The following is a 127,662-nucleotide window of genomic DNA, read 5'->3' as shown; positions in this document are numbered from 1 at the left end:
TACATAGTAAAGAAGCTAAATTGGAGTGCTGAAAATAGACCAACTACTGATAAGTAGAATGAGTTAAACTCCATTGCAGGTGGCACTCAGTGTGAAGTTGCCTTTTGTCAGTAGGGAATTTGCACTGCTCTACTTCCCATGACCTCAACTCTTACTCGAAGCCCAGATAACCAAACTGAAACTACCCTATTTAGGACATAATCTTAGAAGAACCAATTCATTGGAAAAGACCATTATGCCTTGAAATGTTGAAGGTAAAAAAGAAAATGTACGACCAACAACAAGATGAATGGACACAATCAGAGGAATCATGAACCAGCCATTCTGAGCATGGAGACCCAAACAGATGACAGGATATTCTGGAGAAACACTTTCCACATTGTTGCCAGGAGCTGGAAACAAATTGACAGCACTTAATAATTATTAATTATAACCTTCCCTGAATTGTGAACACCTGTTCCTCATTAACGCTTGTTACCTGGACTGTATTTACATACACACATCTACTGTCAGGCTTATGTGATGTCCCCATGATGATTAAAAATAGTTTTAAAAAGTTATAGAGCAAAAATACAATCCTTCTGTGGGGGGGCGGTCCCATGTTGGCTGCTCACACAGCATAGCACTGCTGATGTTAGCTTCAATTCACTCTTTCTGCCAATCTCTTGGGAAAATTGCAAGTTTTCAGATTTACAAATATGTTATGGCATGTGGCTCGCTGATTGTGGGAGAAGCAGGTAAACAATGACAGCATAGCATCACAATAAGTTTATTTTTAGGGACCCCCAAGGACCCCCCTGTATTTCACACCTGGCCTATAGGGTAATTTGCGTGTATTTTTGTTGGTATTTTGGTCAATTACAGTTACACTTGCAATGTATTTACATATGATAGGTACACATGCCACGTGTTATTTTAATGAGACTACTCAGATATGCAAGCATTTGACATTTAAATGCTAACAGAATTTTGATATCTTTATGAATTTTGCCCTTTTTTGATCAAAAAATCATTTTGCGCCCCCTAAATATTTTGAATGTTTGCATGCAAAGATGATGAAAGATGTTGTCAGTTCAGATCTTTTCAGAAATTGTTACACTAGAGTGCCTGTGACTTGAAAATGCAAAACGTGTGATGGTGGCTCATTACAGAGCTGATTGCTATGAAGAAAGAAAAGATTAGAATAATATTTTCTATTGATTTTATCTCCTCCTGGATCCATACTAAGTGGTGAAACTCTGAAAGCCTGGAAGGCAGGCCAAGTGGTTGGAATGAGAGTCCCTTTGGCAGAGGTCAGGGGAAAGGATTTCAACTGACATTGTGTACTGTAAATTCACTCTGTCTATGAACCAATTGATCTCCCTTTCAGTCTATCTGGGCAACCTAATAAGGCAGAACAGCATCAAGAAAACCTTCATTCACTGGGTTCAAGAACTTTTCCTGACAACTATAAACATTAGGTGACACTGCATGGTCAAAAATGCCTGACACTATTCCAATCCTTTGTCACCAAGTCCACTGGGGCATAGACTTAGCATAAAGCACATCAGTGAAATCTTTAACTACTCATTGAGCCTAGAGGAGTACATTGGTACTGCATAGGTCATAATAACTATGTAACAGACTGGAAAACAGTTTGCTGACATTACAAAGAGCCGAGTTTACAAGCACTTTGTTTCCTTTTTGGATGATGTCCTAAGTCTTGAGGGGATGTGGATGGAGGACCGTGTGGTCCAGGTGTTGCTAGACCAACTATTCCTCAAGACTGTCAAGGAGCTGCTGTGCTTCCTGGAGTTTGCCAGCTTCTACTGGAGACACATGATAAACTGGTTACTGGACCCCTTCCTGGGTGCATTAAAAGCTTTCCTGGTTAACTGCTGATCCATTTCTTCTCTCATGCCAGATCAATTCTTTAATTTCATCTTCAATCACAAAAGTCTACAAAAATCACGAGTTTAAAGAGAAGGGTTGTATCTGCTTGTAGTCGTTTATATTTCTAGCTAAATGACTGTGTTTCCTTAACCTTAAGTACACTACATCAGAGGTATTCAATTCCAGACCTTGAACCCAATTTCCAGTCCTTTTTTGTAATTACTGGAAGTTTATTTGGAATTTATGTCATAGAGAGGGGTTTCTCAACTCCAGGCCTGGGGATCCACTACTCTGTTCAGTTTCAAGTTTCCCCTACCCCAACACACCTGATCAGAGCCTCGTCCTCCCTAACTAGCTTTTTCATACCTGCAGTTCTTGCCGCTGCTGCCCATCTTCACATAATTTGTGTATGAAAATTGTGAAAACGGTAATAAACTCACGGAGCTCTGTCTGTTGTGTAAGCCAGCAACACACTGTCGCACTTAATTTGATAATCCCTCAAGGCCGACATTAGCTTCCTATTGAAATTTCCGTTCCAACTTAAATAGTGCAGCAATTACATGCCAGCGCCCAAACAGGCATCTGAATATAACAGCGACATCATTTAAGGCGGAACAGGAAATAAGATGCTAACTTTAGCTTCATCTGATCTCTGTCCACTGTATGAGTTACAACCAGCAAACCTAAGCTGTACCATTTGAGGTAGGGGCTACTGGTTTAACCCTTAAATTACTACATATACAATTGAATTAATCATTTACAGTTTGTCTGAGTGTTCTTGTGCTCTTATGTGTGAGTTTATTTAGCTCACAGCAACGAGCTCAAAACTCTACCAGACCATTAGGAATTCTCCCCACTCTCCCATTGACCCATTCTACCACTGTAGGTCAGTATGGGGTATAAAACTATGAATCAGTTACATTAATAGTTCAATTAAGTACCAGTAATTTCAAAATCCAGGACTGCACTGCATTGAAGCTCCAGACTTGGCTAGTTCTTCACTACAGGATTTGTAACCTGATTTTACCCTCCAATTTGCCTCTTCCAACAAATCTTTTACAATTGGAAGCAATTTCTAGGTTAGCAGCATGGGTGATCTGGTGGTGTGTGTAGCCTTGTGATCAAACCCTGAATTCCCCTGATATTTTCAAGCATTTGATTTCTACAACTAGAAATATTCATAAGTAGTCCCGTAGTGTGAGACGGTCAGAGATGAGTGATACAGATAACAGCCAATGGGGGAGTAAAAGGTGAAGAGACATTCTACATGTACAGTGAAGTGCTAATTTGGAGGTGCAGCCTAGTGTTGGTACATGTGTGAGTGCCTTCATAATATATTATCTACAACTTCTATTACCTACACTTCAAGTGTAGATAACGGACGTTGACAGCTGCCTATTCAATAATATACAAGTTACTCAACCACATATACTTTCACTTCTAGTTTGTTTTGTTATGCGTCTTGCTTCCTGTCCAGTTCCAGCTTTGTTTATGTCACATGATAGCAGTGAGATATGGAGTATTGAGTGCTTTCTCATAGCCAAAACTCATTAAATGTGATAATGTCTCTGCCCAATTGTCTACTATGCCTGCCCTTGAGACAAAAAGAAGAAAAATTATGTAAAAGACTGACATCAAGTGTGAGACGCTCCTTGTTTTCGAAATCTGTTATGAGACACACAATGTATGCCTGGGCTTTAGTAATTTACAGACTTAGTTGATTATTTTGTTGTTTTACTGTATCTCCTCTGGAGCAGTAACGATTCTCCAAATGCATTCTGTAAAGTTACTCACTTCATGCCCTTTGCATGTTAGGCTGCATTTAAGATTTGTCATTCAAACGTCATTTGTTTACTTTTTCTTGTTTGGAGGTGGAGAGGAAAGGGACATGGTCATTTTGGAAGGGAATGGGCCTCAGGAAGACATTATCAGCCACTCCTCCTCATAGAGAATACTTTTCTGACACACATCTAGATCTCAGGGCTTCGCTGGAATGCACATGTGAAGGCGTAGTGGTCAAAAAGAGAAAGTAGCCCATAAAGTTGCATCTGGAAAAATGAGGCAGCATTTCTCTACTCTGATTCAGTTTGCTTTTCTAAAGATAGAGCACACAGTCAAAGTTCTGATCTTTTTTCATGGGAAGAAGTTCTGCCTAATTCAATCCTTGAGATGTAAACAAAGTCATTCAGAGTGGTTTAATGGGAGACGGTGCACTCTAGAGAAATGTACTGGTTCAGATTTCAGTGGTGGTGACGGGAACCAGGGCGTCAAAATTTCTATGCAAATATAGCCATTTTGTTTAAAACTAAAACAGCCAGTGAAGCCAAATGTGTTTGGAGTTTTTACAATGTGAAATACATTCTACAGTAGTTTAAATGTCGATGGCAAAACAGTGCTAAATCTGAAAGAAAAAAATTTTCTTTTGAGGACTATTTCTGTATATCTCTCCACCATAAACAGCTTTTAAAAATACATTTTAAGCCAAAATGCTTCTCTCAAAACTTTTATAAAGCAATGTTTCAGGCATCAGGCAGCATATTCATAACCATTTTCAGAACCATGCAATAGTTTTCTGTGAGGTAGCTTTGAGAGACAGACTCTTTAGACATCTGGTACTCATCACCACCCACTGTAAAAAATTCTGACTCTTTCTCTAGAATAACTTCAAGTTTCATTAGAAATCCACATTAAATCAGTCATTGTTTATACCATAACAATTTATTAATACTGAAATTTTCAAAATAACTGGTGGAATTCCCCTGTAAAGTGTATTCTTTTTGTAGTTGAGGCTGTTTTTATTTACTTTTTGAAGTATGACTCACAAAGATTGTGTTTTTCCAGTCATTCTCAGTTTCCATGGATATTTATATCTCACTGTCACTCAACAGTAATCTGTCTTTTATGAGTCATTGAATTCAATTGCTTGTTCTCACTTAACTGTTATTCCCCCTTATGGTTTTACTGTGTAAAGCACTGAAATATACGTCACATTATAGTTCAAGTCCAGTGTAGTTTAATACAGTTAGTTCAGCATAATGTCTTGAGTGTAAATGCAAAGGCGAGACTCTAATCAGCTCTAGAAGATTGCCTTCCATCCAACTGACACTGATTTTTCCGACCTGAAGAAGGTGTTTATTCACGCTTGAAAGAGAATGCTGTCCACCACTGCTATCAAAATGCAAATCTGCTCATCTGCTTCAAGTGCTGCCGAAGACAGTCACCCACTCTGTCTGTGAAAATAAAGCTGAGGAATGTGCTTCAGAGATCCTCTCATCCGCAGGGGGAGGACAGGTGAGCTCCAGCCCCCCTCCGAAAAGCAATGTGTCATTATCTAACAATAGAGCGGAAGATACAAATAAGGCCCAGGCAGCCAGGCTTGTTTCTGATGTGTTTGGCTTACTAGACATTTTGACCTCACAAATATTTGAAGACAGGAAAGGAACTGAAATAGCCTCTGATTGTTATGGAAGAGGCTCCACCTCTGGATGACTTTTTCACATCTCATTAAAGAAGAAGAGTGATCTCACTGTATTCATATGAACATTCAATCATGACTGTGATTTTGATATTTTTTCCCCAATATTTTTGCCTCTTTTTAAAAGTTCAGACAGTTATTGCATCCAGAAACTCTCAAGATTACAGCACACAGCAGATATTTGCTTGTGGTCAATTATCTGATGCTCTTTTGGCATTTGGCTATTTCTACAGCCAATACTTCATGTTCATTTTTAACTCAAAGTCAGTAGGTTTACTGTACATTGTAAGATTTTTCACTCTTTGCTTTTAAACTTGTGTGGCCTTCTGCATTGCTGGAACTTCAGCATTATTAAAGAGCTGTGATTGAAAGAAAATCTCATTTTCCAGCTTATTCAGTCTAGTAATGACCATTATAGGTTGAATAATAACTAAACATTGTAGTATCTAATTGTTTATTTTCATCCTTTCGTTTTCTTGTGCTTCAGTGACTTTTATATGCCGACAAAGAAAAAAGATTCCCTGTAAAACCACAGTGTCTTTAGAAGAAAAAATGTTGTTTTTCTCGTGTCTAAACATCAAAGTGAGCTATTTCCTAAGCATCTCATGGGAGACACCAGCCAGACTAAACATTTTTACATTTCAGTGTCAGAAAAAGGGAACTGCACTACAGCAGTGGTAATCCATGTGGACATGGTGACAGCAACAGACATTTAGCTGTTTATTCAGTATTATTTAAAAGAGATATGGTTTCTTCTGTTTAGCAGTTCAGACCATCCTGAAATGCTTGAGATTCCTGCAAAGATATTTGGCTGGAGTTCCAACTGTTTAGTAAGTATCCAGAACATAGCAAGAATGTTCACTTAAGTGAACACAAGCTTTATAAATGTATCCTGAAAGTTGCATATATGAAATAGTTATTGTTATTTCACTGGTTATAATTGACCCTGAATGTAACCAATGTACAAGGAATTTTCCTTGGTGTCATGAAACATGAAATCCTTTCACTATGATATATATATACACCACACACACACGATATGGACCAAAGTATTGGGACACGCCTCTTAATCACTGAATTCAGGTGTTTCATTCTGTCCCATGGCTGTCACTGTAATAGGATGCCACTGTTGCAACAAGTCCGTTTGTAAAGTTTCTTCCCTCCTAGATATTTCACGATCAACTGTGAGTGGTATTATTGAAAAATGGAAGTGTTTAGGAACCACAGCAATTCAGCCACAAAGTGACAGACCATGTACAGTTACAATGTGGGGTCGCTGAGTGCTGAGGAGCATAGTGCATAAAAGTCTTCAACGCTCTGCTGATCAATAACTGCAGAGTTCCAAACCTAGACCCCTTAGTTCCAGTGAAGGGAAATCTTAATGCTTCAGCAGATCAAGACATTGATTCCAACTTTGTGGCAACGGTTTGAGGAAGACCCTTTTCTGTTCCAGCATGACTGAGCCCCAGCGCACAAAGCAAGGTCCATAAAGTCATGGCTGGGTGAGTTTGGCGTGGAAGAACTTGACTGGTCCGCACAGAACCCTGACCTCAACCCCATCGAACACCTTTGGGATGAACTAGAACGGAAATTGCGAGCCAGCACACAATTTGCACAGTTTTTGGGGGATGTACATTGTAAAACGCAAAATGCCCTTCTGCTCCTTATGCCTATGCATGTGAGGAGGGGCCACGCATAATGTGTGAGGATCACACAAAAATAGGTGGAGATGTTACACATGTGGCAGATTACATTTTCCACTTAATTTACTAAAAATTGAGCAACTTGCAGTGGCTGGTTATGCAACGATTTTCAACCATCTATTAAAAGCAAAACGTAAGTCTCTAACAGGCAGATTTACTAAGACAGGTGCTAATTACTAATAGTATATCGATACTTTGCATCTGTGGAGGCGGCCAATTTAGTAGCTTATCTACTACGAAGTTCCATGCAAATGAACACAGACATAACAAAAATTAGCGCATATGAGCAGTGCAGTACAACTAGGGCTGTGTTCAGCCCAGACAAAACATAGCTGTGTTTATTTAAATGGGAACAGTGTTACTACTATGGCAGCTGAGAAGGCCATTCTTGGTGTTCTTTTCAAAGAATTTTCAGAGTCTGATTTAATTACATGTTAATTACTTCAAAATATATCTTCTAATTTCTATAACTGTTGCGTACACCATGCTGCATCAGCTGCATTTGTGGAGCACTTTTTTTAGAATCCATTTTATTCCTTTTTAATACACCAGGGTTTATATACACAATGCTGCTGACTGACTCACACTGACACACCCATCAAATAAGAGAAAACAGACCTTGAAGCCCGTTGCGCATCATTTTACAATGTTTTGACGAAACATGTCATTCAACCTGGAAACTGTAGCAAAACGGTGCGCAATGTTTTGAGATTTATTGTTTGGCTCACATGCTTTTTGCTTGAAAGCCTGTTTCTGGAAAAAGACTTCATCCTGTTTCAGGTTCAAATTGTGACTCATCAAGTGAAAATAATGATATGCTTTCTCATGAATTTGACTTAAGTCAAAAAATGTTCTGCTTGTTGAAAAGGTATGTGAATATCTCAATATAATAAATCATTATTTCAACACAAATTTGACATAAATGAATATTTTGACTTTCAGTTTTAAAACGTTCATTTTTGGCAAAACAAGCTTGCAGTCCATGTTATAATTTCACAAGCTCTTTTCTTAGCCGGAGGAGAATAACAGCCCAGAATGTTTTAGTAGGAAATACCTTCATCTATCAACGCCGCTCTCTCTTCATAACTTTTCTGTTTTATTTTTTTCATGTTTGTTGGAGGCACCATTACATCGCTGCCTCTTTTAAACCTTACGCCTCACAAGTAAGCGGTTTTTATTTCGGGTGCATTGTGGGTATATTGTGTGGTCATATCGAGGCATGTTCTGCACTGCATCTCTCTTCATACGCACATCTGGCACTCAGTGTTTTCTGAGCTCAGTCCAATCCCACCTCTAACCAGAAAGCAATGCTCGGCTCTCTGTGAGTGAATATGCAAATGTGAGCCCATGAACAGCTTCAATGAATCCACATTTTGCACATTGGCATGGCAACAGATGTGAACTGACAATCAGATTTTCACAGTGGTACACACTGTCTCGGCTCTACTCGGCGCATGTGATCCGACATGTTTCACCTTTCGTCATGTCTTCTAAAGTTATGTGTGTGTGTGTGTGTGTGGGGGGGGGGTGTTTCTGTGAGTGCCACATACATTATAAATAGGTATCAAGAAGGGATCTTTGAAGTGACGCCATACAAGAACCATTTTAGAAGCTTTCAATGAATGATCCTTTAAAAAAACCTCAATGGAAACGTTCTTTCCTTTTGATGGCGTCGCTCCAGAGAACCCTTTATCTTTAAGAGTTTACTGGCTAAGTGATGTGATGTGATGTGAAAAATCACTTGACTGCTTCAAATAAATCTATCAGAGATGTGACAAATGTTGTTGGACAGGAGCATGGAGAATTCCCATCTTGGCCGGATTGCCAAAACCTACTGTGGTCTGATTGCAGCCACTGTGTAAACAGTAGGTAGAACATGGTTTATATAAAGCATCGCACAATCGTTTTGTTTACCCAACACAAGGCCAGGTCTGTCTCCAGTCACAGACTTTCTGTCAGCAATGCAATTCATAGCCTATGAAAGAAAAACGAGACCTAAACAGTTGTTCAAGGGAACTGCAGCGGTGCGTAGAACTAATGCAGTATTTGGTGAGATTTTAATCTAGCTAAGATTCATGTGGTCAGGAGCAGCCTTTGGATATGCTGAGGTATACAGAGCTGCTTTTTTTGATTGAGATCAGCTTGCAACAAGTGTAAAGTAGAAGCTCATACAGTTCCTTCGACATAAAAAAAAACAATTTTGCACTTGAACCTATTAATTTTCTCAGCCAACCATATAATACTGTCAACAAGTAGAAGTATCTGTTTCAAACTTTCCTCTACAAAATCTAATTTAGTGTAATGTATTATAGGAATGCCTTGCCTCTGTAAACCATTTCACTGCAACCAGTTTCGGTTTGGATCTTTCAGAAATTGCGAAGGCTGCTGGCCAGTGTTAACTAACTAACCGGCTTCCTGGCATTGCTGTTGTCTAGACTTTAATCTGATCTCCCTTGCTAATGGCCTTCAGTAGTTTTAAACCCAGCATGGTGTAAAATGTGATATAATCTTACACAACATGGCTTTAAAACTAAGGCCTATTTTACTGGAAAACAAGACAGTAATCAGCTCACTGCTGGGAAGAAGAGTTGTGATGTCTGTATATGCCATCATCTGCTCTGTTTATTGTTATATTGTAGGCTCTGAAAACTGCAAAACTGCTGGGGAATGGTGGCCTATAACTAGATCTATTGGTCAGGTTATTTTCAACACACTGGACAAAAGGGTCCTTTAAAACAACAACAATAACAATTCAGGCTATTTATAAAGCATAACTCAATCTATTCCATGTTACACTGCATTGGGCAGTGAGGAAAACAAGCAGGCATGTAACTTTGTTTTCCACAATGGGATCAAAGCATGCAAATCGAAGGCAGAGAGATTATACGGTATAAAGTAAAACTCAACCTCTCCTCTCCTACCTGTTCATACACTCTAAGAAAAAAAGGTACTAAACTGTCACTGGGGCAGTTCCCCTCTTGTCACTAGGGTGGTGCCCTCAAGGGTACATATCAGTACCTTTAGACAGGGAACATAACTGTACCATAATCCACTGAAATGATATTTTCTAAGTTGTACTGACTCCACACACCCCGTCTCATCTCCAGGCTTTTTATTGTATTGTTCTGTTTTAAAACATTATCGAAAATGAAATGAAACATTATGAAAATGTATAAATATGTACTTTTCACTTGGGAAAAACTTATTTTACATTTACATTGTTTGTACCTTGCTGTACAATAATTGCACCTACACAGCACCTTTATTTCTAACAGTGTAAATGATATATAATACTGTGCAAAAGATGCCACTCTACCTTTATTTTATTTCCTGCCAAAACAACTATTAAGTACAAGCTATTCATTTTTTCATTTTTTCTATTTCTACAAAATCTAATGAGTAGATTAGATATATGATAATGCACTTGTATAAAGAAGGGGACATTCAAAGGGAAAAAAAAAACACAGTTTCCAAAACAAGCTACAGAGAAAATGGGACTCTGTACAATCCTGCAAGAGCTGGTAGACCACCAAAACTGTCACCATCAAAACAGCACTTAAAGCTTTCATCTTTAAAGAAGAGGAGAAAATCAAGCTCCGCTCTTGATTCAGATCTGAAAAAATCCACAGGTGTTTCTGTCCATCCTTCCACTGTGAGAAGACAACTCAGCACTATGGGTCTGAAAGGATTGGTGGCTTTCAAGAAGCCCTCACTGAAAAAAAGGAAATAGATAAAGAAGAAGATTGATTTAAGAAGCTGCCAGTGTTCTTAGAATAATGGACTGACCACCCCAGAGTCCAGACCTCAACATCACTGAAAGTGTTTGAGATTACTTGGAGTAGGAGAAAATGCAAGAAACTTCTAAGACTAAACTTTGGAGGTGTGGAAAAATGTTCCTGCAGATTTCTTTGAAAAACTGAAAGTGAGTTTCCTGAACAGAATGGAAGCTGAAATAAAGGCAAAAAGTGGACACACTAAATTCTGAAAAAGCAAAACTATATTTAGTTTATATTTAGTTGAGGCTTCTTGTAATTTTCCATTAAATATAAGTTTTTTCCTTTTTTCTGATGCTGAAAAATGAATAACTTTAATGACCATTTTGACTGGCAGTGAAATAAATGAAGCGTTGTCTCTGATTTTTGGACAGTACTGCACATATTCTCAGTTTATCATTAAAATAAGCCCATGATTCTCCACATCCCATGATGAGAAATTCACCTGGTCTGCTCTTCAATGTAGAAGGGGAAAATATTTTTGAAGAGTATATAATCTAATTGGTCGGTGATAACATGTGTCATCTCTTACACTATGGTGACATAACTCTCCAGTGAAAAAGCTTCAGGTAATGAGACAAGATGACATCACTGTGTAATTCCCTTTGCACAATGATGGATAATAATGTGGCTCTGCGATATGAGAATCAATCTATTATTCCTCCAGCAAATGCATTGCATATACTTGCATAATGCACAAAGGCTAAAATTACACATGCACACATATATCTAAAAAACACAGCTGTGTCATCTGCAAGGAGAAAAGGCTCAGGTACAATAATCACTCATTATATACATATTGTGTAATCTCACCATCATGGGATATTTTTATATCATAATTTCACTGGAAACACCACTTTGGGCTAATTAGCCCAAAACATTCAATATTAAAAAAACCATAACAGCTGCAGCCATAAAAGGAACAGTCAGTGTTCAAGTATATTAAAGTGTCCATACATTTTTCTTGTATTTTATTTTTTTTCTCTGAGGTCAATGATTACATTTGTGTGGTTCCATGTACCAAAGACAGCTGTAGTTCATTTTTACATTGCCAATTTCCTACCTTGACCTTATTTAAACAGGCAATTTTCATTGCTGTGCCTTTAAGATCGACATATGTAATGAGCTCTGTTCTGATTGGCTGCATTCAAAAAGTAGTCTGGGAAGAAACACTCCATATAACTTCAGTAAGAATGGGTGGAGCTAACTGCTGTTTTTAAGTATACGTGAATACACTAGTTTTTGTGCAATCACAAAAATAATGAATTCAAAACCAGGTTGTTTTTGCAGCTTAGACTCTCTATATGGACCATATAAACAGGGAAGGAAACAATATGTTTTGAAAATTTAACCGTTTTATTTAACCCCTTGAATGACCAGCGGGGAATTCACCCAGAAATGCTTAAGGCTGTGGATGTTGTGGGGCTGTCATGGCTGACACGCCTCAGCAATGTTGCATGGCTCTCCGGAACCATGCCCTTGGACTGGCAGACCGGGGCGGTGGTCCCTATTTTTATGAAAGGGGATCGGAGAGTGTGTCAACTACTGGGGTATCACACTACTCAGCCCCCCTGAGAAAGTTTAGGCCAAGGTGCTGGAAAGGAGACTCTGATCAATAGTCAAACCTTGGACTGAGCAGGTACAATGTGAATTCTGATCCGGCCATGGAAAAGTGGACCAGCTTTTCACACTCGCGCAGATTGTTGAGGGAGTATGCGAGTTTGCCAACCCAGTGTACATGTGTTTTGTGGACTTGCTTATGAGAAGGCTTACAATCGTGTTCCCTGAGATGTTCTGTGGGAGGTCTTCCGAGAGTATGGGGTACAGGGGTCCACTACTCTGGGCCATTCGGTCTCGGTTTGCCTGGAGTGAGAGCTGTGTCCATATACTTGGCATTACATCAAGATGGTTCAATGTGGGTGTGACGATATTCATGGACAGGGTATCAAGGCCAGGTTAGGTGGTCAGGAGGGCATTATGTGTGGAGGCCAGAAGGTGGCATCTCTGCTTTTTGCAGGTGATGTTCTTATGGCTCCATCGCATGGATGCCTCCAATACGCACTGGAGCAGTTTGTAGCTGGGTGTGAAACGGTTGTTATGCGGATCAACACCTCTAAGTCTGAGTCCATGGTCCTCACCCGGAAAAGGATGGCTTGCCCACTCCAGGTAAAGGGAGAGGACGTGCCCCAGGTTGAGGAGTTTAACTATCTTGGGGTCTTGTTCACAAGTGATGGGATGAGGGATCGTGAGATCAGCCACAGGACAGGCAGCAGCTGTAATGCGGTCACTGTACCGGACTGTAGTGGTGAAGAGGGACCTGTGCCATAAGGCAAAGCTCTCTGTTTACCAGTCAGTCTACATCCCAGCCCTCACCTATGGTCATGAGATTGTGGATACAAGCAGCAGAAATGAGCTTTCTTTGGAGGGTGGCGGGCTACACTTTACTTGATAGGGATGCTCCCTGGCTGCCTCCTGTTTACCAGGCATGGCCTACTAGGACAAGATCCCAAGGTCGTCCTAGGACCTGCTGGAGCAAGTATATCACCAAGTTGGCCTGGGAGCGGCTTGGGATATCCCAGAATGAGCTGAAGGAATTTGCAAGGGAAAGGGCCATCTGGGATTCTCTGCTTTCCCTATTGCTAGATGATAAATTAATAACAATAAAAAATAACAATAATAATAATAGTAATAATAATAATAATAATATCACTGTTGTTTCCTCTTCTCCACAAACATTTTTTACTTTATCCTGAAGCGATAAAGTAAAAAATGAGGGTCTAAAATCTCCATGGTTGGTAAGAGGATGACAGCAGAGATTTTCTCACAAATGTTCAAATATTACTAAAATGTATAACCTCAGGTAAAAAGTAGCATGAATAATAATGTTCAATAATGTAATATTCACACTCATGTTCCCTTTGCCACTTCAAAGAGGTTTTTTTGGGAAATACATGCAAAGGCAATGAACTAATGGGGATGAAACATCACAGCATCATTCAACTAGTCAAAAACATTTACATACATTTGACTGGCCACGGTCAGTTCACTCAGAGACCTACGAGATCTGATCAATAACACTCCACTGGACCTGAAAGACCGTGTTCTATCTTGGACAAGCACAAAGGAGGGAGAAATAAAACAGAACATATGCTCTGTGCTATCTTCTGTGGGCAGTTTAATAGGCACAGAACAGGTCTTCTTAAAGAGGTTTATCACAGAGTGATGTTCAAAGACTGCAGTGTTGCCAGCTGGATTTAGTCCTCTAGAACATCCTCCATTTGCAGGGGCCTCAGTTTGTCATATGTTCACACCTGACTCTAAAGCCAGTCATTGATCTTGTGCTGCAAGAGAAAAGAAGAGGTCTCTTACTGTTCTGTAAGTTCTTCCATTATACTGCACAATAAAATGAAGTAGCACAACCATATAAACATGAAATTCATCTACACTAAAGTTGCCAAAAAGGGCTGTATGGAAAGATGCCTTAGATAAACCTCTTGATTCACCAAACAACCTTTCAATTAACCATCTATTGAAAGGTTCTCTAAGAAACTAAAAGTGGTTCTTCCATGGCATCGCTCTAAAGAAGACCTTGTGACACGTTTATTTTTAAGAGTTTAGTGGAATTTCACAGAATGCTACCTCTTCCATTGGTTATGCCTTGAGGAGCTGGACGGAAGGTCAGTTACATCAAACTAACCACCAACATACAAACCCAATTCCATAAACGTTGGGCCACTCTGTGAAATACAAATGAAAACAGAAAGCAATGATTTGTAAATCCACTTTGACCCGTATTTAAACAAAAACAGTAAAAAGACAAGATATTTAATGTTTTACCTTATAAACTTTGTTGCTATTTTTGTAAATATATAAGCACATCCTAAAATTAACACCTGCAAAAAGGGACAGGGCCAATTTTAGACTAGAAACACTGTTAAATGTTCAGGTAACATTTTAAAAGAGGTGAAGCAATCATGCCTGGATATAAAAGGAGCATACAGGAAAGACCTAGACCTTTATAAGCAAGGATGGGTCAAGGCTTGACACATCAGCAAATAGTCCAGCTGTTTAAGAACAACATTCCCCAAGGAGTGTTTATGAGGATTTTAGATATTTCACCCAAGGAATTCAAAGAATACAGAAAAAACAGTGAAATGCCTGAGATCTTTGACCCCTCAGATGACACTACATTAAAAACCTGCATGCTTCTGTGATGGATATCACCACATTGGCTCAGGAATATGTTGACAAACCATTGTCAATAAACACCGTCTGTCGCTGCATCCACAAATGCAAGTTAAGACTGTACTAAGCACAGTGGAAGTCAACATGTCAACAACGTCCAGAAACACTGTCAACTTCTCTGGCCTTGAGCTCATCTGAAATGGACTGTGAGTGGAAAAGTACTGTGGTCTGATGAGTCCACCATTTAGATTTTTTATGGAAATGATGGACGTCATATTCTCCACGCCAAAGAAGCAAAGGACCATCCAGATTGTTACCAGTGTAAAGTTCAAAAGCCAGAGTCTGTCATGGTATTGGAGGGTATTAGTGGGTAACTTGCACATCTGTGAAGGCACCATTAATACTGAAAATACTGTTGCATTTTAGACACCGTCTTTTTCAGGGATGTCAATGCTTATTTCAACATGACAACAAGAAACTTTCTGCATGTGTTAGAACAGCATGGCTGTGTAATCAGAGCATGTGGGTGCTAAACTGGTCTGCCTGTCTCCTATTGAAAACTTGTGGTGCATTATGAAGCGCAAAATATGACAACAAAAGGTCCCGTATGGTTGCAAAGGTAAACACTTGCATAATTTAAGAATTTTTGCATTCAAAAGCTGATCAATTGGTGTCTTCAGTCACCAAATGATTATTAAGTGTTGTTAAAAGAAAAGGTGATGTACCACAGTGGTAAACATGCTCCTGTCTCTGTGTTGCAGACATCAAATTTGTATTAAGTATATATTTACAAAAAAACAAAACATTTAATAAAGACATCAAATATTGTACTTTTGTGTTATTAGTTTAATACAGGTCAAACAGAAGTTAGTATTCAGTGCTTTCTGTTTTAATGGAATTTCAGATACTGTCCCAATACTGTAAAAATACAACACACAAGGCAAAATATGTGTTAACGTCTATTATAAACATATGGAATGTGTTTTACAGTCTTCAAATGTCATTCAAAGTCTCGCTTTAGAATGGCTAAAATGTTAATACTTGTCACAATAAGCTTACACACAACTAGAAATCCACTAAGGGCACTAAATTAGCATTACTATATAGGTGTATTTTGCTTTGTTCTGAGTTTTTGTGTCTTTACAACTGTGATAGTCATAGTTTGCCACAAAACTCCACTAAATTCATTTTTTAACATTAAATTATTAGACAGTAAGCTTCTGGTAAGCAGTGTTATGTCGTCGGCTGAAGTGTGTAGTGGACACATGCTGGCTTACAGTTCAAACTGTTTTTCACTTAGAGTGTGGAGATGGGGACATGAACACACTGCGTAAACTGAGACAGACTTCACTAGCTGTTCTGCAAGTGACATTTATGCCTGTTGTTTTCCAGACAGGGCCTGCGCACGACACTGGAATCAGCTCTCAACAGAAGCCAGTGATGGCTTCCATAATCCACAAATGAACATCACAGAGTTAAAGCCCTGTTCTTCAGAAGTGTACAGAAGTGCAAGTCAGTGCACAATAAATGAAACTGAGTTTCTGTTTATGTCTACTGAGCTGACACTTCAATAATACTACTGGGTTTAGGATTTGTTTCTCAAAAACAACATCAAAGAAGTGAATTATGTTCAAAGCCATACAGACTCAGAGTACAAAAAGCTATCAACTGTACTTTCTGCACTGATAAAAAGATTCTCAATAAAAAAAAACATGATTATGCAAAAATGCATCATTAAATATTTCTCAACTGCTCTTAGAACCCAGCGTTAATGGTTTCCTTTCATGTTTTATCAGAAAGAGAGATGAAGAAAGTGTTGCTAGTGACTAATTTCACCACCCAAGTCTCCACCACCAGCTGTCATCTTCTCTGGATACCCTCCCACCTGTCTGATTATAGACATATTGTTCATTCCACCAAAACGAGTGCTGGTGCATTTCTCACTGGAATAGTAGTCTAGGCAACAGAAGGTATTCAAAGCAGTTTCCCACTTGAGCATCTTCTAATTCATTCAGCATTTTCTATGCAAATGGCCACTTGTCTAAGGTGGCTGCACATCACCCCCTGTGTTGGTCTTATAGCTCAGATGAAGTGATTCGAGTCAATATTAACACTTAAAATTGCAAGAGTATCATTCAGTAATTAATCCTACAACTTGTTATTCAGTAAATAATTCTATTACTTCATGTTATAATTAAAATGAGGTGTGGGCTCACACACAGGATTTATACAGTTAAAGAGGCAGAAATAGATTTGCATGTTCAAGAAGCAATAAAAGGTTAAACAAATCACATGGAATCACTCCACGACTCATTTACTGCTATTTGCCACCATTTACAGAACTGTGCAAAAGACCCTTTAGATATAGAAGATGATCCACTTGTATAATGAATGGGAAAAACAAGTGAAAAAACAGGATTTTCCAAAACTGGAGTTGGAAAAAATATTAACCCGCTAGACCACCACAACTGTCCCCATCAGATAAACAGCACTTAAAGCTTTCATCTTTGAGAGAGAGGAGAAAATTAAGCTCCACTCTTGAATCAGATCTGAAAAAAATCCACAGGTGTTTCTGTCCATCCTTCCACTGTGAGAAGACAACTCAGCACTATGGGTCTGAAAGGATTGGTGGCTTTCAAGAAGCCCTCACTGAGTAAAGTAGACAGACAAATCAAACAAAGAAGCTGCTGGTGTTCTCAGAACATTGGACTGACCACCCCAGAGTCCAGACCTCAACATCACTGAAAGTGTTTGGGATTACTTGGATTGTGAGAAGCAGAAAATACAAACAACTTCTAAGACTGAACTTAAAACTGAAAAATATCCCTTCAGATTTCTTGGGGGAAAACTGAAAACAAGTCTCCTGAAAAGAATGGAAACTGTAATAAAGGCAAGGGGTGAGCTGTTGAGGCTTCTGTGTGATTTTGTGTTAAATATATCTTCGCTCTCCAGTGAAAAACAAGTATCTCCAAAATAGTAACTTTACAGGAGAGGGAAAAACACTTCTGTACTTTCAACATAAGTTAATAGAAAAAGTTTTCATTCTAAGCAATTTTGGAGCATTTCTATTGGTCCAATCATCATGAAATTTTCACACAATGTAAAGGACAGCTGCTGAGCTCAAATGATGCAGAAAAGTAAAAATCGCAAAAAATGCAGATACGTGTTTTTCATTGGACAGCAACGATATGTTTTCTGCTTTTTTGGAAAAATGTATAAGTCGTACTTTTGACTGGAAATTAAATAAAAGACAGGTGGTCTCTAAAGCTGCAAATGCCTATATGCCTAATTTCATACTAATTACATTCTTATTATACTTTCTTAAAGTTTTATTTATGAAGTATAGTAACAACAAACAGTGCAATGTTCTAAAATACATTTTTAAAAATAAACTTTACTGTATATTTTGTCTTTTTAGCCCCTAGTTCACCAAAAACATTATGCTTTGGTGCAAAAAATGTTTGGGCACACAGAGTCTTTTACATCAAGACCCATTGATTTCTAATGCCATGGTATCTACATACATATCGACAACAGAACGACAACAGAACAAAACCTTGTAAAAGTAACTTTACAGAACATTCTTACACTTCAATGTATGTTCACTTACATTGTTTGTACTCTGAGTCATTTAGGACCATTTTATTGCTCCATCCATCATGACATTTTGACACAGTGTTGAAGGCAACTAGTACTTTCAAAATGTGTAAAAAAAAAATAAAAAATGAAAAAAATTGTATTGTGTGTTGATTTTTGTTCAGCTTCAAATAGACAAAAATGTGCTGCTTGCTGATAGAATCCTCCTATCAGCAACAACATAATCAACAGCCATGACAACAACAACAACAACAACAACATAATCAACAGCCATGATGACACCAACAACAACAACAACGATATAATCAACAGCCATGGCAACAACAACACAATCAACAGCCATGACACCAACAACAACATAATCAACAATCATGACAACAACAACAATATAATCAACAGCCATGACAACAACAATATAATCAACAGCCATGACAACAACAATATAATCAACAGCCATGACATCATCAACATAATCAACAGCCATGACAACAACAACAACAATAAAATCAACAGCCATGACAACAACAATAAAATCAACAGCCATGACAACAACGAAAACAACAATATGAAAACTTGTGGTGCAACCCTGCATGGAAAAACGCCTTTAGAATCCATTGGGGTTATAACCTCCTGCTTTTGCTTTCTAAGAGGGATTGGCTTAATGGTTTCCAACAGAAACGACTAATTTCCTGTAGAAGAACTTTATATCCTATTAGAAAAACATCAAGTGCATTTAGAATCAGCCACTGGCGACCTGGTAAACCATTAGGATCCTTTACATTGTGAAATCAACCCAGCAAAATAGCCAAAACACATTACAAAACCAACAGCAACACTTCATTGCTTATCTGTTTTTTTTCAGCAGGGAATCTGTTCTACAAGTCTCACTGACCGCCGTTCAGACGGCAGGGATTTCTCAGTAACTATTACAGCGGCACAGCTCCTTCCAGCTGTAAGGGTGGGTGATACACAACAGACTCTACTATTAAACCGAGCTGACTTCAGGCACAGTTAGGATACAGTTTATTTCTCTCCTTTCTGGATTCTTACTTTACCCCTTCTGGTTAGCAGAAGGCTGAAGTGTCTTTGCTCTGGCTCGGTGGCTGATTTACATCATCAGAGAGCAGCAGAGTGAGGAGCTGTGTGATCTGCAGGAATAATGCTCGACGCTGGGGAGCTCTCAGAAAACGCAGCGGGAGACAAAACGCCTTTCCAGAACAATTATGGCGCAGCTACGGAGTTCAGCGGCGTGAGTGACGGAAGATAAACTCAGCGGTTCAAATTCAGGTAAGTTAGGCGGCATTTAGGGTCGCTTATTGCGCGCGGAACATTTCAAACGAGCTTTACAGCAGCACTGATTCGAGATACTAGACTCGCGCGCCCTGAACTTCATCTGCTGTGTGTTTGAGGCGATGGTGCATCTTAGATTAAATTACCTGGAAAAGCGAGGCTGGGGTCGTTTCACCCGTTTCCCTTGAGCTTTTGTTTTCACGGCGATCTTTATCCGTGCGTAAAGCCGTGCGTAATGTTGGCAGTCTCCTCGTGTGCGCGTCCAGATGCTGGCGGTGACTCTCCCGGCGAGGCGTTAGTGACTTAAATGCCTTAAATACATATGGATGTGTTTTATTTTAATATTCTGGCTGAAAGCAGCGCTTCTGCTGTGACTGTTCCAGGCCAGAGTTACGCAACGTTTAAGTTTTCAGCAGCTGATCAAATGGGTTCAACTTTGTGGCCGGAACTAAAATGGCAATAAATGATTTGCATTGGCCTCGACCACTGATTCATCATAACCTGCTGAAAACTTTTGTTTAAAGGGCTCAATTCATGGAAAACTGAATTTCCCTTACTTTTCTGAGTTTGGAGTAGCCTGTAAAGTTCTAAAACATCTCACTCACTGCTCTAATCTGTACGCTCTATGAAGAGGAACTAATCTGCGTCAGCAGTCTTGAATTAACCGCTTTTGTGTTTGTGATGTCACAAAAAATTCAAAGCAGTTTAGCCCCGCCCACTCACGCTGAAGTTATAAGGAGTGTTTCAGCCTGGACTGTTTTCTGAATGAGCCACAATGCAGGATTCAGTCAGAACAGAGCTCATTTACATATAGCAGTCTAATTTTTTAAAATCAGTTTAAATCTAAAGGATAAAAAGAGAAGCTGGAAAAGTATTTTAAATCAAATCAAATCACGTTTATTGTCACATCACATTTACAGGTATTATTATCATTATTATAATTATTAGTTTTAAGAAGGTAATGTATATGAATGTAGGTAATAGTGTTATCTTCTATGCAGAGTATGTTTCCTTGACAACTGTGACATATTAGTCACATAACTGACCTGTACTTAATCAGAGACGCACAAATGTTCATCAAATGTTATATATGCATATATTGTATTGTATGTGTATATATATATATATATACACACACACACACACACACACTAGATGATATGTACAGTTGTACACTTTTCCATATATGCAATATGTGAGTCTGAGGTAGATACATGAGCTGCAGGGTTAGAATGTATCACTGTTTTTAGTACATAAATGTAATAAGTGGACCCCAAGTGCAAAAAAAGTAAGATATGGGCCCTTTAATGGCGCACTGACAAAGGAATGACCACAGGTCCAAGCCGCAACTGCTAGATAAGTACAGATAATGTGGGCACCGCCGCTCTAATTGCATTACAGAGTCATCAGAATGGGTGGATGTCGCCCCCCACCCCTCGCTGTCTCGCGCGCTGTCTCTGTTTGTCATGTTGCGAGCCGCAGTGGCCGCGCTGTTTATCCTCGCTCCACTCCTCCTCTCCTCTTCACTTCCACAGCTGTCCGGCCATCATGTCTCAGCTCTACTACCGCCGGAAGGACCCTTCGTGTTACCGGGACCGCATCCCTTTGCGCGTGGTGCGCGCCGAGGCCGAGCTGTCCGTGCAGGAGAAGTTGTACCTGAACGCCGTGGAGCGAGGGGACTACGGCAGCGTGAAGCGCGCGCTGGAGGAGGCCGAGATCTACTTCAAGATCAACATCAACTGCGTGGACCCGCTGGGGCGCACGGCGCTGCTCATCGCCATCGAGAACGAGAACCTGGAGCTGATCGAGCTGCTGCTCAGCTACAACGTGCACGTGGGCGACGCGCTGCTGCACGCCATCCGCAAGGAGGTGGTGGGGGCCGTGGAACTGCTGCTCAACCACAAGAAGCCCAGCGGGGAGAAGCAGGTCAGAGTTTGCAAACTCCTTTGAAAACAACAGAATTTGGGCAGGAATAGCTCCCAAAACGGGACCTGATCTTTAGATGTGTCAGTGGTTCCCAGTCCAGGTCCTTGAAGAACTTGAAGAACCTTGTCCAGCATGTTCTGCTCTAATAAACCTGATCCAGATATTCAGATAAGTCCTTCCAGAGTTGAACAGCATGTGTTAGGGCCAGTACAGTCTTAATAATAACAATAATAATAAAAGCTTCCTAAATAGTTATAGGAAAAATTTTAAACATGACCTGATCTATAGACGTGTCAGTGGTTCTCTGCCCTGGTCCTTGAAGAACTTGAAGAACCTTGTCCAGCATGTTCTAATGTTTTCCCTGTCCTAATAAACCTGATCCAGCCAGGTACAGTCTTGATAAAAAAAGGTTCCTAAATAGTTATAGGAAAAACCTTTAAACGTTACCTGATCTTAAGGTGTGTCAGTGGCTCTCAGTTCTGGTTCTTGAAGAACTTGAAGAACCTTATCCTGCATGTTCTGGTCTAATAACCCTGATCCAGCTGTTCGTGTCATTAAGCCCTTCCAGAGTTGAACAGCATGTGTTAGGACCAGCACAGTCTTAATAATGAAAAAAACAGGTTCCTAAATAGTTATAGGAAAAACTTTAAACATGACCTGATCTTTAGACGTGTCAGTGGTTCCCAGTCCTGGTTCTTGAAGAACTTGAAGAATCTTGTCCTGCATGTTGTGATGCTTTCCCTGCTCTAGTACACAGATCCAGCCAGGTAGTCTTGATGAAAAAAGGCTCCTAAATAAGTATAGGAAAAAACTTTAAAGGGCTCATATCATCAAAAAAAACTAATTTTCCTTTTTATTATTATAATTATAATTTTTTTGCTAATAAAAGACTGATGTTTGTTAACATCCCTGAAGTCAATACAGTCCATATTGAAAACTAGCCAGAAAAAACAGGCTTTTTGTTTTTGTGATGTCACAAAAACCAACACATTTTCCCTATATTCACTTATCCACTTATTCAGCCTACAGCAGTTTAGCTCCACTCATTCACACTGAAGTTATAAGGAGTGTTTCAGCCAAACTGCTTATTTAATGAGGCACTATATGAAGCAGCCAATCGGAACAGAGATCATTCACAGATGTGGGCCATTCTATCGAAATGGTCACGTTAAAAAGAATTATGAGTGTTTTTCAGACATAAAACAACACAGATGCCATAAGGGAAAATATAAAATAGAAGAAAAGGTAGGATGTAGGTTCTTTAATTGGTACAGAAACTTTATGTGGAGGAGAAAGTTCCTCACTTATCTTAACTTTTTTTAAACAATGACAATTTGTAGTACTAAAAAGGGTTCTCTGCCTTTTCAAAATATTTTATTCAATTTTTCTTCTTTTTCATTTTTAAATTTGGCAGATACTCTTATCCAGAGTGACTTTGAGTCTAACCATGCACTCTCAGAAAAAAAAGGTAGTAAACTGTCACTGGGGCAGTACCCCTCTGGTCACTGGGGTGGTACCCTCAAAGGTACATATCAGTACCTTTAGTTCCTTCAGGGAACATAACTGAACCATAATCCACTGAAGTTATATTTTCTAAGTTGTACTGACTCCACACACCCTGTCTCGTCTCCAGGCTTTTTATTTTACTGTTCTGTTTTAAAACATTAGATTATGAAAAGGTACAAATACGAACTTTTCACCTGGAAAAACTTATTTAAGGTTCACAATTGGAACTTAAAACCACTGTTGTACCTTTGAAGGAACATTTACATTGTTTGTACCTTGACGAGCAAAAAATGTACCTGCCCAGAACCTTTATTTCTAACAGTGTGTTACAGAAGTAAGCTAATGGTGCATTAGGAGTCTAGCCCAAGAATGCTTATTGGTACAGTGTGATGTGCTTTCCTTCGTGAAGAATCAAAGCCCAGTGTGTTGCTCACATACTTAAACATACCTTTTACAAAAATCATTGATGGTGGAGAGGTACATGTCCAGCAAATAGTCCACAAAGAACGTGTTTTTTCATATTTAACAATATTTTATCATTATCAACATTACATATAAAATGTCAGTAGACACATGAAGCTTCCCTGGTGCTTTTGGATAGTAAATAAAGTGGCTATATTTGTGTTGCAACCCCTGGTTCCTATCACCACCAATGTGTAGGAGTTAGTATGTTTCTCTACAATGAACCACTCTGCATGAGTTTGTTTACATCTCAGTGATTGAATTATGCAGAAATTTGTAAAAAATCGGTGGCATTCCCCTTCCATGTTGTCTTGATATTTTGATTTCTCTCAACAGTTTCATGAAATTTGGCCTAAGTTATCTGATAAATTGAGAAACTCTGCTTTGTGAAATATACACCTGATCTTCATCTAAGTCGTCATGACGCAAACAGTCTTACTTAACAAAAACACACACAACACTTTGTAAACAAGCAGGTTGGAGCTTTCTGAGGACACTAGTGAGAGAAAAGATCCTCCAGGATTTCTCAGTAAGCTGGAAAACTGAAACCAAAAGTGAGGACTGTCCAACAGGGACGCCCTTTCTTTAAGCCAGAGTCAACATTTTACCAGATCTTTACTGAACCAACCATCAGGTTAGAGCTTTGTAAACACACTTAAGGAGAAAATTTGTGAAATATTTTGGAAGCTGGGTGTCTGTGTATCTCCTAAAACATGACCGGAGGTAACCTGGATAATTTAAGCCCAACTTGAAGATTGTCCAGTAGTAAGTCCATTAACTCTCGCATTGAACAGGCTTGACTTTAAATTCAATTATCTAGTTAACTGGAAAATCCTGCTCTGTGAAATTCTCCTCTGATCTAAGCCTAATTCATATTTAACAAGCATCACATGCAGTACATAACAGAACCATATCTTTACTGAAAGAATGGCTTAAACAGTCAAGCTCACTTGTTTATTTCAGGTTTAAATCCATTAGACATTGCTTCTCATGAGTGCTAAACTATTTTAAGCCCTGTAATAAACTGTACAAACAAGCCAGGCTTATTCGGTTATGCACATTATAATTATTGTTAATAACCTTTGTGATATCATAATATTCTTTCTGCTAAGTAACAAAAGCTCATTAGTATGCAGATGCAGGAACCTTATTCATTTTTAATAGCACTCTGTTTTCTGATCTTTTTTCACACATAATCACAGCTCCTGTCTCATTGAGAGTCTTCCCTGCTGTGATCATATTCGAGAAAGTGCTCTGAGATTTGATTCAGCTATTACAAGTCCCACTGGACCTTGACTTCCCCTCCTCCAACCACCTCTTATCAGCTACATATCTGAAATACCAAATGTGTCCATTTCCTCACTGAATCACTGTCGGCTTCATGGCCTTGGATTACATGACGAGACTCAGGAAAAATGACAAAGTTCTCTCAAATTCAGCTTCTAATCCTCTAAAATTGAGAGTTTCTTTCATTTTGTTATTTAAAAATTGATTCTCCAAGGGTTCCTTAGCAAAAGCAGTGGTTCTATATAGAACCACAAACCAAAACATGGTGGTTCTATATAGAACCACAAATGCTCAAAGAACCATTTGAGCACATAAATGGTTCTCTGCATGATCAATGATGGAAAACCAGTTCTATATAGAACCACACACACACTCAAAGAACCATTTGAGCACATAAATGGTTCTCTGTGTGATCAATGATGGAAAACCAGTTCTATATAGAACCACACACCCTCAAAGAATCATTTGAGCACATAAATGGTTCTTTGTGTGATCAATGATGGAAAACCAGTTCTATATAGAACCACACACACTCAAAGAACCATTTGAGCACATAATGGTTCACTGCGTGATCAATGATGGAAAACCAGTTGTACATAGAACCACAAACACTCAAAGAACCATCTGAGCACATAAATGGTTCATTGTGTGGACAATGATGTAAAACCAGTTGTGCGTGGTTCTTTAAAAACTATTTTAAAAATGGTTCTATAGTGCACCAAAAATGGCTCCACTATTGATACGAGTGAAAGAATCTTTTTGCTAAGCATATATAAAGTTTAAAAAGATTTTCAGGTTCTTTAGTAAAAGCAATGGTTCTATTCATAACCTTGAATTCTATATGGAACCATTTTATGATTAAATGGTTCTTTGCATGGTGAAATAGTTCTCCACTGAAGTAAATATCTTGTAGATGTTCTGTTGATACATTACTTACATTAAGTAGATCTATTGTTAATATATTACTTCCATTATGCAAAACTTAACTTTACCCAAATCCTAACCCTAACCATGGCCCTAATCCTAACCTTAACCTTAATCTCAACCCAAGTCCTAATCCTTACCCTCATATGTTTTTGACATGTTACTGAGAGTCCGTTGAGTGTTTGTTTCATCTAAACACGACCACTCAAAATAAAGTGTCACCCCTTTTTAATATTTATTTCTATATAGCACCAAAAAGGGTTCTCCTATTGTTACAATGTCAAGCTTGTAACAACAGAAGATTCTATAAAGAACCATCTACAGCACATTCTCCATCAATCTGAAGAACGCTTTAATCATGCGGAGGGTTCTTTGAGTGTCCATGGTTCTATATAGAAAGATTTTCTTTACTAAAAACCCATAAAGAACCATCTTTTTAAAGAGTGTACAGAAATAAATGTTATATTTCTCCATAATGCTAATCGCCAATTTCTACACTTCATAAACATGTATCAGTATCAGCAGATACATACATGAGAAATATCAGATATCGGCATCGGCCCTCAGTTCCCATATAGCTGCATCCCTATTTAACCATCTTCATCTGGATTAATTCATGCTCCCCTCATTGCCTTTCACAGTTACTCAGCTGCATTCATTTGGCTTTCACTGGAATGGCTATGAGCAGAGCAGATCTGATCATCCACCACAGCAGTGCGCAGCATGGTGAACCCCAGTTTTCTCTCTCTTTCTCTCCCCAACCCTTATTCATGCTGCCTGTTTGATATGCAAATCACCAAATTAACATGTCTATAGATCACAAGCGGACCAAGCAGAACATGGGAGCAGGTTACAGGCTTTGATTTCTCTGCAGTGGGGTAGATACTGATGAGCATACGGATTCTTCCTGGGCCATCAATCACAGGCCTGATGGGATTTCTCACTTTGTGGTGGTGGTGTGGCTTGGTGGTCTTGAAATAAAGTGTCATATCTCAACAACCAAAGGGAGGTAACAAGCTGTCTCTAATAACGTTTGGAGCCCTCAGTGACCTCAGAGATAGTGGCGTATAATCCCTAAGATCCACTTATGACATTTGTGCAGGTTTATGTACCCAAAACAGTCATTAATTGATTTTACATGACCATTTTTCAACCCTGCTTTATCCCTTAGAATTAAACAGGCTGTTTTTTGTTACTGTGCTTTTAAAACTGATATATGTAAATCAACTCTGTTCTGATTGGCTGTATTGTGCCTCATTCAAAAAGCTGGCTAAAACACTGCTTATAACTTCACAGTGAATAGGCAGATAGATGTAAATGTGTTGGCTTTTGTGACATCACAAAAACAACAAATTCAAAACAGGCCACAGCTTAATTTCCATATCGCTGTTGTCGGAAGAAAACCTTGTATCTCCATTTTTTTTCCTTTTTTCAGTTTTTGACATAATGAAAACACCTGTTTTCCTTTACATTGTGTGTAAATTTCATGAAGAATGGACCAAAAGAAATGACCCAAAATGACTTGGAAAAAATTCTGGTTCCATTGACTTGCATTAACAGTAAAGTAGGGTTTTTTCCTTTTCCTGTAAAGTTACCATTTTGGAAGTTTTTCTACCGGTAACAACGATATATGGACTCACTGGACTGAAAAATCCAGTCATCCATGATACCCTTGTAAACATTAACATATGACTTTATTTTTGAGCATCTAAAACTGGCACTGACATTCACAGCTAAGACTCACCCATAACAGTGCAGTTTTTCTGGCTCCCTTCATTGTTTTCAGTGGGCTATTGTGTCATATTGACCTGCTAGTTCGGGTCTGCCATTCTAACTAGACTCATCATTATCTCGTGCTCACGCCTGCTGGCTCACGCAGCTCTGTCTGCACGTTCCACCAATTCAGCCCAAAAGAATGGACAGTGCAAGAGATGTGCTAATCACCCCGTCGTCTAATCACCACCGCACACTCTCTCACTCACACTGCGGCTCTCAGAGGGGCTCTGCATTACACACACTCTGCACATCTCTCTCTATATTTCTCTCCTCTCTCTCTCTCTCTTCATTGTCTCTTATTCTCTTAATCTGTTCTTTCTCTTTCTCTGTTTTTCTGTTTCTCTCTCTGTATGTATATATTCCTTTTTCTATCTTTCTGTCTCTATTTCTCAATGTCTCTTTCCATCAGTCTTGTTTTCCTTTCTTTTCCTGTCATTCTCTCTCAATTTCTCTCTCTTCCTCCTCTCAGTCCTTTCCTTTTCTCACTCTCCCTCTGTCTTGGTCCCTTCCTTTTCTCTCCCTCTCTTTCTTTCTCATCTCTCTCTCGCTCTCTTTTTGTTGTCTCTCATTCTCTTAACCTCTTCCATTTTTTCACTCAATTTCTCTCCCTCTGTTCCTTTCTCTCTCTTGATCTCAGTCCCTTCCTCTTCTCTCTCCCTCTCTCCATCTGTCCCTTCCTTTTCTCTCTCTCTCCCTCTCTTCCCTTTCTCTCTCTCTCTCTCACTGTTAGTTGTTTCTCTTTCTCTTTCACTCAATTTCTCTCTCTTCCCTCTCTCTCTCTCTCTCCCTTCCTTTTCTCTATTTCTCTCTCTTGGTCCTTTCCCTTTCTCCCTCCCTCTCTCCATCTGTCCCTTTACTCTCTTTCTCTTCTTTCTCATCTCTCTCTCGCTCTCTGTTCATTGTCTCTGATCCTCTTAATTTCTCTCTCTCTCTCTCTCTCTCTCTCTCTCTTTTCTCTCTTTTTTGGTCCCTTCCTTTTCTCCCTCCCTCTCTCCATCTGTCCCTTCCTTTTCTCTCTCTTTTCATCTCATCTCTCTTCTCCTCTCTGTATGTATATTTCTCAACATCCCTTTCTTTCCATCAGTCTTGTTTTCCTTTCTTTTTCTGTCTTTCTCACTCAATTACCCTCTTTCTCCCTCTGTCTCTTCCTTTTCTTTCTCCCTCTGTCCCCTCCTTTTCTCTCTCTTTCGCTCTTTGTCCCTTCCTTCCTTCTCTCTCTCTCTTTGTCCCTTCCTTTCTCTCCTCTCTCTCTCTCTCTCTGAGGTTCTATTTATAGAACTCTCTGTTGCTCGTACCTTCAAACACAGAGATATGTTTTCACTTTTCCAGCAACTTTGAAGAAAGCAGTCAAGAAAGAGGGTCTTATCATCTCCTTATAATTTTCAGAATAATCTGTTTGCCGACACTTTTCTGTGAAGCACAGCTGCAGTGTGAATATGCTAATGTTCTGGGCTTACAGTATATGAAACACATAAATCCTTGTCCAATTGTTGACGCTAAATTTGTTACAGTGGTTGCGTATCTGCCGCAGTTTGAGCTTGGTTGAAGTCTGCCATTGCATTTGATCTCTTCTAGTACAATTTCATATAAAAATGCCATCAATGCGTCCAATGAACCAACACTGGGTGTTTAACCCTTAGATAGCTATTATGTCTCATAGCTTATTAAAACAAGCAAAAAAAGTGATCGTCAATCAATAGTGTCAATCCCACTTCACTGAAAGGCTGAGTCATGGATGTTTCAATCACATTTCACATGAAAATGAAAACGCAGCAGCATCTCGATCAGCTCCCGCTGTCTACTTTGTAACACCTGAAGTTGTTCACGTTGTTTTTAAGGTGGTGGACATAAAGGATTAGCTTTAGCCTAACAAGGAGCGAGTGCTGTGCTTCTGTTTCTTACATAGCCCTGCTGGTGATATCCCATATAAATAAAAATAATGCGTGGCCACGCCGTATTAACACGTGGGAACAAGATCCTAAGGCATGGCCACGACTTAGTAAGGTGTGGGAATGAGATAATTAAGTCATGGCCACAGCTTAGTAAGGCGTGGGATCTTGTTCCCATGCCTTAATAAGTCATGGCCATGACATAATTATCGTGTTCCCTCGCCTTACTAAGTCATGGCCACGCATTTTTTTTTATTTATACAGGATGTCACTAGTGGGGCTCTGTAGTTTCCTCTTGTGCTGCCTGAGGAGCAGCCTGACTCGGTCAGCTGCATGCGACTCCACCTCAGCCGAGGCTTTGTAGTCAATACAAAACCAAGACACCTGAAAGACTGTAATATTTTCCATATTTTGCTCGGAAGTACAAGTATATGAGAAGCACATATGGGATAAATGACTCAAGAAATTTGACAAAGCTAAAGTTATCTTCTTGTAAAAATGTCCTGTTCTACCTTAAATAGCACAGCAGTTAGAATCAGGCACTTGTACAGGTCCCAGAATGTAACTGCTGCTCCATTTAAGGTGGAACGGAAAATTAGAGCAAAACAGCTGGTGAATAAGGTGCCAATTTGACCCTTTTAGAAATTCAGATGTGAAAAGTCTAGCACTGTTTTAGAGTATTAGAAAGCAATGCTGATTTATCTATATATTGTTCAGTTCTGTACTTTACTGCAGAATAAAAAGCCACTGTAAAACCTAGAACAATAGGTTAAGCATCTAAAATAGTTTTATTATTTCTTTGTGTTGTTTTTTTTTTATGACATATATTACACCAGGCAAACAAATAAGATATAAAGCCGGACAAGCCAGACAAAAATCATGACAACAGACAGACAGTACAAAATACAAACAAATAAAAAGAAAAGCAGACAAGCCAAACATAAAAAGATAATGACAAACAGACAGTAAGCCAAACAAATAAAGTGAAAAAAATGTATTATGTTTAAACATATATGATACAAACACATACACACTCAGCATATTTGTACCAATAATACAATAGACTACTGTAGTATTCTGTACAGAGCCCCACTAGTGACATCCTGTATAAATAAAAATAATGTCTGTCCATGACTTAGTAAGGCATGGGAACAAGATAATTAAGTTATGGCCATGACTTAGTAAGGCATGGGAACAAGATAATTAAGTCATGGCCACGACTTAGTAAGGCATGGGAACGAGATCCTAATGCATGGCCACGACTAAGCAGGGTGTGGAAACAAGATCCTCATTTGTGGCCATGACTTAGTAAGGCATGATCTTGTTCTCACACCTTACTAAGTCATGGCCACAACTTAATTCTCATTCCCACACCTTACTAAGTCATGGCCACGCATTAGGATCTTGTTTCCATGCCTTAGTAAGGCGTAGCCATGCATTATTTTTATTTATATAGGATGTCACCAGCAGGGCTCTTTAAATCTGTGTCAATAAAAACTAGGTAATATTGCTTTGCTGTACAGAAGAAAAGTGGGGAGCCAGTGCACTCAAAGGCCCCCCCACCAACCACACCCCTTCCCCCCGCTCCCTTCATCCCCCCTCCCCCCTCAGCCTGCTTCCCAGCACGGTAAAGCTAAACGTCACACCAGAGCCACTTTTCATAGCAGTGACCGTCAGATCTTATTGAAGAGGCCACTATGCATTAGTGGATTGAGGCTTTAACTAGTTTTATTTAAAAGTATTTGTATACCCTGATACCAAAACCATCAGAAGGGTTCATTTTACCATATACATTTTTTGGCCATACTGAAACACTACTACTTAGCTGAGTACGGTAGTAGCAGCAGAATCATTTCATACTTGTATCAGCAACAAAATTGGTTTTATATTACTGAAAACAGTGATTCCAAACTTGTGAACAGTCAGATATAGTTACACAATTACATTTGACTTTGACAGCAAAATAAAAGTAATAACTCTCAGCTTAACTCTCAGAGCATTTATGCTGATCTGAAACCAGTTTCTGCAGGTTTAGAGTGTGATTTATGGAGTGAGCGCTGGTCCTGTTTCTTTTTAACTGGTAAACTTGCTGTACCTCTCTTGGCTGTGTACATGACCTCGTAAAATAGTGAAGCATTGCGTTACTTGTTCATGTGTACAAAATCCTTAAAATTCTTGCCCTCGCCAAAACACAGCTAAGTGGGAATACCTCAGCACTGTCTCGGGCTTCTTCTGCTGAAAACTCAACCTTCAAATGTTTCCCTCCTCTGAGAGACTTTGAGAACGGAGCAGGAGTGGCCAAAGATTTTAAAGATGTTATATGATGCACGTACAGATGATGCAATCTTTCAGAACAGAGTTGAGGAATAGCTGAATCTGGAGGATCCAAATGCAGATACATCTCACTCTAAATAACTCACCCTGATAACATCCTTCAGCTCTGCCTCTGCTTTAGAAGAGTGTATATATAAGGCCCACCTGTGTCTCTCTGACAGCACTAGAGTCCACCACTGTTTCATCCGCTTTGCTTGGCTGCTTTAAATCTTTCTGCTTAAAGTGTTTGGATAAATGAGAAAATATTTACCGTACACTAAAATCCTTGGGCTCTTAATAAGTATGGCATTCTAGGCTTCACACAGCATGCGTTACTATAACTGACCTTGTTGTGTTTGACGTATGTGCACCCTGTAGAACAGTGATGAAGCCAGGTCAGTGGGCTATTTTTGTGAGGACTTCAGATTCTGGGCATCAGTTTCTGGGAAGTGCTGGCAGAAGGCTGGAAATTAATATTTAAACCTTAGAATACTAAAAGTTATAGTTCTTTTATTATACATCTGATTCATGTTAAATACTGGCTTATATGTAATCTTTAATCTTTTTGTTCACCATGCACAAAACTACAAGTACAAGTGTGCAGTTGTCCAATGTGAATGTAGATAAAAATATGTAAAATGTAAAATACACAAAATAATCTAACACAAGATTAACAGAAGATGTTCAGTGGCTGTTATGTACTGTTAAGGTATTGAAGTAGAGTATGTAGTTATATAATGCATACATATATATTCAACTCACATTCCTCATAGACTTTTCAGCCCCTCCCATAATGCTTTTCATAACCAGTTGTTTTGGTCAAAAGGCAGGTTCTTCTAAAGCTACAGAAACTGATTATTCATAATCATGTTAGTTGTTATTAGCTGCCAAACTTTTTTTTCTTGTTTTTCTTGCCTTTATTATTACGTTATTAAATCTATAAGCTGTCATCTGTCATCATGAGGCATGAAAGGAAACAAACAAACATTAAAACTTTGTCTTTCTTTTGGCCAGTGACAGAAACTATGAAGTTAAACATAACATTAGAGTCACCATCCACTAAGTGCTTGCTGCACACTCTCGAGTACCTTGTGGGTTGACCAATAAGTCTAATTCCCTCAGCCCTGATGTCTGACATTAGGCTGGTGCTGTAAAAAAATTGCTGTAAATTTACAGTATTTATTTTTGTTTAGACACAACACAACTTACAGTAATTTACAGGTAGCAAAGTTGCCAGTAAGGTACTGCAAATGTACAGTAAATAATATTTACTGTGAATATGCTGGCAACTCTGCTACCAGTAAATTACTTTACATTTTATTTACAGATTGATTCAAAGAACTTGCCATCATTCATAATTGGACATCAAACGTTACCTTTTTTCATTCCAAAAAATGTCTCAACAGCAACTTGGCACCAACCAAAATTTTCACCACTTTCTAACTCTTTTAATGTATTTTTGGAGAATCATTTAGTAAACTCAGAACAGCTAGCTTTGCCAAACCAGGGCAGTTTCTGTGTCTGTATCTGTATAGTTGAATAAAACTTCCCTTCCTATCTGTAGCCAATGATGACTTTAGGGAATATACTGACCGGCACTACAAGGAAACCAAGGAAGCATTACAATCAACTATTAAGTATTAAGCAACTATTACACAGACCAAATGTAAAGGAATGTGTGCTGCAAAACAGCACAACCACTGCTGAAAAAACAACTGGTGAAAAAACTTACTAATTTGTATATTTGTATAAACTGGAAAATTAACATTTTATTTATGGGTAGTTACAATATATCACCATTATATTTTTTATTCTTACCAGTACAATTACTAACTTTGTTAGCACTTTATGTTATCATTATTACCAACTAGGTACCACAACAATTACTAAATTATTACTAATTACTAATTATTTATTAACAACGAGAAAACTAGCATCTCATTTTTAGGTTAGTAAACCTTTTTTACCATTATACTACCATGTTGTTACCCTTTTAATACCAATCACTGATCCGTAAAGTGGTACTGTTTTTTCTTTCTGCAAAACAAGACTGTACACATAACTTTTCATCAAATTCAAATCATAAAATATCTCTTCTGATTATAAACATAAACATAGTGTGTATTGATATTTAATTGAATGTTATTCATTTAAAATATGAGTTATGAGTGTGAAGTAACTAAACAAAATGTAAGAAGAGGGATTCTTGTGTATATGCCATGGGAGATCTTTGCATAAATATAACTTGTTGTAATTTGATAGTGAATTTTATATCTTGTTGAGGAAATGTGGACATTTTAGGGGCAATGCATTGAATGTGGCATTCTGTCCTTAAACTAGATTTCAGTGTTTTTGTTGTGTTCCAGTATTCTAAGGTGCAACATTATATTCCCCAGCCTCATCGGTCTGACAGAATTCATGATTCTGCAGTGTTTTCATGTGTTCATTCATACCCAGCATGCATTATGGGAATACATCATACAACCATTGGGATTTTGCATAATGCATGCTGGGTATTGTAGTGAGAGTACAGTGATGAATGGACACATGAAAACACTGCAAAATCATAAATTCTGTCAAACCAGTGAGGCTGAGGTGTCAACTAATCCTGTTGACTGTCTAGCCACTGATCTATAAGCTAATAAATACAAATGCTGCAGCACCACTGTTGGCATGTTTACAACAGATGTAGCGATGGTTAAATTCTTCATCTTAGCCAGAGTGTCTCTTCTAGCCTTCTACTATTTTTCAGATGTTTGTCCTTTTCATTTGTATCCAGGTGCCACCTATACTGCTGGACAAACAGTTCTCAGACTTCACCCCTGACATCACCCCAATCATCCTCGCTGCCCACACCAACAACTATGAGATCATTAAGATGCTTGTGCAGAAAGGTGTGTCAGTCCCTCAGCCCCATGAGGTGCGCTGTAACTGCATGGAGTGTGTGTCCAGCTCAGATGTGGACAGTTTGCGCCACTCTCGCTCCCGCCTCAACATCTACAAGGCTCTGGCCAGCCCATCGCTCATCGCACTGTCCAGTGAGGATCCCTTCCTGACTGCCTTCCAGCTGAGCTGGGAGCTGCAGGAGCTCAGTAAGGTGGAGAATGAGTTTAAGACAGAGTATGAGGAGCTGTCCTGCCAATGCAAGTGTTTTGCCAAAGACCTTCTGGACCAAACACGTTCTTCCAGAGAACTGGAACTCATCCTCAACTTCCGTGATGACCTCAGCCTCCTACAGGATGAGTCCAATAATGAGCTGGCCCGCCTCAAACTGGCCATAAAGTATCGCCAGAAGGAGGTAAGACTGATATTAAATTTTATTAATGATACCGTTTTTATGGACCATAACTTCTGGTAAAAGTTAATACAGCTAAAAGTTTATGTGGTCAAAATTAGACTGCAGTAGTTAGTTAAACAGTGCTTTACTGACTGATACGATTACCAGTTATTGACTTGAATTGTCAAATAAAATGATCGCTTTTCAATTATTACATAAACCTAAGCTCAAATAAACAGCAGAAACCCATAACATCTTTAAAAATTATAAATATAGCTCAAGGGGCAGGTTCTGGCATGAAACCATTAAAATCCAAAAGAGAGAGTGATTCTTCTCACATCACAGTCTATTCATTATAATTGTAAACAAACTATATAAATATGTGTGCTTTATCAGGATTTTGCCACTACTAACAAATCAGTGAAATATCTGTATTGGCTGTTATTATTGCTCAAACAATAGGTAAGTTATGTTCTAGTTACAAGCCCAGTTCCAAAAAAGTTGGGACAGTATGTGAAAGGCTAAAAAAGACAGAAAGTAGTGATCAGTAAATTCTATTTAACCCTTATGAAATTGAAAATCGCACTAAAAACAGTATTTTATGTTTGACTTTATGAACTTTATTGACTTATGTAAGTTTATGCTCATTCTAATTTTGATGCCAGCAACACGTTCCAAAAAAGTTACATGTGTGAATTTTTTGCCATTCCTCTATTATACAACTCTCTGTGCAACTGTACAGGGCCTTCTTGTCATATTTTAAGCTTAATACTGCAACATACATTTTCAATAAAAGACAGGTTTGGACTGCAGGCTGAAGTGTTAGAATGTGGCCTGGCACTGTCATGTTGAAATAAGCATGGGCGTCCCTGAAAAAGACGTTGTCTAGAAGGCAGCATATGTTGCTCTAAAATATGTATTTGTCTTCCAGCATTAATGGTGCCTTCACCAATGTGCAGCTTAGCCACTAATCTCACCCCCGCACCATGACAGATCCTGCAAATGCTTGTTGAGGAATGTTAAAAATTTTTTTTCTTTATGCACTTTTTGGCAAAGTGGCAGCCTTGACCCATCCTCATTACCTGTTTAAGATGTTTTTCTTAGTCTTTAAACTGCTCCCCTCCCAACTTTTTGGAACATGTTGCAGGCATCAGTTTTAGAATGAGCATATGTTCACAAAAAACAATTAAGTTGAGGGGCTTAGAGGGTGTGGCCATGCAAAGTGGCTCTCAGGAAGCGCCACACTCCTGGCATAAAAAGAGACATTGGTTGATGGTGTGTTGTTATTAGGGTAGTTAGCTTATTTGTAGTAACTGTGACCAAGGAGGGTGGGTTACAGTGTGTTAGAAGTGTCTACCCTCTTCGGATATCGTATCCTCCCATGTTACCCCCTCCCTGTGTTTTGTGTTGGGGTAAAAACTTCTGTCTAAGTGTCTAAGAAAATTGGTATTTCTCAATTTCTGACACCACTCAAATGTAGCATTATAGAGAAAACATCAAATTGTGCAAAGCGAGGTAGTCCACAACAAAGAACACAAAAACTGGTTGAAGCACTATGAATGTACTGTATGTTTTCCTAATCAATGGCAATCCAAAAAGCCTAAGTGCAAAGCAGGACAATTCAACCCACAGAACTTTATAATGGTAATATTTCATGGCCATTTTGACTTGAAATTAAATAAGTGAAAGGAGCGTCTATGACATTTGCACAGTACTGTACCATAAGTGGTTCCCTTTCGATTCATAATAGAACCTCATACAGTCATGAGTATGAGAGTGTATATGCAGTATTTGTCTCTAATCTAAAGAGAGGCAGTCGGTCCAGTATGTGTCTAATTACACATGGTTTGTTCTAGAGTGCTCCTCCAGAGGCAGAATCTCTAGCTGCTTGAAACAGCTATAACGCATTCATTTGTGCACTGCAGAGCAAATACAGGTCATTTTTTACTTCACCAATAAGGTCCTCAGTAGATTGCAGAGCTCATAATGAATGCATGATAAACAGTTACTTCAGCCACTCCCTCTGACTTATTCCTGTGTTGGTGGAAGTTGCCAGTTTCATGCAGGTTGGTGTGAAAACTTTTCAGGACTATTTGTTCTTTCTTTGCATTTCAGATTTGGAGGCATTCTCTCTTTTTTCAAGTTTTGCTTGCTGATTCAAATGTGTACAGCATTTGCACTTGAAAACAACTACATTACATCAACATAATTAGTGTCATAAATAACTGAAAGACAAATCTGTGTTTATGTAATATAAATAAATATAATAAAAACATTCTATTCTAGTGGAAATTAATTTGAATCAAGTAAATGAAATGCATCACTTGTATCAGTGTGCAATAAATACAGAGACTACAGTGAAGTGATGAAGAATGAAGTCTTCCCTATCAGTCCTCTGTAATGTAGGCAGAAGCTAATGTGCTAATTGAGGCTATATTAAGCACTAAACGTATTAGATCTGTGATGTGCCAGTATCTGCTGTGCGCTATGAAAGATGTTTAGTGGAATTTTTCTTAGGAAAGTGTGAATGTAAATAAACCAGAGAGATCCTTTTAAGTGGGCTTGTTTGTGTGAAACATGTTGTACACTTATTATTTGTCTAACAACTAGTGAGTGTATCTTCAGAAGAGTGTAGCAGCATAAACAAATATAAAGTATAATATGAAGGGATGGCCTACACTCTTAAAAGGAGCCAAAAAGGCTTCTTTGCACAATGCCATAAAAGAACCACTTTAAATGGATGGTTCCTTGGAGACTGACTTTTGTATGAGATACATGAGTATAAATAATGTTTTTCAAGTTTTAGGTTCTCTACACCCTTAAAAAAGATGGTTCATTGATTCTTCAGTAAAGACAATGGTTCTATATAGAACTATGAACACTCAAAGAACCATTTGCATGCTTAAACTGTTCTTTGCATGGTAAAGTAGTTCTTGAGATTGATGGAGAATGTGTTTTGTATGATTCTATATAGAACCTTTTTGAAAAGGCTTCTCTATCGCACCAAAAAGGGTTCTTCTGTTGTTACAAGCTTCATACTGTAACGATAGAAGAACCCTGTTTGGTTGTTTCACAATGCAGAGAACCCTTTAAGCATGCATATGGTTTTTGGAGTGTTCATGGGTCTGAATAGAATCACTGTCTTTACTAGAGAAACCTTGAAGAATCATCTTTTTTAAGAGTGTACTTAATGTAAAGGTTCTATGAAGAACCATTAAAAGGTTCTTTACTCAGTCAGTCGTTTACAGAAACAGTTCTTTAGGGAACCAAAACAGGTTCTTTATGTTATTGCTTAAAGAACCTTTTTTAGTGTAAGCCTACAGCCAAATGCTGGTTGCCACCCAGAAGCTTTAGATGCCCCCTTTAGAGTATAGATTGCTATTGAACTTCAATTAAAAACTGACTGAATGTGGCTACAAGTTTGAAACACAACAAAATATCAGCGAATTCGTTTAAAAGAGAGAGAAAGAAAAGTCTTGCCACCTGGAACATAACAACTCTGACTCAGCTGGTTCTGTCTGAAGTGGACATGGCCATTCATTTTGTTATACAATGTACAATTGTGACGTCAAAGCCGATATTTCACTGCTTAGATGCTTTCATACTAGCACAGCTCTTGGTACTGTAATTGTGATCAGCATGATGTCTACACCCAGAATGTTCTTGCAAACGATAAAATCCCCAGTATCACTTTCATTGACTTGTAACTGTGTTGCATGGCGCTTGTTATAACACTTCTCTGCTCCTACGTGATAATTAGATTCTGAGATTAGATGCTCTAATGACATTTGCTTCCAGTGAAAGAGATTGTGTGACAGAGACGATTAGTCACATAACCCTAGTGATTTAGCTGACTTTTTTCTCAATAGGGGCTGCTATTAGATTATGAAGAGTTAAATTTTTTAGATTTAATCAGTACCAAGGCACTCGTGACTCATGTATATGCATTCATTCCATCTGCTGTATTTTGTCCTTTTCAACTTCGCTCTGCACTGCTGGATCCAGAAGTCCTCTAGTCACTCCTCAAGCATGCACATGATGTTCCAGAGAGGATTTAGAAGTTATATTTAAAAAGCAATTTTGGTCAATGTCTACTTATCCATTCATTACGGAATGTAAAGGGCGGCTGTTGCTTCCCAATGGTGTAAAAGGGCAAATAAAAAAATTCAAATGATGAAAACTGAAATAAAAGTAGTTAACAAAGAGTTTGACAAGACAGCAACCAGTGACGAACCGTAATTATTAGAGCCAGGCCTTCAGTTCAGCCCATTTATATAAAAACACATCTTTGATAATGCTTTGAAATTTCTGCTAGCACCTAGTCTAATAGTATGTTAGCTCTAAACTAACACTGAACATGGATATTTTTGGCAATTCTAGATTAACCAAGAACATTTGAAGCTCATGAAAGACACGGTATACACTTAATCTGAATATTGCCACAGGCAGAAACATATTTTACCTCATATATAGAAGTTGTACAGTGATTCTTCCAGTAAAGAACCCTAGAGCTGCAACTGCTGTTTTCCATTCCTAACAACTAACTGAAACCTGGTTAGACTACCACATGTTTTGCTGTAAATGACATATCTAGGACTTCCAGAAAGCTTAAAATGACATTTTATGTCATAAATTTAGTCGCATTGTAAATCACAACATGATTGGTTAATCCTGCAGCCAGTTTTTAATTATGTTGGTAGTTAATCTCACATGTAAGGCCTTCAGTTCAGCTTCTGAATTCTTAGTGAATGGGAGAGGTAGCTTGGTTGTATCAACCTAAATATCATGGGGAAAATTCCTGACTGGACAATTTTTCGGTTGGGCTGGTGTTTCAAGATTTAAGCCCTTTGTGTCCAACCAAACCTTTACAATGAAATGAAGAGTATTACTACAATACTTGAAGCATTTAAATACAACAAGCATGATGATTATATTAAATGAAAGTTTACTAACCATAACAGACATGTAATAGTCAGTTCCCAGAAATCATTAGCCCTTCTCTGAAAGCCCTGAGGTTCCCCACCCACAACAATATATTACATAGCCTGCTCCAGGCTCGGCAGCAAGATAAAGCAATTAAGCAAGAGGGCAAAAGAAATGCCTGAGGAGGCACAGCTCCCTTTACCCAACGAATGATAGGCAACAGGCTTCTCTGTTTTTAATAACTTTCAACACACAACTGTTGATTTTCTTTAGCATAACCAACACAACACAGTAGAATTAGAAACCAGCATAGATAAATAAATATTAAAATAAAAATATTAACTTTAATAAACAACAGTGTACCAACACCAGCCACACTTAAACCAAATCAAACTGCAAACTGCATTTTAACCTGCTTACCCAACACACAGCACAACTAACTCACAAACAAAAACAAGGGAATCGCCACTCTTACCCTGCATTCATACCGGCAGTGACTTTTCACCTCTTGTCACCCAAATGTCTGATTGCTCATCACCTCTGGGTGTTTCTGAACTTCAGCTGACCTTTGGTTGCCATGGTTTCACTGATGCTAAGTTAATGCCATGGCAGTATGCCGTACTTTACTGGCTAGTATCTACAGCGCATATAGGAAAAACAATTTGACCACAAATCAGATACATTCCCACCCAGTTCTTACCACAAATCAGATGTGTTCCCACTAAAAACAAAAATCCTGGAGGGAAATTGATTGTCTATAAATTTCATCCCTGCATAATACATTAATAGCCATGTTTACATGCAGCCTAATAACCCGTTAATAATCCAACTATGTATACAGCTCAATTGGAATAGACTAGTCCGATTGAGGCCATTCATAATACAATTTCTATCCAATTGAACGAGTTGGGTAATCCTGTAATTAATCTGTTAAATAGAAGAATAATAACCATGTAAACGCTTGTATCCGATTACATTCCCAGTTGGAAAGTTTAAGCAGAAACTGGTCTGCACAGGAAACGATAAGTTCTGAACTTTAAAAGAAGGGCGTCCAGCTTATGTGTCTCAGAACATGACGTCTTCCTCTTGCTGCTTTCTTAATACATGTGAAGTAGATTTTTCTGCCATAATTTTGAAGCAATTAAAAACACAAGCGCCAGCTGTAAACTCGCCTCACCCTGACTGGACCTCACGTAATGTTCGCTGTCATGGTAACATTTACACTAAGTGGTAATCTATGCATGTGGGTCATTTTGGATCTGATTACATGTAGTGTGCATGTAAACAGAGATTTTCTATCAGATTGTTGATTAGAGTGAGCATATAAACGCCAGAGTCTTAATATAATCGGAATGTGTTCAATCGGATTGGCAAAACTCTTTGCATGTAAACACAGCCACTGTCTGTGCAGTCACTATGACAAGAAAACTGCATCTGTTCTTTACGATCGCTGCCGTCTATTTGTAGTGGAAGCACTGCCGCCGTCCTATCTGGGTGAATAAAACCATTCAAGCCCATGCCAAGTACGGTACGTGTATCACCGGCTGGTGCAGGAACTGCGGCTTGATGAGGCCAGATTCCAGCAGTATTTCAGGCTGGACAGAGCACAGTTTGACATGCTGCTGCTGAAGGTGGAATCCCCAATAGCAAAGCTTGATACCAATTACCAACGAGCCATTTTTCCAACTGAATGGCTTGCAATCTGTTTACGTGTATACGTCCATACTGACACACTCGCTACAGCTTTTGTAGTTTTTACCCCATCACAAGAGGTAAAATCAGTGTTAGATTTAAGACAAAATGTAAACAATCAGATGATCCCGATGCCTGCCCTTAGCGATGGCATCACCCCCATAATGCCCCCTCGTAGGGCCAGGCCTGACCTACTCTTTCAGATGCAATACATTGGCAGATATATGATAAACAGAAGTGGGTGGTGATCTTCATTTAGGCTGTCAACCTTCATTTAGTCAATACACCCAATAAAGAAAGATTCAACAGTCCTGTTAATCACAAAATGTCATCCTTCACTTCATACTTTGTCCAGTGCTTAGAATGTGTCACGCAGATCCTTGACCTTTTGTTCAGACAAGTAGTGACTATTGTTGTAGATGTTAATTAGTGTTCTTTCAGTAAGGGTTTCAAGGGTTACTGTGAGATTGCATTACTGTGAGATTGCATTCTGGGTATTTTTAAAGTCTGGTGAGGGCACACGATCTCTCTGGGATGAAACAAAAACTCACGTCTCTTAGAATGAACTTTAATTATCTGTTCAGTATGGCTCACTTTTGTGTTGGCAGCTGTCTTCATTTGCATGATCACCATTACAGTTTTTTAAAAGTTACTTTTAATCGCTCTATAGACCGTGCCTGAAGAGCTAGCGATTATTATTCCTGTCCAGATGAGAGCCATGCCCTTCTTTTGCTCCATTTTACTCTGCAAACCCGTGAGCTTAAAAGCAAACTTTGAAATTAGCATTATGCTCTTAACAGTCGTGCTTTTATTGTAGCACAGAACTGTGACTGAGAATGGCAACTTGAAATGTAATTATCTGGAAACAGATGCAGCAGCCAAGTTTAAAAATGGCTGTGCATCATTTAACATCATTAGTCACAGTTATCACCAGTGATGACAAAAGCTTGGTGTAATTCATTAATTATTTCTCATTTGTAGCTCGTTGAAATGAGCAGAGATTTTTCGCCATGTTTATCATTGTCAAAAGAAACAAATGGAAAAGGCCAAAGTACAGAATTGTACCTGACATTACAGAGGGTAAATCAAACGTAAAAGGTAATTCACTGCATAACTATGTAATTATAATGTAATTACATGACAATAGCAAAACAAAAGTAATAACTCTCGCTTGCTACATGCATTAGCATACCCAGTGAGAGAAGAGGATGCGAGTGAGCATTTATATTTCTGAATCAGAATCATACAGTACTAATTAGGCCTGATGGAGAACACTTAAAACCATGTTCGTTTTGACCCCATCACCCAGAGAACAACTGGCTCAAGTCTAATGAGGATTCATTTGGGTATAATTCATTTAGGCTCCCTTTCACTTCCGTCAGGCAGCGCAGACGCCCGGATAATGACCACAGATAAATCTCAGGGAGAAGAAAGTGAAAAAAAACAACACACATGGAACAAATTGAGGATCATTTTCAATTTCCTCTCCAAAATATCAAGCACTGTGGAACATTAAAAAAACACATTTTATTTCCTGTTTTTCTAGTGCATGTTTAGTGCCTACTCCTTCAAATTGCCATTTGATGGTGGAATTGAGTGGGGGAGCAGGCTTCAGCAGAATGTCAGCAGTAATCTCAGCGGCTCAGCGGGGTTGGAGGGCGAAATGAATCAGAGGAGAATTGGAGTAGACAGACAGACCTCCTGCCTCCAGACCATTACCACTTCAACCCTAGCTTTATAAACCACTATTATACCGCCCTACCACATGCACTGCTTTCAAACACTATGGCTGACCTACAGCAATAACTGATTTTATTCACAGTTTGGTCAAATCAGAGTTTGATACCTGGCTCATCTCGCCGTTTAGCAACAGTACAGTGTCCTATAAATTTCAGCTTACAGGCATGCTGTATCATCAGTGGCCTAATGTTGCCAGTAATACCAACTTGGGTTCATTTTAGATGGACAAGAAGCAAAATGCATCCACTTACAGGTCTTTTATTCCAGCTAGCTCAAAGCATAACAGGTGGTATCATAGACGCCTGATCAGTAGTGAAAGTGGAGGGGTGAGGGGTGTTTAATTATATAGGGATGAACTAATATAACCAGTACAGTGCTACATTTAGTCTTTATGTTATTGTAGTGTCCTGCTGCAGAAAGCATAGATTGAGATAATGTTAACAAGCTAAATGTTTATTTACATGTCTATAAGCTACATGAACAAAATGTTAATAGCCACTTTTTCCTTATAATCAGTTACTAACTGGAGAGACATACTAACCAAAATGAAATATGTTTGTAATCACTGCTGCTGAATCACAAATCAGTAGAAGCTTATTTTTAGCAGGAGGAGGAAAACATCACAATCTTTTCTTTCTTTCTCTTTCTCTGTTTACGACAACAGTCAGTGTTGTCATATGTATCTTTGATTTATAATCTCAAAATAAACACTTATTATCCCAAAATAATCACTGACACTCTAAATGTATTAACTTATTAATACATCATAGGATGGTGGAATTTAAACACAGTCAAAACTTACATATTAGATGGAATCAGTCAAAATCTTCAGAAAATAAGCCATTATTTCAAAATATTCAGTCAACATTTTGAGAAAATAAGTAATTATTTCTACATACTCATTCAAAATCTTCAGAAAATAAACCATTATTTCAACGTAATCAGTCAATATCTTGAGTAAGTAAGTTAGTAATTCTATATAATCAGTCAAAATCATGAGAAAATAAGCCATTATTTCAACATAATCAGTCAAAATCTTGAGAAAGAATACATACTACATAGGTTACAGGTACTACTCCTCAAAGGCTTCGGGAAGCTTTTCAGAGTGATTTTATTTAGCAAACTTTAAGGGCCTCTATATGGGCCTACAACCATAGGTTCTCAAACTTTTATCTCATGGCTCACCAGGGTGGTGGGGGGCTGAAGGGTTGGGGGTAAGGGTTTGCATAAAAAAAGATCTTTTATTTCTCAGATGCTGACACAGAAAACCTGAGAATTATGACCTGAACAACAGTTTAAAGATCAGATTGTCCGTTTGAGTTCACAGAAACCAGCATTTCATCTTAAAAACTGAAAATTATGGTGTAAAATAGTATTGTGTATATAGCTTTATAGTTCTAGCTCTCACTATGTGTTGCCCATTGTTGAGGATATAATAATGATAGTCCAAGGATAATAAAACAAATTAATTAATGCATTTAAAAAAACAATACGAAGACTATATATACATATACTACATGTATATATAGTCTTATATATACATATAGTATATACTACAATTAAGTCTTTTTTTAAGATTAAAGTCAAACTTTTGACAATGTTGACAGTAAGAGAGGGCTGTTTTTTCTCTCCTCTCTGGTGGGAACAGACTTCTGAATCAGTCTGCTCTTCTACATTGCAGCGTGCCTTAAATGTCACAGCAAACAGTGAGGCATTTTCACTGACCTCCTTGTGTGGAAAAAGTGAAGTCTGAGAGAATTACACAAAAATAGTTATTACATAGTTATTTACAATGGAATGAGCAAAAGCACATACTCCATTTGCATACTGATTTAATCCTTAGAAACTGACAGTTATTACTTCCATTTAGTTATAGTGTTTATAGTGTTTATGTAAATACATATGTATTTACATAGTGAGTTGCATAAACAATTACATTTGCAAGCTAAATGTTATACAAAAGAATGATGGTTTTCTTTTCACCAAAAAGGCGGTTCACACAACAATGTCTTAATAAAATAATAATAATAGTGATAAAATGTCTCCTCCTCTACTTACAAACATACAGTGTTAATTAAAAGTTTACTTTTAACAGAATCTGTTTGGCTGTTTCAGTGAATTACAAACAAAATAATGTGTTTGTTGTCGCTGGTTTTAAATGTGACTGCTAAGGGTTAATGTAGTTTTAGTAGAAGTGGGGCACGACTACATCTACACATCTTATTTATTTATTTATAAATCACACCCAGAAACAATGATGAGTAATGATGCTCAAAGAACTGGAATCTAGATAATCCTGCAGCTTGTATTTCAGGCACCTGTTTGTCCACCTGCTGTGTTCATTACTCATCGCCCTCCTCTCCTTCTGTCTTGGTCAGTTTGTTGCCCAGCCAAACTGTCAGCAGCTGCTGGCCTCACGCTGGTATGACGAGTTCCCGGGCTGGCGGAGGCGTCACTGGGCTGGAAAGTTCATCACCTGCGTCTTCATCGGCCTCCTCTTCCCCGTGCTCTCCCTCTGCTACCTGGTGGCTCCCAAGAGCCGCTACGGCCTCTTCATCCGCAAGCCCTTCATCAAGTTCATCTGCCACACAGCCTCCTACCTGACCTTCCTCTTCCTCCTGCTGCTGGCATCCCAGCACATCGTCTCCACCGACCCCAACCGGCAGGGCCCAATGCCCACCACTGTGGAGTGGATGATCCTGCCCTGGGTCTTAGGTATGGCCTTTTCTCAGTCTGCGGATTTGAGGTTCAAATCAAGGGTGGCGAAAGTAAAGAAAAATGAGATTACATACTACATAGGTTACAGGTACTACTCCTCAAAGGCTTCGGGAAGCTTTTCAGAGTGATTTTATTTAGCAAACTTTAAGGGCCTCTATATGGGCCTACAACCATAGGTTCTCAAACTTTTACCTCATGGCTCACCAGGGTGGTGGGGGGCTGAAGCGTTGGGGGTAAGGGTTTGCATAAAAAAAGATCTTTTATTTCTCAGATGCTGACACAGAAAACCTGAGAATTATGACCTGAACAACAGTTTAAAGATCAGATTGTCCGTTTGAGTTCATAGAAACCAGCATTTCATCTTATAAACTGAAAATTATGGTGTAAAATAGTATTGTGTATATAGCTTTATAGTTCTAGCTCTCACTATGTGTTGCCCATTGTTGAGGATATAATAATGATAGTCCAAGGATAATAAAACAAATTAATTAATGCATTTAAAAAAACAATAAGAAGACTATATATACATATACTACATGTATATATAGTCTTATATATACATATAGTATATACTACAATTAAAATTAAATCATAATTATTATTAAAAACAGTGCTGACCCAGCAACTTTGCATTCTACCTTTTGAAAGCAAATGAAAGTAAGGTAAAGATGTTTCTCTGTCTCAACTTGATCAGAACATTATGCTCTAAAACACATGTTCATTAACTGGTTACTAAATGAGGAGAGCAAAGCAGTCACCTGTTTTTTCCACGCTGTCTAACCTTAATTCAAACTAAAACAAGCATTTCCTTACTGTCAAGACTACTAGTGGTGTAACAAAACACAAATTCATAATTCAATTCAAAACGACACAGTGGGCTTGATTTAATACATCTTTTATACTGCAAATTATGGAGTGCCTGAAAATGCACCTGTGAACTTGTGTAAACCTAACAAGTGGTAAAGTAAGTTAACATTAGCCTAGCTAGCTACCAATAGCATGCTAGCTTACCTAGCACAACATAAACCAACATAAGATAAAGCAGGAGATATTCACGTTACTTCATGGATTTTTTGCCATACATGTCATTATATAGCAGTTTATCCTTTTTCTATGTAAGTATCTGCTGCTACGATAATGCAAATTTCAGCTTGCTGTGGGAGTTTTTATGGGTTTGCAGTGTCATTTTAGCACCAAGCTAACAGTGATGCACATTCACTTTCCCACATTGAGTTTAAACACTTTTCTGAGCTTGCATGATGTGCAACACATTTACTTTTTATTGCAGTTTTTCAGTGAATCCTTTAGTAAATACTTCAAATTTAAAACCTAACTATGAGTAATAGTATTATATGGTTATATTATATAGTATTATAGTAGCCTGTTAGCCCCTTAACCTAGCTTTTTGAAGCTGTTTGTATTTTTGAAAACTGATTTTATTTTTTTTGTAGTACATTTTATTTAACATGCCATTGAACTGTAACATTAAAACACATATCTATATAGAAAGCAATTATTATTAGGTAAAATTTACTTTCTATACCAAGGCAACATGGACAGCGTATAAACTGACAGCAAACCCAGCTTTAGCCTTTAACTGTTCTACAGAAGTCTGGTGTAGGATTTAAAGAGAGAACTGTGGGGCTCATGGTAACGTATGAACCCTCCTCAGGCTTTCATTTGTTATTCTGGAGCTGCATAAAGCAAAACATCTTCCTATGGGGCTCACTTATTTATGGAAACCATGTGTTCAGGTACATGTGAGCGATATGCCTATTAGAGTCTGACTTGATTCACGTTTGATCACCGCCCCAGTAACACATATCTTTCGCATGCATCGTCTGGCTACTTCAATAGGTTTCATCTGGACGGAGATCAAACAGATGTGGGATGGAGGCTTTCAGGACTATATCCATGACTGGTGGAACCTTATGGACTTTGTTATGAACTCACTTTACTTGGCAACCATTTCACTCAAGATAGTTGCGTATGTGAAGGTACGTTACAGCAGTCACTTAGTGGTGGAGAGTGTACTCAAAACCTGTACTATGGTGGAAGTACAATGAGCCGCACTTGCAAATGCTTCTATTTTTGCATTCCTGCGCAGTAGATTACGAGTAGATTACCAGCATGTCGGAACACAAGCTTCAGTGGACGGGATAAGGCTCAAAAAATGTCTGAGCGTTTTGTACAAAGGCCTTAAAAGATAATTCCAGTGATTTTATTGCATAGTTCTGTAATTGGGATTAGTAAAGTCACTCAGTGTGGTCTGATGAGAAATGGTGCATTGTTGATAAACTCACCGACTCAGATTTCTTTACAGTGGTGGTGATAGGAACCAGGGGTCATGATGTCGACAACCATTTTATTTACTATCCAAAATGACTAGTGAACCCATGCAGGTCTTCTGAGTTTTATGTGTAAAGTTAATAACAGTAAAACAGTGAAAAGTCTGAAAATATAAGTTTTGTTTGGGGACTATTTTTCCCTAAAAATGTCTCAGACATCGAGCAGCATATTTGATACCATTTCATGTAATAACTTTGTGCTAGGTTGCTTTACGAGATATTAAATGATTCAGACGTCTGGTTCCTATCACCACCACTGCGGACAATTCTGACTTGGTAAGTTTCTCTAGAACAGCAATTTACATCAAAGCACTCTGAATGACACTGTTTACATATTAAGCATTTAATTATGCAGAAACAGGGAAAATCAATGGACTTCCCCTTTATCATGTTTCAGTCTGAATATTTCTTTTTCATTTTATTTGTTGCAAATTTTCAAATTAGATTTTCAAAATTCTAAAACTTTCTGTTTCTGTGATACACTTTTCCAAGTATATATTGGGTATTGTCAGTATGTCTGGAACAATGAAAACGGCTTGTATCATAAAAATGATAGTAAAGTCTGCAAACAATGTTATACAGTGTATAGCAACTGTATAAACTGAATAGTAACAAGTAGCTGAATGGATGTCAGCCCATTATTTCATTGTCTCATTTTAATCATTGATTTTTTCCAATTGTTTGATGTTTATCCTTCTGTTCCTTCTTAGTTTGTTTTTGCAAACTTAATTAAAAGAAAAGTTGTACTCATAGTTTTTCATAGGCCTTTTTTAAATGTAGCCCTGTTGTTTTACTGGTGCACTGTGTCTGTTCTGCCCACACCAGTACAGCGGATGTAAACCCAGGGAGAGCTGGGAGATGTGGCACCCCACGCTGGTGGCCGAGGCTGTGTTTGCCATCGCTAACATCTTCAGCTCCTTGCGCCTCATCTCCCTCTTCACGGCCAATTCTCACCTGGGCCCTCTGCAGATCTCTCTGGGCCGAATGCTGCTGGACATCCTCAAGTTCCTCTTCATCTACTGCCTAGTGCTGCTAGCCTTCGCCAACGGCCTCAACCAGCTCTACTTCTACTACGAGACCAAAGAGGACCGGAATTGCAAGGGCATCCGCTGCGAACGACAGAATAACGCTTTTTCAACGTTAGTATAAGTAGCTGTCTGCTAAAGCTCTTCGACATTGCTGTTACTGCTACTGAAAACAAAAGCATGTTACCATTTTATTTGGGATGACAAGGATATTGTGTTTATAAGTTATTAACACACACACACACACACATTTTCTAAGCTGCTAATCCTTCTGGGTCGGTGCTGGAGCCTATCCCAGCGGTCAATGGGCAGAAGACAGGAAACACCCTGGACAGATCGCCAGTCCATTGCAGAAGTTATTAACAGCACAACTTTTTTTTTTTTTCATCTTGCTAGTTTAACCTTTTGAACTACCCATGTTACCCAGCTGCAGCACAATGTATGTTGCCTTGATAGAGTCAGATTTTGATTGTAGCCCTCTTGTTCAAAAACAGCTTTTAAATGGCTTTTGAAGCGATAACTTCAACACCTTTAGCAGACTGTGTAAGACAGTGCTGGCAGGAGACCTATGGATAAATTAATAAGCAGCAAACTAACAAAAGCAATAGCTCCAGTTCCCCTGAAGCAAGAGCAAGAGCCTATATGTATAAATGAAAATTTGAAAATGTGAGAATGGTGATTTTCAGGTTCAGGTTTATGTGAACTCTGCATTCACAAGATTAAAATAATATTACTTAATTACAGAAAGTAATAAATACTTTTTGATGAAGATAATTATGGTTTATTTTGTCCTCTAAAATAAACGGCTTTTAAATGAAGAAAAGATTTTTAGGGCCAAATTTAAGCAAATAATACAAACGTGATTAATCACAATTAACTACACAAACTAATGGGATTAATTGAGATTAATTATTTTAACAGTTTGACAGCACTAAAATGTATATCATTTATTTCTCAGCCATAGCTCATTAAAGGCTGAAGAAAGTCTGTTGAAAGAAACATTTGTTTTTTTGTAATTAGAGAAAGACAAGAGGAAAAAAAAGATATGAACCAAAGCCATCTTTTACATTTTTGCTATGTTTGTTATTGATATAGAAAAATAGAAAAATGTTGCTATAGACTTTAAAACAAATGTAAATGTAATTCATTAGGTTACAAACTATGTAATTAATTATGTAAAAATCTAACTCCATATGCAGTTGGATGGTCACCTCTGGTCAAATGACATGTTTTGTTGATTTTGTGAAGTGAAAATAAGTGAACACATCCTCTACAGAGAACACACTTACACATGACATTTTTCTGCTAATTCTAGTGCACAGCTTCTATGTATTTGCTGAGTTTAACATATTGTAAAAAGTAAATATTAAATGTGCCATAACTTTTGCACAGGCCACATTTTGTTTTACTTTGCCCCATTATGTTAAATTCAGCAAATGGACAGTAATTGTTTGCACATTAAAGTGTGCAGATGGTGCTTTGTGCATTAAAGTCTGCAGAATTTTGTGTGTTGTGCATTACGGTGCATTAAATGTGATAAAATTGTATCTGTAGAGGACGTGTTAACTTATTTTCACTTCAACAAAACATGTCATTTGACCAGCGGTGCCCAAACTTTGGATTTCAACTGTGAATGTTACAGCAAAACAACAGTAATAACTCTAGATTTGTAGGGGTTAAAGAGCCACTGCATAACTGATGATTTACTTAGACTGTGCTTATTTCCTAACTGTTTCTCTCTTTGTACTCGTAGCTTGTTTGAGACTTTGCAGTCTTTGTTCTGGTCCATATTCGGGCTGATCAGTCTGTATGTCACCAACGTTCAAGCGGACCATAAGTTCACAGAGTTTGTGGGAGCCACCATGTTTGGCACCTATAACGTCATCTCTCTAGTGGTTCTCCTCAACATGCTCATCGCCATGATGAACAACTCCTATCAGCACATCGCTGTAAGTGCTGTCTGAGACAGCCAAGCACAGACAAAGCACTCATAATTTATCATTACATTTATGTTATTACTTTATGCCTGTGAATTACGTGAGTTTATATTGATTGAGCATTGTGATTTATCACTCTTGCGCACCTGCATTGTTTAGGATCACGCTGACATAGAGTGGAAGTTTGCCAGGACTAAACTGTGGATGAGTTATTTTGAAGAAGGAGGAACACTGCCAGCACCTTTCAACATTATCCCCAGCCCCAAGTCCATATGGTACTTCATTACCTGGATTAAGATACACATTTTCAAACTAAAGTCAAAGAGGACAGAGACGTTTGGAGCGTTAGGGGTGAGTTTTCTTCAAACGTGTTTGCTATCTTCCATGTTTGCTGTCTTTTTTTTAACCGAATAACTCCATAATGCTCATTAAACAATAGCTGCTGAAAGTCAAATAGACTGTAAGTGATTACTTGCTTTTATTCACCAGAATAACCTTAATTTAATTCCCAGTGCCCTTCTGCGCAATTTGTATCATATGATGTGCGTCATGAGAGGCCGTCAGAAACCTGCTGCTGTAATTTGATGTAGGTCATTGTAGGTAAGAGTTGTTCTTTGTTAACCTTAAAGAAATTAGTTTATTTTTTAGATCAACCCTTAAATATCCATAAAAAGTTCACTTATGGCATTGTGTGGTCTCATGTTCCAAAAACAGTCATAGTTTATTTGTACATGACAATTTTCTCTCTATATCCTAAGAATTAAACAGGCTGGTGTTGTTACTGCAGATTTAAGATTGATGTACATTACATGGCCAAAAGTATGTGGACACCTATATATCGCACGCATATGAGCTTGTTGGACATCCCATTCCAAAACCATGCGCACTAATGTGGAGTTGGAAGGCCTGGCTCGCACATTGCCATCCCAAAGGTGTTCAGTGGAGTTGAGGTCAGGGCTCTGCAGGTACATGGGATTGAGTTGGTGGTGCTGAAATGTTGTGCAGCACATATTGCTGTTGTCGGAAAAAACCTTGTAACTTTACAGTAAAAGAAAAAAAAACCTACTTTACTTTTATTGTAGGTCAGTGGAACCAGATGTTTTTCCAAGTCATTTTGGGTCTTTTCTTTTGGTCCATTCTTAATAAAATTTACACACAATGTAAAAGGAAACAGGCAGTGTCAAACTATGCCAAAAACTGAAAAACAACAAACATAGAGATACAAGGTTTTCTTCAGACAGCAGCGATATATAACATGCCTGATGTTACGCAAAATGATTTGCCTTTTTTGCCTTCCTAATTTTTACATCAATGGAATGTGTCATACAGTGCTATAATGAGGCGAGAGATGACAATATATATATATATATATCTATGTGACACAGCAAACCACTGCTCTCTCATTCTGGACAAACTTTACACAACTGAGCTGAGCAGAGACCAATCAGATTGTTGATTTGTGGTGTGGTAACCAACTGTGTCACACCCACAGTCACACATTGAGCGGGAGACACAGCTGTCATTATTGTCATTGACATTATTATTATGTTAGATATTTTTTTAAGGTAAAATCAATTTTAGGCTGCTTTGGTGCTCACAACTGACCTATAACTCTACATAAAGTTTTCCTATGTGGATGTCAACCAGCACATGTTTAGGAATGCATCTTCAAAGCAGCCAGCTGTTTTCAGCTTAATGTAATGAGAATATGGCGTTCACCTAAACAAAGCAGGGCTATTGCAGATTTTGAAAATATAAAAATACAAACTCATTATTATTTTTATCTATATTATTTTTAACCGTTACAATCCAGAAATCAGGGGGTGCTGCAGCCTCCTCAGCACCCTCACTTCCCGCTGGAACTAAGAGGCTCAATAATTCATGCATTCATATAACTCAATAATTAGGAGGGTATTCACATAATTTTGGCCATATAGTGTACGTAAATGAGATCTGTTCTGACTGGCTGCCCTGTAATGTGCCTCGTTCAAAAAGCGGTCTGTCTGAAATTCACCCTATAACTTCAGCCTGGAATAGGCGGGCTGCTATAGGCTGAATAGGCAGACATGACATCACATAAACAATGAATTTGAAATATATGGACTGTATGGATTGGAGAGTAAATTATGTATTTTGGAACTTTAGCAGTGTTTATATACTACATCGTTATTATTATAACAGTGCGGAAAATTTAGTTTTTTCTTTGGCTTTTTCTCAATCGACACACCTAAAATAATGGCGCCAATAAAGGGGGTTAGTTTTTTAAAGACCCACTGAATTGAAAAGTTTTTTAGAGAACCAGAAGTGTTTTTCTATCACATTACCGCCTTTATTTTTAAGAGCAGGAAATCAATGTGCAGACTTGGTTTGAACATCATACTCTTTTATAAAAAGGAAAAAAGATTGCGATGCAATAGAAGAACCACTTTCGGTTCTCTAAAGAACACTTTTCTCTCTATTAAAAAATTTAAAAAGCACTCAAAGCTGAAACAGTCCTTATAACTTCAGTGTGAAGGGGCGGGGCTAAACTGCAGTAGGTGGAATAGGTAGATATATGTAAATTGTAAGTTAGTTCTTGTGACATCACAGAAGCAATTAACTGAAAATTCAATGTAAAAGGTCCTCCACCAATTTAAGGGTTCTCCCTAGAACCTTTGCATTAGGTGGAGGGTCTTAAAACTTAAAAACAATTGTCAAACTCAAACATCTCATTTACAGAAATTATTCTCTAAAGAACCCCTCACTGAAAGGTTCTTCTGGGAACCAAAAGTGGCTCTTCTGTGGAACTGCGGAAAGAACTCTTTAGCATCTTTATGTTTTAGTGGAGCAAAGCTAAAAAATTTTAAGATTTTTATTTTACTTATGTTACAAACAGCTTTTAAAGGGAGAAATTGCATCAATAGGAATATAAATCATACTTCATTCACATTTTATTGTTACTCAAAGCAAAAATAAGTGCTTACGGATCTGAAATGTGCTCTGAATGAGCTTATTGCTTACGCGGAATAAATCACAGTGCATCTAACAGTAAACAAGGCCTTGTGCATCTTTTCCACATAGAAAGCTCCAATACCACATGCTGATGTTACTGTGATCAATGCAAATACACGCTGTAACTCAACTGGTGGCTGATTTATACAAGTTAAATCACCAAAGTTTTTGAACATATGGCCAGCAAGATGTTCGGTTTAATCGGGCTGTCATCACCAAAAGCTGGAGGCTCTAAAGGCTTTACAAATGTTTAGGCCTTACAAACACAAAAGGCTGGATTTGCTCATTGGACAATTCCCCAAAAAAAGATAAAAGCAAGACAAACAAGTCACTAAGCAGATGATTCAAGTGCAAAAATGCACTTGATGCACTGCTCACAGCTGGAGTCTGACAGCTCTACATAATGAAGATGACTGTGCAGGCTGATGGGAAATGATCAGTTATCAGCTTCTCTCAGGGGTGAAATCCCTTCTGCTAAAAGCTACTACATCCACATTTACTCCATAAGAGACCTGTATGGGAATCATTGGTGTTATATACTGTTTCAATGCCCTAATTATTTTTTCTAATGTTTTTCTCTTAGAGAAGAGCTGCTGAGAAAGTGAGACTCAGCCACCAGTATCAGGTTTGTTGAAATCCACACTTCAACTGAAAGAACAAGCTGAAATATTTCACAGTTAATCCTGAATGACTGTGAATCACCTGCAGCTAAAGCATATGTGAATTCCTTGTTGTTGCACCTCTGTAAGTGTCTGCTATCGACACCTGTGTCTGTGTGCAGGAGGTGTTGAGAAACCTGGTGAAAAGATACGTAGCAGCCATGATCCGAGACGCCAAGACCAAAGAGGGGCTCACAGAAGAAAACTTCAAGGTAATGAAAGTGTTTTCAGTTTTGTCTCTGTCAGTTATAAAGATATGAACTGAACTGAAATTCCAATTAAAAAGTGAAAATGGAAACTGACATGCTATCCTGAAACTGTCTTATATTTATTTATTTTTCACATAATTTCTGAATATGATCCCACACCAACCAGACTGTAACTGTGAGTGACAGAACAGTGTTAATATTGCAGCAGGAGAGCATTAGGATGGGATGATGCATGATAGACTTTTAATTACTCTTTATTATATTAAGAAATGCTGTTAACTTGTGTTCAAGGCAACACAGATGGGTTTATTAACAGCATGCAGAAACGAAACCATTACATGGTCTCTTTTTTGTTTGTTTTCTAAGGAAAAATAAGTGATCACGTCCTCTACACGTTTGCAAAATTATAGCACATTTTATATTTTATGCTCGCCCTCCAATACAACCATTAACCTTTTCAACTCCTTGGGACCACCGGTGGTTCCAAAATGCACTTTGTCATATTCTTCATAACTTTCACATTTCATAAGCTACATTCAAAAGGTGGGTGTCATATGAGAGCTGTAACTGTCTTCTTTCCAGCCAAATAGACAGGTAATGTAATTTTAAACCCTTATGATAAAAGAAATTTTTTTTGCTTACTAAAAGTTGACCCATTTTTCCACAAATCTGGACTATAAACTGTACTCTTCAGTGATCTGCTCTATAAAAATTATTTTTATAAAAATACAAAGAGTGTCTAAGATTTTTGGCTTTCAGCAGTAAATTGTAAGCATATAGCAGTATGTGTATGATCATAAAACATGTTCTGTTAATTTGAGGGGAGCATTTACAAAAAATAAATAAATAAATAAAATAAAAAATGACATTTATTTCATGCAGTTACTGAATAATTTGCCTTACAATTTGGGCACATCAATTCAGATGGAAAAACCAAAATATACCCTGGAGAATAAGAGGTTAAAATGTTAAAGTTAGCAAATAAATAAAAATTGTGCACTAAAGTATGCAGAAAATTGGATATTTAAGAGTTCCCTGTAGGGGATGTGTTACCCTATTTTCACTTAGAAAATCAACAAAGCATGTAATTTGATAAGGGGTGTTTAAACTTGCACAACTATATCTATTTGGAGATCTATATGGAAGCTCATTCCATAGGTGGAAGAGAAAGAAATCATGGTAGTATGTGAAAATATTGCTTTAGTATCTCTAAATACTGACTTAGCATCTCATAATATTGACTAATATCCTAAAATAATTACTAAAACTCATTTTTGACGTGGTATCTCAAACTCTGGGGAAAATTTGTCATTATTTCAAGATACTAGTTAAATATTTCAAAAAAAAAAAAAGTGACTGTTTTGAGATATTAATGTTTTCTCTCCATGGAGTCTCCCTATGTCTTCTTTCTATCAATAAGTAAAACTCAGAGTTCAATTTCATCTTGACCAAACTGTTATTTTTCAAATACGAGTTTGCCTGCCACTGACCAATCAAAAGTGACCACATGTTAGAAGCATATTCCAACCTGTACAGTAGTGTCAGCAGGTATCTCATGGTCTCTGCAATGCTGATGCTGAAAACAGCTGTCCATTTGAGGTGGAATATAGAGCTACTTCCCTTCTCCAATAAATTTACTGTTTTGGAGTTGCAAAATTTTCTTATATAACAGTTTATTAACTTTATTCATTAAATTGGTGTAAATTTCAACACCTGACATATTAGGTATGTGGATTCATGATGATGTAAGCACTCCAGCCAGACACGAGTTTGTACAGACATGCCTAAGCTATAAAGAAATAGCTGAATAATGAAAGTTCTCGTGACGTTCACACATACTCCGATTTTGTCCCACAAACTGGTCATGGCTCTGTTTCTTAACCCTCTCCAGGAGCTGAAGCAGGACATCTCCAGCTTCCGCTATGAGGTTCTAGGGATGCTGAAGGCAAAGCAAACATGTGTGCCTGGTCCTAAGATGGTGACATCGACATCAAACACTTCATACCCAGACCATTTGCTCCAGTGCTCCACAGCCCTGCTTCAGAAGAACAAGCCAAGCCTGCTGGAGGTCAGCACTGAACTGCTGGGGCCTCCAAGCAGCCTTCTCAACGGTTCTGTGATGACCGCCAAAGATCTGGCCAGAAAGGACTACCCCCAGGATTTATCTGACTTCGGCCTCTTCCAAAAGCCTCAACAGGGAACGAACAGTCATTCCAGCACAAACATCATCTACTCAGTCTTAGAAGAGGCTGGAGATTTGGATATTGACCAATCTGATTGCAGCACAGAGGAGAAGCACAAACAACCATTGACTGAGAAGCACATAGAGGAGGAGGAGTCAACGTGCCTGTCTGAGGAAGAAGAAGAGGAGGAAGAGGTGGAGGACCCAGAGCGAGAGCCAATTGCATCTCCAAATGCAGTCCAGCTCTGCTCTCTTTCACCCACTGACACATAACTTGAAGTTACTTGATGAACAAGTTCACCTTTTAAGGTCAAAAATAGACCAATCTTCACTTTCGTACACTGAGGTGAGGAATGGCTGAGCTGTGTCTTTGAACCGGCATCTGAGGATAGATGTCCTTCTAAAGTCTCAGGGAAAGACTGTGTGGAATTAATCAGCTGTACTTAATGGACAAAGAATGAATAACATTCACCTTCTGGACCAGCAGCGATACTTTATGCATGTATCTCTGCAGAGAAAAAAAAAGAACAGTATAAGCAGCCCGATTGGTGCAGTAAACTTGTTTTTGTAATATTATTACTTTTTACTAGGCTTCACTGTGTAATCATACACTCATAGTCGCTCCTCAATGGCTTTTCATCTTTCTGGGTAACTGAATAGTTACAGTCAGGCAAAAAGAATTCCAGGTTCAGGCAATAATCTCTCTTCCATCAACCATTACATGATAACATTTAGGGCTGTCAGTTGTTTACATAATGAAGTAATTGGAGTTTTTTTTTTTAAAGGCCAAACAATACAAATTGACCAAAATAATGAATAACAAAGAGTTAAAATATTTTGCTGTAAAATGATAAAAAAGGAAGACTTCATTAACCACTTGAAATTCCAGGCTTATGACGACTTGATTTTTGAGGTGAATCTAGCCAACTATGAAGGAAATAACATTCTGCAGATGTTGATATACAGTTACTTTATATTCAATGAACTTAAGGGGGGTTGAATACCTTATGGGCTTTACGGAAGCATATGCTAATGGAATATGCTTATGGAGGCATATTAGTATCAAAATTTAAATGCAATCAAAATTTTAAATGTATCAAAATTTAAAATGCAATATGTAAAATGGCAACGTATTGGTATGTGTGCATTTAAATGTTGAGCTCAAAGTGAAAATTCCCATTCAATACTGCAAATTTGCCATTTGGTGTATTAGTATTGACATTTTAGTTACACAAAGATTTTCATGCTTTATGAGTAGCTTTATTTAAATTAAAATTTATTTCCAGAACTGCATATTTATGCTTAATATGATTATGCAATAATTGTGTCATATATGAGTGACACACAATTGAAATTTTAAATAATAATTAAAATGTAATTCATTTTAGATGCATTTTCACTCTCTAATAATGCACTTAACTTGCATTTTCAAAGAGAACACCAAGCCAGAAAGTGGTCAAAATTCAAATGTAAATGAGAAACAGCACTTCTCCTCTTGGCAATTACACATTCTCACCTACACTGCTTATTGCTGTGGGCTTTTGACCAGATTTCATTTTCATGGTCTTCCCAACCTGTCAGTCATTCTATCAGGACGGGGCCAACAATACGCTTAGCAGAAAAGGCATTATCTTAAAAAATGGCAGCCCATCTGTCTTTAGAAGATGGAGCAAAACAGTAAAATATAATTTTGTTTGATGGCGATTACTTTGTCTTTATACACGACCCACAAAGAATCTTTAATTGAAAATGTGGCAGATTTTTCTGTTTTAATCAGTTGGTCAAAATTATTGTCCATGTGAGCAGTCCGTGGGCTACAGATGACAGAGATTCATCCAGCATCAAGCAACTTTAACTTACACAGTGAGCTTAAGATGTGGGTGTACTGCTGTGTTACACTTCATGTATTACCTAGAATGTACTCATAAAATGATCTAGCTGTAATTGTACTGGAACACACAGACATGTATAAATCACACAACCACCTTGTCATAGTGGCTGAGTTGGCAACAGCCGCTGTATCGTGTCAGTATCGTGTCAAATTTCAACCGCAATTGGCTAGGGGGTCTCTAATGCTCTGCTTTCCTATTTAAACATTAATATTAGAAAAACCACTGGTATATACACATGTGACACAGCGAGCTGGATCATGTTAGCCAGCTGGCTTTGTTTGGGAATGTGGCGTTAGCTAGCATTAAGAATGGCTTTTAGCTAGCTTAATTCTGAAGCCCTCCACAATGCACGTACCATAATAGCAGGTGAGCTGATGGCAGAGCAATACATCCACCTCTGACGCTCATTTTGTAGAAGGTATATCTGTATGTCATGCCTCTTTTTCAGCCACTGTTCTCAGTTTATGAAACAAAACTCAAGTTAGCTCTGTTTCCAGTTTTCCATTCCAACTTAAACAGTGCTGCTGTAACACTGGGGTGAAGTGAGGCACCAGAATGTAACTGCTGCACTGTTTAAGGTGCGCTGTAAAATTTGAAAAAGAAGCTGGCAAGTAGGAAGCCAAGTGCAGCCTCAATGTTATCTGATTTTCCAGATTGATAAAGCAGAAAACTTGGCAACAAGTTCGATTAAGCACTTTCTCATGGGTCGTGTATAAAGACATTAAGCATCACATGTGGCTATATATCTCTTTTTCCCCTCATCTGCTAACGTAAGAGTAGCTATAAACTCTTCAGCTGCCATGTTTTCAGATAAAGCCTTTTCCACTGCAGGTGCTGTTGGCCTTGCCCTGACAGGTTGGGAAGACCATGGAAATGAAAATGCAATCTGGTCAAATGCTTTTAGCAGTATGTGAGAATACGTAAATACAAAGAAGAGAGGTGCTGTTTCCCATTTACATTTGAATTTTGCCCTCTTTCTAGCTTGGGGTTCTCTTTGATAAGGCAGTTTAAATGCATTATTAGAGAGTGAAAATGCATATAAGATAATTAAAATGTAATTCATCATTTTGACAAAATGATTGCATTATCACATTGAGCATAAATATGCAGTGCTGGAAATACATATTAATTCAATAAAGCTACTCATAAAGCATCTAATCTTTGTGTAAATTAAATGTCAATATTAGAACACCAAATGGCAAATTAAAATTGCATATTGAATTTGAATTTTCATTTTGCACTCAACATTGCATATATGAGTGGGAAATGTGAATGCAAACATACAAATACATTGCCATTTTACATATCACATTTTCATTTTAGTTTTGATACTGATATGCTTCCATAAGGGTTTTACAGCATTTATCTGAGAGTTTTCTTCACCTTCCAGATCTTCCCTTGTCATCCACTGGTTCCCCCTTATACTTCTAATAGCCATAATCAACAATGGAAATTGCAAGCTGGTCTGATATATTTTTATAGGCCTCTCCTGCTTTGTAGGCACCAATTTGCTTCGTTTTCAGATCCTCAGGCCATGGTTGCTGAGTGGTAGCACAAGTCTTGAAATTTCACTCTGGAAATGTCATCAGCTGACAGTTCCTAATGATAATTCTTGACTTGCCTGACCAGTCCTAATAAGTTGGTTAAGGCCTAACGAGTTACTTTCTTAAGTTCTGAGACTTTACAACTGGAAGGATGTTCAAACTTTTGCACATGCCACAATTACTATTTTAATTTTTTAGTTAATCAAATATATTTGCAGACAAATGTTTTTTTTTAAGGTAGCTTGCTGCAAAGGCTGTATTTAGAACTTTTCACTTCAAAAATCAACACAATTAGGGGTTGCACAGACTAGTCAACTATACTGCTCTGCATTGACGCTTTAAGCTTGATGGCGACTAGTTGGTGATCCTGTTTTTATGATCCTAACAACAAGGAAGCTTCACAAGAGACAACAGGTGAGGAGCCTGGTGATTTTGGGGTCCGTATCTGTGGTTCCCTGAAGGGTAATAATGCGATCCAGGGCTCATTGGAAGGGGCACATCATGCTCTACTGACCTAAGGAGTTTGGCCTCGTTCTAACATTTCTCCACCGATCCCCATGCTTCAAAGATCAGATATTGAATGTCATTATCTCCAGCTTCCCAAAGACTACAATAAAAGCCATGTGTCGCTGGAGAAAGGGAATATTATGGGCAGTTATGGCACTTTAAATTTCTCTTTTTGAAAGTTTTTGCATGTAAAAACACCATATATCATTAAGATAAATACAAATAAACAAATACAGTGAAAACGTAACAAGAATTGTTTTTTTCAAAAAAGTAGTTGACATTCTGAGATTTGATGATTTTTAATTCTATCACGACTGACCTAATGACATTATTCTGAAGTATAATGAAGATTCAGTGCGGCCATGTTAGATTATGCAGTTCACTGTCGTATAGCTCACTTTCTAAGCAATAGCTGAACTCAAAGAAAATTATTTTCACTGCTGCCTGTCCTTCAACGTCTGGCTTTTTTGCACCTTATTCTATATTACTTTATTATTGATCATTAACCAAGCACTGTGCACAAGTCAGAGACCCCTTTTATTTCTTTAATTTCCAGTCTAAATGGCCATTAACTATAGGTTTAAAAAAAAAAAAAAACAGAAAAGATGCATTTAATAGACAATTACATAGAAGGCTTAACCACTCGAATGATTAAATCAACCACAAATATTTACTTTAGTTTATGTAGTTAATTGTGAATAATCACATTTGTCTAATTTGCACTAACATCATACTAATGAAAAAAAAAAAGTTTTGTTTTAGCTGTCTCAGTGGACAAAGTAACCTTTATCAAGATGTATTTACTGTCTCTATTTATTGTGAATGCAAGGTGCCCCTGAAAATTATATGAACATTTCCAGTTTTCATCACTGACCTCCAGTGAGATCAACAGTGGCTGCATGTTCCATACTGAAGATTCAGATCAAAGCCTCTCACTCTCACATTGCTACATTACGCCTTGTTTCGAGGGGAACTTTACACTTTGCTGTTTTGTTAGTTTGCTGATTGATCCCTAATTCTCTCGTGAGCAAATTAATGGCATGGTAGTAGCTGTACATAACCTGCATCAAGAGAGCCATCAATGGAAGCTGCCATTTGAAAGCTGTATAGAAACGAGAGGGATACAGTTGCAGAGTCAGCACACATGCAGCTGGGTTTCAGGCTGGAACTACAGATGGTTCGAAGGGTCAAAATAGGAAAATGCATTAACAGCATTAAAACAATTCGTATTGTTAATAATGTTTTATGTTCACTTTGACAGCCCAATATAATATCACATTATTCAGCTTCCACACTTTTTTGGAGACTTGCTTTCACCTTTTCAAAAAAATCTTGAAGAATATTGTTCCACACCTCAGTCTTAGAAGTTGGTTTAGCTTTCTTTGCATCTCACCATCCAAGTAATCCCAAACACATTCAGTGATGTTGAGGTCTGGACTCTCCATCATCAGCAGCTTCTTAGTTTTATTTGCAAATTTTCTTCTTTTCTCAGAGTTTGTCAGCCACACGTTCTCTCAGACTCAGTGTTCAGTTGTCTTCTCACAGTGGAAGAGCGGACAAACACACCTGTGGATTTTTTTTAGATCTGAATCAAAAGCGGAGCTTGATTTTCTCCTCTTTCTCAAAGATAAAGCGTTCCCCTTCCTTAGGCTGGTGGATGATCTTATATCTAATTTCTTCATAAACATCTTTTGAAAGATCAATAACTTGTAGTTAACAGGCATTTTGACTGGAACTGAAATAAATGAAGAGTCGTCTCTGACTTGAGCCCAGTATTGTATATAATGACAGAACAAACTTGATGCATATTTAGTTTGTTAAACTATGCAGTTTATCTACATTGAGTTTATCAGCCTTAATTACTGCAGTGACTTTAAGCCCCTATGACAGCAAAAGTGTCACGTTACTCTGCAGTAATCATGCAATCCATTTGCACTCATTTCAAAATTGTAACTATGGAAACATATGTACTTAACCAGCTGTGCATTATCAGTTACCATTACCAATTATACCTGCCTTTAGTATGCTGTGCATTACATAATATGGTCAATGAAAAAATAAAGACTTTATAATGGTAACATGAACCATGTAAGCTTTGCATATATTTTCATACCTACGCTTGCTAAATGTACAATGAATTTTTCATTGCCACAAAGCCTTTCTGACCATTTCTACAGAACCAAACGTGGTTCTTTTAAAGCACTGTTTCTGGCACCTTTACATTTAAGAGTTTAATTATACTAGAATATCATACTGTTGTGTGAATTCTCTTATTTCTCAGGAACACATCTGGCCATCAGCACCTTTCTTCAACAACCTTACAACAAGCCTTCTACTCCATCTGCTAGTTCATACAGTTAGAAATGCAGGAGTACTGCAGCTCAGTCTTATCTTATGGACTTACTACCACCTTGTGGAAGCTGTGAAAATGGACAGCGAATTCCAAGCTTTCCTCTTTTGCCACGAATGTGTATTACTGTTCCTTAATCAATGTTCTCTTGAGTTGTCAGCCAAATATACCTTAAACAGTGGACATACAATTCACATTAACATGCAAAAACAATGAAGGAGAGACCTATTCAAGTCTAGTGTTGTTGAGGAGTGCTGCTAAAAGCCATGCAAACTGACCAGAACATAGGCAGTGAGAGAACTCTCAAAAGAGCTATTTTAGAGAAATGTAAACGCTTCTTGCAGTTCCAAATACCTAAAAGATGAGAATCACTGTGTTTAGAATGGTCCCACTTGTTAACTCATTTGCTGTTCAGTATCTAGCATTGCCATTTGGGGGAAATGACTGGGTTATGGCCCTGAATTGACCAAAAGGTTTATTGCTGAGAGTTCAACCAACATTACAAATGCGTGACAAATAGCACATAGGGAGTGTATCCCAACTGAGCCCTTATTAACCTTGATCAAGTCAGTAGCTGCTAATTACTATTATTATTATTATAGTACTTTTAATACTAAAAGTACTAATACTTTTAATAATAATTACTATTATTATTATTAAGCACTTTTACTGTATGTATATGATACATCAATCTTTTGCAAAACACTATAGATGTCCATTATTACACTTTTATTAAGCCTCACAAAGCCAATAGCTGCTAATTAACTGATTGCATTACGCTTTATTGAGCAACAACTAGAGATTATTATTATTATTATTATTATTAAGCTTCATTCAAGCCAATAGCTGGAAGCTATCTTATATAGCCAATAACTTAAGTGACTGCCAATTATTGTGTTAATAGCTTTATTCATTTTTGTCATAAGACAATCTGTCATCGGTCAGTTTGTCTTTATTTAGCACTAATTAATGATTAATTATTAAGGTATTGATAGATTAATCAAAAGAAAATGATCACAGTACAGACCCAATGGTTAGGTAAGGGTTGTGTAAGAAAAAGTGCTCAGGAAAATGCTTTATTCACTCTAGTGACTCAATCGCTTAATAGTAGTAACAAGCAGCCAGTTAATTAATAATTATCAGCTTAATAATGGCTTTACAAGGGCAGTGTAACGTCATACTGAAGGTAACGTGTCATGTTAACAAAAATCTTGTATTAACAACAGGCTCCCGTCAAAGCTCGAGTATATACAGTCTTAAAAATAAAGGTGCCAAAACAAGTCCTTTGGAGTGATACCTGAGAAGAATCACTTTTGGTTCCCTAAAGAACGTTTCTAGTTGGTTTACTTAAAATGCCATTTTTGTGAAGAACATTTAAAGAACCTCCATGTAATGTAAAGTTTCTTTAGCAATCAAAGGTTTTTCTAGATATGCATGTCCACGCCAAGAATCACACAGGAACCTTTATTTATACAAGTGTAGGTTGATTTAGTGCAAATATTTACTACCAGAGTCTCTACTCTCTGTCTGCCTAACATGGCTGTAACTGCAGCCTAGCCTGTACATTCCTGCCCAAAGGCAATAACATCAGAGAGAGAGGGAGAGAGAGAGAAAGAGGGAGGGAGGGAGAGAGAGAGAAAGAGTGAGGGAGGGAGGGAGAGAGGGAGAGAGAGGAGAGAGAGAGAGAGAGAGAGAATGAATTCCAGAATTGCACATTTCAGGTACGTTTTCATATAAAGAAGCATCTATGAATGTTTTAAGATTAGGTTGTTAGTGGTTATTAATTAGATCATATTAACACCTTGCAAAATATTTAGTAAGCAGTTATAACACAAATAAGAAGGGCAGCAGTGTCGCTTGCCAAATAGTTCACCAACATTCATCTCTGTTTAACCTCTGCTCTTGCAGGTTACTTGTATTACTTTGTCCTCTTGATTCATCTGTTCACAGTGGTGTTGATAGGAACCAGCCGTCTGAAGACGCCTCTAAAAGCTCCCTCACAGAAATATAAATGTTAATTAAAATGTTTAATGTTTATTAAAATGCTGCCTGGTGCCCAAGACACTGTTTTACAAGAGTTTTAATATGAGGTTTTGACCTAAAACACATTTTTTAAAATATATTAAATGGCGTTGAGATACATTCAGTACATTGTAAGGTAACACAGTCCTCCAAGAAAGCATATTTTTCTTTTTTTTAAACCATCATTAACATAAATCATCATCATCAAGATGTGTAATTCACAGGTGGTTTTATATAATAAATAAAATGGTTGTATTTGTGTTGCAGCCATTGTGACCAGAGTCGATTGCAGTTTCTCTACAATTAACCATTTCATATCAAATCACTCTGAATGATTGTGTAAATATGATTTTCACGTATATTCTGATAAATTTGGTGGAATTGCCCTTTAAAGACTACATAGCTGCATGATGCTGGCAAAAAGGACTGAAACTATTAAATAGAGGTCAATGTAGGTAAAAATCATAAACAATAGCTTGGACCGTTGTATACATAAAGAGGAAGGGGGAGGTTAGAGCTGGCCTCTTTGGGTTGCGTTTTTTATTTGGCCATTTATCTTTCTTTTATCTTCTTCTGTCTTCAATCTTTTAAGGGACTAGCCTAGTCTAGTATTACTGACTCTGAAGACTGTCTGACATGTTTAAATATGCTGAAGACATCCACTCTGGGGTTTTCTCATTCTTTCCAGCCTTGCACAGAGTGGGCTTCCCGAGCCACATTTGTCATACGTGTTTCAGTGAAAAATGTGCCTGTGGCTGGAAATCAGCCAACTGCTTTGCCACAAGAGGGAGCCACAGAATCCAGCTCCTCTCATCTCACGCACACCACTGTCGTGATATACTCCAGGAGAGTTTGCTTGAGGGATCCAACGTACGAGCCGATCTGGAGCTCCGTCGCATTGATTTGTGTCTGCGATTTGGGGCTGACATCTGGAGAGCAGCTCTTATCTTACGTAAAGCTGATTTATCCTTAGCGTGCTGCAGCCTCGCACTTGTAGGGGCAATGTTTGCTCCCCTTTCACCTCTAAAATGCATTCCTTATATTTAAACTGGTTGCCAGTAAGTGCAGATTTTCTTAGGGAAAGAAAAATGTTGTCTTTTTTCCTGGCAACAACGGGTGACACTGAATGATAAATGATCAAGGAAAGCTGCTGGACCAGCAGAGACACTTCTGACACAACCACAAAAGACGAATGGTCTGCAACATGTTATAAACATCCATTTGCATTTCTCTGACCGAATGTGGCTTAATGCCCCTAATCACAGCAGTGTTTATCTCCTATAGTTTCAAGCTTTCCATCAACAGAGTTTAGAAGAAAACTACTTAATCATGTTTAAAAAAAATAAAAGGCATGAGTTGCTTATTTTGAACTCGCACTCTTCAAATAAAGGTTCTTTAGGGTTCTTTGGCACCACAGAGGCCATCCACTGTCAGAAATAAAGGTTCTATGCAGGTACATTTATCAAGGTACAAACAATGTAAATGTATCTTCAAAAGGTACAACAGTGGTACTTTTCCAGGTGAAAAGTATAGATTTTTATCTTTTCAGAACCAAATGTTTTAAAACAGAACAATAAAATAAAAAAGCCTGGAGACGAGACGGGGTGTGTGGAGTCAGTACAACAAAAATATCATTTCAATGGATTATGGTACAATTATGTTCCCTGACTAAAGGTACTGAGATGTACCCTTGAGGAAACCACCCCACAATATTTGTACCTTTATTTCTGAGAGAGTACAGCCTTTTTATTTTAGCTTCCAGCCTTTTTGGGAGACTTCAAAATTTTTTTTCTACATCTCCAAAGTTCGGTCCCAGAATTTGGTTGCATTCTTTGCTTCTCACCATCCCAAGTAATCCCAAACACATTCAGTGATGAGATCTGGGCTCTCAATCCATTTTTCTGAAAACACCAGCTGTGTCTTTGCTTGATTTGCAAATTTTCTTCTTTTTTTCTGTTTCCTTTTCTCAGTTAAGGCCTTCTTGACAGCTACACATCCTTTCAGACTTATAATGATGAAAAATGGACTGAAACATTAAACCATGGACTGAAACATTAAACCAAAAATGGAACATGATTTTCTCCTCTCTTTTAAAGATGAATGGTAATAGATGGTTCTTCCTTGAAGCATTTTTGTAAAGGAGATGTATGAGTGTAAAGGACTTATGTAAAGTTTAAAGCCCCAGGGAATCTCTGCATTTTCCTTCTAAGCGGGTTAATCTTGCTCTTGTGGGCTCACAATATACACACAAAGGATGTCCTTTGAATCACTTTCCAATGCCCAACAAAAGACTGATGTATTCTGGCCACATTCTACTCTCTCCATGTAAAGTGGGCAGTCCTAATCTTGGGTAATAGTCCATTTATAAGCAGTGTTGTTACCAATCACAAAGCTGATGTAGGTTAACTAAACCGTTCCTAATAGTCTTCTCTTCTCAGCTAAAGTCAACCCTCCTGAATGAACAGAAAGTAAAGTGAATAAGGACCTTACCTTTTTTGAGATATCACCAAATAACAATAAATATAATGAATAATGTTTTTAGTGAGCTGCAGTCCTAGCGAGGCCTACAATACCTCCTGCATTCTGTCAATATTAAAAAGAAATTCCCTATATCTCCAATTTAATTTTTCTACATAATTTGAACAGCTGTTGTCCTTTATAGTGTGTGAAACTTTTATGATGAATGAGCCAATAGAGATGCTTTAAAAACAACAGGAAGAAAACCTCTTTACATTTACTTACATTAAAAGTTAAAAACATTTTTGCCCTCCTGTAAAGTTTTTAGAAATTTGTACAGCCTGTTTCTCTCATTTCTCACACTGTTATGTTTAGTTCTACTTTAGTGATGTAACACGCTGCGAGTGTTGACTGAGGGCTGTCAATCACACGCTCATCAGAATATTAGTGCCACGCCCAGAAAAGCCATGTTTTATTTCTATCTTGCTTTATACATTTAAACATTGCTGGATCTTTAACAAAACACTCAATTTTAATATCATACAAACCTATTTTACACTGCATTCCTTTGAACTTTAAATGACCTCCACATACCCACATAAGTGTGTTCATTAACTACTGTTATATACAGTACTGCGCAGAAGTTTTAGGCACCTAAGTAAATTGTTTGAAATCAGACCATTTGTCTGGACAGTTACTGTGTTTTTGCGTGAAACAACACAATATAGCACTGGAATAAATACAAATAAACATGAATGCAGTTTAAAAAAGTAACAAGAACTTTCGTTTTTAAAACAATAGTTGATATCTTGTGAGCTGGTTAGAAGAACAATGTTTGGTTTTTCCTTCCATATTTGTTAAATTCCATCACCAGAACATCTGATGCAGCATAATGACTGCAAATAATACTGGGATTCTATGAGGAGAGCTTTGGAAATGGTTAAGCAGCATTACTGCTCATTGTATTAATTAGTGTTTTATGTCTTTTTTTTTCCATCCTATCTATGATGAAATATTCCTACTGCCCCTATAAACATTATAGTTTTGTAAATGTGCTTTTTTTCAGATGTCTAACACTTTTGCACAGTACTTTGTGTAAAGATGCAGCAACTGACTCTTATTAGGTGCTTTTTTTTTTAAACAGAAAAAGAAACTGGTTCTTCTAAAAAGTTGCTGAATTACATCAGAACTGTGACAGCCCCCAAGCCTGATCTCACTCTTCACAAGCCCACTCCCTTAAAGCATGACGATTATTTGGTGAAAAGGTGAGTGTGAGCTCCAGAAGGCTTGCTGGAGAACAGGAGAGCCTGGTGGAGTTGCTGAGTGTGTGCCTAGAGCTGGTCTATAAAAGCTGTCTCTCCCCCTGCCCAAGCCCATTTCTCCCTCTCAGCTCCCACTGAAGCAGAGGTGAGCATGAAGCTCCTTTTTGCAGCTGCCTTTGCACTCTTTGTGCTTTCTGCCTTTGACCAGGCGGACTCTTCCGCTTATGACAAAATAGTGGCCCACAGCCGCATACGGGCAAAGAAAGAAGGGTAAGTGTGAGATTTTTTTATTTATTTTTTATTATTACTTTTTAATGTATTCAATCCAAAAGTGCACACAAAGTTGATTAACTGAAAGCAGAATGCAGTAGATTAACAGTCTTATTTGTGCATTTTTTATTTTTTGCATGCTAATTTCTCTAATATTTAATAAATATATTTTAAAAAAGCAGTTAAACATGGAGAATGTACGTTGTTAAAATTTGATTTTTCCAAAAACATAGTTTTGTAGTGTGATAATTCACTTTTTTTGTTTTATTATTATTATTTTACATTGTGTTGCATTTTCATTAGCATTCATTTATTTATTCTTTAATATTCAAATCCGAACTTATAGTTTGATATTTGGAGGAATGTAGTCTTAACGATATGCATTTAATATTAACCCCTTGGACTCTAGGCTTATTCACTCTGTAACTACCACAAATAACATGATAATTACTATGTAACTAATATGTAACAGTGTGGAAACATGTTTAATATTTAACAAGTGAAATCCAAGTAAAGTTTATTTAAGAAGAAATCATGGAAAATATGCAGAACCAATCATTAGCTCATGATTTCATTCTCATTTGTTAGACATTTATGAGTCCAAACAGTTCAGTTTTTCCTGCTGTAGTAATATCATGCTATTAATATTTAAATCTGAAGTTATAGCTTGATATTTGGAGAAATGTAGTCTTAACGATATGCATTTAATATTAACCCCTTGGACTCTGGGCTTATTCACTCAGTAACTACCACAAATAACATGATAATTACTATGTAACTAATATGTAACAGTGTGGAAACATGTTTAATGTTTAACAAGTGAAATCCAAGTAAAGTTTATTTAAGAAGAAATCATGGAAAATATGCAGAACCAATCATTAGCTCATGATTTCATTCTCATTTGTTAGACATTTATGAGTCCAAACAGTTCAGTTTTTCCTGCTGTAGTAATTTCATGCAATGCCTGACCCTTTGCTTGGTGGTCCCCCTTCAGACCAAATGTCTGCGCTCTGCAGCAAGTGGTGGGGACCAAGAAGAAGTACTTCAGCACTTGCCGTAATTGGTACCAAGGAGCCATCTGTGGAAAGAAAGCGTAAGTGGGACGTTTTTATAACTCCTTGGGGCCGTTAAGTAATCTGGCAGCTGGGGTCAGGGGTGAGAGACTAGTGTCCCAAATTGGGGGTGTGTTAAAAGCTTCTCAGCAGTCCATTGCTTTCCATAGTGTAAGACAGAGCTTAGTCATTGTAACCCCCTTTCGAACCATGTCTGTGAAAGCCAGCAGATTTATTAGCGTGCGTGAGTTTAATCAAACTGAGGAAACAACTCTATTGCTCTTATGACTTCCTGCATGCTGCGTGCCACAGATGAGATTATTTCCCATGATTAGCTATGTGGTGCACTACTAGAAAGTCACAGAGTCCTTAATTGGTATAAAGGGGGGAGGACTGCTGGCAGGACTTGTTACTAATGATTAAAGCAAACCACAGTGCTGGCTTGAAGCACCAGGGCTGTGTTGAAACAGCTCACCTTAAATTCCCGCCCGTGGGCTACAAACACATCTGTCTGCTAGATCAGAAAGCAGTCAGAGTTAACTTCTGCTACTGAGTTAGTAGGTGTTTGAGAAGTTTCCCTGACATACAAGTGCAGTGACAGACAATTTCTCAAAAAGGCAGAGCACAAAAGAAATAAGGAACATGAACAGTAGAATCAGATCACTGACTGCAAGGCCCTGTAATGAAGAGGCTGGGTTTTTGAAGGCGATCATGGTCAACCGCAAATGTTGATTCATGTTGGGTCTGTGATGCCTCTGGTTTCCATTTCTTTTTCCACGGTTGAAAAGGGGAGGGGGTTTATGGGTTTACAGCAAGGGAACAGTCCCTCGTGCCATGGACCAGGCCGGCCACAAAGCTTCAGGATGACGGCTCCTCCAGTGCTGTTGGTCTTACCTCGGCGCCTCTCCTCAAACATGGAGCTCAGCCAGACCAGAAGTTCCCATCAGCAGTTCAGCTTCAGCTTTTCTGCTGCTCTTGCACTTTTTGTCCATGCCTGGTGTTTTCTGTGAACTCAGCAGAAATGGTGATTACTGCATCTGTATCAGTGAAATGTTTATAAATGTCGGTCTTAATCTCAGAGTTCATTCAGGGTCTGTACATGGTTAGTGGCGATTAGGTTTCCATGGTTCAGCAATGGTTTAAATTTAAGCATCATCCAGACTAAATTTATCCCTGTATTATGTGGTCAACAACCCACAAACCCTACAGATCTTCCTTCCATTGTATAGTTCTGAACCCAAATCTAATATACAAGACTCAACTAATCATGATCTTCTGATGGATTGAGGTTGGAACTATGCCTAGAATAACAATTGGTGACCACTGTGGTAGCTTCCAATGAGCCAACAACAATCGCACTGACCATCAGGCTTTGGTTCTATACTAAAAATCTCAACATGTGCTTCAGATTTTTGAATATTTCACCCCATGACTCTTCATAATTACTGCTATAAATAATGACCGCTCATTCCATCACTGGGAAAAATGTCAATAAAATACAGTAGGAAACTTCTAACTCCGTCCCTAAACTGTTGATGTGGTAGAAAACCAGGGGCCTGCCAAGTCAATAGGAGTCTGGCTTTCCTCCTCGTGTGGGAGAGATGTTTGAGACACTCTTGTTCTCTTTTGGCTAAACGTCTGGAAGTGTAACAGACGCTCTGATGACCTCATCTCTAACCCCCTTCCTCCTCCTTTATGCTCACTGTGCTTCAAAGCCCCTGCCACAGTAGAGCATGGCAGCCAGCCAGCCAGCCTCTCCCAGACGGAACTTTTGCTTGGTTCCTGTCTGCTGCTTCTGGTTCCTCCATGGTGCTAGCATGGTGAAAGGAATCTTTGAACTCCTCATTTGTCTCTACTAAGCTCATTACTGTTAATTCTGGTGGAAGCATCCCCCTGCTTTCCATTTCCAGCATGTCTCTCCCACACAGGCCGTCCCTGGAGCTTTGTCCAGGTTGATTTGTGTGCTTTAGTCTAGCCTGGTGTTCCAACAGCTAAGCAGAGGAAACATATGGAACCATTTGATGATGCAGAGCCTTTCCAAGACTGCACAAAAACTAGTATCCCCCTACCACCACCGTCACTTGAAGATGTATGAATCTCTCTAGGCTTAAATGTATCTATATCTACTATATCTATTATGGTTTGAGTACACAGTGAAAAAAACTCTCTCTATTAATGTCCTGTCCATATGGTCCATGTTTTCGGTGACATCGGTGTAGTCCCTGGTTCTTTTCTTTCCTTTTTTCCCGTATATAGCTTACTGTAAATGTGTCCTGCAAAAGACAGGCACTACAGTGAGAGATCCTGTAAAATGCAGTAATAAAAAATGTGAGAAACTGCCACAGGGCATAAATGTTTATGTGCTGACTCAAAGGCCACATAGTAATTTATAGTTCCTATATAACTGTCCTAGGAATCACCACTAATGAGCAAATTAAGTTTAAAAGTGGCAAAAAGTGGGCAAAGACATAATTTTCCATTACACGCTTCTTTTTAGCCATATTTTTATGACACGTTAATATAATCAATGATAATTAAGAATAACGGTTGCTGTATGTTGAAAATATTGTGCAATAAAAAAAACATTGCAACAGACCATTCTTTCAAATGTAGATGGGAGCATTTTCTTAATAAACAGAATTATGGTATTATATACTGAATAATTGTCAGTTGCCTACATTCCTTGTGTTGTAGTTGACTCTAACTTCCAAGCCAAGATTTCCTTATGGTTGGAAATTTGGTTCCACTCACCATGTTGAAGCCAAAACATAATTCTGAAGTTTACCGCATCACTAGGTTCTCTCAAAGATGCCATTTTATGTGTTAAAACGTTGTGGTAGTGTAATTCTAGTGGGACATACTTGCTCAAACCTCGAGGCCACATAGCATGTTTATATAATGAGACAGTTGATGGTTCCCATATGAAAAGACAGCATGTTCAGCCCATAGAATCCTAAAGCTTATGTAGCTTGTAATGAGAAGGGGCTCCAGGAAAATTAGAGCATGTTAATGTGCTGGACAGTGTTGGATAGTATAAACTGTAGTGGTATTATATTGGGGCTTATGGAAAAAAAGTATTTTTGCTATTTTAGGGCAAAAATAGGATATACAGTATGGTCAGTTAATACTGTGTTTTCTTTCCTGTGTAGCACTGTTCTGTATGAGTGCTGTCCAGGATACATGAAGCTGGAGGGTATGCGCGGTTGTCCTGCTGGTGAGTCGTCTTATTTGTATCAGAATAGTCTTTGAGCCAATCTGAACAGAGAGTTGTTACAGTAAAACCTTAACAATATTTACATTATTTGTTGCCAATCTAATCATGTTATCTGCCAAAGGGTAGGAAAGTTCTTGTAATAAAGGTGAGAATGTATGGGGATGTGTGTGGGGCATACATAGAGGAATAAACATGATCATAATTGAGCCTCTATCATATCAAATAACTCCAACATGATCCATATTGTGTTATTTTTCTCCCTTTAGTTTCTCCTATTGACAACGTCTATGGCACTCTTGGTCTGGTGAATGCAGTCACCACACAGAAGTACTCTGCCATGTCCAAATTGAAGGAGGAAATCGAGGGATCTGGATCATATACTTTCTTTGCCCCCAGTAACGAAGCTTGGGATCTCCTAGATCTGGTAATACAGATCTACATGTGTCTTAACACAGTCTTATCTAAAACCACAATCAAAACAAAACATGGCAGGCAGTGAATATCACACTTTGCTAATTCATAAATGGAGAAACATAGTCTCAGCTTGCAAAGACCGGTTTGAAAAGTCTAGTATTTGTAAACAACACTCACCTGTTTATAATCAAATCCATTTTTTGATTCACTTTAAGGTGCTGCTCACAAACCAAACGTAACCATATTTGAAGCAGTATCTTTACAAATCTGTGGTTTTAAATGATGCGAGAAAAGGACACAATTACATGAAGTAATGTCTTGGAGATATATTTATTTCAGAGGTAATGTTAGGTCAACCTTCTATGACAAGGAATTGTAGTCTTCCCACAACTTTCGCACAGTTAATTGACATAACCAGACTACAAAATTGCAATTATGAGATCCTGTTTCCAGAGGCCTGAGGTCCAGTTGAATTTTGTTCTCTGAACTGGGCAGAAGTCTTGCTCAATTTACTCACTATGCTGATGACCTGGAGGCTGAATTGGAGTCAATATCTGAATAACTACTGATGATCTCTTCTATGCTCTACAGGAAGTGAGGAATGCTTTGGTGAGCAATGTTAACATTGAGCTGTACAATGCTCTGCACTATCACATGGCCAACAAACGGCTCCTCACCAAGGACTTGAAGAACGGAATGACCGTCACCTCCATGTACAATGACCTGAGCCTTCACATCAACCATTATCCCAATGGGGTAGGTTAATTAATTGTCCTTTTAGAGTAGTTTTAGCATATTCGCTTTGACAGATGAAGTAAAAAAGCACATTACAAATGCAGACGACACATCAGTAAATGCAATTTTAAATGGGAGATCAAGTACTGTATTTCTTCTCTGATCTCCAGGTCGTCACAGTGAACTGTGCTAGGATCATCCATGGAAACCAGGTGGCCACCAATGGTGTGGTTCATGTTATTGACCGTGTTATCACTGCAGTAGGCAACACCATTCAGGATGTGATTGACGTTGAAGATGACCTGAGTTCACTGAATGTAAGTTGTGGGTGCATCATGACTCTGAGAGAGATTTATATATAGCCAATAGCCTTCCAGGCTTCATAGCTTCTATCCTTGAAGGTTGAAGAAGGCTCCATTAATCAAACTTTCTATACTGTATTATAAAGAATGAAATAGTACTGTTTCTATTCACTAGATTCTAGCCTTTGTGATCTCCAGGTCAATTCTCCACAGTATTATTCACTTTCTCCAGCTCTACTGCACCCCTTTCTCATTACATGAGTTCTCCCTCCATTCTTAATTTTGGTTGATATTATTCCTGCTCCCTTTCATTCCAGACTGTAGCTACAGCCTCCGGCCTGATGGACATGTTGGGCAAACCTGGACACTTCACCCTTTTCGCCCCCACCAATGACGCCTTTTCTAAGCTGGATGGTGATGTTATGGAAAGGCTTATGGGTGACAAGGGTGTTCTCCAAGGTAAAGTACTGAGCCAAAAACAATAACTTCCATCACTTCCTTGGAATTTCCTCCACAAACAAAACTCTAAGTGTACAAAAGACGCTTTCAGCAGGCGAGAGGAAACATTAAACCCTCATATCGATGGCAGACTTGGCACAAAGTGGTGGCTTATTCCTCTTTAATGAAATGCAAGTCCAAAGGAAACACGGTTGTGATGGTTCCCTCGTGCCATGTTTGCTGATCTGCGTAAACCAAGAATGCCGGTGTTTCCCTTGTGAACTTTTTTATTTTTAGGCCCATTCAAACCAGATGGGGACTACATCAGCGTGTTCTCAGGATTGGGAATTCTCAGACATTTGGCAAACAGTGGCAAATATGGCAGCGCTGCCTGCTAGAGTTACTGTTTCATTTGAAGTACTTTGGGATGTGTACAAATCTGTCTAGACCCCAGGTCTCAGATTGAATTCATGGCCTTATCTTTTGCAGTCTTTGAAACGTAGATTCTTGTTTGCTTTGGAGTTCAGAACTGTTGACTTAACAGTAGATCATGTAAAGAAATATTCCAACCTGATGTAGCAAAACTGGATTTATTGCCATAGCAGCTGATTGGTTGTTTTTCCAGGTGCACATTACCAGACAGCATGTATTCAAAATCATTACACTGAATATTTAGTAATATTCAAACTCGTAACACTTTAGTTTAAAACAGAAAATATACAGACATTTGTACCCTTAATCACAAACTCAACTGTATTAGATACAGTACAGATACATATAGAAGCAAACCAAAAGAATTTGGACAAAGCCTGTAAAACAAAGCCAACTGTAGCTGGTTCCTGTGGTGCGTGTTTTTTCCAGCAGTGCTGCAGCGTAAATTTTAAGTGTTGAAAGATGATCAAAAAGATCCAAAGTGAGTATGCTCTTCATCGTGCCAAGTGCAGGAAAGCAGGAAACAGCTGTAGGTTTTATTATCCAATAAGAATTGGCAGTGTTGGAATACTTGCATTTTTACCAGTCTCTCTTCAGCCATTTGACTGGGACATCAGAGAGCTCCACTTGGAGAGAAGCTGTTGACAGACATATTCTCAAAGGACCCAAAGGCTCCCAAGGACACCTGGGGTTCAGGAGTTGATACAGATACTACCACTGGAGATATAAATGACATAAGTGTCAGCTTGAGAAGATTTGCTAGTTGGGAAAAACAATGGAAAAAAAGAATCAGGAGTGCAGACATGGTCAGCTATGAACATCTTTGGGTGATTTTGGTAAAACGTCTAGAAACAGGATGAAACGGCAACACTTAATAAAGTGCTTAATATTGTTAAGAGTGAGCATTGCACCTTTTTTCCGCTAATACACCTTCTTTTCTTTTTGATTGTACCTCACCTAAAGTTAGTTTGAAGTACTTTTTCTTTTTGTCCTAATAGAAATTCTAACAAAATACAATCAGACATACTTATTCCTAACTAAGCTAGGCTTATATGCATACTTGGTTTAGAATATTGATTGGTTTCAAACCACATTATCAGATCAATGTTTCATTTTCACATGTTTTATCATTTGCCTACTCAAATGCTTTTGTTCTTCTCCTCCACAGCCCTGCTCAAGTATCACTTGTTGGACTCAGTCCAGTGCTCTGAGGCCATTATGACTGGAACCTCATATGAGACCCTGGAGGGCACCAACATTGAGATCGGCTGTGATGGAGACAGCCTGACAGTCAACGGCATCAAGATGGTGCTGAAGAAAGATATTGTCACCACTAATGGTGTCATCCACCTGATTGACCAGGTGCTCATGCCAGACTCAGGTTAGCTTCCTATTCCTCCCCTTCCTGCTACTATTTAAGGAAATATTTTTAGATGCAAAACACTTCTCAATGGCTTTTGACTCACTCAGTCATATTTAGCAGGCTGAAGATTCTCCACAAGGGGGTGCTATAAGCACTCTAGCTTTTGGTGCTTAACATCAACGACAATGTGTGCTTATGTTTACAAACAGACAGTACACTACTACACAAGCAATCATGGTAGTATGCAATTTAGAATTCAATTTAGAAACAATGTTCCTTTTACTATTTTCTGTATTTAATCTGGCATAGAGAAATGCACCTACTGCCCAGATAAACAGATTTAAACATTTTCCCAGCTGACTTGAGACTTTTGCACAGTACTGCACTTCCTGAACTGAATTCTAAACATCAGGGACTGTACTTTCTTCTCCAAGCTAAACAAGTCATGGAGCTGGTTGGACCATCCCAGGCCACCTTCAGTGACATGGTGTCCGAACTGGGTCTGGCATCAGCCATGAGACCGCAGGCTGAATACACACTGCTGGCCCCTCTCAACGCAGCCTTCAACGGTAGGTCACTCTAAATGAGTCCCTGATGTTTCAGTTACCTTTGGCAGACTCTTATTTCTCTACCTGTCTGCTGAATTTGCTCTCCGAGTTATTGGATTTATTTTCTATTTCTCTCTTTCACCTTCTGCACTCAATACTCCTACTCAGTCATTTAGGTCTGCATCATTCATCTTTCTTTCAAGGACATGTTGTTTCTTCTCTTTGTTGGCACGTTTCTATATTTTCCTATCCATTGCTCTCATCCTCATTCATTGCTCTGGCTCTTGATACAGCAGGTGCGTAAATATGTCACTCAGAGTTTGCACAGGTATAAAAACATTTATTTTAATTAACATTTTCTAGACCTATACGCAAAATGAAATGGTAATATTTACTGAAATGGTGAAAAGGTGAAGGTGCCTCACGTTCATATCCCCAGTGTATTTGCCTTTACTGTGCAAAAGAGAAAGTATGTTTTAGCATGCAAATCACACCTCTTGACTTACTAACGGTTACTAAATGGATGTGTATAGTTTAAGGGAAAAAACATTCGTTCAAACTTTTATATTATGTTAAGGTTAATAAACTTTAAAGAAGTTCTTCACACTCATATCTCCTGTAGAAGAATTATTCTTTAGAATTATTCTTTGTAGAAGAAAGTTTCTTTAGGGAACCAGAACCATGGCAAGAGCTTAGAGAACCTCTGAATGACAATTAAATAATTTTGACATGTCAGTAATGCTACAGGACATCTATGAAAGGTGTTTGGTTGACACCTAAATGGTTCATACAAACTAGACTAGACTGGACCATTTAAACAGCAAATAGTTAAAGCTGAATTTTTTCCTTGTAAAACTGAATGCATATGCTTCAATGGAATGATAAGTCAGCACCAATGCAATGCAGCTTTTGTATAGTGAGACTTTAGGTCTCCAGTAGCCAGCAAACTTCCCCAAAATAAAACTGTAGACCTCCCAAGAGTCAGATCTGGGCCACTCGCCCTGCCCTCGTAAATGTAGTGTATTTATGATTAACGACAGTGTAGAAACATTCATCATTTGCTCTTTACAGGGCAATTTATCCCATTCATGGGGCAGCTTGGGGGAAAGGACAGTGCTTCGGGCAACAATAATAACTGAAAACCCTATATGAGAATGTGCATTCCTGAAACTGCTGATCTACAAAAAAGAAAAAAACAAAATGAATTTTCCTTCAAATAAAAACAAATCTATTACATATATAAAAAAAAAAAATACTCTTTAGAAAACAAACTCATTCTGACCTAAGCCTGATGCTGTATGTGAAAAACTGACCCAAATCCAGTCGGCACCCCGCCTGGAAAACCAATATTTTGTCAGGCCCCAGCAGCTGATTTAATACACGTAACAGTGCATGATGCATGATTTAATGTACAAGTCACTTAAACAATGTTGAGCTGAGACTTGTGAAAGAACAAATAAATAATGAATCCCAAATGGCTCCCCACTCCCTACGTAGTGCCATATGTAGGTCATAACAACTCACCGAGAACTCTATATGGGGAGTAGAGAGCTATTTGAGGTTCATCCACGGTCAATGGTCAAATTTCAAAACTCGGTAACTCCCTCTCTGTCTGATGTTCACTGTAGATGAAGTAATGTCCATGGATCAGCGCTTACTGAGGATCATTCTAGAGAACCACATTCTGAAGAAAAAGATTGTGCTGAGTCAGCTGTACAATGGCCAGCGTCTCGAGACCCTAGGAGGGAGATTCCTCAGAGTGTTTGTCTATCGCACGGTCAGTCTCCTCACAGCTACATGATCACAGCATAGAAAAATCAATAGCAATTAATTGAATACAACTTACCTACTTTTACCACATCACAGGTTAAACAATGTGTTATGTGTTGTTTGTTTAAATTCCAGGGCTTTTTAAGTAGATCTTATTAAATGCATTCAAAACAAAACAAGTGAACAAACCTATAAAGTATGCTGGCGAGGAAAAAAAAACTTCTAGGTTACTTCACTGAAGGGCAGCGTTCAAAAGGCTGCAAGATACCTACATAAGCCTTTGATGACAATGGAGACATACCTATATAGACCTTTACAAAGGCCTATTACAAAAAGTGTCGGTTGTCATAACATTTGCTGAGATGAACTGCTATCAAAATTGACTAAAACAGCCTTTATGACAAATGATGCCTTGCTGGAATACAAATATTAATGCAGGTTTATGTCAAGGATTATTTAGGTGTTATGTAGCCATATTCAGGTGTTATGTAGCCAAAATCTTGGTAATTATATCAGCTCACAATGCAATGACAAACATCCAAAGTACAAAACAAACAAAAATACATTAATATGAAAGAGATAATGTCTCATACTTCAATGCTTACATCACCGTCTCTTTAAAAATGCCCTATCTTTCTTGAAAGGCTGTCTGCATTGAGAATGCCTGCTTGATCCGTGGAAGCAAAGAGGGAAGCAATGGTGCACTCCATCTAATGAGGACACTGATGAAACCAGCAGAGTCCACCATGTTCAAACTGCTGACTGCACATGGAGGCTTCAAGTAAGTGGAAGCATTTCAATATACAGCTTATGGACATACTTAGGGATGTGTTTCGGTTTAGCAAGCAATAATAAATGAACAAGACTTTTTGAATAAATGAACTAGACTTTTTCTCAAAATAGTGACCTCATCAATACTATAGCGAACCCCATTTTCATCAATACTGTAGCGAACATCACAAAGTAAGCATTACTGTCAGTGGTGATGGGATTAGGAGGAGACAAAGGAGAGCTGAGATAGTAATTCTAATTCTCTGCATGCTTGTAGGATCTTTTTATCTCTGATGGAGGCGGCTGGTCTGACTGACATGCTGAAACAGGAGGGAGATTTCACCCTATTTGCCCCGACTGATCAGGCTCTGGCTGGCCTCAGTCAGAGAGACATCTCTATTCTGAAGAGTAAGTGTTGAAGCCCTCCAGGAAACCTAAATACACTATTTGCTTCCTAATTAGATTGACTGATAGTCATAGGGCCTATATTTATACTGTGTCCCCACAATGCTATTTGTCTTTCCAGCATCTACATGTACTTCCATCAGAATTGCTCAGTGTAAATTCAGCAGTCCTAGTTTTAGCTGTTTTTGAACACAATGAATTAAGTATTTTTTCTCTTTTATTTGTTACAAAAATATCTATGCTGCCTATTTATCATTATACACCAATGAGGCATAACATTATGGCCTTGTTTCTACACTCATTGTCCATTTTATCAGCTCCACTTACTATTTAGGTGCACTTTGTAGTTCTACAATTACAGACTGTAGTCCATACATACCATGCATACTTTGTTAGCCCCCTTTTACCCTGTTCTTCAGTGGTCAGGACCCCCATGGACCCTCACAGAGCAGGTACTATTTGGGTGGTGTATCATTCTCAGCACTGCAGTAACACTGACGTGGTGGTGGTGTGTTAGTGTGTGTTGTGCTGGTCTGAGTGGATCAGACACAGCAGTGCTGCTGGAGTTTTTAAACACCTCAGAGTCACTGCTGGACTGAGAATAGTCCACCAACCAAAAATATCCAGCCAACAGCGTCCTGTGACCACTGATGAAGGACTAGAGGATGACCAACACAAACTGTGCAGCAACAGATGAGCTATCGTCTCTGACTTTACATCTACAAGGTGGACTGACAAGGTAGGAGTGTCGAATAGAGTGGACAGTGAGTGGACACAGTGTTTAAAAACTCCAGCAGCACTGCAGTGTCTGATCCACTCGTACCAGCACAGCACACACTAACACACCACCACCACCACATCAGTGTTACTGCAGTGCTGAGAATAATCCACCACCCAAATAGTACCTGCTATGTGAGGGTCCATGGGGGTCCTGACCACTGAAGAACAGGGTAAAAGGGGGCTAACAAAGTATGCAGAGAAACAGATGGACTACAGTCTGTAATATCTGTATAAAGTGCACCTATATAGTAAGTGGATCTGATAAAATGGACAATGAGCATAGAAACAAGGAGGCGGTCATAATGTTATGCCTGATGGGCGTATATGTCAGTCTCGAAATGTCTCAGTCTTTTACATTCTCTCAAATCGCCCTCTCATGTTTACATGCGTGTCAAATGCTTCTTTTGAGGTACTAGACATGGCACACCATGCATTTTAAAAAAGAATCATCTCAACACCTCTTTACTCTCAGAGACTGAGCAAATGAATGCAAAATAGTGAGTGAAAGCTCACTTTCACTAACAATTGTAGCCTGCCATCACCATTCATGAACTAGGTATATCAGTGAAGTAATTCTGTCTTTGCAAGTTTTAAGCAGGGTTTTATGATATTTCTTTATTTCCATTTAAACTTTTCCCAGACACTTAAAGTAACACTCACGTTTGGTATCACAGACATTAATATTTTACACCATACACCCTGAGTCTTTTTATTACTTTCTCCCACATCGTATTTTAATATGTATAGGTGTAGGTTACTTTAACTGAGACATAAAGTGCATCTAATGTCTCCTCTTTCTGCTTAAGGCGATCCCAATGCCCTCAGAGCCATCCTGCTGTACCACTTTAGCAAAGGCATCTTCATTGGCGGAGGCTTGGAGACTGGAGTCACTAACCTGCTCAAATCTCTCCAGGGCAGCAACATCAAAGTCTTGTTTGTAAGTCCTTAAAAGCCCAACAATCCCCCTCACTGCTAAATCCAGCTCATGTGATTTTCATTTCCAGTCACAAGCCTCTATAATAACCTGAACTGAAACATGTTTAGAGCACTCCCTGCTGCCTCACATCAGCAGGACTTTCTTAAAGTGTAGTAAATGATTCATTTTAAATGAATCAGTTCCAGGTGTTTAACAAGCATGAGTGCTTTACTGCCATTTTTTCTTGCCAAAATCTAATTAGAAATTACAATACAGTAGACTGATATTACTGAAGGTGAACCTTGTCCTGGTATATCAAAAAGGAGTCTCAAAAGAATGAATAAAAGGTCAGGCCACTTTTGCTGTGTTGAGTTGGTCAATTCATTTCCTTCAGATTTTAATGTGCACAAGCTATTTACGCAGGCAAGTCAAAGAAAACAAGACCTTGATAGTAAAAGATGAGGTTAAAGATGAGTGCTAGTCCTTTTTTACGTCTCACAAAATGCTAAAGTTCTTAATAAGTGCCATTTTTCACAATAGAGACATTTATTCAATTGTACTTAATCAATTAACTCTCAAATCTTGCTTTCATGCAGGCTAATAACAGCATGCAGGTGAATTCTGTGCAAGCTTCTGAATCCGATCTCATGGCTACTAATGGAGTCATTCACTTTGTCAAGACCCTGCTCTACCCTGAAGGTACAGACTGCAGCACTACATTCTACATAAATAAGCAACAAAAGGTTCAGCGGCATCAAATTAAATCCTTAAAAATTGTGGACATGTAGCTTGAATGTCTGAACTAGTAAAATTGCTGTTTTACAGATATTCCAGTTGGAAGCCAGGAGCTCCTGACACTTTTGAGAAGGATCACTAGGTTCATCCAGATCAAGGTGAAGCCCCCAACTTGGCACAAGACTGAGCAATTTAATGCCCGAGCTCCTCCAAATAAAATGTTCACACCTTGAGGGCCCATCATTGTTTGAAACATTTAACGACTTGGAGGAGTTGGCTTACATCTAACTGGCAAACACTGTTAAGCATGCATGCGAACTTGGATTGATGTAAGTGCCTTTAGTCAATTAAATTAATTCACTCTAATCAGCGATGTCTGAAATGCCTAATACGGCAGAAGACAGGTTGTCAGTTCTGAGGGATCTCAGGTTCGTTTACCTTTAATACCATTTCCGAGTGCATATCCGTTGCTCACTAGTGCCCTTTTCTATTAACAGTTTGTCTCAGGATACAGATTTCAGGAGATTCCACTGACATTCATAAGTAAGTTCAATGAAGAAAGTGTCATTCATGGAAAAGGCTGTATTTGAACAGTGTCTATATGGCTTTGTTATTGTGTCTCACATGGTTTACTTTTATTCTCTTTCAGAGAGAGTCATCACAGGTAATGTGAAGATTGGTGACGCTGAAGAATACGGCATAAAGACAACTTTGCATGGTCTCTAAAATGTTGTTATCCCGTCACTGTTCTGTGTCTTTCTTTTTATTCCGGCACAGTTCCCGGTGATGTCACCAAAGTGACCAGAATCATCCAGGGAGAGCCCACTATTACTAAAGTTACACGAGTCATCGAGGGAGAGCCAAGCATCACTAAGGTTACAAGGGTCATTGAGGGAGAGCCAAGCGTCACCAAGGTTACGAGGGTCATTGAGGGAGAGCCAAGCATCACCAAAGTTACGAGGGTCATTGAGGGAGAGCCAACCATCACCAAGGTCACCAGAGTCATCCAAGGAGAGCCGACTGTTACCCGCGTCATTGAAGGTAAATGTAATTTTGAACTTGTTAAATAGTAATAGTCTATAGCATGCATATAAAACCTTGAAATTGTAATATGAATAAAATGTGTGTTCCCTAAACGTTATGGTGGTACACCAGGAAATGGTGTGTAGAAAATGGCGGTTCATAAACTGTAAGGACAGGAGAATGCTTGTGTTTTGGCACATTGCATAACTTGCGGGACGAGACGTGAGCTTGTAATGAGAATACGTCTCTGGGGACAGTTTGTTAAACTACTGGTGCTGGATTGCAGTGAATTGCACCACTAATAAGGGTATGCCCCCTCTAAAGCCTGCCCCCACATTCCTCTGTCCATGTCCTTTTAACCTCTGGACTACAGTAAATAACCCAAGCAAAACAAGCTAGCTAGAAAAACACTGTTGTTAACTAACAGAACTGTTTTTCCCTGCGTGAGGAAATGTTTTTACTGTGTTTAATGAGGTAAATCAGTTTGTTCCCACCCTAATAAGTCTATGTTTCCACTGACATTTAGCCCAAATTGTCTAATGGTTGTCCCCCAACATTCTCAAGATCACATTTTGCCCCTTGAGACTACTAATCAAGTTACAGGAGTAGATACACTATTGGTCCATTAACTGTGATACAGCAGTGTAACCAGGTTCTTAAAGGCAGTAGTGCAAAAAATACATACATACATACATACATACATACATAAATAATGGGCTCCCCAAATGAAAATTCTCTCCAGGAATTGTATCAAAGAACTGCCTTGCTTACTTGATACCACTATTTGTCTACCATTTTAATACTTTAGTGTAGCCTAGTGGTTGTACATTATTAAGTTATTGCAGCTACTTATGAGTCATGGATGTAAAATTTCAAAATTAATGATATTAGGAAGCCAATAAAGAGGTCAGAGGCTCTACTTGTCATGGGCCATTGCTGAAAGTTATGCCATTAACAATGATCAATTAAGCCAGCAGTGGGGAACTGAACTGGACTGCTCCAGCACATCAACTAAATTCATTAAATAAATGATAAGTTGAATCAGCCATGGTTGAGAACTAAAATCACCAAACTGTGCAAGAATTCAGCCCTCCAGGACTGGAGTTCCCCACTCCTGCATTAAGCTATATTACAGGATATGATGTAAGCAGTATCATTCACAGCCTCTCCTGTGCTTTGAGAATGTGGAAGCGATTAACTCTGCTTAATGTTCTGCATCAACAGGTCCTGAATACTTGGTCAGAAGCTCCTCCAATATGGAGCTCCATGGTAGTGTGATATCTCGAGCAACTCTTCCTTTAAGCATGCTGATAGTAGGGCTAGAAGACACGATCTTTCCTCCTTGCTGTTTATTTTGGCCTGACCAACCTGGGTTCACAATTAACAACTCTTTTTTTCCATCTGTGATAATGATGCTGCTCTGGCAACCCCACTTCACGTAGAATTCGTAGGAATTATGAATGATAGCAATTTCATTGGATTTCACTCGAATGCAGTGGTGAAAAGGCTATGACTGTTTAAATGGGCCATTTTAACTCTAATCTTAACTAATCAAATTCCTACGAATTTGCAATCGTGACACAATGCAATCTCTTTTGGGTTCTGCAATGTTCCAGGTAAAAGAATAACAGAGGCCCAGTTGCCTGTAGAATGTTTTCCTGCTGTTTCCAGATTCTTTCACAAGTTCTGTCCCATTTCCTTCTCCTTTGCAGCAAAAGCTTTGATGCACATATTAATTGAATCTGATTGTTTCTCAGGACCTCAAACGGAGTACGTCACAAGTTTCGACACGGACAGCGAGAGACTTACCAAAATCATTCAAGGTGAGCTTTTCACCCTTGTGAAAGAAAAATGCATTTAAGTGTACATTTCAACAGTGTATTTAAACTGAAAAGTGTAGATTTTTAACATTTACACTTTTTAAACATTCTTTAATACATACCAAATGTATTATTTTGGAACAATGTATGACAACTTATGTGTAAATTGTAATTAAGCTACGACTACATTTATATATATGCATTAAGTTGTGCTTTTATCAAACAATTTAAGTTCCACTTAATTAGATTCAAATATGTAATCTGTAAACATAACTTATTACACCTGGAATATATTATAAATATACGACTAGATGTACTGATACACTTTGGTACCACTTACTGAGTTAACTAAAATGCACTTTAAATTATATTTTAATGTCACTAAATAAACTTATATTAAACTAATAAAATACATTCAACAAATAAAACATGTTTTAGAAAAGTGCACTTAAATGCATAATTAGGCAAACACTTAAATATTTTATTTTGGAATAACTAAACACAGCTTATACATACCTAAATTATATTTAAGTAATGTTGAAATATGTATTCTATGGCTGCAAGTGCTATTCTGTTTTAATCTTACTACGCTGCATTGAAGGTTAAAGCATAAATTCTACTACAGGGAGATTCACTCGAAAGAGGCCCCGAATATTCTGTTGTAACTCCCGTTAGGATGAAGCAGTCTGAACCAAAAAATACACTACATACCTTGACGTATGTGTTATTGTTTGCATTACACACAATGCTGGAAGTGATCTCCGTTTTCTGTCAGACACGTGAAGGGATATGGAGGTATGCAAGCGGAAGTTGCAAACGGAGGTTAAACGTCGCGACAGCTGTCCGACGCCTACCTCATCGCTCCAACGAAGGGGCTTCCTGGCTTGTTTGAAGCTCCATATACTGAGGAGCACATTGCACATAGTTTAGTTCAGTTTGCTTCATCCTAGAGAGAGGTATTACAGAATATTCAGGGCCTCTTTCGAGTGAATCTCCCTGTACAATTGAAAGATATTTTTAAATGTGTACTCTTGGGTGTACCGATACCTATATCGGATGCTAGTTAGTTGAAGTTGTATTGCAACTAAAATGCAACTAAATAAAAACAAATTAAAAGTCACTGCTTTAAAATACACTTCTAAATAATAAACTTCAGTTGATAAATATGCTTTAATTTAAGTGTGCTTAAGTATGTTACAAAATGCATCAATTCAAGTGCATTTCACTACAGTATACTAAAGGATGATTCATAAATATGTGTTGAAAAATACAGAATAATATATTTTAGGTTAATTTACATAAAAATATATTAAATAGAAAATGTACTTTTAGTATACTGTACATATTTCAAGTATACTACTGAAATATTTAAGTATGCGTATTTGTCAATAGGGAAAAGAGTGCTGTGATAGTGGTCTCTATGTAGTGTATTATTACTTAAGACATATGTTGTCTGATTTTCTACAGAGGGAACCAGACGAGGTCCTGGAAGACGGGTGCCAGGTAAATCCAGAGAATTATAGTTGCATAGTAGTATGGTGCTAGATAAAACAAATGGTTCTATTTATAGCACAGATAATACAGTAAGACTCACTATTGACTGATTTTGATCATTTGAACATCATCATCATCATCATTATCATTATTATTATTATTATTATAGGCAGTCAAGTTGGTTCTGACTCCTGGTGACTCTACAGATTACACTCTTAGAAATAAAGGTGCCAAAAGGAGTTTTTTTGTGTGTAATAGAATCACTTTTAAAGTTTAAAGAACCTCCACATCATGTAAAAGCTCTAGAAAGAATCCTTAAATTGAAACCAAACTTCTACATTATGTGAAGGTTCTCTAAACCTTTAAAAGGTTCTTTGCACTCACAAATCTCTCTTTCAAACATTGTTCTTTGTGGTACCAAAAGCAACTCACAGAGCACTTTGTGGCACCATTTGTTATGAGTGTAGATGTGTAGAAATTGATTATTTGTGCAGCTTCAAACACAAAATGATCAACAACTGATAGGCTGGTTTCACAGAAGCACCATGGCACAAAGATCCTTTTAAACTTTTAGAATTAAGTTCACTTAATCAGATGACCATTCTCAGTCATTTCTTCCATCTCTGTTTTCTAGCTGGAGGCAGGGGGAAACCCAGAGTGTCCAGCCAAGACTAGGCACCGTAAGAGGAAACATAAAAATAGACCCTCAAATGTTTTAAGGAAAACAAGGGTTCAAGGGACATGGAATCACTTGTTTAAGAGAAAGTGAGCTCCACTTATCAGAAGCTATTGGATCAGTCTGGTTGGAACCACAGAGACAAATGCAACAATGAAAATCAGTGTTTGTTCTCTTTAACAGGGAGGGAATGATTTTTTAAACATATCTGGTCAAAGCAGGGAACTTCAATAGTCCTTGTGTATGTAAATATTTTTTTTAAGATTTTTTTTTCTGGTTTTTGTGGAGGGTTACATTTGGAACAACATTCTGTTACAGAAAAGTCACATATGATAATATCACTTGTGGCATGTCTTAAAAAATAAAAAAAAATATATAGAACCTATGTATGTCTAGAAGAAGGTCCAGAAAATGGTGTCTGAATGTTTGGTGATTTGGTGATATGAAAGGGCGAGACGTAGGAAGACCACAGAACTGCACACATCTGTGTATTATGTGGACAATTTGAAATATGTTCACGGAAAAAGAAGCGTGCACGTGAAAACCCATGTGACTTCTCTGCAACAGATGTGTTTCTGGGAATATATCTGTGTGTATTGCTAAGAAACTCCTAAAGCCAAGTTGAATCCAGGTTTTGTTCGGTTGAGGTTTACTTCTGCATGGCCAAAGATTTAATGGTGCTCATGTTCAGTATGTTGTTTTTTTCTCATTAAAGAATAAAATCATTTGCAACATTTTGATAAGAACTTTGCCTACTTCCTCCTTTACTGGCTCTGGGGTGGCAGGTAACCGTGTGGTAGGAGAGCTGGCCAGCAACAAGAATGCTGTGGTTTCAGATTCCAGGACTGACCTGGTTGTTGTGCTTGGTTGAGGCACTTAACCCCCAAGTGCTTCAGGCAGCACTGCTCCCAGACTAGGCATAGATAAGCAGCACAATGACAATTTTCTTTTGTAGGATTTACTTTTGGCTCATAACAAAACAAAGGCAAAATTCCCCTTTTGGCCATTATCCTTTCTATCCCCATTTATTACAGATGAATTGTTAATGTTTCTTCAATAAACTCCTTAATGACTGTTCAAAGATTATAGCCATATTCAAACAAGCTTAAAACATACTTTGCATTAACTTAACTTCTCTTTATTATTATTATTATTATTATTATTATTATTAACAGTTTACTTCACTGTGCATTAAGATTTATTCTTTATGACCTATATTACAAAATAAGTGGAGATTTGTTGTGAAAGTCACATTAGTAGTAATAATGCACAATAAATACTTCATTACAACTAGGTATCCTCTAAATGTACATCTTATTAGTGGATAAATGGCTACATGTGATTCCTATATAGGTTCTACTCTAGATAAACATCTGGAGTTTGGTGCTTTAGAGCTATTAAGAGTGTAATAGTTCACTAACACATCAATATATGTCTGTTATTCTAAAGTACATTTTTTCAATTTGAGGTTTTAAAGTGCAAACAAATTTGCAAAGTTGCAAACCAAATGCCTGTTTATGGTATTTTGCCGAAAAAAAGATTTAATACTTCACTAATATGTTAGTAAGTCATCCACACAGTTGTTTACTTTATGAGCATCAGGAAAGGGTTGAAATGAACATATTCATGTATATTGTGAAATGGATGTTTCAGACACTATAAAAGGAAAAATAATGGTTAAATGAATTATCTTTTGAAGAGAATCCATCTAAAATGGACATCACTGCAATGAGAAACACATGACAGAATTTATACATTTGGCAGGCTAGCCCTATGTGGTAAAACCAATGAATTTATCACTTTGCCAGCTATCATTTTAACACTGACACAACCTGTTATTATGCACAAAGGGTTTATTGTGAATTATTATAACTACTGTATTCATTAAAAGATTTTCACATAGCATACATCCAACTGCACACTATAATAAATATAGCTTAAACAGTCAATAAACTATTTAAAAGTGTCTATTTTGCATTTTTGGGACAACAATTTAACAAACTCTGAATATGCACTCCTTAGAATGAAGTGTTATTATTATTTAAATTACTGTGAATTAAGCTTAGTTTGCTTGATGGCATCCAAATTTCAAGCATACATCAATAGAATGAAATAGAATAAAAGTAAATGCCTAATTTTTGTTGAAAATTAATATGTTAATATGACAAGAAAGAAGAATATATAGCATGTTCAAACCCAAGCACTTTAATGTAACCTCAGGGTTTCCATTGATATAAACACACAGATACAATCTCTACTTATTTCCATTTCTTACATGCAAATACTAAACGCTCACGTCGGGGTCTATCAATCAGCAGCCTGCTCAGACAGAAAGAATGGCCTCAGGGTGAAGCTTTACAGCGAGGCCATCAGTTTTTCAGCACTCAGTGAGTTGGGAGAGGTGCTACAATCACCAGAATGCTGTGAGGAGAGCCAATGTAAATATCTCTAGGCAAAATTACATGAAACCTGCAGTGATACAGAAAAGGACATATTTCTGGAATACACTTATAAAATAACTGCTTATCCATGACAGATTAAAATGAGTCAATTAGTATACAGAATATGCTATCAAGCAGTGTTTTGGGATTATAATTTAAATAGCATGGAAATGGTATGAAAGTTCAAAGAATGGTTATGAATGGAGGTATTCACTTAATTCTCATTAGCACAAATCCATAAAATGTAATCAGATAAACAATCTCCCCCCAACTCTAGAAGTGTGATGGAATTTGCCTTTAGGTTGTGAAGAATTAAATGCAAGAGATCATCATGCCTCAAATTTCAGTTTCTACAACTCGTTTCACAAAAATTAGGTGTTAAGATTTCAAATTCACACAAAACCTTTTCACCAAATATCTGCAACTACTTCAGAGCTTCCCTGCAACCAGATGTGATCTCGTATAATGAAAACATCTAGGGACAGTCACAAGAAATTATGGGCTAAATGTTGGTGGGAGTGCAGACTTACTAGGGTGGGAATGCTGCAAAATTTGCAAACCAATTGCTTTATGAAAGCAGAGCAGTAAGTAAGGAGCAATGCTGTGCCTGTCAACACTGTCCAATGGATAACAAGCCTGTTGTTGGCCCAAGGATGTAATGTAAGTTAGCATGGTTGAACCATCCCCCCCAAAAAAAACTCCAATTAAGCATGTACGTGTGTGGAAAAGAGTAACATCTTGCAGACCTCCGCTGCATGACGCAAAAATTGTGAAACTATGAAAAACTGTGGTAAATTTGAAGTCGTGCATTTATAGCGGTAACCCAGTTACCACTATTTCAACGAACTAGTAATGATAATTAGTATTATAATGGTAACTGCCCAGTTAGAGCAAGAGGAGGAATATCATGAAGTAGAGCTGTCACAATAGCAACATTTTTTAGCTGATAACTCTTGTGAAAGTTGATGATTCTCGGGGTCAATTCAATACCACAGCAAAAATAGTATCATTAAGCACAATCCTTTAATTAAAATTGCATTATTAAAACCTACAACATTAAAATGCTAAACCAGTAAGCCTAAAACCTAAATAATGACCAACATAGTAATACTGGCTGTTCACAACATCCAGAAATAGAACTTGTAAACCCGAATGAACTAGAGATAATGGGGGTGACATTCTACTACAAAATCACACAAGTTTGGGTTTGTTTGGTAAGTGTGTGGCTCATCAATAGCACATTATATGCAACATGAAAGTCATCATTCACAAACACAAATTCAGCCAATAAATGTTTCTTTTTTGAATAAAAACATCTAAAGCATTCAATAGCAGCATTTGCAGACTGAATTGGGAGGTCCATTATTAAACTTGGAAGCGCCACTACTATAAAAAAGCAATTGGCACCAAATTACAGATACTTTTAACATCTCACATCTCCATTCTCCAATATAAAGGCAAACAACAGTGTATTTGTAACGCTGGGTTGACGAATCGGACCCTTGCGGATAAAAGATAAACCGTAAGGTTTATTAAAAGGAGAATTAACATAATAACAGGGTTAACACCAGACCATGTCAGAAGCCAGATACAATGGGCAAAGACAATAACTGAGTCAGATAAACAAGCGAGGGTAGTAACCAAAGAGCAAACACTGTTAGACTTAGTTAAAAAGGGAAAAATCCGAGAATCAAGAAGAAACAAAACAGCTACCAAACAAGAGAACAGCTCGGTATACACTGACGGAACAGAGGCAATACTTAACAAAATGAGGCTGCAAACAGACAGACTTATATACACAGAAACACAGGCGATGATAATCAGTACTCAGGTGACTGAGATCTGCTGGTTGGCTTGTGACTGGATGGTGGAGTCACATGACAAACTGAGGGATTCAGGGAAGTGGAGTCCGAAATGGAATAAGAGTCCAAATGAGAACCAGGAGGCGTGACAGTATTTTAATCTTCTGATTTTTGCAGTAATTCCACAGGCGGCTGACCTCGTGCTATTATCTGGAGTCTGATGATTAAGGTCTCTATCCTTCATCTGGTCGCACTGTAGTTGTTGTTTGGTTGGCTGGACCTTGCCTTCACCACAGCGGCCCAGACACAGTACAGCTGCTGCTCATTTTCAGCAGGCAAGCGTGTTTATGTTTGTTTACAGACTTCATTAGAGTAGTGAACTTGCACACAAACTCTGCAGTGTCCAACCAACAGAAATAATTACTCTAAATTCCTCCTGTCAAACTGGTGAATGAATCTCACTCACATGGCAACCACACTCTTTGTTTTCAAGTCACGCTGCTCTGTGTTTGTGCTATTAGTAACCATTAGATTTTTATAGTTACACTATAGAGTTTATAGTTTTTCCACATTTTTGTCTGATTGAACGCTTTAGGTTCTCCTTTTCCACAGCACTGCTAGTAGCTGATGATTCAGCAGCAGACAATGACATACAAAGTACTGAGGACAACTCACTAACACACTAGCAGTGAATATGTACACTTCTGTATATGCACACTTACACTAATATTCTACTCATTACAATTAGTTATTAATTTAATTTATGAGTTTGTCATTGTTACCTGTGCTGCTTTGTCACTGGTCACACTGCTGACTTGAGAGCTTTCATTTTATCTTAGATCAAGAATGCATCAAAAAGAGAAGGGAGTCTAACAGACTTACATTAACAATTACAGTTCTATGCAAAAGAAACCACCCTTCATTTATCTATTTCCATTCAAGTTATTCATTTTTCAAGATATCGCTGCTGTCAGAAGAAAACCTCGCATCTCCATTTTGGTTATTTTTCAGTTTGTGACATTTTGAAAAGGCCTGCTGCCCTTCATATAGTGTGTAAATTTCATGAAGAAAGTACCAAAGGAAACGACCCAAAACGTCTTGGAAGTAAGTTTGGTTCCACTGACTTACATTAAAAGTAAAGTAGGTTTTTTCCTTTTCCTGTAAACTTATCTTTTTGGAGACACAAGGTTTTCTTTCAACAACAGCGATATATTTTTGAGATTAGATATGACAATCCACTTCAAAAAAACAAGCATAAATGTGACTCATATAACAATGCAAGACCTGACAGACCACCAAAATTGTCCCCCAGATAAATTCAGATTGCTCAAATAGACAGTCCTTAAAGCGTTCATCTTTGAGTGAGAGGAGAAAATCAAGCTCCACTCTTGCATTAGATCTGAAAAAATTCACAGGTGGTCTGTCCATCCTTCCACTGTGAGATGACAACTCAACACTATGAGTCTGAAAGGATGTGTAGCTGTTAAAGAAGCTCTTACTGAGAAAAGGAAATAGACAAGAAATAAAAAAGAAAATTTGCAAATCAAACAAAGAAGCTGCTGGTGTTCTCAGAACAATTGACTGACCTTCCCAGAGTCCATCACATCATTGAATGTGTTTGGGATTATTTGGACTGTGAGAAACAGAAAATGGAACCAACTTTGGAGGTGTGGAGAAATATTCCTGCTAACTTCTTTGAAAAACTAAAAGCAAGACCCCTGACTAAGAATGGAAACTATAATAAACGCAAAGGGTGGAAATTACATTACATATCGTTGTTGAGGCCTCTGTTAAACTTATGTTTTCTCATTATTTCCCCTAAGGCTGAAAAATGAATAATTTCTTTTTCTTATTTGCCATGCTGGAAATTAAATAATTGGCAGATGGTCTCTGACTTTTGGATAATACTGTACCTTTTTGAGGCATTTAGCAGACACTCACAAATGACTCAGAAAATATAATAACTAGTTAGTGGATATAAGCCAAAGCCAAAGAGTCCAAAGATTTCCTAGCGCTGGGAGATTGCCAGAAACAAGAGTCATTGCTAAATACGTAATGCACAGTACAGAGATTACGATATTTGGGTACATTTCAGAGGACTGATGCTGAATGTTTTATGTATTTCTGTTGCAGTTATAGAAGTTACTCAGTGGTATAAGTAGGATCTAGTGGGGCCCAGTGCAAAAAAATAAGTGCTAGTTCCGAAGTGCTAGTTTAATTTGTTTGCTTACTCACATTGTTATGTCTCAAACAAGTTGATGCTTTCAAGGTCAGCTACTAGCGTCTAACACATTGGTCACCAGTCCTTCTCCCGGAGATCTACTTTCCAGCAGAGTTTAGTTTCAACCTGCATCTAACAGATTGCCCCTCTCTCCAGCTAGCACTGCTTTATCTGATTTAACCAATTGAGAATGTCTGAAGAACTTATTAATCTGGAGCAGATGTAGGCAGATTTTGGTTGAAATTACACTCCACAGGAGGGTAGATGTCCAGGACCAGGGATAGTGACCCCTGATCTAACCTTAACCTACATTTTTGATACTTCTACTCAAGATACTTTTACTTAAGTCATTATTTCACTGAGTAACATCTCTTCAGTTTGGGTTTAGACAACTCAACCCATCTCTGCAAGCAATGTGTACTTTTATTGGTTTGGGCAAAGTTTCAGTGTGTACACAGTCCAATCTCTTAAATCTATTTAACAAGCCCCATGCAGGCAAACACTCTGTCAGTGCTGTATGTTGGCAGTGGCCCCACTCTGTTCTCCACTGCAGCAGTCCATTGTAAATCTGAACTGACTGTAAAACAAATATGTTGTTTACATTTTCGGTGAATTACACAGCTTTTAACGCAGTTATCCAACACAGTTAACCTCTCTACACAAAACATACTTTGAAGCGGAGCTTTTACGGATTTGGTGCACAGAAATGTCAGCAGCGTGGGAAACTCCAAACACAAGACTAACAGCCTTTCTGTTTTTATTTGAATAAACTTTTACTCTATTTGGATAAAAGTCATTAGGAGATACGCAATATCTTTGGCCCTGGTGGTATGAAAAACATCCTTGTTTGTAGCACCACAGCTGACCACTGAATTGTTTATCAATGTTGACAGACTATTCTGCCAAACATCTGTTTTTTTAGTTCTCTAAAGAATTGTTCCTTGCATAATGGTGGCTTCTTTCAGTCTCATGAACTAGAACCTAATTTGTCAGGTAAAATTACAAATGACAAATTCTGGAATTTGATTCATTTTCATTTGTCTTATTATGACGGATCACTTAGCTGCGGTATTTACTGACTGCTGAGAATTACTCCCTCACTTAGATCAGCCAGAGCCAAAAAAGTGTCTCCAGTCACTCCCATATGGTTGGAGCATGGCTGAAGATTGCGGTGGATTAACAGTTTATTCCAAACACTTCTTTAAATCTGTTCAGAACAAGAGTGCAGACAAAATAATCCAACCACAGACAAATTGCCCAGGTGTTGCTTGACTGACCTCCTCTTATACCAAATAGAAGGACACTGTTACATAATGCAACACGACAGCATTATAGATTTCACTACACAAAGTGAAATATTTGGATGTTCTATAATGACAGTAAGGTACACTCTTGAAAATAAAAGGTGACGTGATAGAAGAAGCGCCTTGGGTTCCTTAAAGAACTGTGTAATGGATGGATCTATCATGGAAAAAGCTAATTTTTTATATTTGTTTAAATAAGTGTTAGTGTAATAAATCAAACATGTAACACTTTTTTGTGATGTCATGCATTTACCTCCTTACAATACATCTGACCTATTCAGCCTACAGAAGTTTAGCCCTGCCCCTTTATATAAGGAGGATATAATATAGTAATAAGGAGTGTTTCAGCTTGCTCTCTGAATGAGGCACAGTACACACACATATATATATATATATATATATATATATATATATATATATATATATATAAGGACTTCATCCCAAACATCCCATTTAATCTTAAGCAATAAAGAAAGGTTGGAAAATAATCAAGTAAAATGAACTGTGACTGGTTCTGGTGTAAAACCCCACTAATGTTACAAGTGGCCATCATAGAGAAAATGGCAAAAAAATTTAGAATATGGGCCTTTTAAAGCAAAGTTTGACATACATTTGTTTGGAAGGGCAATGCTAAAATCTTTAAGCAGTTTAATGAGGAAATTACCAGGCCAAATATCAAGACAATAAACAAAACAACAGATAGCAGAAGACTATTAGCCTGTTTTGGTACTTAAAACCACACAAATGTCCTGTCCTTATATATCAATAAGAAAGTTTTTCCTTCTCCGATAAAGATACAAAGTTTTGTTCTAAGATCAACAATATGTAGTACATGGTTGTTTACCATGGACAATAATTTACATTTCCTACCCCCCTATATTCCAAATAATGTTGTCCAGTGATGTCTATTGTGTGATTTGATTCAACAGTTTTGTGTTCTTTAGCAAATACAAGAAGATCCATCTATTGTCCGTGGGAGGCGAACATACACTGAAGTATGTGGACACCTGACCATGACACCTATATGAGCTTGTTTGAAATTGCACTGTATGGAGTTACCCACCCCCTTTGCAGACTTTGCAACTTCCACTGTTCTGGGAAGGCTTTCCATAAAATTTTGAAGTATGTCTGTGGGCATTTGTGGTCATTCAGTGAAAAGAGCGTTTGTAAGGTCAGGCATTGATGTTGGACAAAAAGGCCTGGCTCGCAGTCGACGTTACAGGTCATCCCAAAGGTGTTCAGTGGGGTTGAGGTCAGGGTTCTGTGTAGGCACTGAAAATCCTCCTTACTAAACTCGTCAAACCATGTCTTTGTGGATCTCACTTTGTGCACTGGAGCACAGTCAGACTGGAACAGAAAAGGGTCTTTCCCAACTGCTATCACAAAGCTGTAACCACATAATTGTCTAAAATGTCTTTGTATGCTGTAGCATTAACATTACCCTTCACTGGAACTAAGGCCCCAGCCAAAACCCTGAAAAACAACCCCATACCATTATCCCTTCTCCATCAAACTTTTCTGTTGGCACTATGTTTTCCTGGTATCCACCAAACTCAGATTCATCCATCACTCCACAGAACAAATTTCCACAGCTCCAGAGTCCAGTGGTGGCACACTTTACACCACTGCAGTCAACGCTTGGCATTGTGCATAGTGATATTAGACTTGTGTACAGCTGCTTGGCTGTTAAAATCTATTTCATGAAGCTCCTGACACACAGTCCTTGTACTGATGTTACTTCCAGAAGAAGTGTGGAACTGAGTTTGGTAGTGAGTGATGCAACAGAGGACAGGCAATTTTTATGCACTACGTGCTTCGGCACTCAGTGTCCCCATTCTGTGTGTTTGCATGGTCTACTTCTTCTCTGCTGAGCTGTTGTTGCTTTGAGATGCTTCAGTTTCACAAAAATGGCACTTAGAGTTGACCAGGGCAGATATACAGGGCAGAAATTTAACAAAATGACTTGTGGCAAAGGTGGCATCCTATGACAGCATCACATTTAAAGTTACTGAGCTCCTCAGTATGACCCATTCTTCTGCCAGTGTGTGTTTATGGGGATTTGTGCTTAATTTTATACACTTGTTAGCTATGAGTGTGGCTGAAACACCTGAACTCAGTAATTAGAAGGGGTGTCCACAAACTTTTGGCCATCCAAAGAGTCTGTTATAGATGCAGTATCTTATAATGTACTCATTGATTATTATTATTAAGCACCTAAAATGTTGTAGCCATCTGGAGATGTACAGAACATTCTGTCAAAACTCTCCTGCCAATAACAAGCTCACAGATTAATTTGACTTGATGTTTTCCTGCAATGACACTTCAGAGGGGGACTGGCGACATGCCTCCGGCTCAGTGGCTCCTGAACAATTACATAACGAGCAAATGAATTAATCAAGTTTGTTCCCTGTCAAAAAGTCAGAAGCAGGCCCAGTCCCGAAGAACGTTCAGGTTCCTAGTGCTCCCTGATGCAGAGACCGAGTCCAGTGCTCCATTTTTGACACTTACCCTATTTTGAAGTGTTGACAAACAGGACATCTGGTAGTGCCTTACAATAACACAATAACATCAGGGTAACCTGTTGTACTGGAGTCATTTTTGCTATGCCTGTCGCGTGTACTGGGTTTATTTTGCAGGACCGTTTCCAATGGACTAGCTACTATTCATCGTATGACGGGTTCTGGAAGACATTCCCAGGCCCTACTTGGAAGAACATTTATTTTTCATTTGGAAGAACTCTTTACCCGTCTTGAATGCATTAGTAAGCCGTGCAAAGATATTTGTTGTCTGAACTGAAATAAGCCTATAAAGTTATCATGGAGATAGCAGATGGTCTTGGTTATAGCAACTGGTCATAGATACACAACAATCCATTATAATATAATGTCCCCTATTCTTTCCCCTATTGTTTTTCAGTAAAACAAGGATTTGGCATAGCGATTATGCATTATGTAAGGATAATTGCGGGACTTATGGCTTATGGCACTCACTGATGTATGCATGTTCAAGAATCACATGGATCCAATTAACATTTATAGCCATGTTTTTTTTTTAAGACTTTTAAGCAGCTCTGTATCAGACATATATTTGCTTTCCATCTGCAATCATAAACAACAGTTACAGGCTTTGTTTTTGGTAAATAGTTGGCTTGAAAGTATAAAGGCCTCTCTTATGATGTATATATAATTAAGCACATATGCTGCAGGAATGATTAGTTACACATATGCTATGGAACTGTGAAAATGAAGATACTGTTACATATGATATTATACACATTTTCAAACTAAAGATATTGTTACATGTTGGATGTCACGCAGACTGTACAATTTGTCTTGGGGAGTGGATTGGCATCTGAGATTCAGACAATTTTCAAGTCCCACAAGCTATAAATACATGAGAGGTTATTTTTCACTTTCAGTCTTCAGAAAAGGGTCTGGATCTGACAGAATCTTCAGGGGACTTTAACCCCACTTCTCCAAAAATAGTTATGATTCCCTGCTTAGAATGTCCTAACTTTTCCTCCCATGAATTGTGGAGAAGCGGTCAGTGTTTGGCAGTCCAGAGAGGTATGGAAACACTTAAAAGTGAAGAGCAGATGCATGAAAGTGGGGGGAAAGGAATTATAATGGAAAATCTTTGCTTTTAAATGTCTGTCTTTATTATAAGCAGATATGTTTTTGTACATGTATATATACTACAGTGATCATTCACAACCAAACACATATTTCAACCTACTGAACCTTGATGTCCTGTATGTGGGCCCACACTTTAATTACACACTCTAAATGCATAACCTACACATTTGTTTCTAAAGCTGCCAAATAAAATAACTACCAAATGATAAGTCAGAACATAAACTAGAAAAACACATTTCCTGAAGAAAATGTAGCTTGAGTTTGCAGCCTGGTATTTCATGGTGTTGCTTGGGTTTTGCTAGATGGTTGCTAGGATGTTGCTAATGGTTTCCACGGTGGTTGCTAGGGTTTTACTAGGTAGTTGTTATAATGTTTCATGTGGTTGCTAGGGTTATGTGTTTTTAGGTGTTTGCTGTGGAATCTCTTGTGGTTTGTTCAGAATTATTTCTCAAATCATAGCTCAATAAAACCAGCAGATTGTAAACTTTCAACTGATACTACATTTGTATTTTTACATAAAAGAAAATGAAATTAAGATTTGAATTTGATGTGTCTACTGTCTTGTTCTGCATTTTTCACATTTTTTCCATTATTTTTTCCATTGCAGACAAGTGCGCATTTAAACGTGTGAATTCATAAGGTTTTCACGTAACTAAATTTGTAATTAACAATATAAGTATGCAAATACATTTAAACACTATTGCAAAATGACAATTCTAACCCTAGACTAAGGGGTGAAGGGGTTAACTCTGCAGGTTCTTTGCTGAGCTGTGCAGCAGACTCTGCTAGGGTTTAACACCAAATGGCTTGGCAGTTTGTCAAAGAAAACCTGGGGTGAAATTCTTCATCATGCATTGCACCATCAGTGGAGTGTGCAAGTGTGTGCTTGGCAGAGATTACCGTGTTGTTGAGGAATACGACCACACAGACGGTTTGTATAAAAAAAGCGCATTTCCTTTGCACAAGTTTAAAGATGTCTTCCCTCATGACCGCAGTGTCACAGAGGCCTTGTGGAACAAACGTGTTGTTTTCCTCCACTTCAAGCTGGGTTTATAACGATGGCCTGACCACTCAGATATGTCTGCCCAGTTATATAATGTCTGCTCTTTGTTGTTATGGTCCAGTCATCTTTGGCTTGAAGGCCAGTTTTTTTTTGGACTGCAACAAACAGAAGCCTCTGAATAACAGTGGCTCTTGTAAAATGTACAATTTGTTGTTTAACACAGTCTTGCTATAAAACTGCATTATATTGAATAATCTTATAATATTTTTTATAAAAATGTCTAAATGAGAATTATAGTATAGAGTTGATCTTTCACTTGCCAGGATACATTATCCAGATGCCTTTGGAAATGTAATGTTTCTATTGAGTGAATTCAGCTCCTTTACGTGTACGTATTGTGCAGGGGTTCAATTGTTTACACACAGCTAATATCTCCATAAAAAAGCATTGCTAATAGAATGAGGGGTACTGGGCTGGGCAGTGGAACTGCAGACTCTAGGGTGATGAAGCACCCTCTAATGCCTCTGGGAGAAGTTGGAGTGGCATTTGTGATCCAGAACAAATCATCCAAAACCAGTACCTGAGCTCACTAATGCTCCCTTGGTTGAATGCAATCCGATCCTCAAAGCAATGTTCCAACATGTAGTGTAAGCTTCCCAGAAGAGCAGACGCTGTTACTGCAGCAAACTCTCTTATTACACTTGATTTCCAAAGAAACGTCAAACGAGCGTTTAATTATGTACAAGTTATTGACATTTCAGCATCAGGAAAAAAGCAAAAAGCACATTTATGTATTAAGAGAAAGATTTATTATGTATTAAAACAGATAATTAAACAACTAAATATAATTATTTTAGCAGTTGCCTTCATCACAGCTTCCATTCTTCAGAAGACTTTGCTTTTAGTTTTTCAACAAGATCCAGCCTCCAAAGTTCAGTATGAGGAGTTGGTTGTATTTTCTGCTGGATTACTGAATGATGCTCGATTACTTGCATGAATTACACCAACTACAAAGCCTATTTCTGAAAAGCCTACTGAAAACTATACATGTTAATAACATGTTAACACACATATATAGACAACACAATTTCAAAAATGTATATTTTGTCCCCCAAGATCTGTTCACCGCATTTACATGCATTTGGGTAATCAGATAATGTGGAAAACTCCAGGTCTACCTGAGTCAGGCAGTAATCGGAGTTCTGTAATCCCAAATTCTTTTAATGATGTTGAGATCTTGACTGTGGGGTGGTCAGTCAGCTGTTCTGAAAATACCAGCAGCTTCTTTGATTGACTTGCAAATGTTCTCCTTGATCTCCTCTCTCAGTTATGAAAGCTTTAAGTGCTGTTTATCTGATGGTGAGAGTTTTTGGTGGTCCACCAGGTCTTGCATGAGTGCTGGGAGTCCCATTTTCTCTGTTTATTTTATTAATTTTCTAAACCTCAAATCTGGGAACTCCTTTTTAAAGAATTTATTTTCCTTTGACTTTCCCCTTCATCATGCAAGTGAATTATATCTAATCTTATCAGAAACATGTCCTGAAAAAATTAACTTGTGCTTTATGGCCATTTTGACTGCAAATTTAATAAATCAGGGACAGTCTCTGACTTTTACACATTACTGTATTGTCTTCTTATTATTACTATTTTATTTTGCAGTGTATGATCATCATCATATGCATTTACAAAAATATTTTCATCATGCCTGAATTGAATATACCATATAACATCTTTGTCTATCACAAGCGTATCTCAAGCAGATGGATACTGAAGTTTGATTAACTAACAGACGTTTCCTCTCATGCAGGTTCTTTTAGGACAAAGATAATCACGTTTACTTTATTGTCAAGTTTTAACTTATCATGCTTAGAACACTTTCTTCCTTTTTAGTGTCAAAACCTCCCTTTGAGGGTGTGACTGTGCATGTAATATATGAACTTTGGGTAACATATATTGTACCCTAGAGGATGATCATGCAAGAACATGTTAAGTAATAAATACAGTCAAATATTTCTTTTCTTCCCTAACACCCACCCCCTCCCCCCTAAAAAAAGAAATTAAAAGATTTCCAAACCAAACGGGAAGGGGGAAAAGCACTTAATTGAAGTGGAAAATATGAAAAAGCAAATAGAAAGCAGTATATAACCCAAGCTGACTTCCAAAGCAGCTGTCAGGTGATGAGAGGTCTACTCAGCCAAGCAATGTCTCTGAAATGTTGTTCACCAAAAAGCACAAAGTCATATGTCATGGAGAATCAGACAGATGTAGCTCTGAGATCATTTTGTCTCTGAGAACGTCTGGCCATCATGATCAGGGAAAAACATCACTTTGTTAGGAACACAGTGGAGAAGGTTTCTGTCCTTGAGAATTTACCAGATCTTTAACAGCGTTTTGTGAGATACTCATGGGTAATGTTATGGATGAAGCATCAGTCATTTTTCTAGCTTTTTCTCAGTTTTTTCACTGTTTTTAAAGACTAGATGAAAACCAGAGTCAGCTTACATAATAGCAAATAACTGCCGTCCTCCCTCTGCAAGTAATCTAGACGTTTTGAGGTTTAAAACCAGAATATTGCTACACTATCAGTAAAGGGAGTAAAATGGGTTCTATGAATCTGACTCTGAAGTGTGAGAGGTATTTATCCAAGCCTCTTAACGGATGAAATAAGATAAAAAAGAGTAATATATGGATAAATTACATCACACAAAGCCCATTTTCAAAAAGGCTACTGAAAACTATACGTTACAATGCATACACAACACTGAATTTCAAAAATGTATATCGTGTCCTCCAAACATTTATTGGTTCTATCTGTGCAAAAGTTCAAATACAGTATCCCTTTTCAATGTGTCCAAATCAGATATGATGAACTGAAAAATGGTCTGTAATGAAAATCGTTCCTGGGGTAACAGCTAAAAATGATTCAGGCCACCCCAGCGGAATAGACTGCCACCCCAAAACGAACCATACCACAACACTGCAGGGAAAGAAACATAAAAATAAATTATATTCTACTTCTTTTCAAAAAGAACAGAATGAATGTCAGTAAGGCCTGTTTGACAAATACAACGTCGTGTTTTTTTTGTTTTGGTACTCATGTTAACAGGTTAGAGCATCCATACAGCCTGCATGAGCAGCACAATACTGCATTCCATTAAGCCAGTCTCTTGCCAGTCTATGCAGCAAAAAACAATAAAATAAACAATGAGTGTGTTTGCATGTATTTAATTAATTCTATTTCTATTATTTAAATGCACAGCACAAATTCCATGTATGTGTCACACTGCTATTTTATTTCTGAGTACACCCTCCACCCTCTCAACATTAAAGTGTCACCCCATTTTTCAAATCACTCCTATGCATTACCATGATAAATTATGTACTCCATCTTTTCTTTTTTTTAACATTAACACATTTTCCTGGATTAACTCATCAAACCATCCTTAGTTACACACACAATGTTGCTTAACTCTGTTTAACTCTGTGATTGTTGCCCTCTCACTGAAAAACAGCTTTTAAATTCAAGTTCCACTGTTGGCTTTTTTGATGGAACCAAAGTTATTTCCAGCTACTGAAATTCTGTAAATTTGTTTATCACCAAGGCACATCAAGTCTGAGGTATCATGAACATTGTTACTGAATAACTGAACGCAATAAACACATTTTAATGAAGTTATTTGTGGTCCACTCACATGGCTGTAACAACTAACACTGCTTTTTCAAAAGGAAAGAAATCTTTCTTTAAAGTCAAATTTAAGTGAATAAGACAAATGCTATTAAACACAAACAAGAATGTGATTAGTCAATTATTTTAATTGCTTGACATCCCTAATTTTACATTATATTGTATTTTGTTGCCTCTTAAAGCAATAAACATCCCAAAGCTGCTTTGATTCATGCCTAACACCCCTTAACTGTGGTAAATTCACTATAATGTATAGCCTTGAGTGGCTTATTACATTAATTTAGTTCAGTTTTTCTCTGCAGCTGCAGCTGGTTGTCACTTGTCTCTCCTGCTTACGAAATCTGACACTCTCCTCATCCAAACACTACACACACACACACACACACACACATGCACACACATGCACACACTGTCCTGGTAAGGTGGACTGCATGCATCACCTTCTGTCTTGCATATGGGATTTCCTGGCCTGTCATGTTTGCTCTGAATCATTTCTCAGACTGAAGGATGGAGTGTCTTTCAGAGGCCTGAGCTACAGTTCTCGGTCTCCTCAGGCCTTTAGGATTATGTGAGAATGACGGGGAAGGAGGAGGGGGGTGGGATCCCAAAAGAGGAGCCACTGTTGAGCTTTATTGTTTTCCCAGATGTTGAGTGATGAATTAATCTCCATGTCCTAGGGGTATGGGGGATGGAGGATAGGGGATGGAGCATGAGGGATGGAGATGGGTGTTGGGACCGTACAGTAATTTTTACAACTTCATCTATATAAAAAAAGAAAGTGGATCTTAACAGAAAATAATTCCTTTCACAGTTATCATCCTCTGTCTCTGAATTATCTAGTTTTCTAAAGGGTTTTAACCTGTCTGTAAAGGAAATGAAAATGGGTAAATAAATTCAGACCTTGGGCTGTGGGAGACGATCATCTAACTAATCTTGACAGATCAGAACAATATTAGGTTGAATTATGCCAACATTTAAGGGTGAAGCTGAACACAATGGGTGCAGGATTGTTTTTTTCTCTCAATTATTGTTGACTCAATTTCACAGATATAGCATAGCCATTCTTGCCACATAGGTGTTAGTAACTAACGAAGTTTGGCATTAGCTAACGTTAACTCTAATGCCAGCTGGGATTTTGAAAGAATGGTTTATTCTCTCCCTTTTTTTTCTCTTTGATTTTTTTGTGTACTTCTAACTAATTTCTTTTCCCTTCTTTTTCACCATAATAGCCTACAGCTAGTAATAATGTGTGTCTTAACAGAACTCACTGCCGTTAGCGTGGTTTAGTTCTAACACTGACGGATTTATATCAATTGTCTCATGTAATAATGCTACTTCTATCAGGATTATGACAGCTTGGCAGCAAGAGTAGTCAAGTCAAATAAAAATTTATTTACACAGCGTTACATAGTGCCAATAAAAACTCCCTAAGCGCAAGAGGATTAAACTTTGAGAGGAACCAAGACTCAAAAAGGACAAAAGGAGAACCTATCATCTCTAATCAATACTGGATAGCAAAACAATAATGTAACAAGAGCAATATGAACAGAGATTACGATTTTACAATTAATATACAATATTAAGTACGGGGAACAAGAAAAAAGAAACCAGCCTGTCATTGGACGGAAGTTTTTGGATTAATCAATAAAAACTGATGACTACAACAACAATGAGAAACAGATCTATGAAAACAAGTCACTGTTACCAGTGAAAAATAGTGACTACTGTTAGGACCATAAGCATCACAATTAAATCCATAAACATCAATGACTGCTGTTAGAGGCCTGTCATGATAATATTTAAGTATGAAACAAGAGACCTACTTAATTTAACAGTTTCTCCTGCCTGCTCTAGTTAACTTTAATCCTATTTCACAGCATCTCTGCCTGTTCTGGAGGAGGTCTCTCAGCTGAACTATGCATTTTTTTCCTTCATGTAACACTGATGGAATATAGTTTTTCATAAAATCATAACTGTATAGTGGTTAAAAGAACCCTTTTATTGTCACACTTGTACAAAGCTGTGGTTGTGGTGACTGATCTTTAAAGACAGGTGTGAATTATTTTCACAGCAGGAGGTTCTCACCCCTCCCCTTTTACTCCTCATTGCTCGCTAGCAGTTCAACACTGAGTCACAACATTTTAACAATTCCCAGAACGCATATGCTAACATAAAGCAAAACCAGAAAGAACAGGATGTCAGAAGACACTATTCTGTATGCGGGACTTACAAGGGGAAATGCTACATAGTCATAAGATCTGTCTTGAAAATGTGGCTGCTCCTACACTGATGTCTTCAAAAAGTTTATTCAAACTCTCTGAACCATTAAATGAAAGCGACCAACCAAGACATGTCACTTCAGCTCTTGTTACTGCAGACTCAAGTCTCTGCCAGGCACCTTCAGTCTGAAGTAAAGTTAAAGTTAACTCACTAAAACTTTAGCTATGCAGATTATCTAACAATCTAAGCTAACCTAAGATAGCTACTGCACTAGCTAGTTCCATGTTATTACGAGCTGGATAAATGGATCTAAACTCAGTGAATCTGCCTGTGCATTCTGTCTTGTTTTGTTAAACATCTATTGATGTACTGTCCCAAAGGGAAAGAGAGATCTTACAGGACTCAATCAAATGCCAACCAGCAACGGAAGAAATTGCAGAACCATGGAAAATGTTCATGAGGTTCCCTTTAAGGAGTGACTTTTGAAGAAGATACATAAATATCAAGAAGACACACACACACACACACACACACACACACACACACACACACACACACAAAATGCATTGCTTCTACACATACCGTACAAATCCAGACATGGCCAAGAGGAATGTTTCGCCCAGAGTGATGGTCTGTCATTTACAGTAACTACTGTTACATTCATCTGTGCATGGAAAGATTCAGCGGAGGTACAGAGCCAAGGAAGAACCGCTATACCACACGGGAAGGAGCAGTCATAAAGTAAAAACATACTTAAATGTATCTTTTGTACAAAATGCAGTGAACTTCAGTGGCTTTTTCATATTGGTGGCCAAAGTAATGGTTCCTGCAACATAAATGGTTGAATTCATGTTGTAAAATCATGTAAATTGTAGGACAATAGTTTGAGGACTCATCATTAAACGTTTAGCATTAGAGACAGAAGAGTTACTGAATTATACACTTAAGATGCAGAACACTGGATTTTATAAACTGGAGTTGCATTACGATCACTGTTGTGCAGGGAGAAGTTAAAAGCGTCTTTGAATGCACGCCTGATCCAACAGTGATGTTTTTCACATGCTCTTGAAGCCTGACCCAGAGGCCCATTGACTAAAGTCCAAGAACTAGTCTCAACAGCACATGACCAGCAAATGACCTACAAGGACAAGTGTGCAGTAGAGCTGTGATTTTCCTTTCTTTGTCAGGCACCAGACTCAAATTTCACATTATTATATCATGTGCCAACACAAATAGTGTGAAACGTTGCATTTTACAAGGAGCTATGTAGAAAGTAATGTCACTCTCTTTAACTCTCTTGCTTTAGTTTCTAATCAAAAAGCAATAATGGATCATGGCATTGATCTTGTTTTCAAAGAGCTTGTCTTTATTGCTTAATCCTGCTGTGTTTTAGATCAGGACTGAGTTACATGAAAGTATCATCTGAGACATAAGGGGAAAACATCCAGACTATGGCTCACCTTCTTGTCTGGATAGAGGTTTTATTAAAATCATGACTGTCGAGAACTCTTAATGAAGTAAAAACGCTGTGCAATAGATTGAAAAAATGGTAAATACTGTGAATTTATCACCTTTTCCTGTGTGCAATAATTAACACTCCATGTGCAATGTTTTAAAAAAATCTCTTCAGTGTAAATATTCTTTAGCTTTGTATTTATAATTGTATATATTGTTAACTCCTCACCACCCCATGTATAATATAAACCAGTACCTCATGTGCAATACTCCATGTGAGTTTATATTGTTTCTTATTTATGTTTAGTATTACACACACACACACACACACACACACACACAGTAACAAGTAACAAACTGTAAAAAACCTTTTTAATTTTCTTCTTGTTACTTCTCTTTTTTTGAGTGCCTTGCTGTCCCTTTGCTGCTGTAACACTGAGAATTTCCCCGTTGTGGGACTAATAAAGGATTTTCTTACCTAATTCCAATTGCATTATTTTTTGAGACATATAATACTGTGCAAAAGTCAGAGACCACCCATTCACATAATTTACAGGTAAATCTACCACAGATGAGAGCAACACATCTGGGTACTTTACCCTCGCGTAATGCCCCTGACCCTTTTCAGGTGTAAGCAGCCCCTCTAATTTCACTGGCAGTAAATACAAATTCCAAGGTCTTTGAGAATTTAATAGCACTCAACAAGAATACCCTACTGATTTACAGCTATTAGGAGCCTGAATACTATTGGCAGTCAGGCGAACGCTTATGTAATGTCGCTGCCGATCAACGTTGTGAAAGAAACAGGAGTTGATGTGTGTCCTTTCAGTCTACCTCCATCAAAGTGGACAAACGACCCAACCCTGTGGCCGGGGGTGTCGTATTTACGATTCGACTCCCTACCGTTTTATTAAGGCATTAATGCAGCATTTAGAGACTCGCAATCTGAATTACTACGATGATAATCATGACATAAAAATCACTTGAAGGAACAGGCGAGTGAAGCTGTTTTGCTGGGTATCTATGTTTCAACAAACCAGGGGAAAAGCCAGCTGGCTGCAGCCAGTGCTAGCAAGCTAACTTAACTCTTTTGTTACAGGCTAACATTAAATTGAGATTTCCTTGGCTTTCACTATGTTCCATGTACTGCACTTTTAAGGCAGCATCAACATTCATTACTTTGACTTTTAACAGTATAACTCTTGATTTTAACATCATTACTATACCTGTGATGAAGTGTTTGCCACAGACATGTACGATCTGACTGGCCGAATTGTGCTGCCTTGTCGAAATGTCCTACTGTAGCTCATATTTATAGGTAGCTTTGTACATGAAAACTCTAGGTAGAAGGTTTTGATCATTAGAACACCGGTACTGTCAGGCAAACATCACATATAGTCTATGTTTAACGGTGGTTAAGTGGTGTAGGCTGAGCTGCTGACAAACTTGATTACATGCAGATAACAGATTTCAACATGGCTTACAGCAGCTTATAACTGTGTTCACTGCAAAATTAGGTTACCCAGAAAGCTAGCGAATGCTATGTTTATTGGTGGAAAACAAGTAACGTTAATGAGTGGTTAAACTATAGCTTTTAACTTCTTTTGCTTTTTTTTACCTTCTTAAATGAAAACAAAGAATATCAGCCAATTTATCAGAATTTTTAATCTATCAAAATTGGTATGTCTGAAAAATCCTATATCGGTTGGGGTCTAGTAGGTGCGCAAAGGTAAAAGGGACAAATTAAACATGGATAGATTTGACATCATATTTTGTTGAAAGCTATTGTGTATTTTTCTGTCCTGTGGGTTGCCAGGAATAGCATTAAAAAACACAGATCTAGTTTATTTGGTACATATAAAAACTACGCAGTCAGTTAATTGACAAGCACTTCTTACGGAACTTAAACAGTAAAAGCAGAATTTCACTTAAATTCCCAAAATAAGAAAAAGGCATTCTAATCACAGATTTGTCAATGATGTCTCTTCTGATGATTCTATGCTTCAACTCTCTGTAAAAGTTCTTTTGGAACATTCAACATTAAAGAAACCCATAAGATGAGCATGGGCTACACGGTATTAGGCTGTTGCTCGTCACAAGAGATCATCTTGTTTCAGTAAGCATACATGCTAAATTTGTATTTCTGAAAAGAAAAAAAAAATTAACAAATGCAATGAAAAGTTTTTTTTTCCAGATCTTTTCCAGCCAAACATTCACGTTCCTTTAGTTCATCCTAAACTTTTGGCCACACCATCCCTGGACTATTGCCAAATTCCCTGGAAATAAACATGAGAAGCTTGTAGAAACATCTCGTGACACAGCTTTCTTTCAACTCAGGCTCTTCTAAAGAAGGCCGAGTAACACTGATGAAATGTCAAGGGGTCTTCGGCACAGCTGGTCAAGAGAGGGCACATTCTTCTCTTGTACCTCCTGGAAATCCAACTGAAATCTTTCAGTTTACTCATAACACTAACACTAAACATGCTATTGCATATTTCACAGCTTACTCAGCGCCAAGTCAAGGAATGATGCTCCAGTGTTCCTTGTTACACTTAAGATTTTTTGTACCTTCATTTATAACGCATTGACTGTGAAAAATTCAAGCCATCAAAAATACTTCCCCATATACACACACACGCACACTCGCCAAGCACTATTAGGAACACAATACTAATACAGGGTAAGGCTCCCATTTGCTCTACCTCAGTAAAGGCAGGGCTTCTCCCCCTTGCTCTCAGAGTTCTTTGTGGCAAGATGTTAGAAACATTCCTTTGAGATTCTGGTCCATGTTGATTTTTCAAGTGCACTTTCATGCTGCCAATCTCCTGTTCTACCACATGCCAAATGTGTGCTATTGGTTTTCGATCCGGTGACTGGGAAGGTCACTGAAGACCACCGTGTCATATTCATGAAACCAGTTTGAGACGACTTTTGCTTTGTGACATGGTGCATCATTACACTGGAAGTTGCCATTAGAATACCGGTAAACAGTGGCCAGGGAGGGACGCACATGGTCGGCAACTCAAAAAGGCTGCGGCATTCAAGACAAGGCAATTTATTTATGTAGCACCATTCATACACTGCGGTAAAACAAAGTGCTTTACAAATTAGAAAGGCCCTACCATCTGTGCACCTCAGCAGAAACTGAGCTTAATCAGACCTGGTTATACTTTTCCAGGCTTCAACTGTCCAGCTGTGGTGAGCCTGGGCCCACTGCAGCCTTGGCTTTCTGTTCTTGGCTGACAGAAACCAGTGGAACCAGTCATGGTCTTCTGCTGTTGTAGTCCATCCACCTCAAGGTTCAATGTGTTTTTCTACCCCCCACAATTGCAGAGAGTGGTTATCTGAGTTACCACAGCCTTTGACACCTCCCTCTTTATTTCACTTATAAGTAAGCACATAAAAGACCCAGAGTTGATTTCATGTGGGGCATTTTCATTTGGAATCTGTGGTTGTTAACTCTCAATATGAAGTCCAAAGATCTGTTGTTGCCAGTGAAGCAACCAGTCATTGGGTTGAAAAATCAAAACAAATCTGTCAGAGAGACAGTTAATTTGGCCTCTCCTAATATTTTTACTATTTCGTACATTCTAAAAAAAGAAAGAACGCTCAAGTGAACTCAATCACCAAAAGGAGCAGAAAACCATGGAAAACAACTGTGGTGGATGACAAAAGACTTCTTTACCTGGTGAAGAAACCTCACAAACCTTCACAAAAGTTGGTCAGATCAGGGACACCCTCCCGGAGGCAGGCTCATCTGAGTCCAAGTCAATAAACAAGACAGGACTTCACTATAGTAAATACACAGGTTTTACCACAAGATGTAAACAACTGCGCTTCAAAAACAGGAAAACTAGGTTAGAGTTTGCCAAAATACATTGAAAAGTTCTGTACAGTTCTGGAACAACATTTTATGGACAGAACACACAAAGATCAAAAAAGAGAAGAGCATGGGGAAGGGGAGAAACTGGTCTGGATCAATAGCATACTACCTTATCTGTCAAGCATGGTGGAGGTAGTGTCATGTTGTAGGTATGTACTGCTGCCAATGAACTGGTTCCCTGGTATTTACAGATGATGTGACTGCTGACAAAAGCAGCAGGACGTTTAGGGCTATATCATCGGCTCAGATGCAGCCAAACGCTTCAAAATGAACAGTTCTTTAAAGTGCAGGCTAAGAAGTGGAATGTTCTGCAATGACCAAGTCAATCCACTGACCTCAATCCAATAAAGCATGCGTGTCATTTACTGAAGACAGCTGCAGTAGAGCCCTGAGAGAACATTTCCAGGAACAAATTTTGCGTCTGGTGATGTCAGAGGGTTCCAGACTTCAGGCAGTCATTGACTGCAAATGATTTGTAACCAAGTATTAAAAATGTAATAAAAATTTAATTTATGATTGTTAGTTTGTCCAATTACCTTTCAGCCCCCCAATTTGTTTGAAACTGGGTGTAGTGTCTACTCCATTCACCCAATCTGGATGCAAATTCCCTCAAATTAAAGCTGAATGTCTGTACTTTCAGCTCATATTCATGACAACTCCAGTATGCTACTTTATACTGGTACTCCACAGCTTCTACAAATGGTACTCCAAACTCACATGAAATATTACCCTTTCTTTCTATATTCTCATTGTTTTTATTTGCAAGTTTCATTCAATACAGACACACATGTAACTGTGTGTAAAGGATGCTTATTTAAGAACCCACAGAGAGAGTTCTTGTTAGCAGACTTAATATCTGACCCAGGGGTTCTCAATCCCAGTCTTGAACAGTTTTGGGAAGACTCCCAACACACCACACCTGATTCAAATCAAAAGATCATTATTAAGCTCCACATGAGGTGAACTAGATGTGTTAAAACAAAACAAAACACAAGGTCTGAAATTCTCAAGTCTGAGCCTGTATTTATGAAGGTTCCTAGAGTAGGAGTGCTGATCTAGGACTTCTCAAATTTACTGTGACAGGAACAGATCCAAGAGCTGCACTTCTACTCTAAGAAGCTTCATGAATACAGGGCCTGGTCTATAGATTAATCTAAGAGATGTCTGACAAGCTGGCTGTACTGCTGCATTGTTCCTAGTTGGAACAGAAGTCAGTACACAATTAATTATGGGTATTTAAGATAACTAGGCAACATAACTATGAATATGTTCTCTTTTACCAGGGCAGCATTAAGTTCTACCTTATGTTTGTTGGTTTGTGCTTTGGTACAGCAGTGCAATAACAACTGTAATACACTCTGTAATGACCCACATGCCTGAACACGAGTCAGGATGTTGGGGGGGGGGATCCTGAAGTTTAAAGAGCACTAAACACAGCTGAAAAAACCCCAAGACAAGAGGACTGTATGTTTGCATAGGACCTGCTAACAGGACTGCAGCAGTTTCAGGTCAAGTACTGATATCTCATGGGTTCCACATTTACTTTTTGGTGAAAATCTCTCTCCAACAGCAGCACAGGAATCATTCTACAGACATGGAATACACTGTAAATCTAAGTATTTGTTTCAAACAAGTTTGTTCTAAAAACATTGTGGTGTTAGGTAGAGGTGTGGGGAAAAAAATGTAACTGACATGAAACAAACACCACCGTTTAAAGTATAAATCTTGTTGAATGACTTTTTAAATCTAAATATTCTCTTCTAGAATGTTTATTTGATGCCACAGTCAAACTTGCCAATTATAACACTGTTGCTCATAACGGTTTCTGGCTTTAGAGTAATAATTCCACCAAAATACTGGTAGGCATAAGCTTCTATTATTTGTTAGCTACGTTGGCCTCGTACCTACAATGCAAAACTAAAAATGCTAACTTTGGATACCAAATCTCTCTTAGCTGATCAACTTTCTATGAATTAAGGAGAAAATGGTGTAAATTGGATTATTAACTGAACCATCACTTTAAGGCTACAAGAAAAATAAGGGTGTGTACTGGGTTCTAGATAGGCTTTCAAGAGATGAAGTGATCACAAACGCCACTCCAACTCACACCAAAGGTACTAGATGGAGCTCCATCACTTCAGAGAATACAGCCCCACTGCTCCACAGCCCAATGCTGGGTGGCTGTATACCCCTCTAGCTGACACTTGGCTTATTTGTGGCTGAATCAGAGAGTCCTATTATTTTGGCAATGCTTTTCTGTGGCAATTATACAAGCTATGCGTGCACAACTAAATGACTGTGACAAGATTTTTTTGGCTGAACCAGCGCGTTAAGGCTACAAGGGAAATTATCTGGGTGTGTACGAGGCTCTTTGCATGCTTCCATCAGATGAAGTCTCCATAACACTCTTTTAAAAAGCCCCATGAGCCCTGTCCCTTTTAACAGCACTGGTAGTTGCCTCAACTTCTCCTCCTCCTCCTCCTCCTCTTCTCTTGCAAGAGCTGTGGGTTCTCAGGAAAGTAAGCCACGTAGATGGGGATTCCTGTGAAGACTGAAGCCAGCTTTCCACTGCTGAGCATGTGTTGCAGCAGTTATGGCTTGCAGCATGCAAGACTAGAGCACCATTCCAACTCTACAGCTCACTGCTCACTGAAGTCAACAGTGACTGCAGAGATAATGGTCTCATTGAATGAAAAAGTTGGCAACGCTCTGGATCCTGAGAACTCCTCCGGGCTCAGCTGTTAACATTCACTCCCTTAATATTCAAGCGTAATGTCTGGTATTACCACTTAAGTGAGTTGGGATGAAGTGTAATTGAAAAACATTTTTAGACACTGACTATAGATTCATTTACATTATTTAGTTCAACTTCAGTCTGTAAACAGCAATGTAGACTTGTACCCATTCGTAGCTTGCTCAGTTAATTTATGGTGTCACTAACTATTCATGCTACGTATAACTCATTCTCCACAGATAACACACAATTCTGGCATCCGTGTACATTTAATCAACTGTTGATTAATTATTTTGGCTTGTTTTGAGTCATTTGGCTTTCAATCAGTCGTGAAGAAACTGCTGACAAAGCAAATGCATTTATAAAGCAGCTATGAAGACGTCTCGGAGCCCAGTCACTATGGCAACAGCCCTGAACAAACTGCACCCTGAGCTCTTTTTCAGAGAAAATGAACTAAACAGATGGACTTTCCCCACAAGGACTTTCCCTATGAAATGTGTGTCTGTTAAAGTACAATATCAGATGCTGTTAGGAAAATCAAAATCTTTCTGAATTTTCATGCCGTTCTGCACATTAGGAAATTTCTCATTGGGATCACATTATGAAACTAATATCATGAAAAGATCATTTGCTCTTGGCTTAGAACTTAATCTTCCACTTACTGGCTGATTTTACAGACCCAGCCTAAGAATAAACTAAAATGATGATTCACCATTTACAAAGCGATTCCAAGACTAGGCGTGATCCATGTCTGGAAAACTGGCCCCACCTGTCTAAAAGTTTATAGACACCTGCTCATCAACATTTTTTCTAAAAATAGGGGCTATTTTTAGGGAGTTTGTTCCCATCTACTGTAGTAACAGCCTACAAGGAAGGCTTAACACTAGATGTTGGAACACTGCTGTGAGGATTTGACTGCATTCAGCCACAAGAATTAATGGGATCAGGTACTGATGTTGGATGATCTGTTCTGGATCACAAATGGCACTCCAACTCATACCAAAGGTATTGGATGGAGCTCTATCACTCCAGAGAATGCCGCTCCACTGCCCCATAGTCCAATGCTGGGGGCTTTGTACCCCTCCAGACCTTACACTCATGTGTGGCTGCTCCAGAGCAGCATTGCTTTCCTATGGAAATTATATTACTGAACTGTTTGTCACCAAAAGGTGCACCTTAGCTGAACTCACCAATTAGAAGGAGTGACTGGATAATTTTAAGCTAAAGACAATTGTCTAGCTTTGTCATATTTAGCAGTTTACTTGTAAAACACCGTATGTTCAGATTTATTTATTTGTTTGTTTGTTTATTCTTTGTCCAGAATGTGCAGGTGCAGGTCTGAAGTCTGTTCAAGCCTCTAAAATTAGTTCACTATCCCACTGCTCATTGATTTAACAAGACTGGAGGATGTAGTGTGATGCAAAATATTTGATCTCATGCAGTGTATTGCATTTATATGCATGCAGGCAGAGCAGATACTTCATTGTGTAATATAAATGAATAAAGTTAACACAATATCTACTAAGCAGAGCAGCATTATCACAGCATTTACTGCTACGTCCACATTTCTCTCTCTTTCTAACAAACACTCAAACACACACACACGCACACACACGCACACACACGCACACACACGCACACACACGCACACGTCATACTCACACTGTATGCGGTCAAATGTTTCTACAACCCCCAAAAAGTTGGGAAGGTATGAAAATGAGCAAATAAAAAAATAACGTTGTGATGTCTAAAAATGTACTTTGACTTGTATCTCACTGCAGACACTATGAATACAAGACACTTCATGGTTTGTCTGGTCAACTTAATTTCATTTGCAAATATACAACCATTCCTGCCATTCAGGCCTGGAACACACTCCATTAAAAGTTGGGACGGGACAATTTAGGGCTAGTAATGAGGTAAAATAATTTAATAATGATGTGGTTTGAAACAAGTGATGCCAACAGGTGATTTATCATAATTTGGTACAAAGCAGCATCCAGGAAAGGCCTAGTCCTTTAGGAGCAGAGAGGATAAAGATCTTCAGTTTGCCAACAATTGTGCTGGTGTTACTGAAATGTCCTTAAAAGAACAACAGGAGGGGATTTGGGGATTTGGATATTTCGCTACGGTGCGTAACATAAATCAATAGGTTCAAAGAATTTGGAGAAATTTTGGTGCATAAAGGGAAAGGGTGCAAGCCAAAGCTGAATAACCGTGTTCTCCGATCCCTCGGACAGCACTGCATCAAGAACCATCATTTATTTATGAGATATAACAATATGGGCTCAGGATTATAACCATATGGGCTCACACTTTGGCGAACGTTTGTCAAACGAAGTGGTGGCTGGCTTCACAGGTCTCAGAGGAAGCCTGTGTTAGCCTTCACCCTCCTAGCGTTGATAGTATCGTGTGATTGGGGGAGTCCTAACTAGCAGGGTGGAATTGGAGACGACTAAATTGGGGAGATAATTGGATTAAAATCCAAAAAAATAAAACAAATAAATAAAACATCACATAGTTGAAAAGAGGGCGGCACGGTGGCGCAGTGGGTAGTGCTGTCGCCTCACAGCAAGAACGGCCTGCGTGGGTTTCCTCCGGGTACTCCGGTTTCCTCCCACAGTCCAAAAACATGCAGTCAGGCTGATTGGACATGCTGAATTGCCCCTAGGTGTGAGTGTGTGTGTGACTGTGTATGTCTGTCTGTCTGCCCTGCGATAGACTGGCAACCTGTCCAGGGTGTATCCTGCCTTCCGCCCAATGACAGCTGGAATAGGCTCCAGCACCCCACCGTGACCCAGAAGGATAAGCGGTTTAGATGATGATGTATGTATGTATGTATAGTTGAAAAGTGTATTGTGGCTAGACAAATCAGTATTTCAGATCTTTTTTCGGAAGAAATGCACGCTGTGTGCTCCCAACCAAAGACAAAAAGGACCATCCAGACTGTTACCAGCAACAAGTCCAAAAAGCCAGGGTCTGTCATGGTATGGTGTTCTGTCGGTGCCCCTGACAAAGGTAACTTACACTTTTGTGATGGCACCATTACTGCAAAAAAGTACTTAAGAGATTTTGGAGCAATATATGCTGCCTTCAAGACAACATTTTATTTTCAGGGACACCCATGGGTATTTCAACAAGACAATGCAAAAGCACATTCTGCACACATTATAAAGGCACGGTTGCAGGAAGAAGAGGGTGTGGGTGCTGGACTGGCCTGCCTGGACTCCCGACCTGTCACCAACAGAGAACATGTGGTGCATTTTAAAATGCAAAATGCAACTACAAAGACCCTGTACTGTTGCACACGTCAAACCTTTTTGCAGGAATAATGGGTCAAAATTACACCTGAAATGCTTCATCACTTGGTGTCTTCAGTCCCCAAACGTCTTTTAATAGTTGTGAAAAGGAGTGGCAACATTGCATAGTGGTAAATGCTTTACTGTCCCAACTTCAGAATCAAAATTGAAGTGTGTTTATGTGCTGTTGTATTGTTATCTATGTAATACATGTGAAAATAATTTACAAATCACTGTTTTAAGTTTTAATTTCAATTTAGCATATCTCCCCAACTTTTTCTGATTTTGGCTTGCGTAATCCATCACAATAATGTGATTACTTTGTCCAGTAACAAAGTACTGTAATGCATTATAGTTAAAATTTTTGCAATATTACTGATAAGAGTTTTATTACTTGCTTTCTCATATGTCTCCAAAAAAGGAATATTAGTTACAAGATTACATGTGCAAAACAAATTTCTTCTAAATAGACTATCCATGCCTGTCCTTGTACATAATTTGCGTGCATGTGCTCTCAGCGATGACTGTGAAATTTCGACTATAAATGTGAGCAGTGCAGTGCGGGTGCGTGAAGTATCGTCAAATCGGCCAGCAATCTTTCAAAACATATAATAGTGTAATAAGTGATCCTGTTACAGTCTGAGATAAGTAGTTAATGATTTGTAATTAACTACTTTTCTTTTTTGGATAAATAGCCCAATACTGCTCACATACATTATCATGTAAAGATACACAAATAACAACAATTTTGCTTTACATCATATCCTGACGACAAGCTCCACAACACATTTGTACATCCTACAGTCATGGTGTTCCAATCAAGGTATTCTTGGTACATTCACTTTATGATGAATTACAGGAATTCTATCTAGCCATACAAGTAATTTCATGAATATTTTTGTGGTTGAAAAGGAATGACCTGATTTGCATGTTGTTCACATCATCTGTCACCATTCCCCATTACCACAACTGACTTTTAGCTGTCAAAACTGTGAGCCAAGGATACATTCAAATCCAGACCTGCATTCTCCTTTCTGCCTTCATGTGTCCCGTGACTAATGCCAAGTCTTGGTAAGGGATATTATCAACTATGGGATCTTATCAATCCTGTCTTCAGGGTTGGTACATTTTCACCCTTTTCAAATTTAAGGATTTTTTTATGACTTACCCAGTACCAATGAGAAGAAAAAAAAAACGAAAAGAAAATTCCAAGACCAAAGTTTAATTACTATGTACTGAATATCCACAGCACAATGATAGGAACCTAAATTAATATGTTGATGATTTTACATTAATAACAGCTTGCAAGCTGCTTTTGAAGATTCTGATCCTTTTAGCGTTTGTGAAGATGTTCCAGCTGCTGGTACACAGCCAATACGTCATCCTGGTTGTAGTCATGCCAACACCAGAGGCGACCGTCATTGGTCAAAAAGTTTATGTTGCTGCCAACAGTTTGCACTGAGCAGAGGGTGAAAAAGATAGTTTTGTATTTTCACCGTTCAAAAATCGTGTCTGCTAGGCAAGCCATCATTAGTTATACATGGGCTCAAACGCCGCAAAGTAGCAGAGTGGCCCAGACAGGCACTGAAGCAGCGCAGTATTTTAGGCTTTGTTCACATAACAGCTAAAAGTGGCCCAAATCCTTTTCTTCATATGTGAGACAGATGTTATCTCAGTGTCAGTGTAAACAAGAAAAACACTTTAAATCTGACATTTTCAATTCCAATTTGAGACGCTTTCATGTGTGGTACTGAAATCTGATATGTATCTGATATGCGGCAATGCGACTTCATGCGACTTTTACATCAACCCAACTCGACATTAGTCATAATTTTGCACTGCTGAGACTTTTAAACATAACAAAAAATTTGGAAGGCACTTATCGCAACCGCTCCATGTTCGAAGAGATCTCGAACGAAACGGTGGAACGCAGCTGTAGGGGAACGAGGCTGCAGCATCAAAAAAAAAAAGGTTAAAGTTTAAAGCATCCGAGGACACGAACCACAGCAGTGGCTGTGGCCGAATAACTTGTACTTTTTACGGCGAGCCTGAACACATTCTGGGTGATGAGGCCATCCGGGAATGAAATGGCGTTCATTAGCGGTCATAATTGTTTACCTCTGGAGGAGCGCGCCACTTGAAGCAACGTGAAGCATGCAGGTACATTGTCACATATTAGTTCACATTTAAAAGATATTATGAACAGTGTAAACGTAGCCTTAGAGAACAGGCAACGACACAATACACTGAAATAAGCTATGAAAACGAAATAGAAATCTGAATAAAGACTTTAAGAATGCAAATTATTTAATTTAGTTAATGAGTGTTTTTCATGACTTTTAAGTATATTTTTCAATTTTATTATTTTTCAAGGAATTCAGTACTGGATTGTAGCGCGTTTATTTTCCATGACTTTCCAGGACTTACATGAACCCCTATCTTGAACGTGCTGGTACATTCTTCCACCATCTTTATAGGTGTATTCATGATTTTTAGCTGGTGCAGGGCATCATACAATGCTGATTTGTGCTTGGGACGTGATTAATCTTGCTGTCAAAAGATTACAAAACTTGCCCCTTTCTTCTAGCTCTTGGAAGCCTCTCCAGAGTTCTAGACTTGCTTATCATTTAAGACATGTTTGGTTTTCAAACTTTGCTTCTTTAGTTTTGCAATGGAGTTACAAGACTAAAGTACTTAGCAAGAAATGGCATGTAGTTTGCACAATGCTGGTCTAATTACTAAAAGGCTCCACTACTTGTTCCACTACTACATTAGCCTCATAGCACCACTGCAAAAAAAATCAAAACATCAGACATGTCTTGGCTGATCATCTACAGAAATATCTGTAGCAGTAGGAGACCTGTGCCAAAGTTTTATTTGTCTATCAATCAGACTTCATTGTTGTCCAGAAAGATGGGTAACCATAATAAAATACAGTTGACTTTTTGCATCCTGATTACGCTGTTTCACACATTCTGTTAATAGATGTGTAAACTTGAGGAAAGGTAAGAAAAGGAACCTTCCCATATGTAACACCGAAAGAGTGGTGAAACTCTTGTCTGAAAGATTTACTGTCAAGGGATCTTCACCCGCATGCAAGAACCAGTCAACAATTTGCTGAACGTAGTGCTTCAGTGAAACCCACAGGGTTAAAGATAAGAGAGGATGACCTGCAATGACTTGGCAGAAGTCAACTGCATTGTGCCTCCAGGTGGTGAACAGACAACAATGAGGGAAACATGAGAATGGCTGCCAAGTGACCCCATGGTATCTCTGACTGCTTCATGACATGAGAGAACCAAATAATATTGTGAAGAAAAGTCGAAGTTGTACAATTTTTTTGTTGTTTTGATGAAATTTAATGAGATGATGTTTGGACGAAGATTCTTAACAGGGGTTCAAGCGAGGCTGTTCCTTCACATGTTTCAAACTGCTATACAGTACGAGAAGAGAATTCCATGGAGTGCCAATTTCACATGAAAATTAGTTGTGATTATAGGCTGCAGGTAGAGTAATAGCAGCTACACCCACTCTTAAGTCTCTATTTAGTTTTGACATTATGCTGATACATGTTCACAGCCAAAAAAAGGAGACACAAAAGACGGTTGCAAATGCAGCCTTGGGCATTAAAGTTAACGGCAGTTGCCAGAATTGAGACCTTCACCCTGTCCCAGCTCAGCCTAAAGTCCTCCCTTGCCTGCAGTGAATGACCCATGAGAGAAAACAGCAGGCCTGCTGGGACGGCTTTTTGCTGGAAGCGTTCTGGGTTAAGATCTAAGAAAACTACGAAGATACACGCCTTTTGACTTTCTAAACATAAGGATTGTTCACACCTGTTTGGGTTAAGGCAGTTAATCCTTCACCCCTAGTGCAATCTTTCATTTGTCTGAGACACAACATCTATTAGGATCTCAGTACATGGAAACCAAAGCAGAGCTTTGAGTTAATAACAAACTAAATAACAAAAGCAATGCTGAACAAAATTGATGACAAACGACATAACGAAATAGTCTAATACGTCACACCACTCCTCCAAACAGAAATTATGCATTTTCTTCATGGAGAAAAGACAAACAAAGGCCAGAATTTGGAAGTCTAAAACTTTGGAAACTAAATCTCCAAGCATGTGTTGGTCACACATTGACTAATGACTCACACTCTTTCCAATTATAAGATCTTCTGTGTAAATATTCAATCAATCTGTTTATACAGAAAATAAATGAAAACAACACTGCAAATTCAAAATGTGCGTCCAACAACGTCCAAAATCATGACTCTCTAAAGCTAAAAAGACACTTCCAGCGTTTATTTGAATATGCGCTGATGAGTTTATTGTTCCTAGAAGACTGATGACCTCCTCGATGTGGTACTTAGAATTTTAGGCTTTGGAGTCATTGGATTAACAATCTGAGGTCAGAAGAAACTAAAAAAGAATCTTTCTAAGAAGGTTATGAAGTATTTTGTTGTGGTTCATCTACATGAAAGAAATGGGTTTTATCATCTTGTAGCTCGTATTGCAGGCCACCAGTAATGTATACAGAATACAATCACATTAAACAAAGATACCACGAAGTGTTCTTTGATCAATGCCACAGAAGAACTACTTTTGGTTCCCTAAGGAACAATGTTTGAAAGGGATTCTTGTGTTTAAAAGGACCTTAGAATAATGTAAAGGTTCTAGAAAGAACCTCTGAATTGGTAAAGAACTTTCACACAAAAAATCCATCTATCAAAAATAGTTTGGCACATTGATTATAATGAAGTCATATAGTTATAATGGTGAGCATTAAGGCCCATGGTTGAATTTTTGCATCATTCACAAAAATTGCGTCAAATCTCTGTATGTATGCTCGAGTTTCGCACGTCACACTGCATAGTCAACGCCATTTTGAGGACTGAAGCAGGGAGTGACTGCGCTGCACAACGCCTTCAATTTACTGTGCTTTGTGAATGATTCACCTGCAAGACGCAACAGAAGCTGAGAATGACGAGAGATACACAGACCTTTAATTCAGTATTTCAGACTCCAGGCGTGGAGCCCCTGAATTGCATAGTTTAGTGTTTTTCTCTGCTGTTCACACCTCGTTCAGCTCAAGAAGGGATTACATCATCTAAACCGCTTATCCTTCTGGGTCGCGGTGGGGTGCTAGAGCCTATCCCAGCTGTCATTGGGCGGAAGGCAGGATACACCCTGGACAGGTCGCCAGTCCATCGCAGGGCAGACAGACAGACATACAGTCACACACACACACTCACACCTAGGGGCAATTTAGCGTGTCCAATCAGCCTGACTGCATGTTCTTGCACTGTGGGAGGAAACCGGAGTACCCGGAGGAAACCCATGCAGACACGGGGAGAACAGGCAAACTCCACACAGAAAGGACCCTGGCCGCCCGGCCAGGAATCGAACCCAGGCCATTCTTGCTGTGAGGCACCGTGCCGCCCAAGAAGGGATTAATTAGCTAATAATATCAGGTATTTTAACCAGGGAAACCACTATTATGCAGGGCAGGAGTTTCAGGACTGGAGCTGAACTCTGCACTAACTGCACTAGCAAACTTACAAAATCACGTCTGTTGAAACACGACGCAGTTTTCCAAATGACATTCAGTCTTATATTTAACGTTTATGTTTCTCCCTTCAAAAGTCATTTAAATCTCCAGAAACAGAGAAGTTATACCAGCTGTTTGCAGCTCCGTTAGGGGGACAACTGTTTATCTCTCAGCTCTTAACATCAGCAAAAGTTATCTAAAGGCTAGCACTGTTTAGATCTGTGTTAATTAGCTGATGTTGTCTTACCCTCCCTATGATGACAGACTTTTTTCTCCTATTTATGCAACACCATGGGATCCTTTACTCACCTGGACGTGAACAGTCGGTGGGCTTCTGTGCTTTTAAATGCTTTAAGAGACTCTCCAGAATAGTGAGAGGGGTTGTGCATGAGATAAATATAAATGTCAGTAAAACACAAATTTGGTAGCCTTCCACCAGTTTAAGTAGAACCAGGAGTTCAGGGCGAAACTGAATAAGGACTGCAGACTATTTTATCGACTTTGTTGAGGTAACATTTTTTTTCTCTTCAGAAGTAGAGTAATTTTAACCATCTTTCACCTCTAGTTACATTTGTGCCAGAAACTCAGTCCCAAATATGGTGGCCACAACAGAAAAATCATGTGACTGAAACCCTTGGATAGCTTTTATTTACTTGTGCTAGTTTTTTTAAATTACTAAACATGTTAGGAATGAAGAAAAATGAAAAAAAAATACAGCTCAAATACTTGCTTTGACTTTGGTATACTATTAAATTCACAATATATCTTTTTTTCCACCACAATGCTATGACACAGTTAAGACTGTGCCCTGTTGGGAGTAGTTTTAGTGACTGTCAGACACAAGCATAAAGAGAGTGCTGTAAACAATGGTTGCAGGTCTCAAAAGGTTAAACTTTAAACAGGGTTTTTAAACTCACACATTACATTTAATAAATGGTGATCTGATCCTCTGCGTAGTGCAAGTTGATACAGAACTTTTTCATTATGTGGAGGATTTTTAACTTGACAGAGGTTATTGACAACTACACATCTCATTTACAACAAAGAAGCCAACATTAGAAAGTTCTTTAGGGACCAAAATTGCTTCTTCTACGGCAGGGTTTCTCAACCTCTGGACCACCAGTGGGCCGTGAAGCCACTTCTAGTGATCCGTTGGCCTGTACTAAGGGGGAGACAGTCGTTCGTAGTGGGCTAGTAAAGATGTATAAATAAAATATCGCAGTCGCAAACAAATTAAACGTCATCAGTTTGAGACAATGCAGCCGGGGGCACGCAGTGCAGAGTTAGCCATAGATACAGAGGTTCCTCAGGGTGCTCCTACCTTGGTCGGTGCGGACCTATCAAACTTTTTTCTTTAGTTCACTCGTTTGGCGTGTGTGAACACTACCTGTTTTCAGGTCTGCATCAGACACCAGTTCGGTAAAACCCATGGGTCTCGGTCCGCTTCCAAACGAACCCTGTTGAGTTCACTGATGGTAAGACGTTTTTTATGATCAAACAAGGGAATTCATCAGTAGGGCCAGCTTCCCTCTTCTTCTAGCAGCACGTCAGTGCTGTATACTGTCAGTATCATCTGCCTGTTTTAACGTCTGACTCTTTACAGACTCTCATTGCTCACATATCGAGCTGCTGTTTAAAACGAGAGACGAGCCTTAAAATGATAGCGAAGATCAGCGGTTGATTTCTTGAACAAGCATCAGCGACCTGAGTTAAACTCAAACTAATAAACTACTGCCAAAGAAGCAGATATCATCTAAGGATCATTATTATTGTCGACGGTAATCCAAAAACCCACTGAGGGGAGTGAGGTCTATTTCAAATGAGGCGCTAAGACTCTCAAAACTAAAGAGACTCCAGACCTAACAGTTACTTCAGTGGGAGCCACAGGAGTGTTTGCAGTAAAAACACAAATGAACTGCAGCTCCAAATCACAGTCCACATCTACATCTACCTTTTTTTTTTTGACATCTTTGCCAACTTTTTTTTAACATAACTACAAATTTTGGTTTCTGTGATTGAAGTAAAATCAGCGATCTGATTTTTCAGGCAGCAATTCACAGGTTTTCAGTGTGAGTAATTAAGAAAAAAAAGTATCCAAGAAAAAAAAGTAGATTTTAGTTTTTTTGTGGGCCGCTATGCTTTATGGTTACAAACAGGTGGGCCTTGAATCCCTGTTCTATGACATCGTGAGATTTCTACATTGCATGGCAACTTACCCTGCATAGCTTTGGTAAAGCTTGCAAAAAGCTTTGTGTCTATGTATTTTGAGGGTGCACCCAACCATATGTCTTTGACTGATTGATGAGTATTTGTTCTTTTGTGAGGACACAACAGAGCTGCACAAAAGACCCCCCAACACGCTCAGCAGCTGTTTTAAACGTATGCATGCTTTATCAAGCATGTTCCATTTCAAGAAAGGACTGTGGTCAGGTGAGAACCTTTCAGCAGAGCTTGTAGAATAACAAACAATCTTTTCACTGGAGTTACATAAGTAGAAATAGGAATTTCAACAAATGTCTGTGTTTAGTTTAACTTGCTTCCAGGGGTGGCCGGTATAAATGGGCTGGCAGAGCTAAGCTCTTAGTCTCTTTCAAAGAAAAAAACCTTGTAATAGGATTTAGCTTTTGGCATCCACATTATTTTACTTGCTGTTAACATTAGAACAGTGGTTCCCAACACCGCCCTGCACATTTTAGTGTGTTCCCTGCTCCCAACACACCAATCAGCTCTTTAACAAGGCTCATGGACCATAAGATTACAGGGTGATTCAAAAAGATTGATCTGATTTCAAAATGTCTTGTAAATCATTACAGAACAATGCAGTAAACTGAATCTGTTTGAATCACCCTGTATTCCAAATTCATTCAAATAGTGTCTAACAGTCGGAGGCATGAGTGTGGGAGACACACATGACAAATGAAATGAAATTTGATTAAGCTGAAGTTGGCTTCTTATTCGAATTTCCTGTTCCACCTTAAATGGTGCAGCAGTTATTCTAACCAAAATTTGGTGAATAAAAAAATAAATTAATAAAAAAAACAACAATTTCTGCCTTGAAGAACTTAGTTTGTTTCATTATTTTGCATAATAAAAATATTTCAGGTTTACGGTGGTTGTTAAAACGGTGGAAGAGACATTCCTAAATAATAAGCCACTGGTAAATTACAAAAAGTTTACTTTAGCATCTAGAATGCTTTTATTGTAAAATGTATACCCTAATGCATACTGAAACCATCAGAAATGTAATTACACTGTGATATTTTTTGTCCATGTTCACCACCACTAAAAGCTGTTTCACAGAGTCCTTCTGGAATGACTTGACTTAAATTATGTTCTGCTCAGTTCACGTTGTAGTTGATAATGTAGCTCAGAAATATAGTGTAATTGTTTTCCTAGCTTGCTTTAGCCATTGGAAAATGGTACAAACCAGCAGCTAGTTAGACATTCACTTCATTGCTTCATTTCGGCGGCTTGGAATGAACTCTCAAATGTGATGCTACAGTCTATGTTTCCCATCCAATATCACAACCAGACTGCTTGCTACTAAAGTAAATACT

At 38.3% G+C, this 127,662-nt stretch overlaps 2 protein-coding genes across 3 annotated transcripts; both read left to right on the top strand.

Moving 5' to 3' along the window:
• The first annotated feature begins 19,540 nt into the window (after nucleotides 1–19,540).
• Nucleotides 19,541–58,448, top strand: trpc4b (transient receptor potential cation channel, subfamily C, member 4b). The gene is made up of 11 exons (XM_036565008.1): nucleotides 19,541–19,892; nucleotides 21,431–21,821; nucleotides 34,758–35,276; nucleotides 45,989–46,325; nucleotides 48,186–48,325; nucleotides 49,502–49,815; nucleotides 51,455–51,650; nucleotides 51,798–51,989; nucleotides 55,213–55,254; nucleotides 55,411–55,500; nucleotides 57,389–58,448. Exons 2-11 carry the CDS (start codon nucleotides 21,444–21,446, stop codon nucleotides 57,950–57,952), a joined length of 2,772 nt encoding a protein of 923 aa, XP_036420901.1. The 5' UTR covers nucleotides 19,541–19,892; nucleotides 21,431–21,443; the 3' UTR covers nucleotides 57,953–58,448.
• An 11,246-nt stretch (nucleotides 58,449–69,694) lies between these two features.
• postnb (periostin, osteoblast specific factor b) lies at nucleotides 69,695–89,617 on the top strand. Of its 2 annotated transcripts, XM_036564990.1 has the most exons (22): nucleotides 69,695–69,983; nucleotides 70,978–71,076; nucleotides 74,185–74,249; nucleotides 74,516–74,673; nucleotides 75,255–75,419; nucleotides 75,569–75,715; nucleotides 76,018–76,159; nucleotides 77,739–77,951; nucleotides 78,368–78,502; nucleotides 80,110–80,258; nucleotides 80,896–81,032; nucleotides 81,300–81,430; nucleotides 83,014–83,144; nucleotides 83,720–83,822; nucleotides 83,949–84,016; nucleotides 84,356–84,401; nucleotides 84,508–84,522; nucleotides 84,636–84,899; nucleotides 86,106–86,150; nucleotides 86,639–86,704; nucleotides 88,169–88,204; nucleotides 88,830–89,617. In XM_036564990.1, the coding sequence occupies exons 1-22, from the start codon at nucleotides 69,865–69,867 to the stop codon at nucleotides 88,868–88,870; spliced, it is 2,475 nt and encodes an 824-aa protein (XP_036420883.1). In that variant the 5' UTR covers nucleotides 69,695–69,864; the 3' UTR covers nucleotides 88,871–89,617. The 2 variants fall into 2 exon arrangements, with proteins under 2 accessions (XP_036420883.1, XP_036420888.1); XM_036564995.1 differs by lacking the exon at nucleotides 86,106–86,150.
• The last annotated feature ends 38,045 nt before the right edge of the window (nucleotides 89,618–127,662 follow it).

Source organism: Colossoma macropomum, unplaced genomic scaffold, assembly GCF_904425465.1.
Source record: "Colossoma macropomum unplaced genomic scaffold, Colossoma_macropomum, whole genome shotgun sequence".
NCBI classification, from domain to species: domain Eukaryota; kingdom Metazoa; phylum Chordata; class Actinopteri; order Characiformes; family Serrasalmidae; genus Colossoma; species Colossoma macropomum.
The sequence above is the reverse complement of the archived record's forward strand: the minus strand, read 5'-3'. Positions and strand labels throughout refer to the sequence as shown.

What these genes read in the sequence shown, in the direction of transcription:
- trpc4b (XM_036565008.1), top strand. Translation starts at nt 21,444, where the DNA reads ATGTCTCAGCTCTACTACCGCCGGAAGGACCCTTCGTGTTACCGGGAC. An exon ending in GATCCTGCCCTGGGTCTTAG is followed by an intron (nt 46,326 to 48,185) that starts GTATGGCCTTTT and finishes CTACTTCAATAG; the next exon opens with GTTTCATCTGGACGGAGATC. An exon ending in ACTCCTATCAGCACATCGCT is followed by an intron (nt 51,651 to 51,797) that starts GTAAGTGCTGTC and finishes TGCATTGTTTAG; the next exon opens with GATCACGCTGACATAGAGTG.
- postnb (XM_036564990.1), top strand. Translation starts at nt 69,865, where the DNA reads ATGAAGCTCCTTTTTGCAGCTGCCTTTGCACTCTTTGTGCTTTCTGCC. An exon ending in CTAGGTTCATCCAGATCAAG is followed by an intron (nt 84,017 to 84,355) that starts GTGAAGCCCCCA and finishes TTCTATTAACAG; the next exon opens with TTTGTCTCAGGATACAGATT. An exon ending in CTCCAATATGGAGCTCCATG is followed by an intron (nt 86,151 to 86,638) that starts GTAGTGTGATAT and finishes ATTGTTTCTCAG; the next exon opens with GACCTCAAACGGAGTACGTC.